Source organism: Meleagris gallopavo, chromosome 30, assembly GCF_905368555.1.
Source record: "Meleagris gallopavo chromosome 30, MGAL_WU_HG_1.1, whole genome shotgun sequence".
Taxonomy (NCBI): Eukaryota; Metazoa; Chordata; class Aves; order Galliformes; family Phasianidae; genus Meleagris; species Meleagris gallopavo.
Window position 1 is genome coordinate 80958 of NC_139433.1, and position 144179 is coordinate 225136.

Sequence of the window (144179 nt, forward strand, 5' to 3'; positions counted from 1 at the left end):
GTTCAGTTGAAAGTATTTTAATATAATTCTTCTCTCTCTTTTTTTTTTTCTGCCCCAGTCTGATTTTTTACTTCTGTCAGTGTAAACTGTCCGGACGATGCTCTGTGCCCCAGCAGGTGCTCTACTTCTGTAGCATTACAAGTGGAAAAGGGGCACCTGGGGCTGTGCTCCGGGCTGGGCTGTGTGCTTGAAACTCCACCCAAAATAAGCTGGTTGCCTCCATGAATCTTTGTGCTTTCTGTCTCAAAGGGCGTCTTTGGGTAATTCGTGTGAGCCGTTACAAAAGCTCGGTTTGCTCTTGCTTGGTGAATGCTGAATCCTAAAGTGGCATTTTGCAAGAGAATTGGGCACCGTATTGCTTTACTTTGTGTGTTGGAGCTCTCTCTGGGACCCAGAGCAGGTATACCCAATGCGCAGCTCCGCACAGCCAGCAGTGCAGCCCAGCCCTGGCCCCACACAGTGCTCTGAACAGCAAAGAATGTGCGGCCACGCTTTCTCTTTCGATAAAGGAACTTGAAAACCGGTTTCAATTTTGCAAAAAAAATCATCACTTTATGTTGTGACACCATTTTAAGTTGATACAAATGCATTACCTGCCAGTTTTCAAATGGAATGCATAGAGTTCCAATTGGATATTCGACTCCAAAATCTAATCATGTCTCCTGACTGGACTTCTGTCAGACCTCTTTTAACAGACAGAAATATCCCTCACTTTGCGGTCAAGCCTTATTCACGTTGTTGCTTTTTGGCAGTCAGCACACTTGTGAGCAATTGCGAAGAGTGAAGCATGGGAAGAGTAAAATTTCATCAACAATCTCTGACAGACACACTAAGACCTCACAAAAAACTGCAACCATTGACATCAAACGAGGCATTGATGCATTACCTTCACCAAAAAAAAAAGGTCAAATATCCCACCAGTTTTACGTTTTGTTTCTCTCCTTTTTTTTCCCCCAATGTTTTAAAAATATTAAAAATTGAAACGGTTTGCTACTTATGAATTAGCAATACAGAACAGTGGCGACCCCAAGCCATGAAACACCCCCAGAATTGGGCTGCCCTGCCAGCAGAGCCTTGATCCATCCTGATTTTAGACCTCGTGCCTCACTGGGGCTGGGCCAGAACCCAGCTGGGCCTACAGGCCGCTGTGCCTCATCTCTGGGCCCGGGAACATGACGGAGTGGATCCTCCTGGAGGAGATGTTAAGGCACACGCGAGATGAGGAGGTGATCTAAGACAGCCAGCACGGCTTCACCAAGGGCGGTTGTGCGTGACCCATGTGGAGGCCTTTGGTGATGGAGTGATGGCACTGATGGACAAAGGAAGGGCAACTGATGTCTTCTGCCTGGACTGGTGCAAGGCCTCTGACGCGGTCCCACAGCACCTCCTAATGTCTAAAGTGAAGAGATGTGCATTTGAGTGTTGGACAGATAGGTGGATATAGATTGTTTGGACGGTTGTGGCCAGAGGGTTGCTGTCAGCGGCTCTGTGTCCAGGTGGAGGCCAGGCACCCAGGGGTCCGTCTTGGGACTGGTGCTCTTGAACACTTTTATCAAGGACATAGACAGCGGGATTGAGTGTACCCTCAGCTGATGACACCAAGCTGAGTGGTGCGGTTGGCACAATAGAAGGCAGAGGCGCTATCCAGAGGGACCTGGACACACGCTGAAATAGAGGGCACGTGAGCATCTCGTGAGGCTTAACAAGGCCAAGTGCAAGGTGTTGCAATTGGGTTGAGGCAGTCGCAGATACAGGTAGAGACTGGGAGGAGAACACATAGACAGAAGCCCTGTGGAGAAGGACCTGGGGGTCGTAATGGCCAAAAAGCACATGAGCCAGCAGTGCGTGCCTGCAGCCTGGAAGGCCTGAGAAAGGTGTCCAGCAGGGCAGGGCGGTGATTGTCCCTCTCTACTGTGCCCTTGCGAGGCCCCATCTGGAGTACTGCGCCCAAGCCTGGGGTGCCAAGCACAGGAGGGATGTGGAGCGGTGGGAGGGGGTCCAGAGGAGGGCCACGAAGATGAGACAAGGACTGGAGCACCTCACCTAAGAAGGCAGGTTGAGGGAATTGGGTTCATTTAGCTTTCAAAACAGAAGGCTTTGGGGAGACCTCGTTGCAGCCTTCTGGTACTTTTAAGGCTCCTGCCAAGCTGGAGGAGGACTGAGTTTTTCATGCGGTCTGATAGTGATAGGACAAGGGGGAATGGCATTAAACTAAAAGAGGATAGAGAGAGATGAGGTGTTAGAAAGAAACTGTTTGGTCAGTGAGTGGCGAGGCATTGGAAGAGCGAGGTTCCGCCCTGAGGGGTTCTGGATGCCCCATTGCTGGAGTCATTTGAGGCCAGGTTGGATGGGATCCTGGGCACCCTGATCTGGTGGTGCACGAACATGCTCACGGCAAGGGGATTAGAACTGGACGATATTTAAGGGCCCCTCCAACCTAAGCCATTCTGCTGGGGAGAAGACAACCCTGCAGTCGAGGTCTGAACTCTGCCCACCCCAGGAAAAGACGAGAAGAATGCAGCTGATGTGGATGAGTGTGGGATTTATTGTCTTGGCTGATGTTGACCAAGTTGAGCAAGCTGATGTAAATGAGCGTGGGATTTGTTGTCTTGGCTGATGTTGACCAAGTTGAGCAGGTGTCATTGGCACCCGGCTGCTCCTGTGCAGACCGACGGTCTGGCTGTGGGGATTGTGGTTCTGCAGATGGACCTGGGAGCAGCTTTGTGCCCAGGCTGGCCGCCGCTGTCTGGACCGGCTGCCGCGGCGTGCTCGGGTCTGTGTGGGAAGTCGCAGCCTGACATCCCGCTGCGGAAGGGCTTCATGTGCGGGCCCTCCCTTGCTGCCTGGAGGGTCTTCTGTGTCCCGGCAGCGGGGAACCCCTCGAGGGCCTCGATGTCACTGGGGTGGCTGAGCAGAGCGTGCTGCTCTGTGCAGCTTGGCGTGGCGTTTGTCTGCTGCCACGGCTTCTTCTGGGCCGGCTCTGGGAACGTGAGGCCCGATCTTGAAGCGGGGAGCGGCTTCGTGCCCGGCCCGTCCCCTGGTGCCTGGGACTCCTTCTGGGTGCAGCCACCGGGGAATCGCTGGAGGGCCGCGATGCCCTCTGTTGGGTGGACCTGCGGGAGCTGCTGTTGGTGCGCGGGGCTGTTGTACGGCCGCTCCCGCGGTGTCCTCGGCGCCGCAGAGATGCCTCCTGATCCTCAGAGAGGCATGGGCGAATTGCCCTCTGCCGTGTCCTGGGCTCACTGGGCAGGTGGCTGTTCTCAGGCAGCTGGGATCTATGTGAGGGGCCCGATGCTGCCTGGCTGCTGGGGCCGGAGCTGATGTTCTCCGGTCCCTGGGAGCCACGGGGAGGCTCCAGAGCCCCTTGGCTGGAAGTACTGGGGCCGGCGCGCTCCATGTTGGTGCTGGGTCCGGCGCGCTCCGTGTTGCTGCTGGAGGCTGTAAAGGAAAGCAGAAAGGTCATTGGGATGAAGCTGCAGCCTTGAGTCGGAACGGGCTGCCCTCCTTCCTGGGGCAGAGAGAGCCTGGCAGGACCGCCCTGAGCAGCAGCCACTGCCAGGCGTTGCCCGGCGCCTGCCTAGGGAACCACAACTGTTTGCGTCTTACCGGTGCCCATGCCAGCACAGCTGTCACACTCCCAGCTGTTAACTCTGTTGCTCAGGTAGGAGCATCGTCGGTGGGTCCCTTCTGCAGCACAGGAGCTGCAGAGGAGCAGCTGCCAGGGCCTGGGGAAGCAAACGGGTTGTGGCCGTGAGGACAAAGCGAGCCAAGCCAGGCAGTGGCCGGCACATCTGCGGTGCTCAGCCCTGGTTCCCCATCCGGTGTCGAGGCTGAGATCCCCTGCAGAAGCCCAGAGGGCTGCTGAGGTAACTCACCCATCCACCTCTTCCTGCTCCCTGCCTCCTGGGTAAAGGCACTTGCTGACGTCGCAGCGCCCGTGCCTCTGTAGAAGCGATGGGTAGGTGTTGTCATCCCACCAAGATGGTCTCCTACAAGAGAAGGGAGGGAATGCAGTGAGCCCCCGGTTCCCTGCCATGTGTGATCCAGGGTATCCCTGTCCATCCAAGGCAACCCCATTTCCAGCTTCTCCGTGAAGCTGAGGCCTATGCTGGTGAGACAGCAAAGGGCCAGGCCTGCAGGAACAGTCCCTGGGCAGGCCCGACGCTCGCGCCTTCCCATCTGCAGAGCTGGGGAGAAGGACACCAACCTCACTGGGATTTGGATCCCCAGAGTGGACATTTCTGCACGGAATTGCTCCGTGTCTTGACAGATGGGGCACTGGAAGCACATGGTGCCGGCGTTCATGGCCTGCCCCTGCAGGAGAAGCAGAAGCAGCGTGAGCGTGAGTGGGGCCTGGTGCTGCTGAGCGCCGGCCGTGGCCGCAGGGTGAGGGGAGGGCTCCTACCTGGATGCAGCGGCGGTGGAACCAGGTGTGCTTGCACGCTGGGCACCTCAGGGTCTGGTAGGACGTGCTGTCCTCCAGGGGCTCCAGGCAGATGACGCAGTCGGTGCCTTGGGATGGAGCTGCCTCCGCTGCCTGTCGCGGGCGGTGCTCGCAGCAGAAGGACCTGGGGGAAGACGCAAGTGATGGGCACAGTGAGAAGCACTGCGAGGAGGGCAGAGCAGCAGGCAGGAGCCCCAGGCCCCGGCTCTGGCAGGCTGCTGGCAGCTGTCGCTGCGGGTTCCTCCCTGGCTTGGCTGCTGCTGACAGCCCTTACCTGTGCTGCCCAAAGAACTGGGTGACACATTCGCCATCCACGGCGCAGGGCAGGTGGAAGCTGCGTGCACAGCCTCTCTCTGCACAGCTGATGGCGGCTCCTCTCTCGCCACAGACAAAGCATTGCTGAAAAGAACAGGGCAGCCCCGATCAGCAGCAGGCTCAGGGCCTTCACGGCCGGCCCCACACCTCTGGGCAGGGCACAGGCTGCGGAAGCTGCTGGGTCCCACTCTGCAGAGCCGCCTGGCAGAGAAGGCTCGTCTGCTATGGCAGGACTTTGCCCTGGAGCCCGCTGGAGGGGCTGCCATTGCTTTCTTGGGGTGCAGACTAAGCTGGCGTGAGCCTCTCCTGGCACAAAGCTCACCGCTCCATTCACGGCCTCACCTTCTGGTCCGCCTGCTTGATTCTGCACCTGATGGTACCAATGGGGAGGCCCAGAGTTTCCTCCCAGGGGTCGCTTTCTTCAAAGAATATGTTGGCAAAAAGCTGTGGGAGAGGAAAGAGCAGAGCAGGATCTCGTTAGGACAGAGAGGAAGGGAGCATCCCTGGCAGGAAGCTGGCAGGAGCCCTTGAGGGTTGGAACTCACCAAGCAGAACTCATGCACGCAAAGGTCACTCTCGGCAAAGGTGCGGCCGCAGATGTTCGGGTCGACATCCGCCCGGCGACACAGCATGCACACTGGAGAGGAGAGAGCAAAGGCGAGCAGCAGTGAGCACCTTGCGGGGCCAGGTGTCCCTGAGGGCGGTCCCCAGGGCCGTGCTCTTTGCTTGCAGTGCTGGCCGAGGGGCGACGCTGGAGGAGGGGGCACTGCAGGCCCAACGGTGGCAGCGGGCAGCCACAGCCCACGCTGGGCCACTTGCTGAGGAGCAGAGGGGCTGTGCCCAGCGGCAGCTGGGGCGCCCCTGCCTGCCCCTTCCTTCCCTCTCAGCCGCTGGCAGACCCCCAGCACCCCTGTGCCCGGCGGCGGGGAGCTGCGCACAGGGATCCTTTGCTCTCACCTCGCTCCCCGGAGTCGGGGGCCTTCCGCTTTCTATCGGACATGTTGCGCATCGACGGTGAGCACTTGGAGAGTCCCTGCTCTCTCTGCACCTCACCAGGCTGCACTGACGCACGCTCTGAGCCCGGCAGCCTTTGCTCTGCCCCCAGCTCCGCGGGTCACAATGGCTGCTCCCCGCCGCCACTGTGACATCACGGGTCCCCACTGTGACATCACTGTGACGCCCACCTCCGGGGCGGAATGAGTCCCAGGCTGCCAAGCAAGATGGCGGCAGCCCTGGGCAATCTGTTCCAGTGCGTCCCCACCCTCAGAGTCAACAATTGCCTGCCAACAGCCAATCTGTATCTCCCCTCTTTTTTCAATATTACGCATCACCTCCAGAAGAGCTGGTTCCCTCAGGCACACCTCTCCCCACGGTGGACCGCTTGCCTGCGTAACATACCAGATCTTCTTTGAAGGGACTCCTTTCCCTCTCGGCCCTTACCGAGAGTCACCTCCATAAGATGAGGGCTCGTGTCTCATTTCCAAGGGCTTTGTCAATGCCCCCTTCCCGTGAAAGGGATCCCAGATGCCTGCCTTTGCTGCCCACTAAGTCCAGGCTTGTGGCCCCGTTCTCCCAGTGTCAGAGTGCTCCCCTGCATGACAGCTGAAGTCTTTTCACATATCTCTCAGCTCACTCGTGCTCAGGAGTCGAATGGTTCTCGTCTCCTTTATGAGTTCTGCCTCTTCCTCCTGCTGTTCTTGTCATGGCCCGGCTTCATTCTCATCCTCTTCTTCTATCCCCCTGTTAGAACGTATTTCCTTTCTTACTAAGGGAGCTGATTTTCACAGCCTAATTTTGGTCTTTTTAGTAAGGGCTACGGATACTGGCACAGTTGGGTTCGCTGGTTGAACTACATGGGCTGTCACGAAGTCGGCAGCTGGCGCAGGGCCTGTCTCATGGCTTGGAGCAGATGCAGGGCCCGTCGCAGTGGGCCAAACAATTATGAGATCCCCCGCTCATGCGTTTCGTCTCCAGACTGAAGAGTCCTATGTCCCTCAGCCTTTTCTCGTGAGGAAGATGCCCCGGGCCCCTCATCATCTCCTGTGGTCATCAGCCAGTTCTCAGTCCATCTCACTGCCCACTCACCGGTGCCATGCCCTTTCAGATGACTGGTGCGAAGCTGGCTATCCTCCAGCGTCCAGGCAGCTCTCCTGTTCTCCAAGGCCTCTCAAAGATCATGGAGAGCAGTTCAGCAATTACCTCCACCAGCTCTCTCAGCACACGTGGGTGCATCCCAACAGGGCCCATGAATTTGTGAGCGCTGATTTTGCCTGCACGCTCCCTGTTCAGATCCTCCTCAAGCAAGAGGAAGTCTTTAATTCTCCAGACTCTCTCTCTTACCTCCAGGGCCTGGGATTTCGGAGGTGCTATCTTAGTAGCAAAGACGGAAGCAAAGAAGGCATTCAGTATCTCTGCCTTCTCTTTGTCCCCTGTTACCAGGGCACCCACCACATCCAGTGGCAGACTCACATTTGTTCTAGTCTTAGTTGTACTACCAACATTCTTACAAAAGCCCTTGTTGTTATCCTCGACCGCCTTTGCTGGATTTAATCCCAAGGGTGCCTCAGCCTTCCTCGTTGCATCCTTGCAGGCCCTGACAACGCTCGCATATTCTTTCCAAGTAGAAATGCCCTTCTTCCACGTGCTGTGTACGCTCCTGTTCCCTTTGAGTTTATCCATGAGCTCCTTGCTTATCTCCTGCCACTTTTCCCTGGTTTCTTGCTCTCAGGGGTGCATCCATCTTGAGCTTGGAGGAAGCGGTGTTTAAGTGTCAAGCAGCTCTCTTGGGCCTACTTGCCTTCCAAAGCTCTAGTCCATGGGATACCTCCAAGCAGGCCCTTGAAGAGGTCCTGCTCTCCCGAAGTCCAGGGTTACGATCCTACTGTGGAGTTGGCAATGCCTTTTACGCCATATGATGGGTCCTTCCGATCGGCTCAGGAGCAGATTCCAGATGGCGTGGAGTGTGTCTGGTGTCATATACGGTGTGCATGCCATACCAGTCATGCTTCTCCCATGGCATGGCGGTTGTGGGGGGAGAGGGGGGGTAGAACCGAGACTGCCTTAAGCAAGACGACAAACTCCTGACTTCTCCATTGTGCTTACACACAACGTGTTTGTTCTGCACTTTTCACAAGAGCATGGCAGTACAGTTTTTGTTCTGAGGCGTACACGAGTTTGTTACCATTTTGTTTTGCACAGTTTGCACAGACATTTTTGCGCATTTGGACTGTGTGCTGTATGTGCAACTGTATCTGATTTTCTCTTAGAATAACTTCTACTTTAAAAATCATTAGGAAATTTTACCTTTTGAGGAAGATGTTTTTTTGGTGGTAGCTTCTAGAATTGTCCCGGGACTTGATGGTACACCAACTAGTGGATAATTTCCAGGCTCATCCTAACCCTTCTCTTCCCCTGATGAATATAGGTTCGGTATCTTTGTGGTCAGCTGGTATGAACCCCGCTGCACATTCACTCTTTAAGAAGGGAGTGAAACAATCTCAAAACTTCTGACAGTTTGAAGACCTGAGGATGCTGTTCATCTTCACCTTCTGTTGCCTTGTTCTTTGTGCAAACATCACCCGGGCTCTTCTTTCACCCTTCTCCATCTCCAGCCCCTTGCCGCTTTTCAACACTTTTCACTGGGCTTGGGCACCGTTGCGCTTCATGTGAGCTTGTGGCAGAGCCGATCAGTGAAATGATTTGGAAAAATGATCAAACACGTCTCAGTCTGCATGAGCTTCCTGATGCATTTATGGATTGTGGACATTTATAAAGGTAAAACCTATATGAATACGCAGCGGGTGAAAAGAAGTTATACTAAAGTTGGTGAAGGATCAGACGCTCTGTATGCACGTATATGCACATATTTACGTCTCACTCTCCATACTTTGTAGGTGTGTGAAGGAAGTGACATGTTTCTTTCTGGCTCAGACTGTGACAGCGCCATAACAGAACTGTAACACTGTGAACTCTCGCCCTCTTTCTGTCTGGTTCACAGATGGACCTGTAGCTAACCGGAGACAGGAGACACAGCTGTAACAGCCTTGTGAGAGCATCAGAGCAAACACTGTACTGTCACACGCTTGTGAAAGGTGCAGAACAAACAGAGGTTGTACCAAGTACAAGGGAGAAGCCAGGAGTTGGTCGTCCGGCTGAAGGCGGTCTCGGGTCCGCGGCCCTCCACAACCACGGCCCTCCACAACCGCCGTGCACAGGGAGCAGCATGGGGTTACGGCATACACACGGCGTGTGGCACCGTGCAGCAGCTCCTGGCCCGACCGGAGCCAAAGAAGGGCAGATTTGGGGACGTGGCACAGAACCATTCCCAATCCACATCCGGCAGAACAACCCCCTTCTCCAGCTACGGGCCTGGCTACGTGCCAGCGACGTCACCACGCTTTTCTTCATCCTTCTGCCTTCCGGGTATCGTCAGCTTTGGTCGAACCTCCTGTGCGCTCAGTAATGACAAATGCCAAGCGCTTTGGCACAGCTCAGGGGCAGACGAGTCCGAACGCAGTTTGAACGGACGCATTGACTCGAGAAGAGCCAAGCCCCGCCCCGTTCCCCGAGGCTCACTCCGGTCCCATTGGCGGTACCCACGCCCCGCGCCGCTCTTTTCTCCGTCTCTGCTGCCACCGCGTGACCGGAGCGCGGAACTGCAGTCGGGACGGCCGCGGCGGCGGTTTTAGGGGCAGTGAGGGGTCAGACGAGCTCTGGGAGCGCGCTGGGCGCTCTGGGCCCCCCGGGGCCCGCGCGGTCCCGCAGAGCACCACAGAGCCGTCCCGGAGCGGCACGACGCTCCGTACCGCCCGTCCCTGCGGTAATACGAAGCCATCCTCCAGGCATTAACGCCTTCGGCAACCCGGAAGTAGCGACTCTTTGCTCGGACTGCTCTGTGCCGCCAGCCCTCCAACTCTATGGTAATGGGTCCTCCTGGTCGTACTGCGCATGTGCTGAGAAGAGCGGAAGTGGCGTCTCGTTGGTTTAAGGGCGCTGCGCTGCCGGCCCGGCGGGCTGGGCGGTGTTTGGAGCTGGCGGCGGTGCTGGGCGTGCGGGCTTGCAATCGGTCAGCGGGGTTATAATAAATAATAAATCAAGGAAGAAAAACATCGAGTTATCTATCCGTGTCTGTCTGTCTGTCTGTCTGTCTATCTATCTATCTATCTATCTATCTTATATCTCATCTCATTTTCTGCTCCAAAGCTGACCAAAGTGTCAATATGGTTTCCAGCTCCAAGAGGGAAATGTTTGCGAGCTCCAAGAGAGGAGATTTAGGTTGGATATAGAGACAAAATCTTCTGCAGGGAGGTGGTGAGGCACTGGCACAGGTTGCACAGAGGTGCGCTGGGTGCTCTGTCCCTGGAGACCTGAGCCAGCTGTGGTGTCCCTGTGCGCTGCAGGGGAGTTGGTCCAGATGGCCCTCAGAGGTCCCTTCCAACTCTGAGGAGTTTGTGGTTCTCTATCACAGTATCAGAGTTGATGGATGGTGGTAGAGAAGGCATTTCTGCAGCTTTTAATCCGTAGCACTGAAAACACAAACCAGGATGTTTGAATTTTTTTTTTTTCCAAACCTCCCGTTTTGGAACCAGTTTCAATTTTGCAAAAAAAAAAAAAAAAAAAAAAATCACTTTTATGTTCGTGACACCATTTTAAGTTGATACAAATGCATTACGTGCCAGTTTTCAAATGGAATGCATAGAATTCCAATCAGGTCCCCATCCCTTGGTCCTTCATTTGTAACCCTGAATATTTTGCCATGACTGTTTGCATTTTGCTTTTTCTCATTTCTGTTTGAAAATACATTGAAAATGTCAATAAAACTCCAGTTAACACATTTACCCTGAGGTAGGCAAAGAGGCTCCCATTCCCCATCCCTCGGCCCCACAGCCTCTAGGGTCCACTTGCTGTGACCTCACTGTTCCCAGGGCAAAGCTTTTGACACTGTCTCCCAGAGTTTTCTCCTGGAGAAGCTGGCAGACCATGGCTTGGGCAGATACACTCTTTGCTGGGTGAAGAAGTGTCTGGATGGCCAGGCCCAGAGAGTAGTGGTGAATGGAGTTACATCCAGCTGGTGACTGTTGTGAGTGGTGTTTCCCAGGGGTTGGTAATGGGGCTTGTCCTGTTTAGTATCTTTTTAGATGACGAGGGGATTGAACGCACCTACTTAAGTCTGCAGATGACACCAAGCTGGTAGGAAGTGTCAATCTGTCTGGTGGTAGGATATTAGCAAAGATTTCTTCTACTAAAAAGTAGTCATGTGCTGGAACGGGCTGGCCAGGGAGGTGGTTGAGTCACTGTCCCTGGAGGTGTTCAAGAAACATATAGATAGGGCACTAAGGGACATGCCCTCCAGCCCATGGAGACCTTGTCCCATTGGAGACCTCATAACCCCAAGGAGATCCAACACCATGGAGATCCCCCTACCTTGAAGACACCAATCTATTGATAACCCAATCCACTGAAACAACATAGCCTGTAGACACCTCCACCCCAGGCTTGGTGCTTCTGCTCCAAACTGGTGTCATTTGCAAAGAGAGAGGATTAGGACTTTGTTATAAAAAAGGGAGGAAAATCAACCAGAATTTGTCTGTTTGGTGGTAGATAGATAGTTGGACTGGTTGATCTTGGAGGTCTTTTCCAACTTTGGTGATTCTGCGATTTCAGACACTTTGACATCTCCACCCCAGTCTCACCATCATTGTGACATCACTACTATCACTCTGCTTTATTTTGGAAAAAAAATAAATAAATAAAGGAAGCTCTGAGTGCTCAGCATCCTGGGATTTCTACCTTCTGTTAGTGATGAGCCCTATGAGGCTGAGGGCTCCGGAGGAACCGCCAGCCCCAGCAGCCCCTGGGCAGTGCTGAAGAGGTTCAGGGGGGCAGCACCATCGGTGATGAGAGCAGATTGCAGCCCGAGGCCCTGCAGCAGCTTCACCTGAAAAGCACAGTGCAAGCGCTGCCCCATCGCAGCACAGAGACCTGGTGGCCCCACCAGCCTTGGGGGCTCTAATCCGGAGATTCATACCCCATGAAGAACCCACAACACTGACCCCCTCCAGCCCATGGAGACCTTGTCCCATTGGAGACCTCATAACCCCAAGGAGATCCAATGCTATGGAGATCCCCCTATCTTGAAGACACCAATCTATTGATAACCCAATCCATTGAAACAACAGTCTGTGGACACCTCCACCCCATGGAGACCCTGTCCCATTAAAAGCCTGTACCCTATGAAGATCCCATAACTCCACAGAGACCTTGTAACCCATGGAGGCTCAACTCAATGGACACCCCAATCCTTTGCTACCCTCTACCCCACAGAGGCCCCGAAAATCACATGGAGTCCTCATAAGCTCATGGAGACCCAGTACAATGAAGATCCTGCCCCACTGACACCATGTACCCAATGGAAATGCTGTAACTGAATGGAGTTCCCACCCTATGGAACCCCAAACCAGGATGTTTGAATTTTTTTTTTCCAAACCTCCCACGGTGTGAGTCCTGAAATGAGCTCATGCTACAGGGTGAAAAAGTTCAGTTGAAAGTATTTTAATATAATTCTTCTCTCTCTTTTTTTTTTTCTGCCCCAGTCTGATTTTTTACTTCTGTCAGTGTAAACTGTCCGGACGATGCTCTGTGCCCCAGCAGGTGCTCTACTTCTGTAGCATTACAAGTGGAAAAGGGGCACCTGGGGCTGTGCTCCGGGCTGGGCTGTGTGCTTGAAACTCCACCCAAAATAAGCTGGTTGCCTCCATGAATCTTTGTGCTTTCTGTCTCAAAGGGCGTCTTTGGGTAATTCGTGTGAGCCGTTACAAAAGCTCGGTTTGCTCTTGCTTGGTGAATGCTGAATCCTAAAGTGGCATTTTGCAAGAGAATTGGGCACCGTATTGCTTTACTTTGTGTGTTGGAGCTCTCTCTGGGACCCAGAGCAGGTATACCCAATGCGCAGCTCCGCACAGCCAGCAGTGCAGCCCAGCCCTGGCCCCACACAGTGCTCTGAACAGCAAAGAATGTGCGGCCACGCTTTCTCTTTCGATAAAGGAACTTGAAAACCGGTTTCAATTTTGCAAAAAAAATCATCACTTTATGTTGTGACACCATTTTAAGTTGATACAAATGCATTACCTGCCAGTTTTCAAATGGAATGCATAGAGTTCCAATTGGATATTCGACTCCAAAATCTAATCATGTCTCCTGACTGGACTTCTGTCAGACCTCTTTTAACAGACAGAAATATCCCTCACTTTGCGGTCAAGCCTTATTCACGTTGTTGCTTTTTGGCAGTCAGCACACTTGTGAGCAATTGCGAAGAGTGAAGCATGGGAAGAGTAAAATTTCATCAACAATCTCTGACAGACACACTAAGACCTCACAAAAAACTGCAACCATTGACATCAAACGAGGCATTGATGCATTACCTTCACCAAAAAAAAAAGGTCAAATATCCCACCAGTTTTACGTTTTGTTTCTCTCCTTTTTTTTCCCCCAATGTTTTAAAAATATTAAAAATTGAAACGGTTTGCTACTTATGAATTAGCAATACAGAACAGTGGCGACCCCAAGCCATGAAACACCCCCAGAATTGGGCTGCCCTGCCAGCAGAGCCTTGATCCATCCTGATTTTAGACCTCGTGCCTCACTGGGGCTGGGCCAGAACCCAGCTGGGCCTACAGGCCGCTGTGCCTCATCTCTGGGCCCGGGAACATGACGGAGTGGATCCTCCTGGAGGAGATGTTAAGGCACACGCGAGATGAGGAGGTGATCTAAGACAGCCAGCACGGCTTCACCAAGGGCGGTTGTGCGTGACCCATGTGGAGGCCTTTGGTGATGGAGTGATGGCACTGATGGACAAAGGAAGGGCAACTGATGTCTTCTGCCTGGACTGGTGCAAGGCCTCTGACGCGGTCCCACAGCACCTCCTAATGTCTAAAGTGAAGAGATGTGCATTTGAGTGTTGGACAGATAGGTGGATATAGATTGTTTGGACGGTTGTGGCCAGAGGGTTGCTGTCAGCGGCTCTGTGTCCAGGTGGAGGCCAGGCACCCAGGGGTCCGTCTTGGGACTGGTGCTCTTGAACACTTTTATCAAGGACATAGACAGCGGGATTGAGTGTACCCTCAGCTGATGACACCAAGCTGAGTGGTGCGGTTGGCACAATAGAAGGCAGAGGCGCTATCCAGAGGGACCTGGACACACGCTGAAATAGAGGGCACGTGAGCATCTCGTGAGGCTTAACAAGGCCAAGTGCAAGGTGTTGCAATTGGGTTGAGGCAGTCGCAGATACAGGTAGAGACTGGGAGGAGAACACATAGACAGAAGCCCTGTGGAGAAGGACCTGGGGGTCGTAATGGCCAAAAAGCTGGACATGAGCCAGCAGTGCGTGCCTGCAGCCCGGAAGGCCTGAGAAAGGTGTCCAGCAGAGCAGGGCGGTGATTGTCCCTCTCTACTGTGCCCTTGCGAGGCCCCATCTGGAGTACTGCGCCCAAGCCTGGGGTGCCAAGCACAGGAGGGATGTGGAGCGGTGGGAGGGGGTCCAGAGGAGGGCCACGAAGATGAGACAAGGACTGGAGCACCTCACCTAAGTAGAGAGAGATGAGGTGTTAGAAAGAAACTGTTTGGTCAGTGAGTGGCATCGGCCCTTACCGAGAGTCACCTCCATAAGATGAGGGCTCGTGTCTCATTTCCAAGGGCTTTGTCAATGCCTCCTTCCCGTGTAAGGGATCCCAGATGCCTGCCTTTGCTGCCCACTAAGTCCAGGCTTGTGGCCCCGTTCTCCCAGTGTCAGAGTGTTGGACATATCCAAATAATTTTCCAGGACCGTTTCTCTGATAAAGCAGATTTTATTCGTGATTTCAATGGTGAGCGTCCCGCAAGCAGGAGCACGCTGAGAAAGGGGAGTGACATCTTTTATGCCCCATTGCCTGACGCTTATCTCTTTTTGCCCTGGTTCCTCATTGGCTGAGTACTGCAGGTTCACACTCTTCCTACACTTGGAAGTTCCCTAAAATCTGCTTGAATACTTTGAAATGGTCGAATTCCCGGCTCCCTCCCTCCTTTAGGTCGGTTTCTGTTAGCCCTATTATTCACTTTCTGACATACTACACATCCCCTGCAAACCTGTTTAGCCAGAGTATATATCCCTGTGCTTATGTATTTTCGTAGCACTGCATCACACATGGCTTGTACTCCCCAGTGACTGACTCCCTTGATGTAGGATGATTAACATTTCCCTTGTAACTGTCTTATTTAATACTTCTCTTACATCTGGAAGGATCCACCTTCCTTCAGACTCTATGGCCCCTAAGTTTCTAAGGGTTTCTTTTTCTTTTTCACTGAAAATTTGCTTTAGGGGAGGGGATGGCACCTCAGGCACAAGATAATTTATAGCAATTGTTGATTGTAAAGGAGCCTCACGGGCTGTTTTATCTGCTGCTCGATTGCCCTGAGCAATGAATGAATTACCCTTCTGGTGGCCCCTGACGTGTACTATTGCAATCTCGGTGAGTAGTAGTAAATTTTCTAAAACTTGTCTGATTAATTCTCCGTGGACCAATTCCTTTCCTTTACTGTTGATTAACCCTCGTTCCTCCCAAATCTTTCCAAAAGTGTGTACTACTCCATACGCATACTTTGAATCAGTATATATGGTTTCTTCTTCTTATTTAAGGAGATGAAGTGCTCGGTTCAGAGCATATAATTCACATGTCTGTGCAGACCAATCATTAGGCAGCCTGCCTATCTCTCTCACTTCCCCCTTCGCTCCCTCTACTACAGCATGTCCATTATGTCTTTTTCCTTGCACCACCCTCGAAGATCCATCAATAAACAAAAGCTTTCCTTCCTCAAGGGCGGGGTCTAACAGACCAGATCTTACTTTTGTCTGATACGCAGTTAAATCCAAGCAATTGTGCTCTATACTTTCCTTTTCCTTCTCCCCTTTCCACAGAAATGTAGCTGGGTTCAGACAAGACTCAGTTGTTAGTACTAAATCATTTTTCTCCATTAGTATTGTTTCATATTTCAAGATCCTAGAGTCAGTCAACCACCTCCCAGCCCTTTGGGTCAGAATATTTTTCACTTGGTGTTGGGTAGTGACTATGAATTGCCCCCCACAGGTCAGTTTTCTACTCTCCTCTACCAGTAGAGCCGTCGCTGCTATTGCCCGAATACATTCTGGCCAGCCCCTAGATACCGGATCTAGTAACTTAGACAGGTTTGCCACGGGCTGTCGTTTATCTCCCCATTCCTGTGTTAGTACTCCCAGGGCTGCTCCCTGATCTACGTTAACAAAGAGCTGGAAAGGTTTGTTCAGTGCAGGGAGAGCCAAGACCGGTGCCGTAATTAAATTTCCTTTTAATTCTTCTATTAACTCCCTTTCCTCGGCAGTCCACTCAAGGGTATTGGGTTCTTCATCTAATAATTTAAGGTATAATCCTTTGGTTTTCTGAGCATACGCTTCTATCCAGAGCCTGCAATATCCCACCACCCCTAAAAACTTTCTCAATTCCTTCTTTGTTCTCGGTAAAGGTAGTTTGACAATCCCCTGAATTCTTTCTGGGGTGATCCTACGTCCTCCTTCCGAAATTAGATGTCCCAAATATTTAACTTCTTTCTCAGGCCCAGACTGGATGGGGCCCTGGACAGCCTGGTCTAGTATTAAATGGGGAGTTTGTTGGCCCTGCACGTGGCAGGGGGGTTGGAGATTCATGATCCTTGAGGTCCCTTCCAATGCTGGCCATTCTGTGATTCTGTGATTGTGTAATTATAACTCCCTCTGGAACTTGGACACCTCCCCAGGCTTTGCCATCACATCCAGCACCCGACTGGAAAGCAGCATAATGGGCGTAGTTAGGCACAACGGCTGCAGTGCAGAAACAGCTGGAGAAGGAATAGGTGTGGGCAGATGGATGTGGGATCCCACCCTCCCAGATGCTCTCCCACCGGCTGAGAAGCTCACAGGGGTTCTGTTTGGACACAGATTTACAACACCTCTGCTCCGCTTGCATGTGCAGCAATATACGGGTAAGGCAGTGGGGTACCCACAGCTCACCTGGGTTCTGCTGTACATCCCAGATGCACGCAGATGTACGCTGCCAGCGGGATGCAGCATCACTCCCGAGGTGCCTCTACCTGTCTCCTTTTGTGACGTGGGAACAGGATTCAAGCACCGAGAAATGTTTTCAGAGAATGGGGAACAGTGGATCTTGTACCTGATTGGAGCCTCTTTGTACGTACAGTTTAAAGCCTCAAGCTGAGATCCACCAATAACCTGATCCTTTTCATTCGAACACTCGGTGGTTCCTCTGTCCTTTCTGATTCCATATTCCACTGAGATATGCATTAGTATCTCATATGAGAGTGGAAAATTTGATGAAAAGAAATTCAGTGAAGTTTTCAGTGATTTCTGTTGCTTTTCTGTTTTCATATCTCTCTGTCCATGCCCAGTGGCTGGCTGTCACACTGTTATGTCTAATGCTCCACGAGCTGGTAAGAATATTTAAAATTTGTCATTTCATATCAAAATCCTCTTAAAAAGATGTTTGACACATTTGCCAATTATATTACTGCTGAAAATCCCTCCAGCACCTGAGATTTAAACCTGACCAGTGGACACTGTTGAGTCAACTTTATTGTTTTGAAATGCAGAAGTGGGAGGGAAGGCAGGGTGAAGCTGGGAGCACTGCTCAGTGGTTCTGTCACTCCACCGGACCATGTTCAGAACTGAGGGCAGGATGTGAGCTGCCATGCAGCTCCTTCTTGGAGGTTCCCATCCCTGTGCTGACCCACCTACCTCGCCTCACAGAACCTCTTTGTAAGTCTGGGATGGTCCTGGGCCCGCCGGTGCCGGAACCAGGTCTGCACTGCTCTGACTGGCAGGCCGCTTTGCTTGACCACTGAAATCAGGTCTTCCTGCAGAACAGATGGGGAAAGCAGCGCTTCGCCTTCCTGACTCTTTCTGTCTCCATGTGGTGGGAGGGGCTGCTTCTGCCCCCCTGGGTCAGTGCTTCCCGAGACCACCTCTCTTTGGGAAAGAATTGGATCTGCTGTGTTTGCTCTGCTGACCTCCCACAGCACTTTGGCCATTCTAAAACTCCAGTGCAGAAATATGTAAACCCAGGTTTGGAGCTTAGCACTGGTTTTCCCTATCCAATTTTTCCAGCAGTGGGACTCAGTGCCTGCTCTGAAAGCCTAACTACAATTTTTTCACCTCTGATGCATGTTTGACAGATGATTATCAGCTGTGGGTTACAAAGGAAGATAAAATAAGCTTAGTCTGTGATGTGAAAGAAACAACAAACTAGCTCACTCAGTAACATCAGATGGAACATCCAATTGTTTGAGCAACAAACAGCCTCAAAAGCACCATTTCCATCATGATCTGTTTCATACACAGTCCCAATAAAACTGCCTAGCCCTAAAACAGTGATTAAAGTAAGAATAGAGTTGAGCTTGGAAGTGTTTTTTAGATTAACTTGGCAAAGCTTCATACAAGTTTAAGTCAATAATTATTTTATTGATCCAGGAATGCTTCACTGTGAGCAATGATCCGAAGGACTCTGCTAAAGATAAGGAGCCTTATCCACAGGACCTGCCCATCATGGGGAGATGGCTGCTTTGCTGGGAAAGCCAACAGCTCCCAGCTATCTGCTCGATCTGACACACACCACACGGGTGGTGCTGGGGCTGTGGCTGCTGAATGCATTGGTGGATGGTGAAATATCTGCTTCTTCCCCAGAATGGTGGTTGGCAATGGGGGAAGGAGGTTGCCTGGGCTCTCAGCACAGGGGCACTCACCTCCTTTGGGATCCTGCCCAGCAGCTTGTAGAAGCCTTCCAGTGTGGCACTGGGCTGAGCTTTGGGCCTCTGCTTGTCTCTCACTCCCAGCCTCCTGCCCAGGGGCAGAGCTATGGTTCTATGAGAGGAAAGAGAGTTCAGAGCGGGGAGGATGTGATGCCCTCTCCCATCACAAGTGGCAACAAACAATTAGAAATATTAGGATTGAGGCCACTTTCTTCTGGTATTTTTATCAGCCATCTTGATGAGGAAACTGAGTGCACCCTCAGGAGGTATGTGGGTGACATCAGGTTAGGTGGGAGTGTTGATCTGCCTGAGGGCAGGGTGGCTCTGCAGAGGGATCTGGATAGGCTGGATTGAAGGACCATCAGAGAAGGCTCACGTTCCAGCTGAGGGCAGGTTTGCTGAGCACAGCCTTCCCACTCCACAGATACTGAAGCCCTGCCCTGCCTGACTGGACAGCTGCATGCCTGCCCAACAGTCTGCCCCAGTCTCACTGATAATTCCTTGATTTCCCCTCATGTGTCAGTCTCTCATTTTGGAACAGGTGCCCAAAGCCCAGTCTGAATCCATATCCTAAACTCAGCCGCGTGGATCTGCATCGTTCCCACCCAAAAGCCCAGAGATGGCTGTCAGCTCACAGGCTCTGCTTGGGAGTACCCTCAGTCAAGGCGGAACGCCCATCGCTGAGGCAAAGCAGTACCTCAGCCCTGCATGAACTGGGGACCTCTGGTGCCAGAAGGACAGGGGAGGGCAGAGCTGTGAGGAGGAAGGAGTGGTTTGAACAGGACGGTCCTACAGCAGGCTGCAGGAGCCACGGCTGTCCTCTCCTTCTTCCTCCATGCTGAGTGGGGACTCGCATGGCATCCTTGGAAGTATCCTCTAAGACCAGCTGACCCCTGGCTCAGCAGTGGCTTCCAGCCCTGATGTACCCAGCAAATGCCTTATTCTGGGCTCCCTGCAGAGCCCAGTCCCCTCTCTCCAGAGGGACTCTCCACCCATGGCTGAGGTGCAGCTGAGTGGTGGACTTGTCATTGCTGCCACACAAATGCTTAATGCCACAAAATGCAGAGAGATTCAGTATTTCTGGGAGCAAACCCCTGTCAGCCTTATCAGGTTAGGAGATGGGTAAGGGTAAGTCTGGAGCAACCCTGCACAGACACTGCTGACAACAAGCACAGAAGAAGCTGGATTTGTGGCACTCACCGTTCAAATACGCATCGGACAACGATCAGGAGCAGAGCACCGGGGATGCAAAGCCAGAGGTCCTGAGGCTTTGGGTAGTGTGTGTCCGCAGACTCCCTCATGTCTTCCCAGGTGGCTCCGGGTGGCAGCCAGTACTGGTGGTGCCAGAGCTTCTCCGACAGTCCCATCCTGGTCGAGGTGGTGGACAAAGGCAGCAGAGGCTCTGGGACTCAGCAGGGAGATGTAAAACTTGCTCTTGAGTCAGGACTGCTGGCGCTGCAGGACACCCAGCCCAGCAGCTCGTTGCTCACACTCCGCACCGTGCACTCGATCCCACGAGTATGACTTCCAACACCACTTGTCCTGGCCTGCCTGCGAGCTTAGAGGTGGGGTGAGATGTCTTGGTACAAGAAAATAATTCTGTGGGTGTTAAGGAGGCGGATATCTTCAATTGCACTCCATCACACGGATTATGAGTCCCTTCCTGGTGACAATATCAGAAGGGACATCCCTTGCTCCCATTTTCTACCAGCCTTTCTATTCCCAAGCTGCAAAGCCATTGCCTGTTAACCCACCGGCCATTCATGGGGCATCTCTAACGATTCATAGCTGTGAAAAATCTATTGGTTTCTCCTGGACCTCAGGTGAGTTTCCTCAGACCTCTGCCCAGGAGTCTTTCTGAACACCTTTGCAAAGCACTACCAGCGGGTTCTCTGCTCTGCATAAACTTGCTGACTCTTTGGGAGAACTCTGGCAGAGAAAGACACGATTTCCTCATACACAACACATGGGAACTCTTTCCCACAACATTATGTTCATACACGTTTCCAGTAACTCATGGTACATTGTGCCAATCTGCTCAGGCCAGATGTCAGCAGCTCCTCACATTTCCACCTGGGACTTCCATCAATTTCTGACACCACCACGGTTTGAAACAACAGTGACCCTCCTAAGCTGGTATTGAACTCTTTATTGTGTCAGCTCCCTCTTGGCTCTTGGGTGAATACCATCGAGGCTGAAGGTTTGCTGTTATTCCATTGCTGTTTCTTATAGAACCCCTTCACACCCATCATTCTGTGGGATGCAGCCTCAGCAAGAAGACAGCTGATGTGGACACCTCTGCTTCCAAGTAGGGAAGCCATATGCAGGCAGCACACGGGATTGCTCCAGCCTGATCCCTTCTCAGCCCTTATTATTTTATGTCTCCTACAGTTTTCCCAGTGTTTTTTAGAGCAGATTACTGCTGCCCTTTGTTTCTCAGTGTATTTCCTGGTATGTCCAGATCAATCTGCCAAAGTTACGAGTCCTTTCCTTGTTTAGACATGACTTCAGCTTTCTGCTGTTTCTTAGGGACGCCCCTGCCTGCAGGCACTGTCTGTTGCACACGTGCAGATGAGAAAAGCAATGTCGTTTGAAGTGTAGTCATCCAGTAAAGGTTCCCTTGGGCATACGTGTCTGGATCAAAAAACACAGTGGCTGCACTTCTCCCATGTTTCCAGTGTGTGCTTTAAAAACACGATCCCAAGCAGTGCCCACTGGAGCCAGCAGCTCGGTGCCAGCTGCCAGCCCTGGGGCCCATGCTGTTCCAGTCTCCAGCTCAGCACTGCACAACTGCCGAAAGACACCAGGAGAGGTTCTCTTTCTCACAGCTCACCTGGAGCTGGACACTCCATCTCCACTGCAGCTTGATGACATTGCTTGACGCACACATGGTGCGGTGCACTCCTTTCTTGCACACAGGGCTGATAAGGATCACTTGGAAATAGATCCTGCTGTTGCACCCAGCGCTCCACTCAGTCTGCTGGGTTATTTTAGCAGGTGTGACACAGAGTTTTGCTGCAGGTTTTTACAGCAGCTTCTCAGTTTTGAGGTCTGTGATGCTCCAAGAGGAATTGTGTCCATGGGTGGTGGTGGTGATAAAGGGAGCTGATGCAATGAATCAGAAATACTAACGCAGCGCTCACAAACTTCCTGACACCAGAGCAGACATAGAGAGAATGTGGAGCCATTGTGGGGAGAAAACAGCACACACAGCTTCGCTGAGCCATAGCAATTTGATGGCAAGAAAAATTCTGCTGTGTGCCGGGCCGCAGTGATTCACTGCTGCCATGCTCAGTTACTCAGTTAAAGTGTCCTAATTCAGCCCCCAAGAGCCCTCCCAAATCCTTGATGTATCCTTTCACGGCGATCAGATCAGCCTTATAATGAGCCTGGGCAGAGCATTCTGCTCCTCAAATGTGTTGTGATTTTACAGCATCAATCCTTCCCATCCTTCTGAAACCTCATGACAAAGAAGACTCCACATGCATTTGCCTTCCTACGTCCCCACAGCTCCAAGTCATCCGCCAAGCTGTGGACTTCCATTGCTCTGTCAGTGTCATGTCACCTGGACTGCCTCTAGATTTGACACAGAGGTGCCCCAAACTGTTTCAGGGCCAAATGAAGCTTCACCAAGCAGGACACAAAGGAGGCAACTGCTGCTCTTTTCTGGTCCAGCCTAATACGGCTGACTGCTCTGCAACATCACCTCCACGCATGCTGAGTGTTCAACAACCCTGGCAACAGCACCCAGACGTGTCTGCCTGCTCACCAACCAGCTGGTCACCTCCTGCGAGTCCAAGAAGTAGAAAAGAGCCCAGAGCGTCAAACCGTTCAAAAGTAATTTATAAAGAACTGTTACATTCAGTAGTACAAAATGATACCTGACCATTCCTCCTGCAGAGGAGTGCCAAGATTGTACATGTGGATTACAGAAACATGACCGCATACAGAACATTGAACTTTAAATTACCCCAACATCCAGAGAGAAGCTATCTTCAACAAATATGGATTTAATGATCCATATGAAAAGATGATGCAGGAAAAGATGCTCTGCTCTGAGCATGTCACTGCCTTGGAATCACCCGTGCTGGAACCACTTTTCTCTCTGAAGTTATCCAATATGTTTTGATTGAAACCTAAGACCAAAAGCTAAAATCAAAGCTTCCCCAGTCATATTTCAGGTGAACTTGGTGAGCTGCTGAAAACCCTCATCCTACTAGACTGTCATTTGCCTCTTAACTTTATAAATGTGCATCACCTCCTAGAATTGGGCGTTTTCTTGGTCCGTGTCCCCCAGTTAGCATTGGACCTTGCCAGGCACAGAGAGGGAAGTGTCTGCATGGCCTGGGCAGTCTAAGTCCCTGCTTTTGTAACAGAAAATCTGTTAGTAATGTGGTTTCATAGTTTAATAGATCTATAAGATAGAAATCTGTGCCATACCTATTTAACTCTTCTAAGGCATTACAGAATCAAAAGTCTACAGCTAACAGGATATAAGATACAAAATGTCTAAAGAAACTGAATCAGAATTGCATCATGACTTCATTGCCTACTGCTTTGAACTCTCAACACATCTAGGCACAGGCCCCAGAATTAGAAGCCTAAATTAAAGCTTTGTGCCATGAAGTTCAGCAGATCTTCTCTGATTCTTCTCCCTCTGAGAACAGGGGTGTTCTATTCCCTTCTTACCACAAGCTGACTGCAAATATCCCCCACTGTGCCAATCATCCTATATAAAAACATGAGCACTTGATCAGTGTTGTCTTCTAGAATATCAATTTCCTTGTTCCCTCTCTTCTCCCGACAGTGTTACTTTCCAAGATAGGATTAATTGATTATCTGACAGTTGAGACACAACTGCTTGGATTTTCTAGCCCCTACAACCATGATCTGGGTGGGAACTCTCTTCATTACAGCCTTTGGAGTTCCCCCCCTTTGAGGCAACAATGCTGATAACAGAAGGGACTGAGATCCATACTATTACAAAACCAGTCACATGGCACACAGCAGCATTTCCTGTAAGAAAATGTTTTCTCCTGTATCTTTCCAAAGCTTTTATTGCACTATACACAGTTTCAATGTTATGAGTATTTATGGGGCACTTACGCTCTTGAAGGAGGTGTCCCTGTATGAAGGTTTAGAGTTTCACACTTGCTGTCCATAGTCATTAGTGGCAGTGGGCTATGGCTTCCAGAGGCCGTTCCAAATAGATTCCTATCAAGCAGCATTAGGCAGTTAAGACGTGACATTGCCAAAGTTCATCCACTGTTCTGAGTATTTTTCAGGATTAACACATTTAACAATTGCTATGGTACTGTCTAATTCAAGTCAAACCACTTTGATCCCTTTCTATTTGCCTCAAGGCTACAACCTATAGAAAACTTATGTTGAAGAAAGACCAAAAACTTCCCTCAAATATCACTGACTGTATGCAATAAAAAGGAATTCACTTATGCTAGCTGAGCCACAGGCTGAAACTGCTCCTTCAGCCACCTGCCTGCAGCATGCATTTCTGCAGCCTGCTTTTAGCTTTAGTTCACTTTTGCAAACAGTTTGATTTCTGTCCCAGTTAAATCTTAACTGTGACATTCATATTATGCAAACAGGCTGAAGCAGCCCCAGATCACAGCTGCCCAGGAGTGATGACAGCCGTGTCAGACTGAAGAGATCCACATTGCTGCTTTGGGCATCACCGTGGCAGAAGAAGGGAGGGAAAGGCCGTTCCTCAAAATCTTACATTTTCCAAAGGGGACACAAAAATAGCTTCTGAGTGCTGCAACTCGAGCACTCAGAATCGCAGGATCACAGCACAGATTGAGTTGGAAGGAACTCACAGGATCCCCAAGTCCAGCTCCCAGCACAGCACGCCAAAACCCAAACCCTGCTGGTGTCCCAACTCTCCCTGAGCTCCAGCAGCTCAGGGCTGTGGGGCCTTGGGGCTGCAGGGCACGCTGCTGCCTCAGACCCAACTCGGTGTCGACCAGAACCCTCAGGTCTCATTCTGCAGGCTGCTGTCCGGCCTCTGATCTCCCTATTGTAGCCATGGCCAGGGCTGCACACCCAGGGGCAGGATTCGGCCCTTGCTCTGACTGGAATTCATGCTGCTGGGGGTTGCCCAGCCCTGCCATTTGTCAAGGTCTCTCTGCCCTTGAGGGAGTCAACAGCTTCTCCAATTTAATGTCATCCATGGACTTAGTTTATTTTCAAGTCCTGTATCCTGTATCCAGTGTATCCAGTAAAAAGGACAGGCTCTAGAACGGAGTCCCATAGCTGGCTGCCAGCCTGATGTAGCCCCATTTATCATAAAACTGTGAGCACAATCCATCAACCAACTGTTTATCCATCGCATAATGGTTTGGTTCAACTGTATACTGGATATTTTGTCCTGAAGGATACCATGTGAAAGAACATTGAAAGCTTTGGGGACATCCAAAAAGATCACACTTGCTTCCCTTGGTCAGTGAGGTGGGATCCTTGTTAAGTGCATTTAACATGAACTTGTGTCGGCTGTGATCAGTGAGCATAGGCTGTTTTCTTCCCAGCCACTGAAGTGAAGTGAATCTGACAGGCCTGTAATTACTATGATCTTTTTTCTTGCCCTTCTTGAAAACTGGGAGAATGTTTGCCAACTTCCAGTTTACTGGAACCTCTCCAGACTCCTAAGACTGTTGAAAAATACTTGAGAAAACTCTTGGAGTACCCTGGGATGAATCTATCAGACCCTATAGACTGAAGTGCATCCAGCTGGAGCAGCACATCCCACATCACAGAGCTACTCAACTCTACATTCAGATTTATATTGTTTTTTTTCTCTTGCTATCAAGAGATCTGTAGTCCACTTTTGTAAATATTTACTTCCTTGCCTTAAATAAACTGATAAATAAAGTGATAAAATGACAAATTAGAGAAAGCAACCTAACATTCATTGGCTTCTCAGGCTGCTTTTACTCTGCCATACAAGATGCCAAAATTGGGAACCCATTCACAGTGCCTATACTCTTTGGTGGAACGTGAACTGAGGGGAAGCTGCAATACTCATTAAGACTGTGTCCATTGCTGGATATACTCTGTGGCCTCGATATTCTATATATGTTCTTCTGGAGATATTTCTTGGGTCACATTAAGCAGACTGAAGTCTGAAGCCTTTTTTAAAGATTTCCACACCCCAGCGCAGTTAGGAATCATAAGAATCTGAACTTGCACTGAATTCATACTGCCTGCAAGAGCAATAAGAATAGGAGATGCCACATTTTGTGAGCAATCTATGTCATTCTGGAATTGGCAGTTGAGGAACTATGCACAAAAAGCACTGATCTGCAGCATTAGTGCAATTAGTAATGGGTAGTACTCTTTTTAGTGTTTTTCTTAAATTCAGAGATGCAGAATGTGTCTGAGGCCTTACACCTAGCAAGGTCCCTAAAGGAACTAACTAGACAGCTGCATGATGGTTGCCTCTGTAAGGAAGTGAAACCTCTTACTTCAGGATTTGGCTGAACTCTAATTACTGGGGATTAGAGAACACCATATGTAAAGGTGGTGCAGATAAACCTGTAGCCATGGAGGAAAATTACAGGGGTCAGAAAGGCTCATAAGAAGAATATTTTGAACTGGAGTGAGAATTTCAAGGCTACTGAAAGGAGGCAGTGCTCTCTTATCCTAATACTGCCTTGGGCTGTTATCACAGAATCAGAGAATATCCTGGCCTGAAAGAAACTCACAAGAATCACTGAATCCAACTCCTGGTTTCACACAGGACTACATAAAAATTAAACTGTATGTCTGAAACCATCATTGAGATGGTTGTCCTTGTGACAATTTTTCTTCTCTATTCAAGGCTCAATATGTAATGCTCTCAATTTTATTTTTTCATATCAAATATAGCAGGTAATTTATATTGTGGGGTTTTTTGTTGTTGTTTGTTGTTGTTTTTTGCTGAGATACAGTTAATTTTCTTTGTAGAGGCTCACGTGATGCTGCGTTGGATATTTGATAAGAGCAACTGTGTTTTAGTTGTTGCAGAGCAGTGCTAGCTCTGAGTCAAGGACCATTCTGCTTCTCACACTGCCATGCAAGAGAGGAGCTGGGTGGGCAGAAGGGGCTGTGGACAGAACCAGGACAATGGACTCAAACTGGCCAAAGGGATATTCCATGCTGTGTAACATCAGCAATAAAAGCTGGGCTAAAGGAGGTAGAAGGGCATGTGCAGAGTGATGGTGTTTGCTCTCCCAAGAAAGCATTATGCAAGATAAGCCCAACTTTCCATGAAGTGGCCAATCCCTGGGAAGTAGTGAATGAATGAAAGTTTTGCTTTACCTGATAAACTGTCTTTATGTCAACCCAACAGTTCTCATATTTTTCCCTTTCTGATTGTTTCCCATCCCACCTGAGGTGCGTAATGAGTGACTGTAAGGCATTTAGGTGCCTGCCAGGGTTAAACCACAACACTTACAGATAAGATATGAAAAAATCTGGATGTGCTTCAGCCTCCTTCCTGATGGCTCATTTATTTCTAATAAGGCCATTTATTACTTCATCATTTAACACTGTAATAACTGTAGTGGCATTTCACCCCACATGAGAATTAGGAAAACAGTAGAAGGGCCTCTTCAGTCACCTCTTCATTTTCTGCAGCATGTGAAGTTTCTGGTTTTAATTTGCAAGTAGTTTGCTCTGTGCTACCTTAAGGGAAGGCTGATAAGGAAGCTCTGGACAATATGGATGAAGATAAGTTATTCATGCTTGTTCTTAGTTCCCCTAAGACAGAATTCCCCAGTTGGAGGATAACAAAACAACTCATCCCAGGGTCTGAGGTCAAATCCCACAGAGCACGAAGCTGTTTCTCCTAGACTGTGTCCTTGGCAGATGGCCAACCTGATGACTTTAGGTCACGTCTTTGATTTTGAGAAAAATTTCATGCTGAGCAGCAGTTTGGTCTCACAACAGATGCCACATGCTGCAGTCAGAAAGAATGGGATGCATTTCACTACAGTTTATGCAGCTGCATCTCAAGCATGGGACACTGCTCTGATAGAGACAAACAGGCAATACCTAGCTGCAATCTCGAATGGATTACGCTTATTGAGTGCCCCTTTTACCAGATGGATAGGAGTCTACATATGTAATTACAGCAGTACAAGAAAGAAGCAATCCCAAATAAACTTGTATGCTCCCAAGTAGCTTTAGGGCACCCTCCCTCCCCATTTGATGCACAAGGGACTACAAGCTGATTCATACCGTGCCCTGGAGCATGAACTTGTAGACCATATGAATAATGAGGCAGGACCAGAAGATGTGAAGCAACTGTAGAGTTATGAGGAGAGCATTCACAAAGTAGTATCCAAAGAAGGGCTGGAATATCTCCATGGAGTAGTAGTAGGTGTTATAGAGCACTCTGCAAGAGAGAAAGAATTGCCTTGAAGGGTACTCATGTTCTTAGCAGGGCTGTAAGCCCCCAAAAGCTCTTTGTCATAGAGGAAGTTTCAGGTCAGTCATTTCCTTCTTTCATATAACATGTGAACTCCCCACTGGAAATAAACAGAGTAGAGCCAAAAGACAAGGACTCTTTTGCAGTATACATCAGGTCTTTACGACTCCTCTATGAACTCCAAAGCAGACCACCCTTGTTTACCCGAAGGCAGCTGCAACAGCCATATGGCACTGTAATCTACACAGAGGTCAGAGACATGAGCTCAAGAACTGAAAAGCAAAATCTGTAGCAAAAGATTCAGCCCACAGCTGAATTATCCTGCCTCTGAGAAGGCAGTTCTTCATTTTCCTTGACTGCAGCAGACTCACGTGTAGGGGAAAATGACCAGGCGGCTGATGAGGAAAACAGCTGAGAAGATCATAAAGAGGCTGTCACAAGTTTTTTTCCACTTCATGTAATTGAATATCTTAGTTGGCTGGAAGGAGAAAGAACAATAAAACAAAGCAGGCCAAGACACTGCATCTATACATGCTCCAAGAGGCTAATGAGCCAGATACAATCCACATGCAGGTAATCATCTCTCCTCTGTAGGGCTGATCTCTTGACCTTAAGCTAGGTCAAGAGATCAGCAATGAGTTATCAGTGAAATAATGCTTGGCTCTTACTGTACTAGATCAAAAGACAGCATTTGGCTGAAGAGCATCACTGCCAACTAGGTTTTACCTGGCAAATAACCTTGGAGCTCACCTCTAGGAAGCAATCGGAAGCATCATGAATCACCATCACCAGTGTCCCAATGCGGATGTAATTGGCACAATACGAGAAACTGATCAGGAAGATGGTTGCAGCATGATGGACTATCTGCTCCTTGAAGTCCTGAAGAAAAAGTGGACAGGAGAGAATAAAACACAGTGTACCTTCTGTCTTGGTTAGAGCATGTCTCCTTCAGGAAGCAATAAAATCTCTCAAAAAACCTCTCACCGTAATGTCTCAGGATAATAGAATCATAGAACCCTTGGAGTTGGAAGGGACCTTTAAAGGTCATCTAGTCCATCTCCCCTGCAGTGAACAAGGACATCCACAGCTAGATCAGGTTGCTCAGTCTTATCCAGCCTGATTCTGAGCATCTCCAAGGACAGACATCCACCACATCTATGGGCAACCTGTACCAGTGCCTCATCACCCTCACTGTAAAAGATATTTTTCTTATATCCAATCTAAATCTCCCCTCTTTTAGTTTGAAACCATTTTCCCTTGTTCTATGACCATAGACTCTGCTAAAGAGTCTGTCCCCTTCTTTCCTGTAGTTTTTCTTTAGATATTGAAAGGTCACTCTCAGATCTCTTCAGAGCCTTTCCTTCTCCAGGCTGCACAGCCCCACTCTCGGCCTGTCCTCACAAGAGAGATGTTCTGGCCCTGGGATTATTTTTGTAGCCCCCCTCTGGACGCACTCCAACAGCTCCATGTCTCTCCTGTACTGAGGCCTCCCCATCTGGACACAGTACTCTAGGTGAATCTCACAGTACTGAGCAGAGGGGCAGGAGTACCTCCCTCACCCTGCAGACCACATTGCTTTTGATGCAGCCCAGGGTACGGCTGGTTTTCTGGGCACACTGCTGGCCATGCCCAGCTTCCTCTTCACCAGTACCCCCAAGTACTTTTTGGCAGGACTGTCCTTATATCCCCTGCTTGTATTGGCAGTGGGGGTTGCCTTGACCTGGGTGCAAGACCTTGCACTTAACTTTGCTGAACCTCGTGAGGTTCTCCTGCACCCACTGCTCAAGTCTGTCTAGGTCCCTCTGAATGGCATCCTATCCCTCTGGTGTGTCTATTGTATCCCATGTGGTAGCTCACACCTTTCCATGCCAGGGTTTGCATTCCCCACCTCCCAGAAGGAAGTGAGTGACTGGGAATGGAAATTCCTGGCAATGAGCAAAGCCAGAGTGCCACAGAACATCAGACCGACACTGTATGCGCTATACACTCTTGAACACTCTCCCGAGCATTAAGCTTGCATTCTGTTTGTGCCTGACTCTTCCCTGGCGCTGTCACTCACCTTTCTCTTCACATCAAAAGGCAAGGTGAAGACCAGTGAGCAGTAGAAGGAAAGCTCCAGCATGTAGTACCAGAACAGAGAGGGCTGGAGAGGCTGCAACACCAAGGGGAGAGACAGTGATATACCCATCAGATAAAGCAGAGAGAGATGGAAACTACAGCTCCTCTCTATGCAAAAAAAAAAAACTAAACAAAACAAAAAACAACCCATGAGATCACTACCATGAAAAGATCTGGTTCCTGCAGCATCAGGGGGACAAAAATCAACAGAACAATCTAGTCACTAAACAAACATCGGCTGTGCTGAGGTAGAAACAAACAGCAGGGGACACTACTTTGCATTACCACGGGGAATACTGGGGAACTGGGGGAAGTTGCAGAATGTCTTTATGTTCTCTTCAGCACTGTGTGAATTCCTGAGCTGTCACTGCAGAGCTTTGCAAACTCTATATACTGTTTCACTGCAGTGGAGCAGATTAGGACCTGAATAAATCATTCCCTTTGGTAGCATTCAGGGAGATGCTTCAGATTTCTTGGACTCTGTCACAGGTTTTTCAGTCCAATCAAATTATCGGGCAAAGGTACAGTGCTCCCATGTGTGAACAGGAGATCATACAGCGTGAACACTCATCTACATTCCTCTGAGTAATTTTTTCTGGGGTTTTACATGTGGAAAACTAAAAGCTCTGATGCAATCAGCAAGGTATGTGCAAATTAGGGAGTAATTTTTCTGTTGTGAGCTCTGGATCAGAAGGCATTTATTTTCCAAAAGGTTTGGGAGAACTGATGCTTCTTTTGCCCTTGTCTGTACCACAGAGCATGGTTTGTTTAACTGAAATTATATTTAAAATATTCTTTGTTCCTGTTAGGACACAGGATGTTCTTGACCCTTCCTACCTTTTCCAGTGGAATGTTACCAGCTCTGGCTTTGGTCTTTTCTATTTATGACAGCTGTTAGAAAGTGTTTTGTTATGATAGTTTAGATTTTTCTGGAAAATACATGTATTGCAAATGTACAGAAGAGGAAATAAAGATTCGTAGAATCTTATTCAAACAAATTTGCACAAATTCACCCTTAAAATTTCTGCCTTTGGGTGACAAAAGATGTTTGGAGGCATGGCCAGAAAGACAGTATCTCATTCTTCACTCATATGCCCCATTATTGCTTCTGTGCTTAAACCTATGCACTGTATTTCCCTTTACAGGTTATAAATCCCAATGTACCTTCAATCGTTCTAACACTGACTGCCAGACCAAGCAGCCCTGAAGCACAAGCAGGCTTCGCTTTGTCTTGCTGCTGGGATCAAATTGTACTTCAACCTTTCCGTCAATTAATGAAGAACTTATTTCTCACCCAGGATGTTCTTGCATTGTAAAACTCTGTGCATGGGAGCTCCCTGCATGATACCAGTGGAATTATTATCCTGCCAGAAACACTCTGCAGCCTTTGGATAGCAATGAGCAAATGCTGAAAGGAATCAAAGTCTACCAAGTCAATGGGAGCCTTTTTGCCTCCTTCACTGAGCTCTGAATTGCACTTTGAGCATACCAGCAGACTCTGCAAAGGATTCCTCTGAGGGGGTTTAGCTGCCTGTGGTCAAGATCAGTTCTCACACGGCCCATCTGTTTCACCTCAAATCACAAGTGCTGTGAATGGGCTGTGTGAGAAAAAGCAGTCAGTAACTCATCTGGGCCATCATCTCTCAGCTCAGGAGCTGTGTTTCAGTTCCAGCCTTTGTTGTCAGTTCTTGCTTGAACTATGTTATAGGTACATTGTGTGTGCTGATGTACTTTACCGTCCTGAATCCACACACTTGATTTTAGACCTATCCTTTACCTGCAGACTTGCCTAGTGACCTGAACACTCAGCTGATCCCATCTGTATCTGCTCTTGTGCTTTTCCTCTTGTCACTGATTGCTGCTGTCAACCTTTTCTCCCAGTTGATTTCCCTAGAAGGGCAACACACTCCTTTGGTATCTGACATAAAAGGCAGATTTCATCTGTTCAGGAAAAAGTAACTTAACTAAAGATACTGAAATACTTTTCACAGAATCACAGAATGGCTGGGCCACCCAGAGCAGAGCAGCACTGCATTCAGTTGAATTAGAGCTCTCTGGGCAGAGGGTTAGAATCATAGAATCATATGTGGGGGTTCCAGCACTCAGTCACTTACACAGTGGAAATTGCTCCCCTTTCCCTTTGTTTTTCTTAGCTCTGACATGAGCTCACATTCCTCTAGTTTTGCCACAACACTCTGAAAATATTTCCCAGAAGATGAAGCCTGTGGGATTCATGTAGCTTGCAAAGGCTTTGTCAGCTCTGTGGTGACGAATGATTCTTGCCTTTCACTGACAAGGACACAGTCCTGCAGCAAACCAAAAATCGTTCACTCTTGGAGGAGGAATGAAATGATACCCAGGTGTATCATTAATTGATTCATAATGCTAATAAAGCCTGTATATAAGAAGGCTGCTGTTGTATAACAGTCATAAAAACATAAAGAAAGAAGGTGGAATAGTCAGTGGTTTGTGTGCTCAGTGGGTTGAGCCCCATCCTAACTTGTCAAGTTATGAAGTATGAATAGCTGGGGAGGCAGATGGGCAAGAATATATTTGTTTTTTTGTGACTATCCCTTAGCTGATAGGAGATGCATAATCTCCAGCCCTCTGGATAGCGTCTCACAGTGCTGTTGTGGGAAAAAAACAAACAAACAAACACAGAATATACATTGGAGAATTGTAAAATAACATCCTCCAAAATTAATGGAAATGATGCTTAATTGCTACTGGCCATAGTGCCAGTTCCTCTGGGAAACAAGCTCATGGGGAGCACTGTGGACATGATTCTTTGGTGTAGTGGAAGGATTACATCTCTCAGAGCATGTCCTCTGCTCTATATGCTCTCCACTGAAGTTTTCTCCTCCTTTGGCAGTGTCCTAAGCCTCAGTCTTTTCTATTAACTAAACAAAGAACATGCTTATTTTTCAGTTCTTCGCTCACCTGGTCCAAAGTCTCACTTTCCCTTTCCTTCTGTAAGTCTCCTTCTGCTATACTGACTTCTCCTCTATTGTGTTTAGATTAAGACAGATATTAAGATGTTATCTACTGACAAGGACCCGGTTTTGAATTCTTAAGGCTCATCAGTCTGAATTTTATTCAGTGCTTTCTCTTTTATCTGCAATATAATCTGATGTTGAAAAGAGATACAGAGACAATACACAATTTATAACAGCAATTTTCACTCCTGGATGACTCACCTGTTGTGGGTAACCTGTCCAGCACTCTCTATGGTCCCAAAGCCAAGGCTTCTGGAAAGAAAATGCAACATGAATGACAGAATGCCAGAGAAAGTCTTTTCTTATCAGCCACCTAAATCTCTTACTTGTTGGCTATCACAGATTTGCTGCATGTCATTACAAACAGAGCTGTTAAGCTGTTAAGTTGTTAAGTATTGCAGGCCAAACACCCCTGCCAGAAACATGTTTTTTCCTTCAAATGGCAAGGATCATGCTGCAGGCTGCTAAGTAACAAACCTCTGAAAAGATACTGCTTTGTTTACACTTCAAAGAAAACTTCAGTTTAAAACTTGTAGTTTGACAGGGCTTTAAACTAGGTTTGAAGGGGTGACAGCAATCCTGCCCACGACAACGTGTGGGATGGCATAGCTCAGTTAGCAGGACAAGGTGTTAGCGGAGGCCCTTAACCTGCTGCATCTTATGATGATGAAGGCAAGAAGGAGACTCAAGGTAAAAAATTCAAAGGAATTAAGGAGTTGTCCTCCAAGGTGACAAGACCAAATGCCCATCTGAACTGCCTCTACACCAATGCATGCAGCTTGGGAAACAAAACAGGAGAAGTTGGAAGCCACCATGCCACTGGAAAACCATGATATAATTGTTGTCATTGAAACCAGAGGGATAATTCCTACTACTGGAATGTGGCTCCTGACAGCTACAAGCTGTTCAGAAGGGACAGGTGAGGAAGGAGGGTAGGACACATTGCCCCCTACGTGTAGGAAGGAATAGAGTGTGAAGAGCTGTCCCTGAAGAATGACCACAAGCAAGTCAACAGCCTTTGGGTGAGAGGTACAGACTGAGGCAACAAAGGGAGCCCTGTGACTGGTATCTGCTACAGGCCGCCTGACCAAGTGAAGCCTGTTGATGAAGCCTTCTTCCTCTAGCTACAGGAGGTATTGTGATTGCAGGCTGTCGTCCTGCTGGGGGACCTCAACCACCTGGACATCTGCTGGAAAAGTAGCACAGCGAGCTGTAGGCAATCCAGGAGGCTCCTAGAATGCATCAAGAACAACTTCCTGAGCCACATAATAGACAGCTCTATCACAGGGGATGCAATTCTGGACCTGTTGCTCACCAACACAAGTGAACTGATTGGTAACATGAGAATTGGAGGCTGCCAGGGCTGCAGTGACCAAGTAACGGTGGAGCTCACAGTCTTGATTGATATCGGACAAAGAATAAAATGAGGAAACTTAATTTTAGGAATGCCACATTCTAGCTTTTCATGGAGTTAGTCAACAAACCCCTTGAGAATCAGCTCTTGAGGACAAGGAAGTGGAGCAGAGCTGGCAGATCTTTAGGGAAGCCTTACTTAGGGCACAAGAGCTCCCCATCCCCGGGTGTAGGATGTCAGGAAAGGAATGCAAAAGACCAGCATGGCTGAACTGGGACCTGCTGGTCACACTGAAGAGCAAGAAGAAAATGCACAGGCAGTGGAAGCAGGGACAGGTAATCTGCAAGGAGTGTAGGGATGTTGCTGGACTGTGTGGGGATGGGGTCAGGAAGGCCCAACTGGAACAGGACTTAGCAGTGCAACAGAAGAACAAGAAAGGCTCCTATATGTACATCTACCAGAAAAGAAAAGTCCGGGAGTGCATACCCCCCCAGAGAGCAACACATGCAGGCTGCTAACAACAGACAAGGAGAAGGTTGAGATATTCAACAGCTCTTTTGCCTCAGTCTTTACTGGTGACTGTTCTACACACAGCCCTTGAGTGGATGGTTTGGAAGGTGGGAAGTGAGGGGAATTGCCCCTCCCACTGTATGTGTCGGTGAGGTTCACAACCTGAGGAACCTGAACATCCATAAGTATGCAGAAGAGAAGGAGGAAGTACTGCAAATCAGAGGCAGTGGTAAATAGGAGTAGATACAACCTCTTTCTGGGTGCGAGTGAGATTTACAGCAAATACGGGTAAGCAACCAGACATGTGTGATGCAGTATCAGAGATGTTGAAGTATACACCCTGAAACAACTGGGACACAGAAAGGAATCTCACATCTCTGAATTCTACCATTCCTATACCAACAGCAAATAAATCTCTTTTCTGATAATCTGTGAGATAAAGTTATACACTAATTCATGTGACAGAGGTTCGTGCAGCCGGCTGAAAGCTAATACTATAGAATTTAAACTTCAAATTTTGTTGTTTTTCTAGACAAACAAGAAAGTTTCACAGAAGCTTTGTGTGTGTGTGTGTAAGATATCTAATGAATGAAGAACAGATTTTCATGAAAAGTGCAGGTAGTCTCATTCCTAGGATGGGCAGGTGACATGCAGAACAAGATTTTGTTCCTTCTGTCATGACAGGGATCTTGATTTGGATCTTCATTCCAAACTTTCATAGCTGGCTTCACAAAACAGCCTTCTATTTTGATGTAAAGAACCACAAAACAGTATAGATTTAGACACCTTCATTCCTGTGCTAGCTCATCCTACCTCATACTCATCAGGTACCTCACATTCTGCCTTGAAAGTTTCTGAGTTTCATAGTTCTTCAGTTATTATAATGAGCAGCTTCAGCATAGTCTGTGCCCGCTGTCTTAGGATATGCAGATTTCTCTACTCTAGAAGGTCTCAGGGGAGAACACTTTTGCAAAGCTCACTGAGGAAACTGGGTTCATCACAAGGGCCAGGGAAAACTTTATCCCACACTCAGAGGAGGACAGGTGCCCCTCATCCCAGCACAGTGACCACAGCTCAGGATGAGAGTGTGTGGCATGATTTCCACTACCTCCTCTGCCTCAGTGATTCAACCCATAACATTTAAGTCTCAGCTTTCTCTTGTTGAGGCTAGTCTATCTGTATAAAGAGGAATCACTATTTATCAGATCAGAGAAAAGGCAGACACATGAACTTCACCTCACCTCTTGGCTAAGGAAAACACATACATAAAATTTTTGAACTGCAGCCCATCCTCCAAAAGAAATAAGAGTACTAAACCACAATACACAAACAAGCCATGCAGCTTCTGTCCCAGATAAATATTCCATCTCTCATACCATATAAATGTATTTTTACAAATGTATTTTTACAGCTGCAAACACTGCCTCACAATTGTAATGATCTACTGCTGTGTCAGAGGAAGATGAAATCTCCTGGTTTTGCCTTAGAGTTCTTAAGGTAAGCATGGTTCCTTGTTCTTGTGAACTCAAAAGTCTGCTGTGCAGAGGACATATCTGATGGGAAAATCTCTATAAGATTTGAAAGCAAAGGTATGGCACCAAGATCTGCCATTCTTGAGGCACTTCCCAGATAAGACAGCAGGTGGCACTGCTTGTATACTCACATCATACAGTACAGCCAGCCCAGTGAAGAAAGAAACGATGTAAAATGCAAACCTCCAGCTACAAAGAAAGAAAGAAGGATGTTAGTAACCACGAAGGTACAATTCTGTGTATCAATATCCCACTCATTCAGAGAATGATGCCATTAAAGCAAACAAAAACATCAAAATGTTCAAGGTTTGCCTAGATCCTAACAGATTCTTTGTACTGTTAGCACATACAACAGGCGCCACAAAGGCTGTTGAAATCACCCAGATAATGATCTAGGTGATTATCATTTTCCAGATAATCATTTTCTGGATGATTACCTGGAAATAGCCTAGGTAATCATCCCAACCCTTCCCAGCCCAACCAGATCCATGTGTAAAACTCCAACAGTGCCAGTCTCCTCCTTAGGCTTTTGAAGATTAGGTATACTAAATTCATTGTCATGTAAAGCAAATGACTGTTGTCATGTTTGGTCTCAGTGAGAGTTGCTAATGACTTACCCACATTAAACCTACAGAGATATACATATAAAGTATGTATAAAATAGAAGTTCAGTGGAAAGTGATGTGTCATGCTGCATATTTACACATACAGTGAGGAATGAGGGAAATTTTATCCCAGCAGAACAAACAAGCAGCTAACAGACTAAACACAGAAAATCTGCAAAGGGGTAAAACTGCCTACAACAGCTCTTAAATTACCAAGTATCTCTGTAACAAATTGGAAGCAGCTTTATATTTTGAAAGGCTCCATTTATCAATAAAACACCCAGGACTCCAAGAAAGACATAAGCTACTATTTCATGTTGGAAGGTCATTTTTTATGTAAATTGCAAACGGCAACAGAGGGCAGGCAGAAAGACATTACAGTCAGTGGGCTGAGTTAGAAACCTATTTACTGTTTAGTGTTCACTGGTACTATTTACTGCAAGGCAGCTGAGTGCAGGGAGAGCTTGGATTTTATCTTGTTAGAAGTAGATTAAGCATGTTTGTTTTACAACTCTTTGTCCACAGTCCAGTAAATCTAACTGTAATGATCAAGAATGCTATAAATAAATAATATGCACCTTTTTTGTTTTTGTTTCTTTAGGGGGTTAGGTAGGAGTTTTGAATTAGTCTAAATATTAAATGGATTGTCATCAGTCAGAGGTGATGCCTACTCTACAGATACACTTTTAGTTAGATGAATGTCACTGTAGGTATTTATTTTCTCCTTCATCTCTGTGGCCTTCCTGGAAGAACCTCGTTCTCCACAAGCAAAGCAGAGCAGGCACTCAGCAGTTTGACATTTCACCCAAGCTCAGGAGAGTTCTCCTCTGTGGAAAGCTGAGCCAAAGCTAACATTTCTAAGAGGGCTAATTTCTAAAGTTTTACCAAAACATTCTTGGCATTCCTCTAACCACAATTCTGTTCACTTCTTCTCCCACCAAACCCAAACATACAGGAACTTATGTAGAAACAATTGCTGAGTGATGGTCTACCACATACTATTACAGAGAATAACCTCTCAGATCTTAACATCTGTAACAACCTTAGGTTGAGATTTTCATAGCCTTTGCACAAGCATGAGGACCAAGCGGGGTCCTGAGATGGAATCACAAAGACACAGAGAATAGCTGGGGCATGCTCGTAGGGGTATGGGCATCAGTGTAGAACAATTTCCTGAAGAGTTTTAGTCTTTGATTTTTTGCTGTAAAATGGCCTTGATGATAATTCATCCAGATTCTGGCAAGGAGGCAATCCCAGCCTAGAAAACCTGTCTAGGTATGGGGACAAGGACAGACAGTCATGGAGCTCCAAGAGTTGCACAGCTTCTGACCTCAGCTGTGCAACAGGCTGCCCCTGGCCAGGTCACCAGCACCTCCAAGGGCAGCAGTGAACATGTAAGCATGCAGCCAGCTCAAGTCTGTTGGGACTATTGCTCTGCTACCACTTCAATCTGCATTAGTTGAAGTAACTAAAAAGTGAGGAATCTAATGATAGTCCTCTTTTGCCAGACCTGCTTGTGTCTCCTAGGAAAATCTTTTGTATAAGCTCTTTCCTGACATTATAAAAGGATTGTACTTTCTGGCTTTCAGGGAAGCTGAAAGTCAGCTGCCAACACAATACTGTCTAGCCCAGTGTCTGTGACTTTTGAAAGCAGCACTGTGGAAAACAGTTGCAGGAAAGATGCAGCAGAATCATCATAGAATCATAGACTGGCCTGGGTTGAAAAGGAGCACAATGATAATCTAATTTCAATCCCCCTGCTATGTGTAGGGTCACCAATCACCACACTGGGCCACCACCAGAGCCACGTCCAGCCTGACCTTGAATGCCTCCAGGGATGGGGCATCCACAACCTCCTTGGGCAACCTGTTCCAGCGTGTTACCACCCTCTGCATAAAAAGTTCATCCTAATATCTAACCTAAACCTCCCCTGTCTCAGTTTAAAACCATTCCCTCTTCTCCTATCACTATCCACCCTCGTAAACAGCCATTCCCCCTCCTGTTTATACGTGCTCTTCAAGTATTGGAAGGCTGCAATGAGGTCTCCCCTGAGCTTTCTCCATGTATCAGCTTACAGTGAAGCAAATGGGAGGGAAACAGAGAGGCAACGGTAGGCTGCTGCTCTGGCATCATAGAAGCAGTAGCAAAGCAGTAGGAAGCAGTACGAAGCAAAACAATATTGAACTTCTCAGATATTATCATGTTTCAAAGCAGAGTGTCAGTCTTACAAAGTCAAAAACAGGCATCCTATAAAGCATAAAGTGAGATAGGAGTAAAAGGAGTCTTGGGGTGAAAATAAAGGGGAGAAGCAAGGAACAATTCAGGAACTGGTAAGCAGCAGCAGAGCCACAGAAGAATCAGATGAGGCAGAGAAGGCTCAGGAACCTCTCTGTGGATGAGTGCAGGCAGGCTGGAGGCAGCAAGATGCTTGCCAAGCTCAGAGCCAGCAAGAGGCCCTTGCAGCTCACAGCTTGTGCTCCTGCTCACCAGGCCTCGCAGAACTTCTTCGACAGGCTTGGTCGGTCGGTATTCCTCCGGCGCCGGAACCACCTCTCCACCTTTCTCACTGGCAGGTCACATTGTTTGGCTAAACTGATCAGCTCACCCTGGAAAACAGGTGAGGAAGTGGGGTTCAGATTCAGGTTTGAAAGTCAGAAGGCTACAAGGCCGTCTGGTCAGGGTCATCACAGAACATTGCCGGAGGTTCCTGGCAAGCCCAGGTCTGTTCAAGCTAAGGCATCTTTCAGCAAGCTGTCCATTCCTAGCATAGAGATTTCAGGTAACAGAAAATCTTTCACTTCTGTTTGCAAGCAAATGGTTATTAATGCTAAATGTTAAAACCTTACATTTTAATTTTTATGTCAAAGTCTCAGGTTTAGAGTTTCAAACTGTGATCTCTTCTCACAGGTGTTTCTTCTTGAATTACTTCATTTGTCTTTAGCATCCAAGTCCCTTAAATCTGCCACTCTGATAAGGTTTTACTGAAGCTTAAATAATTTTTAAAATTCTACACTGGATCTTGTCAAGTCTTTCAGCATTCCCACGCAGTATCAGAGAACAACATGACCACCGTAATGAGCAACATCATTTTCTACCAGTTATTCTCCTTTTGTGGTAAATTCAACAAATTACTCACAGAAATACTGCAATTACCTTCCTTCTTGCCCTTGGGCTCCTAAAGAGTTTGCTGTGTGACACAGAAGTTCATCATTTCCTATGTTCCTTCTGAAAGTGTCATCAAGAATAGCTTAGTAAAGCAATAGGCTTTCATTGAATGTGTTCACGTTAAAGGTCTCACGTGACAATGCTTTACATACCCTGAGAGTGCTGTAAAGATCTGTGTCCACTACCATTTTCAAATATATTTCTTTCTATTTTTACCTAGTGACTTCTGTTCTTGGGGTGGAGTCACACAGATGACTGTGATTTCAATTCTCCAATTGCTCAATTGAGTGATATCCCTCTCAAGGTGAGGGCTGCTGAGAACAGCAAAATTACACCTTATAAAAGCTGCCACATAAGCAGGATTCTGAGAGCTCACAGGAGGGGAAGGAAGCCAAAAGACTGGCTGAGATGCAAGTGGTGAATGAGAGAGTAAGGCACTGGCCAGCTGCAGAGTGTTGCTCTGTGACACACTGATATCAGAAGTCTCACAGTATCGCAGATATACTCTGATACCCAGATTTTCTAGGACAAAAGTGCAGATTTCTGCTCCTTCAGTGCACTGGGGGTGCAGTGACAGCTGTGTAGAAAATCTGCCTGCGATGACAGGCCTTGAATTAGATCTCTGCAACAGGAGTAGTTCTATTGAGAAATGTGCAAGTTTCTCAGACAGGCACAAAGAAGGTCAGAGACCATGGCAAGCGTTCCTGAGAACATTCCTTCCCATTGCTAGGGAAAAGGCTGGCTGCACAACCCAGATGAATGCTTGCATTCTTACTTTAGCCTCCATTCTTTTACTTTCAAGCTGCTGCTGAATGTCCTGGGGCTCCATATGCCCCACTGCCGTATGAAACATGCTGTAACAGCCATGACAAGGCATTAACTTGATTGCACTAGGACTATCCAGTGGGACTGGAATCTCTACTCCTGCGTAGTGGCTAATAGCTTTTGCTTCAAGGCCAAGACAGCCTGCAAAAAGGAGATGAAAGGTAATGTTGCATTGGGCTTACACAGCAAGGTTTTGTTAGCAGAGGTGGCCTCTGTGAGCATAGCCCAGCAGCTGCCCCTAGTCAGATCAGATCAGCTGCTCCAAAAGGGACCTGCTACTGTCAGAGCTCAGCTGTGAGCGATGTTTGTTACGCACACTGAAGAAAGGGAAAAACTGCTGTTACTGAAAGAGAGGAAAGAGAAACAGAGAGATGAGCAGTTCTGCAGCCACTGAGGTAAGCGCAGGAGAGCAGGAGGAGCTCCAGATGCAGAGCGGAAGATCCCTGCAGCCCAGGAGAGGCCATGGTGGATCACACTGTCCCCCTGCAGCCCAAGGGCACTGTATGGAGCAGATCTCCACACACAGCCATGGAGGAGCCCACGATGCAGCAGTGGATGTGGACTGGAAGAGGCTGCAGCCCATGGAACCTGGCAGGAGCAGCTCTGGGCTGGAGCTGCCACCCGTGGTAATCAGTTTGAGGGGGGCTGGAAGAGCTGCCACCCATGGGGCCCCATGTTGGAGCAGTGCTTGGAAAGCTGCAGTCTGTGGAAGGCCACACAGGGTCAGTTCAGGAAGGATGGCATTCATGGGAGGGACCGACGTGGAGCAGGGGCAGACAGTGACCAAGTGGAGTAGTAGAACCAGACTGACCACAGCTCCATTCCCTGTCTCCCTGTGCTGCTTGGGGGGAGCAGGTAGAGCAGTGTTTATTTGAGTAAAGGTATTTTAGTTTGCTTTTGGTTCTCTCTGCTCTGTGCCGTTAGTAATAGGCAATGAATTATATTAATCTCTCTATGCTGACTCTGTTTTGCTTGTGATTGTAATTAGTGAGTGCTCTCCCTGTTCTTATCTCAACTCGAGCTCTTTTCTCTTGACTCATTTTCTTCTCTCATTCTTCTAATGAGGAAGAGTAAGATAGCGGTGTGGGGAGCTTTTGCTAGCCATCAGTTTGATATTTGAACTCACCACAGTGATTCCCTTACCTACAACAGAGTTACATCCAGGAACTTAACTGACAAGGCTAAATCCCAATACAGAATATCTGCAGTTCTGCCAATGTTTTTTTTCCTCAGCCATAGCCATTGTAACTCCAAATTATCCTGCCAAGATCTTCAAGATCACTCTTTTTCTCTCTCATGGGAAAACTATCTACCATTTGTGCTTGCAGTATTCTGATGGTCCTTATTGTGTCTCTGATGAGAGAGAAGATTTTAATTGGATTCCTGAAAGATCAATCAAAAAACCTGTGGATTGTACACCAACAGAACAATCTGCCTCCCAGAACTAAAAGAATCATGCAATCCACATGTGCTAAACTGCAAGGATTCACAACAGGGGAAGTCAGTTCAAGTGAGCTGATACGACAGCAATTTGCTAATACACGAAGAAAAGCCATGTACAAGGCAAACAAAAGCAAACAGCAGTTTGGAGAGAAGTCCCCTGTCCAAACAAGTCTGAGATTCAATTCTTTTGAGCACTGTCCCTGGGAAGCTGTTATTTCCACATGTTCAGAAGCAGAACTGATGACTCACAGCATCTGCAGGATGATCTTAGTGGTAGCCTGGTGTCAGGAGGTGTCATGGTTTCATGATTTTTGGTTATCAGTATTCCACATCATAACATCATGTAATGCAATGGGGGTTTGACTGCTGACGCTCAAGTTCCGGGTGCCTGTCCGGAGGAGAAGAAGAGCTACATTTCCCCAGGGGGCTTTGCGGTCAGCGAGGAGATAGAACTCCCGGCAAGGTCACCTGATGCTCTCTTCTTTGCCTGCGCTTCTCTGCCTGCGCTTCTCTGCCTGCGCTTCTCATCTCAGCGTTGTGGTGAGGCCGATCCACCTTCAGACACACACTCTCTCTCTCTCCTTATAAAATTCTGCTGATACTATATTTAGTAAATTAGTTTGTTTCACCTCAGATTGTTGCCGCTGTTTTCAATTATTTCGGGGTCCCCTATTTTCTTTTTTTCCAGGGGCGCGGATCCGCGGATCCCTCCGCCCTTCTAGTCACGGAACCGGGCCGAACCAGCCCGTAAACCGTTGACATTCTTGGTGGAGAATGCGGGCAACAGTTGCTTTTTAGCTTTTTGAACAAATCTCTCTCTCTGCTCTCCGACAGCTTCATTGGGAAAGTTTATCTGTTTCACCAGTACTGTCTGAATGCGTGACCTTGAAAAGTCCAGGCGGACTGCCAATACTCTAGGATATTTGTAAACTTGGAGCCTTGCTATCTTGCTTCTGTAAAAGAAAAAATTTCTTTCTCTACTGAAACTGCCTTTTAAGGGGCTGCATGCCACTGTTTCTTCTTTCTTAATGCTAAAAACATACTGGGCCTTAATTAAGTTCACCACTTTGCTCTATGGAGCAATAGGTATATATAGTCCATTGAAAACATGGATGGAAATAACTATGTGGCATCTGCATATTGTGTGGCATACCATTCCAGAGGGAGCTGCAAATTTTACAGGACTGGGGATTTTTAAGCAGGTTTCCAGCCTCTCCTTTGAATTCTTTATGCAGATTTTCAATGCTCACCTGATCACGTTATTAATCTCCGTGAATGTACTGCTCACCATTTCACTCATTATTAGTATTTATTATATTTTGAGGAAGTCTGCCCCAAAACCAGTAAATACTGAGTGGCAGGGAATGTGGAGAGGCCTGGGGGAGACTTTAGAGAGATGGAAATCTTCGGTGTCATGGAACTTTACTCCTGAACACCTGAAAGACCCTGAAAATTTAAACAGATATTTGAGACAGGAATGTCGCGGGTCAGGAAGATCTGAGGAGGCACAAATTATTTGGGGCCTGGCTAATGCTTACCGGGCCTTATTCAATACTATCCTGGAGAGGGAGAGAGTTTGTGAAATTGAAAAGGAGAGTCTCAGGGAAACAGTGCAAAATGAGCGAGAGAGTCTCCTGGTCGAGAGAAACAGCCTCCAATCTGAGAGAGATGCCCTCCGAATTGAGAGAGACTCCCTGCAATCCAAACTCAACAGTCTTCAATCTCAACAAGACACCCTCCAATCTGAGCTAGATACTCTCATCATCGAACGAGACAGGCTCCAAGCTGAACTGGAGGATGAGAGCATTGGAACTGACCAACCTGATCAACTACAGGAAGCACCACAATCGATGTCAGTTGCCCCTGTAAGAGGATGGAAAATGAAACGAATCTCGACTCAATTAGAAGAGAAGAAAGAAGAGGAAAGAGGTCCAGAGGGGTGGCTCCAAGATCCACAAGAAGCACCCCTAAGTCCAGGGGAGGGGCCCTCAGTAAGACCACGGTCACCGACGCCAATGAGGGCAACAAGAAGTCCCGAAAGAGTAAGAGGTGAGCAAGACATCGTTACCATTGTTGATCGATCTCTGAAAATGAATGAAATTCGAAGTCTGAGAAAAGACTTTTCATGTCACCCAAATGAGCCTATTGCCACTTGGTTACTTCGATGTTGGGACAATGGGGCCAACAGTGTGTGGCTGGATAGTAGAGAAGCTCGCCAACTGGGTGGCATTGCTAGGGACTCAGCCATTGACAGAGGTATTAGTACATGCCAGAACCAGGCCTTTACCCTCTGGAAGCGGATGTTGTTAGCTGTAAAAGAAAGATACCCCTTCAAAGACGATCTGATGCCTGAGAAAAAGAAATGGGCTGATATGGAAGAAGGCATCTGTTATTTAAGAGAATATGCTGTGGTGGAAATGCTACATAGCCCCGATTTCATTCCTGACGAGCCAGACCAAGAGCATGATCCCGAGAGAGTCAGGTGTACACCAAACATGTGGCGTACATTCACAAAGACCGCACCAGAAAGGTACGCCAGCACATTTGCAGCAATGTACGGCAGAGGGGAAAGAAGACCCCTTATAAATGAATTGGTTAATAAACTTCAAGACTTTGAGTTACATTTAAGCCCTCTACGAGCTTGTGTTTCAGCCATTACAAAAGTAGCTGAAAAGCTAGACAGAATGGAGAACAAACAAGAAGATATAATAGACAAACTATCAACCGTGCCTGAAGCTGATAAATCCGTGGTGGTAACAGATACATCAAATAGGGACCAGAATTCCCAAAACAGCCTACTGGAGGGGCTGATCAACTTGATTTCCTCCCAGCCGGTGGCATCCAATGTCTCAGCTATCAAAAGAAGACGTTCTCCTGCTCGAGCAAGTGACAACAGTAAGACCACATCACGTTTTGCCTTGTGGCATTACCTACGTGACCATGGAGAAGATATGAAGGAGTGGCATAAACAACCTACTCCTGTTCTTCAAGCACGGGTAAGAGAGTTACAAGACAAATCAACCACCAAGGTGAACTTCTCCAAAAAGGTGATTGCTCCAGTTGCTGCAGACAATGAAGGTAACAAATAGAGGGGCCCTGCCCCAGCCAGGGGGGGGAAAGGGATAATAGAGTTTATTGGACTGTGTGGATTCGATGGCCTGGCACATCAGAATCACGAAAATATAAGGCCCTGGTGGATACTGGTGCACAGTGCACTCTAATGCCCTCGAGTCACCAAGGGACAAAATCAATTTATATTCATGGGGTGACTGGAGGTTCCCAAGAGCTGACTATGTTGGAGGCCGAAATCAGCCTCACTGGTAAAGACTGGCAAAAGCACCCTATTGTGACTGGCCCAGGGGCTCCATGCATACTTGGTATTGATTACCTCAGAAGGGGATATTTTAAGGATCCCAAAGGGTATCGATGGGCCTTTGGAATAGCTGCTGTAGACACAGAAGGTGTTAAGCAGTTGTCTATTTTGCCTGGCCTGTCAGAAGATCCATCTGCCGTGGGGTTGCTACGAGTGAAAGAGCAACAAGTACCGATTGCTACAAAAACGGTGCACAGACGGCAGTACCGCACCAACAGGGATTCCTTGCTCCCCATTCAGAAGCTGATTCACCAACTAGAGAATGAGGGAGTGATTAGCAAGACTCACTCACCTTTTAACAGCCCCATATGGCCGGTGCGTAAAGCCAGTGGAGAATGGAGGCTGACGGTGGACTACCGTGGCCTGAATGAAGTCACACCCCCATTGAGTGCTGCTGTGCCAGATATGTTAGAACTCCAATATGAATTGCAGTCAAAGGCAGCCAAATGGTACGCCACCACTGATATTGCTAATGCCTTTTTCTCCATTCCTTTGACCAAAGAATCTAGGCCACAGTTTGCTTTCACCTGGAGGGGCATTCAGTATACCTGGAATCGTTTGCCTCAGGGGTGGAAACATAGCCCAACCATTTGCCATGGGTTGATCCAAGCTGCACTGGAACAGGGAGGTGCTCCTGAGCACTTACAGTATATTGATGACATCATCGTGTGGGGCAACACAGCAAAGGAAGTTTTTGAGAAAGGAGAGCAAATAATCCAGATCCTTCTGCGTGCTGGTTTCGCTATTAAGCAAAGCAAAGTGAAAGGACCTGCCCAGGAAATTCAGTTCCTAGGTATAAAGTGGCAAGATGGCCGTCGTCACATCCCAACAGATGTGATTGACAAAATCAGTGCCATGTCTCCACCCACTAATAAGAAAGAGACACAATCGTTCCTGGGCATAGTGGGTTTTTGGAGAATGCATGTTCCAAACTACAGCCTCATTGTAAGCCCCCTTTATCAGGGGGCACGGAAGAAGAATGATTTTATGTGGGGTCCTGAGCAGCAGCAGGCTTTTGAGCAGATTAAACAAGAGATAGCCCGTGCCGTGGCCCTGGGGCCAGTACGGATGGAACAGGATGCGAAGAACATCCTCTACACTGCTGCTGGAGAGAAAGGTCCCACTTGGAGTTTGTGGCAAAGAGCCTCAGGAGAGACCCGAGGCCGACCCCTGGGATTCTGGAGTCGGGCACACAGAGGGTCTGAAGAGTGCTACACTCCAACTGAGAAGGAGATCTTAGCCGCGTATGAGGGGGTTCGGGCTGCTTCCGAAGTAATCGGTACAGAAACACAGCTCCTTCTGACACCTCAACTGCCAGTGCTGAACTGGATGTTCAAGGGAAAGGGTCCCTCCACCCATCATGCTACTGATGCCACTTGGAGTAAGTGGATTGCGCTGATTACGCAGTGAGCGCAGATGGGGAATCTCAACCGTCCAGGAATCCTAGAGGTGATCATGGACTGGCCTGAAGGCAAAAAGTTTGGAACACCGGCAGCAGAAGAGATATCACGTGCTAAAGAGGCCCCACCATATAATGAACTACCAGAAAATGAGAAGACATATGCCCTATTCACAGATGGATCGTGTTGTATTGTGGGGAAACACCGCAGATGGAAAGCTGCTGTGTGGAGCCCCACGCGACAAGTTGCAGAGGCCACTGAAGGAAAAGGAGAATCGAGCCAATTTGCAGAGGTAAAGGCTGTCCAACTGGCCTTGGATGTTGCTGAACGGGAGAGGTGGCCAATGCTTTATCTTTACACTGACTCATGGATGGTGGCAAATGCTCTACGGGGGTGGTTACAGCAGTGGGAGCAAAACAACTGGCAAAGAAAGGGTAAACCTATTTGGGCTGCTGAGCTGTGGAAAGATATTGCTGCCTGAATAAAGAATATGGTTATAAAGGTGCGTCACGTAGATGCCCATGTGCCCAAGAATAGGGCTACTGAAGAGCAGCAAAATAACCATCAGGTAGACAGAGCTGCCAGAATTGAGGTGGCTCAAATAGACTTAGATTGGCAGAACAGGGGTGAATTATTTCTAGCCCGATGGGCCCATGAGACCTCAGGACATCAAGGAAGAGATGCGACATATAAGTGGGCTAGAGACCGAGGGGTGGATTTAACTATGGATGCTGTTGCGCAAATCATTCATGACTATGACACACGTGCCACAATTAAACAAGCCAAGAGAATGAAACCTCTCTGGGAGAAAGGGCGATGGCAAAAGTACAAATATGGGGAGGCATGGCAGGTTGATTATATCACCTTGCCATGATCTCGCAATGGTAAGCGTTATGTGCTCACCATGGTGGAGGCAACAACTGGGTGGCTTGAAACCTATGCAGTACCCCACGCTACCACCCGAAATACCATATTAGGTCTTGAGAAACAAGTCCTGTGGCGACATGGTACCCCAGAAAGAATTGAGTCAGATAATGGGACTCATTTTAAAAATGCTCTTGTAAATACTTGGGCTAAAGATCATGGTATTGAGTGGATTTACCATATTCCCTACCATGCACCAGCCTCAGGTAAGATTGAACGATACAATGGGTTGTTAAAAACTATGCTGAAAGCAATGGGAGGCGGTACATTTAAGCACTGGGAGAAGCATTTGGCAGAAGCCACCTGGTTAGTCAATACCAGAGGATCTATCAATCGTGATGGTCCAACCCAGTCCAGCTCCCTACATACCATAGAGGGAGATAAAGTCCCTGTTGTACATGTAAAGAACATGTTGGGAAAGGCAGTTTGGGTTATTCCAGTCTCTGAGAAGGACAAACCTCTTCGTGGAACTGTTTTTGCCCAGGGACCTGGGTCCACTTGGTGGGTGATGCAGAAAAACAGGGATGTTCAATGTGTACCACAAGGGAACTTGATGTTGAGGGAGTGCAGTCAGTAATTCCTTGTGCGTGTGTTTATATTTTGTTTGTATATATTAAGCATGATGTAGTGATGTGGAATAAGGGGTGGAATGTCATGGTTTCATGATTTTTCATTATCAGTATTCCACATCATAACATCATGTAATGCAATGGGGATTTGACTGCTGACGCTCAAGTTCCGGGTGCCTGTCCAGAGGAGAAGAAGAGCTACATTTCCCCAGGGGGCTTTGCGGTCAGCGAGGAGATAGAACTCCCGGCAAGGTCACCTGATGTTCTCTTCTCTGCCTGCGCTTCTCTGCCTGCGCTTCTTCATCGGCTCAACTGGACTGCACTTCTCATCTCAGCGTTGTGGTGAGGCCGATCCACCTTCAGACACACACTCTCTCTCCTTATAAAATTCTGCTGATGCTATATTTAGTAAATTAGTTTGTTTCACCTCAGATTGTTGCCGCTGTTTTCAATTATTTCGGGGTCCCCTATTTTCCTTTTCCAGGGGCGCGGATCCGCGGATCCCTCCGCCCTTCTAGTCACGGAACCGGGCCAAACCAGCCCGTAAACCGTTGACAGGAGGCCAGTGCTACAGTGTTTCCTTATGGTCTGCCCAGTGTTCAAATGCAAGATTCCAAACGTGATTTCATTTAGGCAAATAGACAGGGGCTAAATCTAGAGGAAAGCAGAGGAAAAAAGGACTCACCTCTTTAGGGTTCTTACAATTCACAGTGTAGAATGTTTCCAGAATGGAGATGGGCTGAGCTTTAGGTCTCAGCTTGTCCTTCACACCTAGTTTGGCACTGAGAGGCAAGGCTATAGCTCTGCAAGAGAAAAGATAAAGGTTCAGCCCAAACAGAACAGTGATTTCCAATACTGTAACACTGTAAAACATTGTGTAACAGTTTCCTCCTACAATTCCAAGTCACAGTACAAGTATCACATCAATCAGGTGAGGAAGACAAGTACAAAACCTTGCAGCAGAAACAGCAAGACTTGTATTCTACAGATCTGAGCCCTTTCAATATTAAATGAGTTTGGAAATGCTACATCCTGCTTTGTCAGTGTTTGCAGAGATAGCTGTGATCCCTGCCATTGCTTTTTGGCTTACCTGAAGCTTATGCAGAGTGCCACACTGATGGTAAGGCCTAAATCTAGGTGACACTGGGGTCCCACAGGGACGTCTGTGTCCCATCCCACGTTTACATCTGGGTGATAGTGTGGACCCCTCGGTCCCATCCCATGTGGACATCTGCGTGACACTAGGGACATCTATGTGACACTGGGGACATCTGAGTTCCATCCCAGGTGGACATCTGGGTGACTCTGTGGACACAGGGGTCCCATAAGGACATATGAGTGACACTGGGGTCATCTAGGTGACCCTCGGGACTCATGGCCCCATCCCATGTGGACATCTGAATAACGCTGGGAACATCTGGGTGACATTCAGGACATCTTGGTCCCATCCCACATGGACGTGACCTAATCTAGGTGCTCCTGCTCCAGCAGGGGGATTGGACTAGATGATCTTTGGAGGACCCTTCCAATTTCTGATATTCTGTGATTCTGTGAAATGCTGTTCAGTTTTTATGTTGTACATACAAGGGCACTCACTTGAACTAAGGACTTGGCTCAGGATCAAGAGAGAGACTATGAGACATGCAGAATTAATGGAAAAAAACTTCCTGATGAAACAGGAGGCCACTTGGTCTTTATTGGAAAAATGTTCCTCAGTTTTTCCTATGGCAAGCCAAACTGTGAGAAAATTAGGGCACAGCAACTTCGTACTTAACCACAAGGACTTATGCTAGCTGTGCGCCTTCACTCTTTCAAAGTGAAACAATGCAAAGAAAAATATCTGTGTAAGTAGGAAAAAGTACCAAGAGATGACAAAACTTCCTGTGCTCAACAATTCAACTTCTGCACTACAAACCCTCTTCTATTCCTTGGCACAAGGAAATAATGTGGTGTGAAGCATCCCATCAAGGTCCATGGCTTTGTTTGTGTAAGTATTCCCTGTCCTGATCCTCTTCTACCAAGGGTATATGTTCCTGTTTCTAAACATGAAACATGCAAAATGTCTGGGAAACCTTATTTCTGCATTTTGGAGATCTTTTATTTTGCTCAAAGTGCTTAAAGCTCATTTGAATGGTTATTGAGTTATCAACTGTAAATCAGTGCTGACAGTGGTTGTGAGCTGATGAATATGCTGCACGTACTGAGATGCAGGCCTGCCCTGCCTGGCCAGACTTAATTCTATTCAGGCAGCTCCTCTGGTTAGTTATCCCAAACGATTCAGATATCAAACAAGAATTCTTCTTTCCCACAGCAGCAAACAAACTGTGGAACATCCACTATGCAGGTATTTAAAAAATGTTTTACTTAAAAACAGTATGTGATTTGCTGGTTGCCTGTGGTTGCCTCTTCTCGCTATACAGACTATACTCCATCTGTCCATGTGCTTAGGGACTATTATACATCAAATATCCTATCAGGGGATTCTTCTGGAAGTTTTATTTTCAAGAACCTGTATCATCACTTAATATAATAATAAACAATTAATCAATCAATTAATATAATAATAAACAGGTATCAGAAGCAATTTTCTGAAGAGCCCACCTACATACAGAATTTTGCAGCTTCTATTACATCAAGTTGTAAAACACAAAATGGTTTGCACATTTAGCTTCTTTGTGTAGCAGTTGATTTCAAATATTCTTTGCATGGCCAATTCTGAATTTCTGCTGCTCTTTTTCACCTTCTCTTTACCTTTCCAAGTAGGTTGATTCAAGGTCCTCTGAAAATGAAGATATAATCAGTTTCTGTTGTTTAAGAAGAAATTTACTGCAGCTTCCTATAGGTCCTCATGGAAACAGAATGGTCTGAAATTTTTCCAACAGATTAAAGGGAAAGAGAATGTTTCTGCTGGGTGTCAGGGCAGTCAACAAGTTTGAAAAGCTATTTAAGTTATCCTTAATTTTGTTTAATACTTATTTTCTCTTTCTTGATGTTTTGTCACGGTCACAGTATAAAATCTCACTGTAACAAAAACAAGCCAGTTGCAGCTGAAGAAGACAGGGTGTGAGCAACCAAAGTTCCAATTACTTTGTTGTTGAGGTACTGAATTTAACCATGAATTATAGGACCAATCCTACTTTTATGAACATTATTGGGAAATCAAGCCCTGAAATTCCTCCAAAGGGATGTTTGTACATGTTGGATGTATGCTCTGACTCACTTTTAAGTATAATCTTGTTCCAAGTACAACCCTAAGAGAATGATGCTTGTACTGATTTCAACATCACAGGTTCATAGTATCAATTGCAAAGGATCATCTCATCAATGGAATCTTAACAGCTTTCTGAAATACGGAAGAAGAGAGCCTGAAGACCATATTGGACAGTTTCCATAGCTACGCAAGGCAAGACACAGTCAGTGACATGACTCAATTCAAACCTGTTTCCTCTTCAGTCAGGTTGAGGTGAAGATAGATTCTCCAAGGTTTACGAAAGAAAGTTCACACTAAGGCATTTTATTCAGTAATCACCAATGAGCAAATTGTCTTGTGCAAAACCTGCTGACGCTGAAACTAAATGGACGAAGGGCATAAATCCATAATCCTTCACCTGCAGAGGCTTCCACAGCTAGTATGAAACAAAATAATTTAGCTTTTGTGAGTTTATTTTCCACAAATGTTACAGAATTTCTAAGGGTTTCACTCTGCCAGTATCTTCCAGCACCAAGAACCAGTGACTGTGGCAATTTCTATTCCTGAAATTCCACAGTTCCTTGAAGCCTCATACACTGCATTGGCTCTCTGTGCTCTTGACATCTCTTCTACATGGTTCCAGGAGAATTCTACCAAGAAGCTATCATCACAGCTATATTGTACAGAGCAGTCAGTTTACAGCTCTGCACCAAAAAAAACCAACAAACCCAGAGCACCTAAGAGAAAGATGCTCTCAGGTACTTTTCAATTTCTGATTAATAACAAAAATCTTCGTGGAAAATGAATTGCAGATAAACACATTTTCAAATAAGCTATTTGAAAAGGGTTTTGTCTCCCATCTTTTTTTCCTGGTTCTGAGTTCATATGTTCTCTGCAGATGAACAATATTCCTTTCTTGTAACGCGCAAAGCACGGGTAATAAACTGCCACAACCTTCCTAAAGAAGAGACATAACCATTCTGGGTGAACCAGGAGTCTGTTTAAAGAGTCATTAAAAACAGTCCTGATTTAAGACATGTTCCTAATGCTCTTTTACCTCCCATCAATAACTTCTTGCCATCTTGACCTCTCCACATCTTCCACACAGCTATCGCCATGGAAATTTCTGCATTAGCTACATTTGAAAAAGTGAAATAAAATTTATGATTTTTCATGTTAATAATCCTGATCTATTGCTCTGCTCCCATGAGAAATGCACCAGTTCACATCAACAGGCACTTCCTCTTTTATAGACATAAAAATTATTCAAAATTTACTTACTTGGGAGAAGAGTTATATTCAGTGGGCTACAGTTGTTCACCTTTCATTGGCAATATGCTCAGTTACTTCTTAGATGGCTTACATGGAGAGCAAGCTATCTCAACAGCATAACAGCCAGCCTCCTCCAGCTCTATAGACCTGAGGAATGAGAGAGGCAGGCAGGTGGAGGAAGGAACTGGAGCTAAACTAAAATAAAGCTATTTTTCTCCCATTCTTCCCTGCACTTGGGGAATCTGAACAAAAGTAAATCAGTGAATTAGAAGGAGGTAACAGGTATGCTCATGGTGAGCATACCTCTCCATTCTCCAAAATGTGGGGCACTTTGGTGTAGTTCTATCCTCTGACTCAGAAGATATAAGTAACAGCCAGCAGAGTATCGTGACTCAAGGAGGGTGTTCTGGAACATTTGCCCTAAGTCTTTCTGGTTTACACCATTCCATTTGGAGGAAAATGCTCAAATATTGACTGAGCCAGAGAAAGCTAAGAATTTCCAGGTAAATTCTGTCTACCGTACTAAACAAGTGTACGTTAATTTCATTAAAATAATAAATTTGTAAAAGTCTTACAATGACAGCTAAGTAATATTAATATATATCAGAGTTATACTGTTATTTTTGCATATTTGTTAAGAACATGTTTCATTTGTGAGTAAGACTGTGTTTAAAATTTCTTCATTTACTCCCTAGCATTTGATCCTCTGTAAATTAACATGTTGGTCCTAAGTCTTCATATAAAATTTAGGCCAATAAAATTTGTCCTAAGTGGCTATAGAGCTTGCAAAGCTTGTTCTTCTTCCACTATTGCACAAGAGGACAGAGGGTTTTTGTTTTTTTTTTTTTTGCGTTATCATGTGCATCAGCGGGGAAGCTCCCTTCTTCAAAGGCAAACTAGATGCCAAATCTTCCTCCTCCCACCCCAAGGCTTTCTTGAGAAGAAGGAAAGTCACAAGGATTCAGGAAGTGAACTATTCCAGCTCTCCCTGCAACACAATGGCTAAAGTCAATGTCAAATCACAAACACGGAGCAGTTTATTGTGCCTTCTGTTCTTGGAAACTGCCACTAATTCATTGCTCCATGTGGTTACCAAAGAAAAACACACAGAAATCATCAGATTTATGGATCTTGGCACCTGAAGGAAGCATTAGGGTATGTGAAGCAAGGAGAACAGTTCTTGTCATTCACATTAACAATCTGTTCTTAAATTGTCTGCATGCAATTTGACTCTCAAATAGAGCAGGTCCCACGCTGGGACAGTAATTCTTACATTATAACTGTAATTTCTGACTGAGATAATTGCTCAGGATTCCCAAGCTAGACACCTTCTTGAGGCTGTCTCTCCCTTCTCTCTGATCTTCAGTGCCTTTCTGCTCACCCAGCACTACTGGGCTGAGCTGTGCTATGATAGTGAGCTGCAAATCTCCTAAGACTTCAACCTGAGTTCAAGTCAGGGGAGACTGCTATAACAAACTTAGCTGCATGTTGTCTCACACTGCAGTCAGCAGCTGCTGGCCAAAAAGGCAGAGAAATTCTAGGGCAAATGTTAACAGTGCTAGGGAACAAACTTCTTCCTGAACAACAACAAAAAATCTCATACGGCTTGTTTTAACAGCTCTCACAGCTCAGGACGCAGCATTTATTCTCTGCCTATTGTAACAAGATATGTTATCTGTAAACTATTGTTTGTGTGTAGGGACATACTCCAATTATCAGTCTCCATGTATAAAAATATCACAGTGTCAGTGCAGGAATCACAAACACTATGGGGCTGGAAAAGATAAACTACACTGCTATCTGAAGCACCTCCTGCTACAGAATCACAGAATCGTAGTGGTTGGAAGGGACCCCTGCTGACCATTGAGTCCAGGTGGGTTTTGAGTATCTCCAGAAGAGAATCCATCACCTCTCTGTGCAGGTTGCTCCTGTGCTCTGTCACCCTCACAGTACAGAAGCTTTTGTATGGAATTTCCTATGTTCCATTTTGTGCTCATTGCCCCTTGCATTGAATCATTTTTGGAAGATCAAGCACAGAGCAGCTGCTAAACTGAAAGAAGAATTCCCTGTACTTACTACATACCCTTTGTTATTTGGGCCCAAAGGCTCTTTACCCACATAACGTGATGCACAAATGCACAAACATTTTCTGGGAATACACAAACCAATACTTGCATGACAATCTGGCAGAGGAAGAAGCAGAGCAAGCTATTTCCACATGAACTATGATAGGAAGAACACAACTATCTTGGCTTAACAGTTCAGTAGAACATGGAGCGGGAGAGATGAAGCCATGGATTCATGCAGACTAGGAGCAACAAAGAAATTTGTACAGAACTCTCGAGGCACAGCCTGTCCTTGGGGGCACCAACATTCACTTCACAGCCCTTAAACCATATGGCAGGCATTAAAAGTGCATATTACAGGATATAGAATCCATGGGAATGAATCCCTGAAAATGGCGGTGGACAGAGGTAGAAACAGGAACCATCGACACAGTCTCTACACAGAGAGCTGGCACAGAAATCACCACCCTTGTAGTTCAGCGCAATGAAAAAGGGTGAGCTGTGATCCTGATGGAAGGTTTTCTGGAGATAAACCAATCCCAACAGCCACATTAGAAGGTCAGACAACATCCCAGTTGTCCTCAGGGGTTCAGTGCACTCCCGGCAGAGCAGCTACGGACACCTCCTTAGCAAGGAGGTGCCATGGCCTTTCTGCAAGACTGTCTAAACTCCAGTAAATGCAAGAAAATTCTCCTTTGATTTGTGCATTTGAAAATCAAGCCGAATCAAAGCACAGGACTACAGAAAGTGAATAGGCAGTCCTAGTTCCCTACATTTCTTCCCCATGTAGCTCCAGAATCAAACCATAATACTACTGTAGGTTTCCTGTTCCCCACATGCATTGCATTACACAAGCTGGTTACAGCTGGGGACGAAATAGGCAGCAGCTGAATGAGCTAGCACATCTTGAAATGTGAATCTGCATTTAAATGAAGCATTAGTTAAACAGCACTTTGCTGCAGCATTTACCCTGAATTCTGCACAAACTGCGTTAATTATTATTGGTCTTCTAGCATCAGTGTAACTTGTTGCAGCAAGGAGAACAAAATCATTCAGCATCATAGGAAGATGGGAAGACAGAAGCTGCTTTTCAGCTTGAAGAGAAGTTTTCTCTTCCTCATGTGTCCAATTCATGTTTCCAGGCACTGATAACAGCAGTGATGACAAACACCTACTGTGTTTAAATCAGCTGGATTCTTCGTTCGATGAAGAATGAGGCTCAGCATTTAAATTCCCCACTTAAGAGAAAGGCATGTTCACCCAGCAGCAATGGGGATGGGGTCATCCATATCCCCACGTGCCCCACATGAGCACATGTAGAAATCCAGAGCTCTGGGCTGTACAATGGTCTGTTGCTTTATACTCTGATATAAAGGTGACACTGCACTCATCCTGACTGTACCTGAGCACTTGTTAGCAGATACTACATTAATTTGACCCTTATCCTTTTATTCTTTTATTCTTTTCCCAAAGTGAACAATTGGTGCAATGTTTTCTGTATGGTTTTAATTCAAATATTAAACTTTAGTGGAATAATACATGGTTTGCATCTCAAGGGAGGGGCTTGGAAATTTCTAACGGGCTTTGTTTCTACAGAAATTTACACCACAACCTTCACGCATAAATACAACCACATCCATCAGTACTCTTTCTGTATGTGTACTTATAGTGAGGTTGCCAAAGCTAAAGAAGTTGGATGTCTTATGAAGCCAAGTTTATCAGAAGTAAATCAGAAAGCTGGATTAGAAGCTAACCAGAAGCTTCCAGCCAGTAGGAGATGGCTCAAGTGAACACGAGAAGTTCAGGAACTAGAACTTCAAGTCTCTTTTTAATTGTGAGGGAGCAGCATCTGACCTAATTACTGATCTGGACTTCACTGTGATGCACTTGTTGGAGCCTGGTGTTGATGGAGCATGAGTTTACGACAAGATTTGAGAGGAAATCCCTAAGCCATTGTATCCGCAGCTACGGAAGCCGTTGCAGCCAATGAAGATGAACATGTCATTTCTGACAAAATGCAAACTAATGTTCAGAATGTTTAAACTCTCCTGGGTACATTTAACCACAATCTGCCAAGATGTGAACTGGGAGATCTGTCTTATGGTTTTTCTGTTTGAGACATCATTTAACCTTTCATTAAACTCACTTTTCACTTTTATACAACATCAGTTTCACCCCGTATGAATCTGTCACAAAGATACACAAAGGAATCTAAATATTTTTTTTTTTTAATTGAGGGAAATGGTAATTTAGCGCATAAAATGGGAGCTTGGAGCAGAAGGCTGAAGGAAATGTGAAGCAGACCTGAGCTGAGTACTGCACACCTCTAAATACCATCATATTCATAAACTTAAAAAAAAAAGCAATAACCAAATTCTTCACATCTTTGGGCCTTCAGGAATGTCAGAGGATGCCAGAATCCCAGGATCCAGTTAAGCTGAGGGAATGCACATTACTTACCATTTTACTCTGCATCCTGAAGTGAAAGGAGCAGGAAAATCACTTGGGAGGATTTCTCTAATTTTAAATAGGACTTGGTTGGCTAATTAGTTAAGCATTAATAATCTGTAGGATATAGTCTCTCAATCACTGCACTCTGGATAAGGAGCTTTGGGGTTTTCAGAAGGCCATAATTTGCTCTGTTGGGGCTCTTTCCATGTCAAACTTGTGGCTGAAGCACAGAGGCAGCCTAAGGAAGGATATTGCAGACACAGAGAGCTCCATAGCTGAAACTTCCTTTTTCTTCCTCTTCTGCAAATTGCAAGATTTTATAATTTAAAATGCATTATCTCTGACTCATATTCAATGGCTTACAGTGCATCACAAGTTTCTATGCTGACCTAATGGCTGTGGGTATAACAAACTAACTTTCATCTGCTGATTTTTAGCAGGTTTGACTCCCTCACTGTATTCAGAACAGCAAAATGTTAATGCTCTCACTTATTTCTGGACTCCTCGATGGTTACACTTTCTAGAAATCAGCAGCCCTGACACTGATTGAAGAGATATTTATTTTTCTTTTTTCTTTCAAATGCAGCGTTCGAATGCTGTTTATTTCAGAACTCAGCCATTAGAGTAGTCCTCACAAGATGTACTTTAATCACTCTGTGCTACCTGATTTATAAGAATACCAGAGGTGTCAGTCCAGCTACTGATTTCTAACAGGAGATTATACAAGCAACTGAACACTCCATTTCAGGAGCAACAACAACAACAAACAACAACAAAAACTAGAAGTTAAAATGATAATAGTTAGAAGATATCTTCAAAGAAATAATTTTGAATGAATATTTTGTAAATTAAGATAGTTTTCAAGGATCAGTTTTCAAGCACCCAGCTGTATTAAACTCATAAAAGAGAAGCAGAGCTATCTTTTCCCCATGCCTATTAGAAATCCTGGTCCAGGGTTCAAACTCCTCTGCTTTCCTTTGCTTTTTGAAGACTCTCTGCAGACTTTCAAGGAATGCCATAACTAAGGGATAAAATATCCTAAACCAGTTGCTCTCAATCACAGAACCATTAGGGAGCAGACCTCTGGAGATCCCCCACACCAACCCCTTGCTAAAGCAGGTTCCCTTCCCTACAGCAGGGAAAGAAAGCATCCAGGAGATTTTCGACTATCTCCAAATGGAGCCCCAAAACTGCTCTGGTTCAGCATGTGCCAGGGCTCTGCCACACTCACAGTAAAGAAGTTCTTATTCATGTTTGGATGAAACTCCCTGGGTTCCAGTTTTGCCCAGTGTCCCTTGTCCTGTCACCAGGCATGGCTGAATAGAGCCTGGCTCCATCCACTTAACCCGCACCCTTCAGATACTGATCAGCACTGATCAGGTCCCTCTCAGCCTTCTCTTTTCCAGGCAAGCAGTCCCACGATTCTCAGCATTTCCCACCAGGAGATGCTCCGGGCTCCCCCCATCTCTGCAGCCCTTCACTGGGCTCTCTCCAGCAGTTCCCTGTCTTTTTTGAAGTGAGGAGCCTGGCACTGGGCGCAGTGCTCCAGCTGTGCTTCCCCAGGCAGAGCAGAGGGGAGCAGCACCTCCCTTGCCCTGCTGGCCACGCTCTGTGCGATGCACCCCAGGGTCCCATTGGCTTCTTGGCCACTGGAGCACACTGCTGGCTCATGACCACCTCTTGGTTACCAGGACCAGGTCTTCTCCTCAGGGCTTTTTTCCAGCAGGGCAGCCCCTAACCTGTACTGATGCATGTAGTTATTCCTCCCCTGGTGCAGGTCTGTGTACTTGCTCTGCACTTGCTGTTGTTGAACTTCCTAAGGTTCCTCTCTGCCCCCTCCATCCTGCCCAGGTCTCTTTGAATGACAGCACGGCCTTCTGCTGTGTCAGCTGCTTCTCCCAACTTTCTACCATCAGCAAACTTGCTGAGAGTGCACATCCCTTCATCTAGTCACTGATGAAGACGCTGAAAGACCAGGCCTAGGAGTGACCCCTGGGGAACACTGCTGGTTACAGCCTCCAACCAGACTGTCAGACAGTTCCGCTGATCACAGCCCTCTGAGATCTGCCACTTTGCCAGTTCTCAATCCATCTCACTGTCCACTCATTTATCCCACCCTTCTTAAGCTTCATTACAAGGATGTTACATGAGATGGCGTCAGAAGCCTTGCTGAAGTCAAGGTACACAACATTCACTACTCTCCCCTCATCTACCCAGCTGGTCCACAGAAGGCTACCAGGTTGGTCAAGCATGGTGAAACAATATTGACTACTTCTGATAACTTATTTTCTTCCACCTGCTTGGAGATGGCATCCAGAATAAGCCACTCCATTACCTTCCCAGGAACAGAGATGAGGCCAACAGGACTGCAGTTTCCCAGGAGGTCATCTTCTGGAGCTTAAAGCTCCACTGAGTATTTAATTATTTTAAGGAAGACATTCATCAACGTCCTTCACCCTTGGTTCTTCACTGCTACTGAACTGGCTCTCAGTGATATACCCGCGAGGATCCACGTGTTCAGGAACCTCAAACGTTATTCTCATTAGCATTACCTTTCTGGCTTGTAAGTGTCCAGAGTAAATTTATTTATAAGTCCTATGGAAGGGTAGAAAATGAGAACTGTAGGAGATAGCCTAAAAACAAAGTCTGTTTCGCAACATCTCCAAACTCAAAGAATGAGGTTCATACTCACTACCCACAAAACCTTGGTGACATTTTGGCTACAGAAAGGGCAAAGCTAAGCTTCCATTCAAAATGAGCAGTAGAATGCACCATATCCAGCCATGTCCATTACAGGCTGGAAACAACTTGAAAGATTTTAATAATGCAGAAATAGTGCTTGAAATCTCCTCCTGAAATATTTTCAGAGCAACCCAACTCTGCACAAAAATAGCAGCTCCCATGCTTTCCTGTTTCATTCGTTCTGGCAACCATGAATGATATTGTTACTATCCCTATGCCCAGGGCAGAGCAGCAGACATTACTAGCAGCAATTCTTCACTTTCCTGCTCTTAGGAGTTAAATGATAACACTTCTCCCACTCTACAAAAGAACACTGCTCTTGGGAAAATCAAATTGCTACTGCTTAGTAAAGATATTCGCAAACAGGCAATGATAAGCACTTTGAAAGACATCAGTGAAGTTGATAGAGTTATATTTAAATGAGCGCTGAATTATTACCAATGCTACATAGTCCAAATTAAACTGATACAAACATATAGAGTGCACTTGTATACACACAAACAGGTATGCACTTATATAATATAGATAATTTATTTAAGCTGATTTTAGCTAACTTGAATGAGAATCAATGGTTCTGTGACTTCATGAAGAGTTTTAAAGTATAAAATAATTTTTGAGTCTTGTATTTTTGTATTGGTGACAACTAAAAACCTGAGATTCCTCGGGGGTTTGTTCAGACAGAATGCTTTGATTTTGATGTTTAATGATCGTTATTTGTGTAGTACCTGAATACAACCCAAGTTGTCACGTGTGAAGACAGATGGGTTCAGAGATTACAGTCCAAGTAGAAATGGACAGAAACAGCAAATTTAGATTGAAGTATTCTCACATCAATAACACCTACAGTGGGTCTGAAGAAAGCTCTGTGCAATTCTGAGCCTATTTTAGCTCCTAGTTTCCTTCAGAAAATTATTTCACAATCCAGAATTTCAGTGTCTGTACTTGTGCCTGAAAATTGATGTTGCCACATCACCAAGAATCTTGAATCGCTTTGTAATATGTAAGGTTTGGGTTTTATTTTATCATTTTCTCCTATTAAAAGCTTTTTTCACCATTCACTAGAACAGTTCTTTTATCATCCAAAATTTAGCTAAGAGGCACTCATCTCCCCCTTTGTGCAAAGAAAGCACACAGATCTTGAGGAAATGTTAATGTCATAAGCTCAAAATCATCAAGTTTTTCCCATATAGGTAAGAGTCACTGAGACAGTTCTAAACTACAGCTGCAGGGAGATGCAGAACACCTGAAACAAATACAATGCATCTAAGACCCTGGCCTTTAAATGCGGGAAATTATGAGTGATGTCAGGACACCACAGTTTGAGTACTGGATACAGAGACTCAAAATCAACCTTTGAGCACCAGTGTCCTGTACGAAAACATAGGACACTTGCCAGCTCGGCATCCCACTTTCATATGTATGACATGTTCACCAGTAAACAGAGTTGTGCTAAGGCTCAGAAGCATCCACTTAGAGGTAGACCTGAGCTTGTGCAGAAATTTGTACAAAGCAGAGCTTGCTGAGCTGCCAATTATCACAAAAAGGTGGGATGTAAGTATGTCACAGTGCCCAATAAGCTAGCGTTGGCTGAAAGACAACTCTGGATTTCTCCAGTCCAATCCTGCTCAAAGGGAGACCATTGCTAACATCTAATCGGGACAATAGAGGTTTCAATATGAAGTCTTGGAAATGCACCATAGCTAAGTCTTGAGGACACCAAATACAGAGATACTCCATGTCTCTGGTGACATGTCCCAGGCCTGCACCATCCTCCCAGGAATGAAGTTCTTCCTAAAGCCCAAAATGAATCCAAAATGAATCTTCCAGGTTGCAGTTTCTTGACTTTATCATTTGTTGTACCACTTGACACCACCAAGGGAAAAGTTCTGTTAAGGCACACAAGTGTTTAAAATCTGGCTCCAAATTATGGGTCCAGAACACACTTCATATGTACAAGCACAATCAGAGGAATTGAAGAGGTTCTCAAGTTTTAGCTCCTCTCTTGTTTCAGTACAGAACTGTCATGGTTTCATGATTTTTCATTATCAGTATTCCACATCATAACATCATGCAATGCAATGGGGATTTGACTGCTGACGCTCAAGTTCCGGGTGCCTGTCCAGAGGAGAAGAGCTACATTTCCCCAGGGGGCTTTGCGGTCAGCGAGGAGATAGAACTCCCGGCAAGGTCACCTGATGTTCTCTTCTCTGCCTGCGCTTCTCTGCCTGCGCTTCTTCATCGGCTCAACTGGACTGCACTTCTCATCTCAGCGTTGTGGTGAGGCCGATCCACCTTCCAGACACACACTCTCTCTCTCTCCTTATATTCTGCTGATACTATATTTAGTAAATTAGTTTGTTTCACCTCAGATTGTTGCCGCTGTTTTCAATTATTTCGGGGTCCCCTATTTTCCTTTTCCAGGGGCGCGGATCTGCGGATCCCTCCGCCCTTCTAGTCACGGAACCGGGCCAAACCAGCCCGTAAACCGTTGACAAGAACTACTTACCTTCCCCTGCAGCTGAAAATGGCCTGAAGTTGCTCCAGGAGAGATGCAGCTTGGATATCAGGAAGCATTTATTTATAATAAATTAATTTTCATTTATTTACACACTTAGAACAAGTGGTGAGGCACTGGAACAGGCTGCCCAGGGAGGCAGTGGAGTCACCATCCTGGAAGTCTTCAAGAAACATGGAGATGTGGCAGTGAGTGACATGGCCTAGAGTGGTCACCGGCGTGGGTTGCTGGTTGGACAGGATGATCTTATTGATCTGTCCAATCTCAACAACTCTATGATTCTATGACCTGCCTGAGTATTGTGGCACACGGAGACAAACAGCACTGCATCCTGCTCACCAGGCCTGAACACTCCCTATTTTTCCACCTTACCCAGATCACAGCAGCTCAGAGAGGAGTTGTTTCACAAAGTGTTTTTTCCTCCAGGGTTGCACTCACAGTGTCCTCAGCTCTCCCAGGCCCCACCCAGCTCCTCCACTTCCCACACCCACCACCTAATCCACTCAACAACTGGTTGTTAGATGTTTTTGTCAGTTTATCCAAGTTCAGCCCATGCATGCCAAGGAGACGGAAAAAAAAAAAAACACTCCAGGTAGCAGGGTACTCCCTAGGTATAATCTCCAAAACAAAAAGATGGCACCATTAAAAAATGCCAAGCAAGGCATCCAGTGCAGCTGCTGAAATACGGCTCACAGAACCTCCTCTGGGCTTCTCTTGCCTCTTTAGAATTTTCTTGGAATTCTGACACAGCATTTCTGAAAACCAGAGCAGGAACCACCAGAAAACAGAGAGCATACTTAAAGAAAAGAAATGCTTTGCACTGGATGCATAGTTACAAATTATAAGTAAGGATAGAATAAATTGACAGAGGCCAAGGGAAAGCCATTGAAACCAATCTTGTAGCTTATTTACATTCTCCAAAATCACATTTTGATCCACAAACATGCAAATCTACAAAGTCAGGGCCATCTGCATGGAAAATGAGGAATAATACACATCCTTTCAGCCTGCATTTCTCCAAACACTACCAATGAGTTTAAACCATCCTAGCCCACCTGTGCAACGTAACAGAGAGACAAAGGGCTTGATTCACACTAAGGGAGGCTTTCTTTTCCAGGATGGACTGTGAAACACTTATGATTAAGAATGTGAAAATTTCCTGCTGAAATAAATGCCTGTAGAGAGTTAAGACAAACACGAATGTGGCTCAGAACATTAGCTTGTAATTTGCATAAGTAAGATAGTGGCATGATTACAGGTTTCCTGGACTTGTAAAATGGACTTGAGATATTATCTTTTAAAGGGTGTGGCAAGAAGCTTTTGTTTAATGAAGTTTGTGAATTAAAACAGCTTTAAAATGCATGAGCAGGCCTAGGCCCACAGAAACCCTCCCAGCTGACGCAGTGTTCGGATAGGAAAGAAAAAAAATATTTTTATCTGGTCAGAGGTATCTTAAAGGACACAAAAGATATTTAGGCAGACTAGGACCAATGTGGCAGAAGGAAGAGGAATACAAAGACTAAGTCACAAAAGCATTAAACTGTTAGATCTGGAAGGGGCCTCTGGATATCACATAGCCCAACTCTGCAGCTCAGGCTGAGGTGGCTAGAGCAATCTGCTGAGTGTCCAGCTAGGTTTTGAGTTTCTCCACAGAAGAAGAATGTTCCCTTCCTGTGCAACCTATCCCAATATCTGACAACCCTTGCAGTAAAAAAGTGTTTTCTTATATTCAGATGGAATACCATGTGTTTTAGTTAGTGTTCAATGCCTCTTCTTGTTCTGCCACTAGGCATCACTGAGCAGAGTCTGGCCCCTCTGTCTTCATGAGCCCAGAATGGGGCAATTCTGGTCAATGCAGAACATGGAGGTTGATGTCTAGCTTCACTCTCCAAACATGTCTAGGTGACCAACTGACATTACCTACCTAAAGAGGTACTACAGGTCAGCAAGGAAGAAATGCGATTGACTTCTGTTTTAATGGTTGCCTACAGCACCTTGATTCAAACATGAGTGGAGGTAACTGAGACACCTGTCACCTCAGGTCAGTAGAGGATAAAAACAACAGAATTTATGGAATGCACCCTAAACATATTCTTTACACACAATTCCAAGAATCATCAAAAAAAGATTCTTTAAATAATCATTCATGCGTTTGGTTTTAATAGCACTCTACTTGAATGCCAGTATTTTATATAAAAACGATCTCACAACAGAGTTCAGAATCTACTTTAAAAAACTTTTCCATTACGTCCTCGTGTCACAGAGAATCCAGAGAAGAAATCTGTTACTAGCCTACAGAGAGGCCTATTTCCATTTTCTCGTGCAGACTCTTTTTTGATTTTTAGTTTTAATTTTTTTACTTTTTTTTCCTTAAAACCACCATCACAGTTTTTGACTAAACTATGTAGGTTGCTCCAAAAGTAATGCCTCCTAATTATTTCCATGGACACTGCAACAGATACAAAGAGCACAACACCACTATTTGATAGAGCAAGTTCTCAGCTACATAACGCTGTTTTGCAACACAGTCACCACCATTAGCTGTCCCTTTTTGCCAACAATACCTGCAAGCTGCACTCACACAAATCTTCACCGGCGGAGGTGACTCACATCAATGCCGCCACTGCAGAAATGCACCTCACATCCACTGTTTGGTCTCCATAAATGTTGATGAACGTCAGTGTGTATCATTTTTTCCGCATGGAGGAATTCAATTCACCCCCTCTGCTTCATCCACACTTCCATGTCAGATACCATTTTGTCAGACTGCCCTTCTGCTGCCATCTGTCACACAGTAATGTGATGTTGGTGGGGAGGTTCAACCTCTACTGCCATCCCACCACCATCCTTTTCTCACGTTGTGGACCAATATAATAAAATAGGAAGCATTATTTTTGGAGCAGCCATCGCCCCTCAAAGGAACGCAATCTTCAGACAGCAGGTAGGAATAGGGATTCTTCAGTCCAGCAAAGACTATTTTAAGTAATTTTCATGAAATCATGAAAGCAGATTTACTCTGCAGCCCTGACAGTTGATGACACTGTGGTAACTTTCAGTTGATCTGCATACAAATTACATCACACCAACACTAAACAATGGCTAAATTGCCTATATCAACAGCACCAGTTGCGGACCTTCATGAAACCCACCCAGCAAACACTGGGAGATTTCAAGCTGTGCCTCTGCCATAATTCGCAAACTTTCTGTGCTGAAGAGTAAAATTTTCAAATGGCTCTGGCCAGAAAGATCCTAGAACCACAGCAATTCTTGTTGTTACTGGAAGACTGCAAAAAGCAGCCACAAAGCAGGGAAAGAGGAGGAGAGATTCTGGCAGTGCAGCACTGCAAGTGGCTTCAGCAGGCCCTGACCTGGAGAAAGCAGCCACAAATCTCCCTGCATGGTGCTCCCAAAGAAATTACACTCCTGAATCCTGAACTGTGGTCAGTGAAATGCGTATGTTCATGTGGCTATGCAGTGCTGGTTCTGAGGGCACAAGCTTATATTAATGCATGTTATTTAGGCTCCCCTGTCTGGAGAGATATCCCAGATCCCCACTTTCTGAGATGGAGGCACCTAGCTGTATTTAGGAAGTCTAAACATTATTTCCACTTCACTTGACCCAGAAACAGCAAGGAATGTACAACAGAAACAGTATGTCTGCATTCTGAAGCACAAGCACAAACTAATACTAGGGCTTACCTGTTTTAAGTGTAGGAAGTTACACTGCTTATAATTAGACCTTAAGGGTAGGATTTGTGCTCTATATTCAACATGCTTCTTCAGTAAATAAATACAGCTGCAAAGTAAGAGCTGAAACATCTGGCTCAGCAGAATTTATGATCTGATGTTTCTGTGGATCTCTGCAATCATGCACAGGTCCAGACAAAAGGGCCAACTTTTGGACCTGCAATGACGCTGGTATCCCCAAAACACCCCAAACATGACTAAAGAACCTACCTTTCAAAGACACATCGAATGACAACCAGGATTAAGGCAAAAGGGATGCTGAGCAGGAGATCACGAGGCTTAGGGTAGTGGATGTCTTCAGACTCCTTCATGTCCTCCCATGTAATTCCTGGGGGGAGCCAGAACTCGTGCTGCCATAGCCATTCATTCAAAGAGTGTGCCATCCTGGAAGGAAAAGAGACCAGAGTACACTGAGGATGCCTAGCACACAGCAAACCTGTCAGCACAAGCATGTGAGGCAGAGAAAGGATTACACCCTAGCTGAGGTAGCATCTGGCTATGAAGGCAGGTGTGGAACACCTCAGTGCCCAAGGGACTGATAAACTACTCACCGATTTTTATCAGGTGCTCACTGATTGCAGATTCCTGGCACAGAAAAAGAAAAAAAAAAAAAAAAAAAAAAAAAAGAAAGCTAAAATGGGATTAAGTGTCTCAAAATTCAAGAGAACACTGGTGTAATCCTCAGCAAGATCTATCAGGAAGTTTTAAGTCTAATGTTGCAACTTCACAGGCAAAACAGAGTCCCTTCTACAGGAACGACAGCTTGGTGAAGATATGCTCCCAGGCTGGCTACCAGCATCCCTCTATATCTACATATCTTTACCTTTTAGTCTTCTCCTCACTATGTACATATCTATACCATCTAGCCTTTGATCTTTTGTATTTATTTGCTTCTATTTACACACTGCAATTTCACTGTGTGTGTATGTGCACTGTAATTACTATTATTCTGAGGCTTGCCCTTAAAAAAGGAAGAAGAAAAAAAAGAGGTTTATCTTCTGCTTTATGTGATTAAGGAAAGTGTGTCCAAGTAAGAATTTCTGTGGTAAGCTGGATTCCCAATGTAATTTTAAAGACCATGACAGAAAGTGTCATTTACATACGTGATCAGAGAATTTAACAGCATAAAAGGCAGCGAAATGGGTGTAATGAAGCAGTCAGCATGAAAATAGTTGCAAGATAATTCTAGCTCATTCACAAATATGGGTGGTTTTGCCGTCAAATAGAGGCTGCTCATTCTGATTGGTAACAATATCGAGAACACAAGTTCTGAATGTGTCAAACAAACTCTGCGTAGGTAAGGAATAAGAGGGAAGGCATGCGAATAAGATGCCCATTGAGATTATTTGAAGAGCATACAGGAAATGCCCTGTTATGAAACCAACAGAAAAAGCATGTAATTAGAGAAACAAACTCTGGCCCATTTTCTGCAAGGAGAAGTGCATAACAGGTTGAAAATGAATCATAAGTTTGACTTTGAAGTTATCTTCAACTCGGGAACAGATGCTTTGTTAGCTAAAATGAAGACCAGGCTTATTCCAGAATTTTGCAGAGTCTGATGGATATCATCTGAAGCACAAACTCTCTTCTTGATTTGGACTTCATTACTGGAGAGTTCAGCAGGGAGGAACGTGATGATGTTTAACACGAGCAAGCGTAGAGTCTTGCTCTTGGGGAGGAATACCCACATGCATCTGTACAGGTTAGGGGATGACCTGCTGGAGGTGATCTCTGTAGAGAAGGACCTGGGGGTCCTGGTGGACAACAGGTTGGCCATGAGCCAGCAGAAGGACCCCGGGGTGCAATAAAAAGAGCGTGACCAGCAGGGCAAGGAAGGTGGTTCTTTCCTCTGCTCTGGGGAGGCCACATTTAGATTAATGTGTCCAGTTCTGGGCTCCCAAGTTCTAAAAAGATAGGAATCTCTTCAAAGGAGTCCAGTGGAGGGCCACAAAGATGATGAAGGTCCAGGAGTATCTCCTGTATCAGGAAAAGCCGAGTTACATGGGGCTATTTAGCCTGGGGAAAAAAGACTAAGGGGGATATCTGATCAATGTTTATTAAATGTCTGAAGGGAGATGGAAGGCTAATGGATGAGGTCAGACTCTTTTTGGTGATGCACAGCAATAGGACAAGGAGTAATGGCCCAAAACTTGAACACGGGAAGTTCTGTACTAACATGTGAAAGAACTTCTTTATGGCAAGGGTGATGCAGCACAGGAACAGGCTGCCCATAGAGGTGGTGGAGTCTCCTTCTATGGAGATATTCAAGACCTGTCTGGATGCCTACCTTTGTCACCTATTGTAGGGAACTGCTTTAGCGGAGGGTTGGACCTGATTATCTCTTAAGGTCTCTTGCAACCCCTGCAATGCAGTGGTGCTGTGATTCATCTCAATGTGCCTTTTGATCTCATTATAACAGAGAAGAACAGGACCCCATTGCTTCACATTCGACTCTCATTTCTCCTGGAGTATTCACAGTCAATTCACCATGATGACAAAGCTGACTGCAAAGAATATTTGACATAAAGTGAATGCAAATTTTCTGAGCATTTAAGATATGCAAAGAGGAAAATGCTTTTCCCTTTCCAACAAAGGAAAAAAAAAACATACTAAAAATGCATTCTTCTTCATGCATTTCCTCATTTCAGCATTTGATATCTAAGTAGACAGCACAGAAATAACTCCTAAAAATCAAAAGCCTGATTTACTGTAGAACTGTATCCAAAAGTATGAGGGCTGCTCCAAAAGTAATGCCTCTTAATTTATGATGTCAACCCACAACATCAGAGGCAGATGTTGGTGGGATGGCAGTATTAAATTTTGTTGCCATGTGACAGATGGCAGCAGAGGGACAGTCTGACAAAATGGAATCTGACATGGAAAAGTGTATGAAGCAAAGGAGTGGAACTGAATTCCTCCATGTAGAAAAAAAGGCACCCACTCTTATTCATGGGTGCTTGCTGAATACTTATGGGGACTAACCACTGGATGTGACACAGTGAGGGACAGGTGAGGCATTTCAGCAGTGGCAACAGAGATATGAAAGACGAGCTAGGTGATAGATGGCCATGAAGATTTTGACAAACACGGCATGAAGCTCTTGTTTGTTGATGGCAAAAATGCACAGCTAATGGTGGTGACTATTGTCCTGTTTTGTAGCTGAGAATTTGTTCTATCAAATGATGTTATTGTGCCCTTTTATCTCTTTCAGTTTCCAAGGAGATAAATAGGAAGCATTAGTTTCAGAGCAATCTACTTAGTAACAGTTAAGGCCACAAGAATAATATTCATCCTCGCTCCAGCACCCAACTTCACTAACCCTGAAAAGAACACCCAATTCTTTGCCTGAGTTCAGTTTGACAATAATCACAGCATCTTCTTCCTGGTGCAGCTTTTGGGACTCTGGGAACTGCTGTTTTGCTCCCATTTCCAGGTTGTTATTCATTCTTTGTGTTACCTCTTCTATCAGCGCAATGTCTGGATAAAGATCATTGACACATAAAATGAAGATAACATCTGTTTTAAGAGCCTAACAATCGAGATGTAACAGATTTTATGTTGTCTGTCAAATCTGGCCTCGACTTCCCGGAGAGCTGGGGAGAGAAGAACCTTAGGAAGTTCAACAACAGCAAGTGCAGAGCAAGTACACAGACCTGCACCAGGGGAGGAATAACTACATGCATCAGTACAGGTTAGGGGCTGCCCTGCTGGAAAAAAGCCCTGAGGAGAAGACCTGGGTGTCCTGGTAACCAAGAGGTGGTCATGAGCCAGCAGTGTGCTCCGGTGGCCAAGAAGCCAATGGGACCCTGGGGTGCATCGCACAGAGCGTGGCCAGCAGGGCAAGGGAGGTGCTGCTCCCCTCTGCTCTGCCTGGGGAAGCACAGCTGGAGCACTGCGCCCAGTGCCGGGCTCCTGACTTCAAAAAAGACAGGGAACTGCTGGAGAGAGCCCAGTGAAGGGCTGCAGAGATGGGGGGAGCCCGGAGCATCTCCTGGTGGGAAACGCTGAGAATCGTGGGACTGCTTGCCTGGAAAAGAGAAGGCTGAGAGGGACCTGATCAGTGCTGATCAGTATCTGAAAGGTGCGGGTTAAGTGGATGGAGCCAGGCTCTGTTCAGCCATGCCTGGTGACAGGACAAGGGACACTGGGCAAAACTGGAACCCAGGGAGTTTCATCCAAACATGAATAAGAACTTCTTTACTGTGAGGGAAAGAGCATGCTGCCCACAGAAGTGGTGGGGTATCTTTCTCTAGAGATATTTCCCAGACGCTTTCCTATGCAGCTGCTGTAGGGAACTGCTTTGGAGAAGCCAGACTGGGGGATCTCAAGAGGTCCTTCCAGCCCCTCTGGTTCTGAGATTCTGGGATCTTTTAAGTCTCAATGACTCTCTGGGGCATAAGTGTAACCTAATTTCTCCTACAATGGATGTTTTAAGTTGGGAACATCTGCTATCCACTACCTATTCCCTTTTCTTCTGTAGGATCCTTTCTGCCTTGCCTGTTGTGATTCAGCAAAGGCAACTGAAACCAGAACCATAGGAGAGTGGTGACAGGACTCACACTACATTAAGAAGAGAGAAGCGAGTTGAAGCATACATACTTTCATGCAAGATAAATCCTTCCAGACTACTCAGTAAGCATGCTGTTCATCAGTACAGTTCTATGTGGATAACACCATTGCACTAAACCAAAGAGCCAAGTTTTCAGGATGTCCTCAAGTCTCCTATAAACTGCATGGGAACAGATTTCTGCACAAGATCATACAGTTTTAGATCAGAAATTGTGTATGTAGAAACAAATTAGATGAGTATGGACTTAGCCAGCAATGAATTCAGTATATTGGCACTGTGAAGCATGGTGATCATTTTCCAAAATAGCTTATGCACTTCAGATAAGTAGCAAATAGCAACCAGAAAAGTAAGGTAACCTAATCAAGGGGTTTGAATCAAAAAGAGCTCTACAAGACATGAAAGACACTGATTTCAAAAGTGTTTGTAAGTCCTCTCAGCTTTAAAAATCTCAACTGTAGTCAGGAAAAGCAATGCATTGAGTTTTTTCACTCTGATATGAAACTAATGAAATCTGAATTGGTCTTTTCATCCTCAGCATTCATCTCCATATGTTAGCCTGAGAAGATCTTCAGCTTGCAGTTAGATACTGTAACTATAAAGGACACCAAGAATACCTAAGAGAACTTTAAGGAGAAATTACACTTTCTTCCTGCCCCAGCTCTCCGGAATACATTTCTTCAGTGCTACAGGGCTGCTCCACAGCGCAGATAATTGGTATGTTAGGGAAAGTTGCTGTAATAGTGATCACACAGCCACAAATCCACATATCTGATAGCAGCATGGGTCTGATGGAGGACAGAAACTAACTGCTAAGAGTTCTCTGTGGGGAGCATATGAAATGAGTCTTCCCATTTACTTGGGGGGAATATAGATTCAAAGTGCTAAGGAAGTAAACAGCCATTATCTAATCTACTCTCATTTGCAAAACACACTTGGGATCATCTTCCTGAAAGATTTATTTATCTCTGCAGCTATCTTTACACAGCACAAATATAGAAAAGGATAAAGCATGAAGCAACATATTTCCCTTTTTGCAATTCAGACAGGCTAAGCTCTCAAGCTGAGGCAGCTGAAAAGTTGAAGACAGTGGTGTTTCTAAAATGCTCTTTGAGCATCCCCAGAAAAGCATAAACCAGCCCATTTCTTTTTGAAAAGTTCTTTAGGACTCTCAGAACATCCTGTGTTATTAGTTGTAACTTTGTAATAACACTCAGCATGGAGCCCTCTAGCTCTGGTACAAGAGTAACAAAAAGACAACTTCTTTTACAGAGCAGGAACAAAGGAAAAAACAGCACTGCAAACACTCCCCCATCTGTGACACGCAGCAGAGCAGCATTCGGATTTCACAGACAGCGAATACAGAATCACAGAATTGTAGGGGTTGGAAGGGACCTCTAGAGATCATCGAGACCAACCCCCTGCCAAAGCAGGTTCCCTACACCAGGTCGCACAGGTAGGCGTCCAGGCGAGACTTGAATATCTCCAGAGAAGGAGACTCCACAACCCCCCTGTGCAGCCTGTTCCAGTGCTCCATCACCTCACCGTGAAGAAGTTCTTACGCACATTCGTGCGAAACTTCCTGTGCTGCAGCTGATGTCCGTTTCCCCTCGTCCTGTCTCCTCGTACCACTGAAAAGAGACTGGCCTCACCGCTATGGCCGCCACACCTCAGATATTTATAAACCTGGATCAGGTCCCCTCTCAGTCGTCTTTTCTCAAGGCTAAACAGACCCAGTTCACTCAGCCTTTCTTCATAGGGGAGATGCTCCAGGCCCTTCACCATCTTTGTGGCCCTCCGCTGGACTCTTTCCAAGAGATCCCTGTCTTTTTTGTACTGGGGAGCCCAGAACTGGACACAGCACTCCAGATGAGGCCTTACCAGGGCAGAGTAGAGGGGGAGGATCACCTCCCTCGACCTGCTGGACACGCTCTTCTTAATGCACCCCAGAATGCCATTGGCCTTTTTGGCCACGAGGGCACACTGCTGGCTCATGGCCAACCTGTCGTCCACCAGGACGCCCAGGTCCCTCTCTGCAGAGCTCCTCTCCAGCAGCTCATCCCCCAGCCTGTATTGGTGCATGCAATTATTCCTCCCTAGGTGTAAGACCCTACACTTGCTTTTGTTGAACCTCATCCGGTTTCTTACTGCCCAGCTCTCCAGCCTGTCCAGGTCTCGCTGAATGGCAGCACAGCCTTCAGGCGTGTCAGCCAATCCTCCCGACTTCGTATCATCAGCAAACTTGCTGAGGGTGGCCACTATCCCCTCATCAAGGTAACTGATGAAGATGTTGAACAAGACTGGACCCAGCACAGACCCCTGGGGGACACCACTGGTCACAGGTCTCCAGCCAGACTCTGCACCACCAACGACGACCCTCTGCGCTCTGCCAGTCAGCCAGTTCTCAACCCACCTCACTGTCCACTCGTCTATCCCCAACTTCCTCAGCTGTGTTATAAGGATGTCGTGGGAGACAGTATCAAATGCCTTTCTAAAATCAAGGTAGATTACATCTACCGCTCTTCCCTCATCCACCCAGCATGTGACAGCATCATAGAAGGCCACCAAGTTGGTCGAGCACGACCTCCCCTTGGTGAACCCATGCTGACTGCTCCTGATAACCTCCTTTTCTCCCAGTTGTCTGGAGATGGTATCCAGCACAAGCTGTTCCATCACCTTTCCAGGGACGGAGGTGAGGCTGACAGGCCTATAATTACCCGGATCTTCCTTCTTGCCCTTTTTGAAGACCAGAGTGACATTGGCTATTCTCCAGTCTTCAGGGACCTCCCCCTGTTATCCAAGACCTCTCAAAAATGATGGAGAGCGGTTCGGCAATGACCTCCGCCAGCTCCCTCAGCACACGTGGATGCACCCCATCAGGTCCCATGGACTTGTGGACCTTAGTACTGCCTAGGCGCTCACGCACGTCCTCTTTCCTGACTAAAGGGAAGTCTCCCATTCCCCAGACCCTCTCACTAACCTCCAGGCTGTGGGATTTCTGCGGGAGAGCTTTTTCACTGAAGAATATAATGCTAGATGCTGAAGGAATAACAATGTTTGTAGTAAAATACATATGTGAAGATTAAATCAGAAATAGTGAAGTATCACAATTATGCCAAGGGGCATAAAGGAGGGCTTAGGCTGCAACTGAGCCTATACTGTGGAAAGGCACTCTATATATACACCGCTAAGTCGTCACAAAATGTCCTGAAGCAACTGTCCTGACTAGTGCACTGGCATTGCTACATTTTGCCATTCTTGATTTTTTGCTGTTTAACTTCTGATTTCTATCCAAAGCCCCAGAATGACAAACACCTCTCCTTTGAGCTGCACCAAACTGCATAAATGGCTCTGCTGTGCAGATGGAATGTGCTGCAGTATCTGAGCACTGCAGCAGAGAACAGCACAACGGGGCTCCATGAAACCTGAGCCGGAGCTTAGAAACACTGCTATGCCTGAACCCCTCAGGGACTTATTTCTGTAGTTTCACTTTCAAAGCAGAACTGTTGGAGAAGCAGCTGGAAAGGTTACTCCTCGCCTCGTAGTTAAAACAGCCAAGCAGGTTTACCCAGAAAGCATAACTGTTGCTTACATCTTCAAAGAGTTATTCTGCTGCTTCACTTGCAGAATCTATTCCCAAGCTAAGCATTAATACCCAAGTGTATGAATACTCATATAACTTTGCATATGTGAAATAGAAGTGAGAGAGAGAGACAAGTCTTCTTAAAGAACTGGGTAATTACAATGTATAAGTAATATAAATGTCCATAATAATAAATACAAAAATATGCTGGAGTTTTTAATTTGCTTTTTGACTCATCAGCATTTCCTCCCTCAACCATTTTGCTCGTCTTAACGTCTGCACAGCACTCACTGGGAACACAGACGTGGCAGTGATTCAGGTCTCTGCTCTCACAATTCTTACCCCAAGCAGAGAGCTTCCAACACCTTTCCAAGTTTCAATATGCAACTCACTAACCTCCTTCCTCCTCTCCTCCACACGAGGAAGCAGTTAATTTTAGGAACATCCCAGCCTGCATTGAGCCACTTTCAGCTTTTTGCTATGACAGGCAACAACCTTCTTACTGAAGGGTACCATATTAGAGGGTTTTGCAGCAATTACGTATATTGAAAACCATTCCTAAACTTCATCCTCGGTGGGTACAATCTAACTACAATCAAGAATGTGAGTGCCATTTGCTTTTGTATCAGCACAGGGTTTTACCATGAAAAAATTCTTACTGTTTATAGACAAGCAGTACTTCTCTCTCATCCTTCATTTGTCCCAGCTAAACAAGCATGTGATTTCTAATTATCTCCTAACATAATGAGCCACAGCTGAAGAAACAGAAAATCTCTCTTTGCACATTCTTCCGTTCATGACTACACTGTGAACAAGATTCTGAGGAAGTGTCCACCTTTAACATCACCATTTTTAATATAAATTTATGTTATTAGTTCCCACATTCACAACCCTACCCTTCATACCATTGAATGTCATCTGATTCCTCTTACTTGGCCCTAAGAAGGCCTTCCAGTTCTTGATCATACCACAGACGGCCCATTGTCCAAAGATTGATGAGCCAAGCTGTGGGTGGATAATGCCACAGACATAAACATCCACAAAGTGCCTCTGGGCCAGGCACAAGTCTGCCAAGTCTAATTAGTGTAAGAGTAGCATTATGCTAACTACCTCACTGCCAGAACCAGCACAGGTATTCCTGCAGCAGACTTCCTGGTGAAGCCAGTTTCCCAGGATTTAATTAACCACCAGCAGCACAGGAGTGCCACAGGGGAAATTATTAATTAATGTGGAATCACACCACCATGTGGATGCAGTTACATTGCTCCTGAATTCAAACTGCGTTATCCTTGTTGGTGGGGTTTTTTTGGTTTTTTTTTGGTGGTGCTTTTTTGTTTTTTGTTTTTTTTTTTTACATGTTTTTGCATGAGGCTATGGTTGAAATAACTAAAAACAAAAAATGCATCTCAAATCTTGATAATTTGAGAGTAGGTTGAAGAGTGCCCCAAAAAATCATCAATTTTCTGGTTTATTTGTGACCGCTTTCAGTTGACATAAATACATTTTTTGCCAATTTTCAAATGGAATGTATAGAGTTGCAACCCAAAATTTAACGTTGTCTCTTTATCAGATGTTTATAAGCCCTCTCCTAGCAGGGAGAGATATCCCTCCCTTCACAGACATGCCTTACTTATGTCATTGCTTTTTGGCAGTATGAACATCTGTGAGCAGCTGTTTTCAAGGATGAAGCACAGGAAGAGTAAAACTTCATCAGAAATCTCTAACAAACACCTCGAGACCTCACTCATTGCAGCCACTTCCACTGACCCAAACCGATGAACTATTTTCACAAAAACAAGTTCAAATATCCCACTAGCTTTATATTGCTGTTGTTGACTTTCTTATATGTTTTAATAAAAAAAAAAAAGAAATTAAAATACGTTTTGTTACTTAGATACATTAACTATATGATGTATTTTATGAGGGCTGCTCCACAAGTAGTGCCTCCTATTTCATCATGTTGGCCCATGACATCAGAGGTAGATGTTGGTGGGATGGCAGTAGAGGTTGAACCTTCCCACCAATATCCCATTACATTTTGTTGCTGTGTGACAGATGGCAGCAGAGGGACAGTCTGACAAAATGGGTCTGACGTGTAAGTGCAGATGGAGCGAAGGGGTGGAACTGAATTCCCTCATGTAGAAAGAATAGCACCCATTGACATTCATTGACGCTTGCTGAACATTTATGGAGACCAACCAGTGGATGTAGCATACTGCAGGGGGATGGCATGCTTCAGCAGCAATGACAGCAACAGAGGGTCACTTCTGCTGGTGCAGACTGTTACAGGCATGGCATGCACTTCTTGTTCACTGCTAGAGTTAATGCGCAGCTACTGGTGGTCACTACACTGAGAAGCAGTGTTTTGCAGATGAGAACTTGCTCTATCAAATAGTGTTATTGTGCTCCTTATATCTGTTGTAATTTCCATGGAAATAAATATGAGCCATTACTTTTGGAGTGGCATACATACGCTTAGTCCAAGACAATTCCTATTCACACAGTGCAGCCCAGGCAAGCCAAAAAGTTGGACACCTTAATGGTTAAGTTGTAAAACAGAGTCCTACGTAAATTTATAAAGGTTCCCTGTTACTTTAAATTAAGAGCCACTGTATTCCAGTCCTGCACTTGTCCTTACTTTTTGATTTAAGGTTATCGCTGTATGTTATGCACTTGAATCTTCAACTAAGAAATCAATGATTCAGACACTACCTTCATCAGTTCCCTCCCAATAGCTTTCCTAGACAGCTTCTGACCTAATTCAGACCTCCCGTAATCCTGATGTCTTTCACTGCAGCTAAAACTACTTGTTAGAACTGTGTGAGTTGCAAGTTCAAACATGAAATGTACTGCAGTTCTCTCACAGAGAAACAAATAATTTTAACGAAGTAAGCTCAGTTTAACATGACAGGCTATTTTCTTTGCATGCACTTAACCTTGTCTTCATCTCAGTAGCCAGGCTTTTTTGCCCTCTCCAGTCTTTCCTGTAAAAACATTATATTGTGGTCACATTAAGACCACAATACTGGGATTGGGTTGGTGGGATGATTTTTCCATCTGACATGTATCATGTATTGTCACTGCGGTAAAATGTACAGATAAAAAAAAAAGATCTTTGCCCCAAATTCTTAAGTTACATGTACCATTATTTTCAGAATGCTGAGACAGAGATTATCCAATTCCAGTCACTTGAAGGGAATGCATTAACCTTTCCAAATTTCATCCCAGCTTCCATATGCTCATTTCCATTTCCTCATCCCTGGGGATATAACTGCCTTCTGATCTCACCTTATCAATATTTCCTTTGCCTGATATCACTCTCATTCCTTATTTCTGTGCTAGTTTTTCCCCACTTCAATTTTAAGACTTTCTTATCCTTCATACAAATTTAACCACAGCCAATGACTAAAGAATACAGCTGAAATTTATCAGTTAAGAAAAATGCCTTTCGAAGAATGTGCTTTGATAACAAAACACATTCAAAAGCTTTCCTTGTAGTAGCACTCCGTTGTCTATTAGCCTTCAGTCTCTTGGCCCGCCTTCTCCTCATTTTGTCAAAGTAGCTTTCCTCAGAAAGCCACCACCCTATACACCTCTTTCAACTCCTCCTGGAGATACATAGTATGTCTGCTTACTTTGGCTACAGCCAATACAGAACCTCCAATCACAGGAGTGGATTCTGGTATGAATCTTGGGCACAGATAATTGTTTTCTGCAGCTAATTCTGCTTTATTTCTCCTCGTTCCCCAGCTTTCTCATCTTTTTCTCTTGTGATTCTTGTCCTCAAGTTCTGGTAGAATCTCCACTTTGTTTTTGTGTGAGATAGGACTGTTTTTCAACCCATTCTAGTGATGAAAAAAAAATCTTTTTCCATTCTGTATCTGTCAGTACTAAGTTCACCCTCCTCACCCAGACTTTGTTCTCCACATCCTGTCCTCTGGAAGCTGGCTGTAAACTTGAAATGATTTATACAGTTTTGCCTCTCCACCAGTGATTGTTTATCCTCAACTTCCTGGCTTCCAGATGTTATCGCTTTATTCTACCAGTCAATATTTCCTACCAAATCATCTCATACAATAAATTCATTTTGCAATTCATCATTTTCAATGGAAGGTGACTACTTGCTTACTTCCACTACTAGTCCAACAAAAGCTTGATTCTTCACTCCTAGTTTTAAAAGCAGAATGACAAAGTTTGCCTCTGCAACCAGGAAAACATCTCTTTTCAGCCCACTGAGAGCTGGGTTGTGCTGCTTTACTACCTAGACTTCCCAGTTATTCACCAACTTTAGCCCTGTCCCATGCTTCAGCATGGGCTGAGCATGTGCTGCTCTGTTCAAGAGAGAAAAGTTTCTGTAATATCCACTATCCCAGAAAAAGCATAAAAGCCCCAAAGAAATGCTGGAAGCTACAAATCAAAGCCTAGCAAAACGACAAACTTGATTACCGAAATCTTCAAGGAACAACTCTCTTTCTTACCCAGCATAAATTACCCACTAACTTCCATACCTTGTGGTCTGCTTGCCAGCTTCTTGGCTGCTGCTCTGACTGCTGACTGTTCAACTCCCAGGTAGACAGCACAGCATTCAGGTTGCCATCAGACAGCCACATCAGAATGCAAATTACACAGCTGTTCATCCCTTCCTGAGGGGGATGGGTACGATCCTTTGATTTTACTCAATAAAAAAACTAGTGCTAGTTTTTATTGTACTAGTGAAAAACAAGGCCAAAAAAGTCAGTAAGTACCTCTGGTTTTTCCATGTCTTTGGTAAGGAGTGCTTAGAATAATGGGCTCACATTTTTCTGAGCCTTCCATTTGCTTGCAGAAGCCCTTCACATCCCTCACTCAAGCTCAGCTTTTGCTTTTTCAATTCTTGCAAGCTCAGACAATACTTCTCTATTCCTCCTGCCCAGCCAGCCACATTTCCACCTTTTTCATACTTCCATTCTGTGTTTGAGATCCATCAAAATTTCATGTTCACCCCTGCTTGTCATCCTTATAAGCACATTTAGAAATAGAAATATCATGGCTGTTTCTCCTCCTTCAGACCCTTAAAGATGCTCCTCTATTAAGGCTGAAGAAACTTAGGTTAAATCACAGCAGCAGCAAGTCACAGAAATAAAGTGCTATCTTGAGAAACTCGTGTGAAAAACAGCAGACAAAAGCTGAAGATCTTCAGACTCCTATGCCTCTATTATGAAGTGAAATGTTCCTTTTTACCATGAGGTAGCAAACTTTGAACAAGAATATAATGTTCTACCATCACTGTGTAGAAGACTACAAACCATACCACTACTATGTAGTAAGAACACCAGATACCGCTAGTAGCCAAAGAACTAGCATTCAAAGAACCAGCTAGAAAGTCCCCTCAAAATACAGAGGCATGTATTATCATCTCTGTTCCTTGAAAGCTTACAAATAAAAGATGCAAGGAGGAGGAACTTATAAAATCCAGGTCAGCTACTTAGCAATTTCTTTATTATTATTTCTAATGCCTGCCATTTCCTCCAGCCTCTCCGCAGATTGATTGACCTGAGGAAGAAAACCAAGTCATTGGGTTCAGGCGACAGTAAGACCACATAAAGAAATCACAAGGAAGCTTAATTCGACCTTACGTGCTCATCTCCTTTCTCTCAATTCATCAATACCAAACAGAGCTAGGCGAAGCAAATCTTAGTAAGACCTCTTCCTTTAAACTGAGTTAAGAGTCTGTGAATAACTGCCAAAAAGCCTTCTAAACAGAAATGCTGTTTATCACCAAAGACTGTACAAACAAGTAGAGATTTTGGAGGGAGAAAGAAAAAAAAAAAAAAGGAATCACACACTGTGAGAATCCACATTGAATAAGGCTCAAAACTTTAACCATGAAAAACAATAATTACAGGAAATTCTAAAAAAAAAAAACAAGCCAACTCTTCCAAGGAAAAGTTCTGCCCTTCTAAGCTGAGGTCCAGCGCGTGGAGGTTCAGATGCTGGAGAAACAGGAACTACATTTTCATATCTTTCATATGCATCGCAGACATCTTTTCCACTGATTTTTCAACTGATTATCAATATCCCTGTTACTGGGTCTCGAAATGTTTAATTCTAACTATTAAAGTGAAGACCTGTGAAAAATAAGTAGTGGAGAGTAGGTTCAAATTTCCAAGTCTTAGGCCATACTTTAATCACATCTTCAAACTTTTTGATGCAATCATAAACACTAGGAAATGTTCTTGCTGTATGAACTGAAATTATAATACCATTTCTAAGTGAGGACGGGAAAGGCAGAATTAAAATACCATGCAACTCTCAATAAAGTCTTTTTCACATAAGCTCACGTAACAGCACAGTGCTTGTCCAACGTGTCACCTGATTTTCAGCCCACTCAAAGCATAAATATTCCTTATTAGTCACATGTTCAGGTTTGACGGCCCTTTGTAGTTTCTCCTCTAGGAATCAGCCTTGGCTAGGGTTTCTGTTCTGATCTATGAGGTCCCACCAAACTCCTGAACCGCTAATCTTAGGTCGAAATGAAAGTATCTGTTGTGATAAATAAGAAAATGGAAAGACAAAGGAACAAAGCTAAAACACAAGAGTGGAATTGGATCATCTTGAATGCCAAAATAGACTAGAAAAGAGCTTATCAATCATTCCACACTAGATGAGTTTGTTTGCATGAGGCTGAGGGAAGCATCTTACGTAACAGTTTGGCACACCTACAGATGAAGATCATGACTTTTCACACAATCTCCATTCTCCTCCTTCACACAGGGACACACAGGCTTTAATTACTTCCTACCAGCTGGCTCTGAATTTCAGTATCAACAGTTCCATCAGTTTCCCAGGTTATTTGTTCCCACAAACTCCCCAGGCAGCTTCAAAGCTCAAGAGAGAAAAATGAAACATTAATTACTCTAAAATTAAGATTCTTTAAATGATAACCTTTTAATACATTTTTATTATTATTAGTCTTTAATTTCAAAACACAAAGCTTATAATTTTATCTGAGAACAATGCCTACATTCCCAGTGATCATACTGTGACCACTTCTTAATCGGTAATGCAATCTACCATGTGATAATGCTTATTAAAAATATGTATATATATTTGAATATCTATCAGTGCACCAACAACTCAAATGCAGAATGTAAAACTCTCAAATTCTTTCAACAGTGATTCTCCCTCTTCATTCTGTTTTTAGAAGAGTACCCAATATCACGAAAACCTGCACCCCATTGTGCTTTCCTACTACAGCAAAATATCACTGTGGGCCAGTCAATTATTTACCACATAACTTCATGCTGCAGCTGCACTGCGCTACGTATCCAGCAATTCCAGCTTTCTGAATAAGATGCATGATGGGATCATTTTCATGAGAAATCCCAACAAATGCACACAGAGATTCTTTAGACTATTTAGCTTAGGTGGCCTTCTGTCTGTTATTAACAGTTCCTCCATAAGAACAGCTTCTGCCTCTGGTCTATTGAGTAGTCCCTGCACTACACTGCAGATGTGATGGGACTGTGATGCCACATTTCTTCTATTCCACATTCGCTCTACAATAAATATATGGTTCTGCCTGTAGCCATACCTTCCCTGTAGCCATCAGTTCAGCCCTGCCTGAGCTGGGACAATCACACCTGTACTGGATACAGAGCCTGAATGAGCCAACGGAGCCAAGGCCAGAGTGACAGCCACAGACATTCTAGCCTCAATGCACAAAGCAAACATCTTCAGCTGCACTGCTCTGCCGGCTGAGCTCAGGGTTTATTTTTAAAATACAGATCCTCAGGGTCATTTTCTCCTTTCTTCAGTTCACCACAAATCAATGTCATTACTGTGGGAAAACAACATTACAAGAAAAATCCTGTAATAATCACTATTTCAGGAATTCTTAATTTATGGTTTCACTTCAGTGTCATCTCTAAATAGATAAAATCTTCTGATCTTCTATTTGAAAATATAAAACGTGTTCTCTGACATATCATCTTTCAGATCCTCCAGAATTAGTTTATCATTTACATACATACAAAGGCAGATGGACAATAAGGAAGCAGTTCCCCTAAAATGCTCAGGCAGTACCCCCAGTGGGTAAAAACTTATTACCAAAACACAACCTGAGCAGAGCCTGTTTCCTCCTTCAAGATTCTTTTGTCTTGTTTTGATGCAGAGCCCTGGTACTCGCTTTGCTGGAAGGCATATGCCATACTCGTGCCTGTTGCCATCTGCACAATAACCTCATAAACATCTGAAAAGCCTTTTGATTTTTGGAACTGACTTTTAAAGTAAAGAGACTCATAACCAGCTTCAAAAAAAACCAAAATCTTTACACTAATGGGATTACCACAGTTGGTATACTTAGACCATATTTTCTATGTTTTCAAATTAAGTCTACTCTTGCATTAACTAAAACCAAAGCGTATTTTTAAAAGGAATGGAGAACATGCACTGGGTCCTCAACACAGTATGCAATTACGATCAAACCATGCTGAGGTGTGCTCTGCAGCAAACACAAATACTACAGAAATCAGCCTCAACAGAACAAACAGCCTTCAGTGTGTTTTCAAATCTGGGAAGAACAGATTCATTTCTCCTTAGCTTAAAGACCCTACCATGAAATGCCAGTAGAATCAAGTATCAAATTTTGATGCAGATGTCCTAACGGCTAATATATGCATACAACAGGGACCCACAATGAAATGAAAGCCTTTACTTCAAAGACAACAGTAGTTATGGACATGGAACAAGGGCGCTGGCATCACGAGGACCAGGGAGAGTAGCTCTGTCTTCCTCTTCAGACAGTAGTGATGTATTGGTGGAGCACACTGGGTTGCACAGCTTAGTCCTTCAATGGCAGCCTTGCAACAGACATCAGCCTGGGGTAGGTAACAGCTCCTGGAACTGTCTGATGCTATGTAATGAAACAAGACTGCACTGCTTATGCTTTATCTCCTGCTGGGCAAAGATGCAGTGCTCCAGCTCTTGGCAGTGTTTTCTATACACTGGTTCATCAGATGTTCTCCAGATCCAGAGACTGAGCTAGCTGGAGCTTTTAGAACACAGCCTGCAGTGCATTGCATTGCAATGCAAATAGCAGCATAAATTCTACACCTGTGATATGTTACACTACAGATGCGTCTGCAATGCTCAATTAATTTATTAATTCTGTTTACTGTTAAGAAATAATTACACAATCTATTTTTAAGTAAGTTCTTGTATCAGATAACAACCTTTGCTTTCCCCTGTGCCCTCAGGTGAACATACATGTGTTCTTGCTACAGGGAAGAAAGTTGGGATGGACATCAGCCGTGCAAGCAGGAGATAAAATACAGACCACAATAAACCACCCTGACACTGGAAATCTCATTACAATTTTGTTCTTATCAACAGGCTCCATCTTCACAACTGAAGCAGAGTCAGCTCAAAACTGCTCTCCCTTGTTTACGTTGGATTTTAGTGTGAACCTGTTATGACACAGAAACATTTGGATGCACTCAAAGTGTTCAAATTAAAAAAGAAGAAAAAACATCTATCTAGAGCTGAGAATTATGCACTCGGTCTTCAGTATTTCAGAGAACAAACATGTTAGTTAGAGCCCTTAGTACAGAAAATCAAGATGGACTATTTCTTTTGACTTACAGATGTTATTCTTTTGAAATTTTATATTCTCCCCTCTTCTAATTTTGCTTTCACCTGAACAAAGCCAGACTGAAGCACAAGCAACTACAGTGAGGGAAGAAGCAGATATTTCCTTTGCAATTCTCTCAATGATTCTTTCAATTCTACAACTAACTCAAAGAGAGGGGAGGAGTGTTGGTCTCTTCTCCCAGGCAACGAGAGATGGAACAAGAGGAAATGGCCTTGATTTGCACCAGGGGAGATTTAGGTTGAATATCAGGAAAAAAACTTTTACTGAAGGGGTTGTGAAGCAGGTTTCCAGGGAAGTATGCAGGTCACTTCAACAGTAATGCCTCCTATTTATTTCCATGGAAAATAAAGCAGCTACAAAGAACACAATCACACTATTGATAAAGCATGTTCTCAGCTACAAAAGCACTATTTTTCAACACAGTCACCACATTACCTGTGCATTTTCACCAGTGATGAACTAGCCTGCATGCTGCACTTGTAAAAATCTGCACAAGTGGAGGTGACCCACTGTTTCACAACTGCTATGATGGTGACATTGCTAGGAAAATATTGCCCAAGCAGTCCAGCTACCACTGCACTCATATTCACTGTTTGGTTTCCATTCACATTCAGCAAGCATCAATAAATGGGTGCTATTTTTTCCACATGGAGGAATGCAAGTTCACACTTTTGCTTCATCCACACTTCCATGTCAGACCCATTCTATCAGACTGCCCCTCTGCTGTCATCTGTCACATGGCAACAAAATGCAATGGGATATTGGTGGAAAGGTTCAACCTCTACTGCCATCCCACCAACATCTGCCCCGACATCATGGGCCAGTATAATAAAATGGGAGGCATTACTTTTGGAGCAAACTTCATAGTTCAGTCACCATTCCTGGAGGTATTAAAAACACACGGAGATGCAGTGCTTATGAACGTGGTTTAGTGGTAGACCTGCCAGTGCTAGGTTAAGGGATGGACCTGATTATCTTCGAGTTCTTTTCCAATCTATGAGATTCTATGATTTTAATGGGTGGAGAGATCCACCATCATGAAATGAAACTTTCCAGAGTGAAGGGACTCCCCTGCTGTCTCTGGTTTTTGGTAACATACAGACAGGGTAAACCAATAATGCCAAATCACCTAGACCCTGACCTCCACCCATCCCTGAGCAGCACACCTACTTCAGTGCCACAGCACCTCTGTACTCAGCACAAAGGCTCAAGAGGACACATGGGCAGTCAGGCTGGGAAAATCATTTCAGTTAGAATTCTTATTCTTTATGCTTGGGGTAATTTCACCTCATACCAGCTCACCCGTGCACTTCACTATCTAGCTTCAAAATCATTTGTTCTGATGAAGCAAGAGGTTAGGGAAGACAAGCACAAGTGGCCTGGCAGGGTAGAAGTGTTCACTTCTCTCTACAAGAACACAGCTCAAGCTGCTGCAGAAAACACCTCCCCTGAATTCCAAACCTCCAACTGTTACATCATACCTGGAAATTTCCAAATTCATGTCATCTAGTCCTTATTGACCTCTGGAAGAGGAATCTGCAACACAAAAATGAAAAAGGAATCTTAAGTATTTTACATACATGGCCCAAAGTAAATTCAACTAACTTGCATGGACCTCCAGCTTCTCATCACACAAAACGCTCTGTTTTTCTCCTGGATTTCTAATAGATGTCAGTGGGAAGCTGATAAAGGTTTCCTTTACTCGTCTTTGATCTGAAAGAAACCTGTACAGTACATGATAGCATCAAAGCTGCATTTTAGAGAGAAGATGAAGAACCTGTCTAAATCCGAGAGCCAAAAAGTAAATTTATTTCAAAAAGCTTTTCATGGATATTGCAAGAAATGAGTGTTTTAGAAACTGGTGTTATAATGTAGAATAAACACTTAGAAAACATTGCTAGTTTTCTTGTCTTCAGATACTATTTTGTTTTTATAAGAACTTCCCACCATCAAATACACAAAAAAAGGTGTATGAAGAAGCTTCTCTGAAATCAGTTCTTCCAAACCTTTGTAAATGACTAGAAACAAAAAAAGAGAACAGTACAATTAACAAAGCAGTTACTCGCTAATATGTCCTAGCTTGATCATACTTCTGTTTCAGGAAGAAACAGAATTAGTAAGAAAAATGATACATTTATTAAAGGAATTAAGAATGCATCTTCATCTTCTTCATGTTCGAACTGCTGCCTTGAGGTAAATATCAATATGACATCTACATCTGGGAGAACAGCTCTTAACCAGAGCTGGAATTGTCCTTATGACATGGATGAGGTTTATTCCTTTTTGCTCATTCTAGAAAGTGATTTTCAGGTGAAGATGCAGGTAAAACTTGCTTGAGGACTGACATACTAACATTCACTAGGGTCTTCAAGTTTCTAGACACTTCGGCTTCTGCTCTAGCACTGCTGACTGTCTTTATTTTTACTTGCAATGTAGTACTACTAAAACTTGAGGATTCAGAAGCTTTTCAGAAACCTTTAGACAACGATCAGACTTTCATCAGCTATTTTGCGAACAAAACACCCTTTGATCTCTCTTGAAGGCATCTGTTAATGTCCTGTTACCAACACCAAAGGAGCTGTACATAGAAAAGAAAGAGGTTCCCCACCTGTACGGCAATAACAGCTGTCAAAATATCCTGCTACAGATCACAATTTATTTTCAGGTCTTCCTTTACATATTACAAGTGCTCTCAAATCCATGATACTGTAGATCAACATGTGAACCACTAATGTCTGACAGGTGAAGCCCCAGTGACTGGAAAAGGAAAAAAATCTCTCCTATTTTAAAAACGTTAGAAGTGAAGACCCCAGGAATTACAAAACAGTCAGCCTCACCTCTGTGCCTAAGAAGATCATGGAACAGATCCTCCTGGAAGCTATATTAAGGCAAGTGGAAAACAAGGGAGGTGATTTGAGACAGCCAGCACAGCTTCACCAAGGGTAGACCACGTCTGACCAATCTGGTGGCTTTCTATGATGGAGTGATTGCATCAGTGGACAAGGGAAGAGTGACAAATGTCATCTACTTGAAGTTCTGTAAGGCCTTTTATGTGGCCCCACACAACATCCTTGTCTTTGAATAGAGAGAGGTGAATTTGAAGGGTGGAATGTTCAGTGGATAAGGAATTGGCTGGATAGCCATAGTCAAAGAGTTGTGGTCAATGGCTGGATAGCTGGGTGGAGATCAGAGAAGTGATGTCCCATAGAGGCCCAGTAGGGACTGTTTAATATCTTCATTAACAACACAGAAGTGGGAGCAAGCACACCTTCAACAAGTCTGAGGATGACACAACCTGAACAGTGCAGCCAACAGACCATACAGGAGGAATGCCACCCAGATAGAACTTGACAGGCTTAAGAAGTGGGTTCATGTGAACCTCATAAAGATCAGTGATGCCAAGTGCAACAATGCCACCTGGGCTGGGGCAATCTCAAACATCAGCACAGACTAAGGGATGGATGGAGAGAAGCCCTGTGAAGAAGGACTTCAGAATCCCGGTGGATGAAAAGCTGGATGCGAGGCAGCGGTGTGTGCTTGCGGCCCAGAATGCCAACAGTTATCTTTTTACAAGGGCATGTAGTGACAGGAGAAGAGGCAATGGTTTTAAACTGAAAGGGTAAATTTAGGTTAGATACCAGGAAGAAATTGTTCACCACATGAGGGTGGTGAGGCACTGAAACAGGCTGTCCGAAGAAGCTGTGGAATAACATTTTGTAAGTGCTCAGTACCAGGTTGGACATGGCCCTGGGCAACCTGATCCAGTGAAAGATGCCATGGCAGGGTGGTTGGACTCGGTAATGTCTAAAGGCCTCTTCCAACTCAAACCACTTATGAGTTCATAAACACAAAAACAACTCAAGTTATAATAACAGGGATATCTATCTCAAAGGACAGAAAACTATCAGATGTTCCTTTCTGACATCTTTTCCTCTCTTGACCCCATTTGGGCACATGAATATAATAAAAAATCCAAATCAGTTGTCATTCAGAAGAACTCCTGGTTGCAGGAATGACTGAAAAATTAAGTCCCATGTTTACTGGACAGCACCAGGTCTATGAAAGTCTGGTTATTGTTGTGATATTGGCTCTTCAGAGCTTGCTCCTTCTTTAGGCCAAATGCTACTTAAGTTCTGCATTCAGAAGGTTGTCAGAACACCACAAGTAACCTTCAGAACCAGAATAAAAGTGTCTTCAATCAAGTTGGTCACCACATGAGGAGAAAAAGAACTTCCTCAAGTTGAGAAGGGAGCATTAAAAAGATGCTTTCCTCAGCTCTACTTCTGCAAGAAAAGTGAGTAATAAACTGAAATGTTAAGTATCTGATGATGACATCAAGGATGATATCACAAGGACAGAGTCACTGAGCTTCTGACTTCAGACATGTTAGTAAGCATCCTCAGGTAAACTTGGGAAGAAAGAGTGAATAGCTTAGATATCCCTAAGCACCACCATTCATCTTTATTTCTTCATGGGTTAGAGTCTCCTTAGACACTCTCTAAAAAGTAGGAGAAAGGGCACTCACCCAGAAGAAACATTTTTTACTTTGCTTAGAGCTAAAATATAGCAATAGTTTCTGCCAGTGATTATGCAGTTTGTAGCAGGAACCCAATCCTTGACTTAAGTGAATAGAGAAACTGAGTCCCTTTGAATTACCGGGCTGACAGACTGCAAAAAAATAAGCCTAGTTTCTGTGGGTTTAGGAGGATTATAATGCAATAATATAATAACCATTTTTCACTGTATATATTTGCTCTCCTTCCTGCCGATCAAACAGAGAAATCCCTCTCTTCTACCTCCTCAATTCTAACACATGAAGGGAATTAGATTAATAAAATTAATATTTCATATGAATTTCACAAGTTTGTAACATTTTATAATCCAGAACAGGCATTCCTCAACAAGTTGTCTTGACTCCAAACAGTGAGAAATTCTGGCTTCATATCAGGTGCATGGTTCAATTTTGCCAGCTTCTTTACTGGCATGAGCACCTGACCGCCTGTTCTGACTGTAATCTTCCAGCACACGGCCTTGGGTTAACAACATAAAAGTTTTTTTGTTTTTTTTTGTTTGTTTGTTTGTTTTGTTTTTGTTTTTTAGCAGAAATGAAGAAAAGGCTCCTCTGTGATGGCAAGGCTCTGTAACTCTCCTGAATACCTCGATAAACCTGAGCTTGCAGGCAGATGAGTCATCAGCACATTTTCGCATCTTGCAGTTGTCCCTGGTCAGTCAGAGGCAGCCTGGCTCCTCCGGAGGGCCGACGTCCCACATTTGTCTCCTTAATCAGATCTTCAATCTGACTTTCACAAAACTTACAAATACAACTTCACCATCAATTTGCAAAACGAGAACGTTTTACCTTCAGCAGCAGGTGAATGGTGTAAGTCACTCAGCAAACATTTTCAAACCTCGCTAGCTAAAATTCAGAAGCCTAAATTCTATTATTCATCAATGCCTAATCTGGAAACATTCACCTCACGCTCTGACACCTAACTTTTTTCTCATTCAACCGCCAGTGCCTCTAAAATCCACCACTTCAAATGATTCCAGAAATGGAAACTGCAATGTAGTGCTTCCTCTTTTCCGGGAGCAGTTGTCATTACTTGCAAGAAAAAAAAATGCTTCTTTAATTCCACCATTCTTCCATGCGAAGCGCTCGGAGCACACCAGCGCAGACGCCCACCCGAAGGGCTTTTGCGACCTTCCTCACCACAAACAGCTCGATGTCACCCCTCCCTTCCATACCGATTTCATTCTGCCTCGCTGCGCTCCGACAGCGAGCAGAAAACTCTCCCCCGTGCAGAAGAGCGGTGTGGCGGACCGCCCTTTTCCTCACGACTGCCACCCAGGCCGGCCGGCCGGCCCCGTTCCACGGCGCGGCAGCAGGTGGGACGCGGATCCTCCCGGCTGCTCCACAGCACAGCCCGGCGGTACCCCGCGCCCCACGGCGCTCCCGCAGCCCCTCCGCGGGCACCGCCTCCCCTCCCCGCAGCATCCAACCCTCTGCTCCCGACCTCGATGACTCCGCGCAGCCCCCGGCCCGCCGCCTCCCCGCGCTGACCCGCTCCGTCCCCGCCAGCGATCCCTCGCTCTCCCCGCTCCCTCACCTCCGCCTCCCCCGGGCCGCTGCCCCGCTCTCCGCTCTTCTCTCTCTCCCGGGGCGGCGCTGACCCGGTCTCCCCGGAGACGCGCTCGGCGTCCGGGCTGTGCGCGCCTCGGGCGTGAGGAGGAGGCGGCGTCCGCGGGGCGGGGCCGGGAGGACCGTGCGGCTGAGGAAGGGTCGCCTCCAGACTGTAGGGCTTTAATGGCCGCTGGGAACGGGGAAGACCTAAGTGCAGCCTTGTAGTGCCCAAAAGGAGCGTAGGAACAGGAGGGAGAGATACTTTTTATGCTGATAGCGATAGGACAAGGGGGAATGGGTTTTGAACAAAAGGAGGGGAGATTTAGGTCAGATGTGAGGAAGAAGTTCTTTACTCTGAGGGCAGTGAGGCCCCAGCACTGCCTGGAGCAGCCCCAGGCTGTGGATGGGCCCTGGGCAGACTGAGCTGGGGGCACCCAGCCCACGGCACAGGTGGGGCTAGGGGGGATGTGAGGTCCCTTCCAACCTAAACCATTCAGCGATTCTATGAAGAGGGTTTGAGGGCACCAACAAGTGAGGACAGACTGGTTCTGGTGACCCTGGAGTCTAAGCCTTACCAGGAGTGATGTGCTGAGGAGGTTACAGGGCTCTAATAGGAAGGCCCATATGTTATATTAATGGAGAACGTGGTCTGTTTTGCCTTACCCAGAGTGCATTAATATTTCCAGGACGAATCATATGGATATCAGAGAACCATTAAGGTTGCAAAAGATCATCTAGTCCAACCATCATCACCATGTCCACTAAAGCCTAATTGTCCCTAACTGCCTTTTCTTGAACACCTTTGGGGTTGTGATTCCACCACCTCCCCGGGCAGCCTATTCCCAATGCCTGACCCCTCTTTCCAAGAAGTTTTTCCTAATAAGAGAAGTGGGAGTCAGCTGAAAGGGACAACTATACTAGGACGTGTATAGAATGGTGTATATGCCACAGCAGCCCTAATAACAGAATGAAATACCACAAGAACAAAGACACTAGAGACCCTATATTCTCTGTCACTGTATGACAATGTTTGCATGGTGCCATTTATCGCTGGGAAACTGAAAATGTAAGGCTAATGAATTAGACTGTTATTTATATGCAGTTTTCATGAGTTCGAATGGAAAAAATGAAGGTGTAGTTGGAATCTTCATCCTGAGACTCTTGCTTTCCGATCTTGCCAACAGTGAGTGTGGTTAGTTGAACCCAGTATTTTCTTCATAAATGCAGAAAAAAAAGGAGGAGGAGTGAAGTCTCCCAGCAAACTGCAGCTGCTCTGGAGAACCAGTGGTTTGCGTACTACACATTATTTCAGCTTCTTGATGGGACAAGTCAAAACAAAGAGGAAACGCTGAGACAGTGGACTACAGCTTTGGAGTCACTGCAATACAGCTGTGTAGATTTTAAGGCCAGAATAAAAAAAAAAAAAAACGAAAAAGAAAAAAAAAAGGCAAGGGTCATCTATTCATCTTCCTGCATTACATAGGCCAAAAAACAAAACAAAAAAAGGCTCATCATTCTTGCTTTCAAGTCTTGGGAGTACTGATCATGTGTACTATTGTTTGCCAGCGTGCTATAATGCATTCTTGGAGCACTTAAGACTGTTCCCTCATCTTACTAAAATGCTTTCCATCAGCTCGTTATTTCCAGGCTTTTCTGAAGCTGTACGCAGGATAGATATGATAAGCATTGTTATAAATACCTGTCTTGATAGCAGTGTTAACAATTTGAAAACAAATATAGTCACTTCTTACAGTTTTCTCTGTTACGTATTGTATTTCACATGCTCAGTTCCAGTGAAGCAAGATAGAATCATGCAGACTGATGGCTTGAAAATAGTTTGCTGCAGTAACTGGGTTGCCATTAATGCTTTAGCACCTGGGCAAATAAACTGGTGAATATTTACACAAAGAGTTCCAGCCCTAAAGTTATAATAAATTTAGGAATCTTTGGCTCTATCATATTCCCTTGGTGGAACCCCAATGCTTCTACATGCATTAATATTCCTGTAGCTGATTGTCCAAAACCAGTTTAATAGAGTGCTCAGCCTGCAGTGTCTATATTTGTAAATCCAGCTTCTCTGGATCTGATCCAAAGCCCATTGACATCAGTGAAAAACTCCCACTGACTGAATGGATATGGACTGGGCCCTCCATGAGTATAAATCTGCTCGTTTCAGTGCATGCAGAGGGTGAAACAAAAGCATCTAAAACCACTGGAGCAAAGGAAGGGGCTTTGCCCAGTCTGTTTCCTCCCCACAACCACCCCTCCCCCCCAGATAGTGCTGACTTTCTCAATTACAGAGGTGTAATATGAGTCATACTATCAGGAGCAGCAGTTTCTGCGTAATCACAGCAATGACCAGCATAGAAGCAGCAAAGCACATCACAAACCTGAAAATTTCCATGCAGCAAAGCAATTCAGGACATAAAGCCTCGTTGAGTAGCCTTGACCTAGAGCATAGAGACATGATCCATACTTGTCTTGTTGTTTATAGAAATCACAATGAGCTTTGAACTGTGGCTATGAGTGCTGGTTCCTTAAAGCATTAAAAGGTATCAGTTGTTTCAGGGGGATGTATGTTCAGACATCCAGAGGGGTCTAATGCAAGGAAGTATGCACCATCCCTAAATATCAGATGTCTTTGAGTTGCTTCATGAAACAACCAGGGTTTGAGGTACTTCAAAATAACTCCAGAACATAGGCTGCTGAACTCATTTCAGGTTATTATTTATATTACTCTATATCTGTGAGTTAAAAACAACAACTGGTATTTTGAACATAATCATCCACCAGCTGCTCAAAGTGGACTGGACAATACTATGTTCAATAGTCCCAAAATTCGTCTAGTTACAGCCCATGAAAGAGTCATCCTTTGAAATTCTGTTCAACACATTCTCCTAAGGCTCTGACAGACCTGAAGGTCACTTTGCCTGCAATCTCTGGTTATGATGTGCTGGAAATTCCAAATGTGTCTGTGTGAGAGTGGACAGCACCCTCATGTGGAAAACCAAAGCACACGCACACCCATCTCTTTGTATGATCAAACTCCATTTCTACACATACAAATGGGTTATGGCATGGAAAATAGCGTGGTAATAAATAAAGTAACTATTGCAAATTACATGCTGCCAAAATGTGGAGCACTGAAAAGCACCAAAGAGTGGAGCACTGAGCTGATAACATTACTGCGGGGGAAATAACTGAAAGGCACTATTAGGTTTTTGATGGTTTGTGACTGGTGGCATGGGAGATTATGTGAGCTGGGTTCCTCCCTTTTTTCAGCAGATTTATGTAGGAGAAAGTAATAGAATAATACAGGTCAAGGAACAGAGGAATGGCCAACAGCAAACAAGGGAGGCAGAAAGAGATAAGACAGCAGTTCCAAGCAAGGAGGAAATTGGCTGTGGGCTTAATTTGGGACAGTAAAGCTTGTTTTTGTTCTCAGGATTTGTAAATGCATTTATCTATCTTCCATACAAAATGCAGATGTGCTCTTTGTAGCAGTGACTGAGGCACCAAAGGAAAACACCTTCCTTTCTGGATCATGCAGTTGCTCACTGTTGCTCATCACCTCACTTCCTTCTGTAGGCTTACATCTTGGGATGCATGACAAGAAACCCTGATGAGAAAAATCCTAGAAATCCTCCCTGCATTGGTTTTCAGGGGATTTAGAAACAGGAATATCTGCTTGTGTAGGTGAATGAAAGGTGCAGAAGATCTGCCAGTACAGTGGTACCTCTGGATACCCACAGCAGCACAGCATGAGGACTTGCTGGTGTGAGCTGTGCTGTGACAGTTCAGAGTGGCTGCAGTGCAATGCACTCCAATACCAGTGTTCTGGCAGCTGATCACGCATTTATCTTTCCAATAAAAAAGCTTCACTTTTGCAAAAACTCAAACACAGAATGGATTGTGCGCTTTTTGTTAGTGACTGTGATGAGCCAAATACCAGCCTGCTGTTAAAATGCCTCTCTCACTTTGATTTCATATGCACAAATGCAGACAGGGCTGTGATTCCTCACCTCACAGGGTAACAAGTTATGTAAACAGGATCCACTTCCACCTTTTAGTAACTCCTAAATGCTCTAATAGAAGTGCCAGAAGATTTTCTGCACTGATCCCAAACATTGCAGCTTGCAGTGATGATAGACTGTTTTGGAACAAAACTGAATTCTTCTGCCCTTGATTACTTTTCAGTCTGTTTACTTCACTGCACATTTCAGTGACCTTTTCAGACCTCAGAGGGAGGTTGTTTCAGCAGTTCAAGTGTTGGTAATGTTTGCAGTGCTGTGGTAGTCAGGGAGAGTGGCAGTGAGAGGTGACCCAAGGTGTGAAACGCTGCTTGCACACTGGGGGACTTCTTGGGAAGTTTCTCTCGTTCCCCTCAGTGGATATGGAGGCAGTTGTTCCTCCTCAACCCCATTTTAAGGAAGACCAGAGCTGGGTGATAAGGTCCTGACGTCCTGTTTCAGAAAAGCACAGAAATTCCTTCCTTGGGTGCATTGAGAAGCCCACGCATCCACTACTCCTGCAGCCTGCTCTGCCCGCAGGTAGGTCATGTTTCAGGAGGGAAGATGGAAGAGTTCAGATTATTGTGTGTCACTCTGAAAGTAAAAGCATGACTCAGAGAATAGACCTTTATGAAGGAAGCACAGGGCTGCTGCACTTGGGAAGAACTGAGGTCTGAATCATGGCTGAGAGTTATCCCATCTCAGATACTCCACGTCAGGTTCTTCAGTGGGCAAAGTTGTATTACAGCATAACTATCTGCACACTAACTGCTGCCCAGAGGGGCTGTTCTGACCCTTCTAGCCATTTGCATTCCCTCAAGCACTGTTCTGCCATTCTCTCTACATTCTGATGGGCCAGTTTGAGGAGCTAAACAACCAGAAAACTGTCATTAATCTTATTTATTTATTAATTTTAACTAACACAGCAGAAGAAGGACCTTTTTACGGGGTCAGTTCTAGTTTAGCTGCTTAAACTGGCTCAGATGGACACATGTATGAGTGCACTTACAGTCCCATGCAGTTCAACAGCAAATGAAACTGATCTGTCTCAGTGTGTTATAAACCTGCACCAAACTTCATGGTCCTCATACTTTCCTTGCACCAACACTGGCACTGATGCAGAGGCGTGCTAAGCCAGCTCAAGGACATGATGTCACTGAAAAAAAAAAAAAAAAAACAAGAAAAAAAGAAAAAAAAAGATTTTCTACTCACATAGTCTTAATTTAACAAAGATAATCCAAGCCATGATGGTGTTCCAGTGTGCGTACCTGATTTTAGCCACCTACCAGCTGCAGCAACTAGGGGTAGAAGGGAAACTGTAATCAAAAGGACCAGCAGAGAAATCTGACAGGTGTCCACATTAACTGCCATGCTGAATGAAGCAGTAGCCAGCTGGAAACAACTCTGAAGCCAAGATGGTGCAAGATCACCTATCTGCACCTCATTCCTTTAGTTGAATTTATTGCCAACCACTAAAAACCAAAAAAACACAAACCAAAAAAACCCAAAAAACACCACACAAAAAAAAAAACCAAAAAACACCACACAAAAAAAAAAACCCAAAAAACACCACACAAAAAAAAAAAAACCAAAAAACACCACACAAAAAAAAAAACCAAAAAACACCACACAAAAAAAAAAAAACCAAAAAACACCACACAAAAAAAAAAAAACCAAAAAACACCACACAAAAAAAAAACCAAAAAACACCACACAAAAAAAAAACCAAAAAACACCACACAAAAAAAAACCAAAAAACACCACACAAAAAAAAAAACCAAAAAACACCACACAAAAAAAAAACCAAAAAACACCACACAAAAAAAAAAATCAAAAAACACCACACACACAAAAAACCAAAAAACCAAAAAACCAAAAAACACCACAAACACAAAAAAAAAAAAACAAAAAACACCACAAAAAAAAAAACACAAAAGCTTGTGACAATTTGGATATGAAGCAAGTGTTTCTGTCCTGTTGCATTCTTTATGGTCACTGTAGGATGTCTGGTACAAACATTTCATTGAGCAGCTCCAGGAATACTGGCAACATTTCTTTTTAAAGGTACCTTATGTTCATCTTTCTATGAGCATCAGAACATGCTCAACCTTGTTCTTGAAGATAAATCCTATATCTTACTGTTCTCCAAGACTGCAAAGACAACGGCCTGGGTCCTGTCACAATTATTTTTCAGAAATAAAGCTGTTTACACTCATTTTGATTGAAGTAATGCTCTTGGTGGATGCAGGCTGAACAGCAGGTCAGTTAAGACATGACAGCTTATTTTAGAAAACAAATAATTGTACTGAAAGCGTACAGAGACTTCCCTTTTCATCCAAGAATGGTAGTTTTACTAAACAAGGAATACTGCCACTTTAAATTTTATCTTCTCAAGTATCACACAGCTGACATGGGAAAGTCTGCTCAGCAGCTGTGTCTGGGAAGATTAGGGAAAGGTTTAAGGCTGTGTGTTGCTGGAGGAAAGCCTCTGAAGATAAGCTTTAGTTATTTAAAATAAGTCAGCTGTAAAAGCCAATGTGGTGAGAAATCTCACAATGAAATATTAATACAGATAAATAGATGGGAAGGGTGCATTCACAGTCACTCTCCTTGCAGCATGGGCAAAGAACAGGCATTGTCCTTGGACATCCAGACTGTTTTCCTGATGTGGACCTAAGAGACGATGTTAATTTATATCCCAGCAAGGGAAGAATCTCTACAATGCCACGGGCAGTAGCACCGAGAATGTGATGCTTCACCGATGTATTTATTATAACTGCAATCAAACAGCAAGCAATGTTGAACAATTTTATGATAGCACGACCTTTAAGTAATACTGAAACCCAGCCTATATCAGTATCCTCCTGTCAGCCTCTGAACCCCTTCCCACAGCTGTTTTGCAGCATCTCTCCTGTGCTTAGATCGCAGTCACAAGAATCCTCAGGTGGTGTCTGCATTCACACTGCCCTCTCCAGCATGACTTGGCTCTGCCTGTTTCCTCCTGCAGTGTGGAAAGTCATATGGGAACTTTTACGCTGGCTTTGTGCTGTGCAGGGATCGCATCCTACAAAGTTGAACTCCTAGGTGTTCAGTAATCTGGCCTTACATTTCTTCTGTGCAACCACATCAATACAGTGCTGCTTCTGAACTTCCTGGTAGGTAGCCAAAGTTTCCCTCTGCACTGTCTGCAGCTGATGCCTTGAGAGCAATTCTGTCCTAAGTAAACTGAGGACGATTGTTCTCTTCACAGCACAATTCTAATGAACTGTGTAAGAATCATGCCAAGATATATATTTTGTCTCAGGAGATAAAAGTGGCACTATTGAGTTCTTTGCACATATTAAAATAAGAATTTCCAGACAGATGATAATAATAGAAATTACAGTTGAAGCAAGAGAGCAAAATGTTATGTGCTTAACAAGCAGCTGCCTTTATTTGCTAGATAAATGCCAATATACCATCACTAAGTACAATTAGCTCCTCAGGTAGGTCATGTTGTACTTTATAAAACAGACCTATTATATTATGTGTATTCAATTGCCATCTAAATAACCCACCAAAAAACCTATTTTTAAAGTTCAAATGCCTTTAACATAACATTTGTGACTATAGCACAGAACTGCGTGATGTGGAAAAAACTTTTGGTTTGTGAACTTCATGCATTCTGACTACGTTCCAGTTCATCATGCTTCCCTCCTGTGTTTACTGGGAGGGAAGTATCCCTGAGTCAGACTTTCAAAGATGTTAGACAACCACAGATGCCAGCAGCTACCTGATGAGATTTACAAGACTCTCTTGGAGAGAGCTCACCATGTGCTTTAACTTATTGTATCTTCATAAGGCCTTAGGAGCAGTTGCATTGGTCCAGATCAAAGGGCCATGTAGTCCAGAGGCTGTCTCCAAGATGGTTTCTGTGTTGGATATCCAGGCAAGAATAAGTGCAGATCTGGCATATATAATGCTTCCCCCTGATGCTCTTCTACCTGTTTTGACTCTGAAATCAAATGTGGTTTCTATAAGTTTGCTGATGTATTTAATCTCCATAGAATTCTATGCTTTCCTTTGGATGCATTTGATTTCCACAATCTATAGCTAGTTGTTCTTTTTGAAGTTGGTCCCTGCAAGCTTCATCTTGTTTAGTTTTTGTATTACAAGAAAGTGGTAAAACTACAAAATTACCTGTATTTTGTAACTTTGAAGACTGTCCATTTCTTGGCTGGTGGTCCAATACTACTCTGATCCATCAGATAGATTTCCAAAGGAAATTCATTACCCAGAACCTCATATGACCTGACTAAAGTTCAAAAAACTAAAGGTTTTGAAAAACACTGAAATAAACTCCTGCAGAAGATGCAGAGCTCATTCTGAGGTGATAAAGCACCTCGTTGAATGTGCTACACCTAAAGCTACACACATTGGCAAGGATATACCTTAGCCAGAATAGGAAACTAAATACCATTATTGCCACAGAATCACCAAGGTTGGAAAAGACCAACAAGTCCAACCGTCCACCTATCACCAATAGGTGACATCAGTAATCCATGGCCCTCAACACAACATCTAAACGTTCCTTGAACACCTCCAGGATCAGTGAGTCCTCCACCTCCCTGGGCAGCCCATTTCAGTGCATCTTTGTGGAGAGTATCATCCTTTGGAGCCCAGAAGACTCAAACCAAACCAGGCAACAGACTTTGAATAATGAAGAACTTTAGAATACTGAAATAACAGCAACAGGAAGCAGAAAAAGGAGGGCAGTTCCACCCAATGCTAGCATGCTGCACAGACATACAAGAAATGGTAGCCCTTCTCTCAAGCTTTCTCTGTGATTTTATGGAATGACAGGGTAAATTCATGTTATTAGAAGAGAGGACAGAGGTGAAATTCACCTCTGTGAAGACCAGTAATAGCTTTGATGTTTTCAGTGCTGCCTAAAATCTCATGCTGAATTTTTGATAAAGTGTGTATCACTGGTGGTATCACAGTTTGCTAAGTCCGTGATACTGTGCTTGGAAGCAAAGAACATTATCATATAGATAGTGACATGCAAGCTATTCTGTTAAACTGAAGCTAGTGATGCAGGTATGTTCTCATTACTTCAGGGTGTGACACATCATTGTTGTCATTTTTCCTCAAAGCAAACTTGAAAATTGAGGACATACAGCAGAGAATTTAAATTTGAAAGAATATGAAATGTAAATGAATAAATTTATCTTTTTTTTTTTCTCCCCCCCGTACAGATTCAGTGGAAATTAGGAAAGTCTGAAAACAAAGTCTGTCTGCTGGGGACACACCTCCAACACAGCTGGTCGATATTCTTATTACTGCCTAAGTGCTCCTCCTCCTCCTCTTGGATAAGCTTTGGAAGCAATAATCCTTGATAGCTGTTAGTTTCATGCAACTTTTAAATTCTTTTACCACACAAGGCGTGTAAATATGAATTCAGTAAATTTTAACTCAATGGAAATTTTCAGTAATCCTGTATTATCCTATCACAAAATACATTTGAGGCCTGAAAGAACTTCAAACAGAATTTCTAGTATTTCTAAATGACTTTTCAAAAATTTGCCTCAAATTATGGAACAGCTTTCTTATACAGAACACAACATACTCAGAATGTGCTGTATTGTGGAAGGAATGCTTTACAATTTGTTTCACGGACAAACTGGATCCTTACACTGAAATTCAAATCACATGAAGTCATGACTCTCACGACACCTCATCTTACCATCTTCTTGCAACACTCAATGCTGAAGATCCCAAATCCACTATAAGTCAAGACAAGGACACAGCATACCTCTGGGATTACTTGGTCTACTCCTGAAATATAACCTTTTATGAAGAAATGGGGAGGCTGTCTTCAGTAGATACCATGGCTCTTCAGATCTTAAGACAATATGCTGTGAGACAGTGTCTAACTGCAACTGCACTGACAGCATGCAGTCACTGATACCTGAAATCTGACAAAATAGCTGTTGCTAACATCACTGTCCTTTTGAATATGCCTTTTGAAGACGTTGTATTTTGTTTCCAGTTCTCTCCATCATTCCACTTGTGCGAACTGCCAGGTTGAACCACACAATATCCAGAATACTCATGTGGTGCTGACTAATTTTGTGATTTTCATCGTCTCACAAAAAGTATAAAATAATTTGCGATGTGTTTCTAATTAGTTTTTTGATATGTATATGATTAGAAAGTAGAAAACTATGAAAGTAGATAACTATGGCTCACACACGATTTATACTTCAAAAGAGGAGGTCTAACAATTATTAGCTGCACCAAGCCTCCCCTTCTTCTCGAAGTGTTCTTTTAGACTGGTGAGATTCCTCAAGACAATACAACCATCTAACAGACTAAGGACTCTTAAAGCCTTTGTGTCATCAGCTGATCAAGGTCATTGAAAATAAATCCCCATGTCTGCACAGAAAGTAGATAACTGCACTGCTGGCAGCTCCTTCCTTTAAAGAGCATGAATTCTAGCTCTGCTCAGGCACCCTGCATGTGCTCACTAGAAACACCTGTGCTGGCAAAGCTTCAGCACTGACAGTATTCTCTGAGCCCTATTGAAATGAAAAGAGTAATGGGCATTTACTCAACGAAGTTGTACCAGAAGGAGCACAGTTCAACAAAATATAATGCAATAATATAATGCATAACATAGTGCAATAACTTCACACAAAAATCTCTCAGATCTTACTGCTCTGGGCATCTGGAGCCTGCAATTTACATTAGCAAGAGCTTAGTTTTACTTACAGCACCTTCTGAAATGACAACACATAGTTGTTCTGACTGTGCTCCTGGTTTACCAGCTTCGTTATGATGATTGTGATGTCTTACACTAGAAGCACTGGCTTATACATAGCATGTGTTGTGGTTACACTGAAAGATATTTAGTTTGGGGACTTATATCCAGATCTCTGACCTATTGTACTCGTGAAGCGCAATAAGCAACATAAACATTGCAAGAGAAATCCTTTCATATACCCTCCTAGATAGAATGCAATCAGAGTGCTTTGAGCAGTGCTGTTTTAGGTTACCTGAAATGCAAAATATATATTAGGATTTAAAGAATATCTTAATTAGGAAGAGATTATATATTTGAAAGCCTTGTAGGTCCCTTATTCTTTTAATCCACCAATGACTAGTCCTGTAAAAGCAGCGCCTTCACTAATTTCTTGAAGTAACAGATCCCTTTTGAGGTCAACACCATACCAGTAGGCTGCAGTGCTAATGGGCATGGTATGTCCTAGGAGGGTAATGAGCAGCTCCTTGTTGCCACAACTATATGGAAATTTTTGTTAATTGGCTTTCCTTTTTCCCTTTTCCCACTTAGATCGTCTGTAACTCTGTGCCTTTTAGTTTCCTCTCTTGTTTCATGCCTGATTCAGAATGTTTTATTCAGGAATATTGAATCCTTGCCTGTGTCTGTCTCTGAACTGCCATCTGCCACCTAAAGATTGCAGGTGACAGCTGATGGCCCATTAACACAACTTCACTTCCTCTCTTTTCCTCTGCTAACCCCAGCCACATCTGCTGACATGTTTCTGCCCTCAATATGCCATTTGTTTTCTAAACTCTATCATGACACTGAGCCACACTCAACAGGAAAGTAAGGGGCAGAGCTGCATTGTTGAGTGACCAAGTGTGTTTAATTGCTTGTTTATCATTGTAGTTAGATAGAAATGTGATTTCTGGTTGCACTTACAAACAAAAAATTCTAGCTGTACACATCTCTTTCCCTTCCAGTGTCGCATGCGATTCCTCCATGCCTCCTCCAGCTCATATCTACTCAGAAGTGGACATCCCTCCCTCTACCAGTACTCCCAGTCCTATGTCAAGGCTGAAACTTGAAAATCTCATGCATGAACAATATTTATTCCTTTTCATGTGGTAAAAAGAAATGAGTAAGGACTAGTCACATATCTGGAGGAGGAAGAGTGAAACTGTGGCACCAGTTCTGAAATCATAAAAGGGAAAAATAGGGAAAATACAGCCTTCTATTCTAAAAGGAAGTCTGTGCGGTTCCTAAGACAGTAGCCTTTGATACACCCCACTTTTTGTGTGTCTTAATTATAATCAGGTCCTATACTATTGTGTTTCAAGAGTAACCTTCTAAAATCTGTTCTGGGTGCCTCAGAGAGGCGAGAACCCTCCTCAAAAGGGAAATGCTTTCATTAAGCAGAGAAACATTGGCTCAAAGTCACAAGGAAGGATACCCCAAACCTAGGGCTCAGCTGAAGTACTGTTGTTTTGGACAAGGATTTGTGCATTACCTAAGTTCCAGACCCAAGTCTTTCACCTGCTAGAAATGTTCCTCTTTCAGGTGCGTGGATGATATTCATGCTTTGGGGGAAGCTCACACATAACCACAGTACAAATCTGCTTGCAGACAATTTCTGAACGCGAATTTGATAAAGACATTCATCAGCTCAGGCTGAACATTCAGTCTGACCTGAGGACTTTTGTACTCATGTTGTCACTACTGTTTCTAAAACATCTGCCATTATGAGTCTGAAATCTCTGTTATTAAGGGTCAGACTCCCTCGGGGGTTGCTGGTTCAGAAGGTTCATCTGCCATCACAGCACTGCACTTCTGAATTTGAGAAGAAAAGGTGAAGCCCTGAGTTCTGTCTGCTGTCCTCCCATAAAGCCAACAACAATGCAAGTGGTCAGATGGGTGATGAGCACAACTGAACTATGAGGGCAGTTCAGATTTCCCTGCCTGGCAGGGTGGGTGAGCTGCAGGGTACTTCTCTCAGCCATAGCAGCAGTCCCTCTGTATGCCAGCAGTGCCATCACCCTATACAGAAGGTGGCTTTGGGAATGTAATAGACAAAAGAGAAGCGTGGAAACCATGACTGCTCTCCCAGACTCAGGCTCTATGGGGATGTGCATGGGAGCAGCTTTGTTGCTATTTTAAGGACAGGCTAAAGAAGCCAAGAGCCATTTTGTCTCCCCTACACAGCCTGGCAGGATTCGTGTTTCAAACCTCAAAGGACTGCCACTGAGTGTGCTGCTTCAGGGATTACAGAGAGGAAAGCCGTCCCAAGATCTCTGTCCTTGACAGAGCTGCAGAAGTGCACGACCTGTGGCTATCATTAGCTACTGCAACTTCATCAAACAATCACATGTCCTTTCTCTACTGCCTGGCTCTGCCCGCTCCTCCTGTGAGGTCAGCCTGCAGAACCATTTTCAGGATGAATGTCAGGACTGATATCAATGGCTCTCACTGAGGTCCTTGCTCCTCCAGTCTGAGAAGACTACCCCGAGAGCACTGAGCACATCATAAGAGTGTCCGAGCATCCTGCCTCTGACTTTCTCCTTGCACAGCCCTGCAGCAAAGCTCAGAGTGATACCGTATAGGTGACATAATTTTAAGCAGGATTTATTAATACTCATTCTTAAATTTCATTTACTGAGTTAACTACCCTCAGACAAGTACAGAGATGGATGTATGCCAGTGGTTTGGTCAGCATCATTTGCAATAACACTACATACAATTAATTAATATACTGATGTTATGGTATAGCAGTGTACAATTAACAAACATACAGATGTTAATGTATAACAGAGAGCTTGGCTATGATGTTATTACACCAAAGCAGAAAACAGAAATGATAGGTACACTCACCCATAACCTGGGCTCACGAGGGAAACTCTGGTGGAGCAGATCTCCAGAGAGATCCTTCCCCACTGGTGGTCAACTCTTCAATGGGTCCAGGAGAGGCGCAGCCAGGCTCCACCCCTTCCTGCAGCACAGCAGAATTGCCTTCACCTGTGCTCCATGGCTGATTCACTGCTCGCCTCAGGTGATCAATCAGAGGTGAACCTCTGCCGTGATTCAGCAGCCCCATACACATGGGCAGGTAACACTGTCCGCCGAGTCCTCAGTAACATCTCTCAGTTCTCTGTGATTTGGTGGCTTTGCAGTTTTCAGCATTTCCTACCTCTCCACCCATCTGTTACAGATGGAAACAATTATGCCGTATACTTCACTGGTAAGAGAGAAGCAAAACTATATTTATTGATGTAATATAGAAACAGTGTAGTGATTTAACAGTGATTAAAGATTCAAGAAGGCAGATATTCTTCACTATTTACTGCATAGAGGGTAGGGTTAGACACACACATACGGGAGGCCCTCGCATTGCATCATGTGGCTCAGAGTAGATGCCCTTGCATTCTGAGCTTCTTGAACCACATAGGTAATGAGTTTAGGTGGGGCTGGATCCAATTTCAGTCCCACAGATGATCAACAATTTATGTCTAAGGGATTATGCATACACAATCAATCCAAAATATAATCCTAGCAAAACTAACAAAGCCTAAAGCAAACAATTAGTCACTTACTGAGGATCTGTATTGGCAAGGCGTCTTGACATCAAGGTGCAAAGGATCTCTGTGTAGGCATAACATCAAGAAGCATCCCTGCTAAAAGGGAGGTCCTGCAAGGCAATCTGAAGAAGGAAGATGGGAGTGAGAAAGAAGTAGTGAGGAGAACGCACCATCACTCCTCCATGTGTTGGCAGTACTGATCACTGACTCCTTTTTTTTCTTGTTTACTGTAAGCAGGCTATCCTTTGTAGTAGGCTGTCCTTGGTTTTCCTGGCTTGACTGCTTTGGGAATTAGAAATCAACATTCTGGTGATGACTTTCTACTCTAGGTGCCTTCATCGTATGCCGTTCTTTAATCCTTCTGCAGTTTCTACTGGTACGTGGGCTTCTGGCAGTTTAAATGGTACTTTACCATTTTCTACAAGTCCCAAAGGTAGACAAAGCATCTCTCCAGATATGGTTGTATTGTTTAGAATATTCATGGTAATGGCTTCTAGCACTGTCCTGAGGCAAAGGACATGAACCTATCAAAACTACTAATTTGAGAGCGAGCTCAATGGAAAGTATAATTGCTGCAAGTTTTCTAGGCGCTGGCATACAAACTCTAGGACTGTCAGGAGCCATAGAGAACTTGGAAAGCTGCAGATGTGAAGTAAGTCTGAAAGAAGAATGCTCTTCAGCTTCTTGCAAACCATGGCAGTTGTAGTAGCTGTTTCTATTTTTTTTTTTCCCATAGTATTGACAGGGTCCTGTCTATCCCTGAAGCAGATTCCCAAAGACAAAGAAAAATGGCAAGCAGAATAGCAGGGGAATTGCACATGAGTCATGCAGAGTGCTGAGAGAAGAGTGTGGAAGCAAGTTCTTAATACTACCAGGCTGACAGACTGGAGCTACTCACACTTCAGATACTAGATGGCAGTCTTGTATCTAATTCTAGGTTTCCGGAAAAGTTCCAAGAAGTGCGGCTGTGACCCAAGCATTTTGCCTGCAAGAAAGCAGCAGGAGACTCCTCCTCCCCAGAAAAATTGTCATCTCCCTGTTGTGTTTAGGGACCTGGCCCAGGTGACATGGGTACAGGGAGCTGTGCAGCCACTGCCTGGTAGGAATCTGATCTTTCTGCTTGCTGATGCTCTGTGAGTTGAGGATGGCCTACAGGAGAAAGGGTAACAGGAGCTTCAGGAGTGGTGGTGCCAAACAGGTTGGTGCAAAGAGTTTCATGGGTAGGAATCACCACTATGAAAGGCTCTGGTAGGTGGAATGCAGTAACTTTAGGCTGTGGGTGGAGGGGTTGTTGATTATCTGTGCAGAGTTCATTACAAACGTAGCTCTCTGTACATTAGGCAGCCAAAACACCTTCCTTTTACAGCTAGAAGGGAAGGGAAGGTACCTGTAGGGGGTGTGCCACCTCATCTGGAGCTACTCCCAAATAAGATCCTGCTTCCTCTGAAACCTCTGGAATAACCTGAATGGTGTCACTGACTGCATTTGGTAAGGACAGAGACACATCGCTGTGCTTTCAGCTGAGTCTTATTTCTGCACATGGATTGTTTTGAAGTTCTAGACTCTTGGGCCAGGCATGTGATTACCTTGTGATTATACACGAGGTAAGTACCTTGTTTCTTCTTCAGAATCCCAAATGTAATCCAACTTTCCAAAATGCACAGTCAAGGCACACAAGCCCAGACTTCCCAGGCATCATGGAGATGCCTGACTGCAACCCTGAATTAGATGTTAGATGTGAGATTTACTCGGACATGCTCCTTTCCCGGGTTTTTTCCTTGGTTATCTTAAACATTCCTTCATGGGCCTTATGGCTTTTGTAAGGTTTGTCTTTGTGTGGCATACTGAGTCCTACACTTTCTCTTACATGTACAGATGAGCCTTAATTCTTGGACTGGATTTGACTCATGGTAAAGTTGAAGTTCTGAAGAACTGAAAACTAGCTCAAATGCTGAGCAAACAGAGAGCTCAGATCTCTGTGTCAGGACCACTGGAAGGGGCTCTCCTACAAATGCACACTGATACAGAAGGACCAGGAGAAGGAAGGAAGAACCAATGGGATACTTGAGTTTCAAGTGAGTTATTAAGTTCATTTGGAAAAAGTCATTTAATTTCCTGTCATTTCAACTTTCTCTCTAACTATCCCATAGCTTTGGAAGCTTTCCTCTCATGCAAGTTATCAAATAGAGTATGTCTCCTGGAATGAAGTGTATTTGATTAAGGATAGACATTTGAAATCAAATGTCAAATCAAAGTGTGTGTAGTCATGAGGATAAAAACCAAACAAACACAAAAGAAACTCAGGAAAACTTGCATGTCAGATTAGAAACTGTTGGCACTTTTATTAGTGCTTCATTTGAAGCAAGGCAGTTTTCAAGGAAAGATCTTAGGAGATTCCACTTATTAATGGAGTCAATTCAGAATTGTGGCACTTCAGAAGATCACGAACTGTTCAATAGTTTTGTATTAAATGTGGAGGTTGGTGGCCCTGCCTGTGACAGGAGGGTCGGAACTTCATGATCCTTGAGGTCCTTCCATCCCAGGCCGTTCTGTGATTCTATGATTTTGTGATCATAAAAGTTTCTGATAAAGGCTCAAAGATACTGCCAGAGACTGGCTATTGGTTGCCCATGGAGGAAGCAGAGGGCACAACAGCAAAACTTGCAATAGAAAATGATTGCTGTACTCTTGCTAACCATGAGGAAGAAAGTCCCATGGAGCCCCCAGATTTATCTGAATCCGTGTAATAAGTTCCAGCCTGAAGATGAGCTTTAGACTACTCAGACCATTTGATGCAAGGCAGAACAGAGTTGAAAAGAAACACTGTGGTCTCATTTCAGAGGTTTTGTGTGCTTCTACATTTGTAAAAGTAAGTATCTGAGTGTTCACATGTGGATGTTATTTCCATTCCCACTGACATCTCTTTTAAAGGTCACTGGTCACCAGTCTTGGGCTGCAGCCATTGTTTAAAGGATTGATTTTTTTTATTTTTCTTCAGCATGTGCCTTCAGGACAGGCCAAGGTGAGATTATATATTTTAATAGGTCATAGCATCATATAATTGTAGAATAGTTAGTATTACTGGAAAAAGTAGATAAACCTTTGAACACGCAAGCTATTCTTTGAGTGGATCTACATTTAATTTGCTAGGGGTAGTTGGGTAACTCTTGTTTAACTAGTAAGCCTGATAACTGTTTAGCTAAAGAAAGTATTCTGATTTGACAAGTCTACCTCCTGTGGAAGAAGGGGCCCGGGGAGAGAAGAAAGCAACCTGGGGAGAGTAAAAGAAGCTGTTAGGATATACATCTAATTAACATCTAATTCATGGCCTGCTGTAGGGATTGGAGCAGCTGCAGGATCCATTGCAAGGGTTGAAGCAGCCAGAGGGTCTGTCACAAGGGCTGGAGCAGCCACAGTGTCCGTTGCAGGAGTTGGAACAACCACAGGTCTCATCACAGTGCTTGGAGCAGCCACAGGAGCTGCAACAGGGGTGAGAACAACCACAAGGCTCATCTTCCAGGCCCCAGCAGACTGCACACTGCAGTGATTTGTGTCTCTCTAGAATTGCCAGAGCAAAAGCAGACCTTTTCCAAATATTCTACTGGCTTTTCAGGATTTTGCACTTGTTCAGAGGTGAAGACCCAAACCACTGAGAGTGCCTACAGCTTCCCAGTGGGATGAGGGAGAGAATTGGGGGGAAAAAAAAAAAAAAAAGTACAACTTATGGGTTGAGATAAAACTATTAAAATTATTTAGTAACATAGAGAAAAGTAGAAGGATAATAGTAATTACTATATATATGTATATATATATATATATATGAATGTACATGACAAGTGATGCACAAGCAATTGCTCACCACCCACCAACTGATGCCCAGCTAGCCCCCCAGCATGCAGAAGAGATCAAGATGAACTCCCATCCCCTTCAAAACTCTCCTTCTGCATGTTGTCATATGGTATGGCATATCCCTTAGGCCAGTTTAAGTTAACTGTCCTGATTCTATCCCCTCCTAGCCCCTTGGGACCCCCCAGCTCTTCACTGGGAAACTGGAATGGGCTTGGGTCTGTATGACACTGCTTAGCAACAAGTGTAAACATAGATGTGCTATCAGTGTTGTTTTTCTCCTAGAACTAAAACATTCCATTATACCAGACACTCTGAAGAAAAGTTTCATCCCAGCTGCAACTAAGACATCCATTTAATCTCAAAGCTGGACCACATTTGAGCTGTGCTGTAGATTTATCTGGATTCAGCCCTACCTCAAGCCCCTTCTTCTGGATGGACCTTGCAGCTATGTTGTGGCCTTATCTCCAGTCTTGTCTCTTGGCCCAACCTCCTGCTGCTCCCCAGTGGACTCTCAGGATGGACCCTGAAACTTGCTTGTCCCCTTGACTGTCAACAGATCCTGTCTAGATCCTGTGGGAATGCATGTGGTGGGTGTTCTTGCTCTGTACTGCGGTCACTGTGAGCTCCTTGTTCATCATCTCCTTTGGAGTAGCTCCGATTTTGCTGCTGCTTGATGGAGTGAGGAAAGTGCTGCTGTGGGAAGATTATTTTCCCTTCAAGGTGAGAAAGCTATGAAGTCATCTAAGTCAAATTCCCAGAAGGAGGAGCCACACATATGCATTGTTCACACTTCAGCTATGAACATCATCATATGAGGCTAAATTTGTGTCCCTGAAGAGCCAGTTAGGTCAGTGCCACCTTCTGCAGTCTACCACACTGGGTGTCTGCGAGTGAAGGAACAGAGGAAGGCACAGCAAGAAGAAAGTATTTTTGGAAGCTGATCTAAAAGTTTGTTTTTTTCACATTGGGCTTGAGAGGATCCAGCTGGGCTGTACTTGCAGAGAACATTTGGATGGTTCTTGGTAACGGGGATGCCAGCTAAGGGCTATAGTGAGTCACAACCATATGGCTTGTGTGTGGTTTTTATGAAAAAATCCCTCAAGGCAGATTTTGGCTAACACCACATAAATGTGCATGAATAGAAACAGCAAGTGTTTTTCAGGCCTTGCTGGCAGGAAAGACGAGAACCTACTCTGGGTGTGGGATGGAGGACTGACTCCAAACCAAGCTTCTCATGTCCAGCTGTGAGTTGAGTGGGCTGGGACAAAGCAGCCCACTAGAAGCAGCACTACTCCTGTACCACTTGGCCAGTGCCATGGACTTCTTTCCATGGCGTCACCCCTGGCAGAGCTCCCTACAATGTGCGGAGCCACTGAACAGAGCAAGTGGTGTGTGCACAGAACATTCCTCACCTTCCTCATTTCCTTTTCATCCCCCTCCACAGCACTGTAAAATGGCAATTTAAGCATGCTTGCTTTGGCTCTTTGCCTACTGCAGCCTTTCAGCATGGAGGAAACATTGGCACACTGTGCTCCAAACTCCACTCCAGAACTAGTTGGCAATATTGCACTCTGTATGTGAGTGGATCAGCTTGTACACATTTGTGTGCTGAGTGGAACGTGGAGAGTTGATGACGTTGTTTAAATGAGATCGGGTCTCTACAGCTCTATTGCTGTTGCTCCACTCATTTTTATTAGATCTTATTATATTTAGAGATTTTCAGTTGCAGGTACACGACCAGCAGTGTTTCAGTTCAGAAAGAAGACAGTGCTAAGAATAACTCTGAAATATATGGGCAGAATGTGCATGGCTTGCAGTGTCCTTGGAGTGCAATTTCTTCCAAGGGTTTTCCATCTTGTTTAGTTCACACTTAAATTTCCCAGGGTATCCAGAGAAGGATATAACTGGAGAAAGTATGTCTCCTTTTCATAGAATCATAGGATGGCTCAGGTTGGAAGGGATCTTAAAGATCATGGAGCTCCAACTCCTTGCTGTGGGCAAGGCTGCCCCCCACCAGATCAGGCTGCCCAGGACTCCATCCAGACTAGTCATAAATGCCTCCAGGATGGGGCATTCACAGCTTCTCTGGGCATTAGTGTAAGGACCTCACCAATCCCTGAGTAAAGAATATTTTCCTAACATCTAATCAAAATTTCTTCTCTTTTAGTTTAAAACCATTCCTCCTTGTCCTACCACTATCAGACCATGTAAAAAGTCAGTCTATCTCCTGTTTATAAGCTCTGTTCAAGTACTGGAAGGCTGCAATGAGGTCTCGCCAGAGCCTTCCCATCTCCAAGCTAAACAAGCCCAATTCCTTCAACTTTTCTCCACAGGATTGGTGCTCCAGCCCTCTGAGCATCCTCCTGGCCCTTCTCTGGACCCGTTCCAACAGCTCCACATCCTTCTTGTGCTGGGGGCCCCAGGCTTGGACACAGTACTCTTTCTCTGCAGAACTGCTCTCAGTGTGTTCTCCCAATCTGTATGCACATCTGGAATTGCCCCAGCTCAAGTGCAGTGCCTTGCACTTGGTCTTGTTAAACTTTTTAGGTTCTTCTGAGCTCACTTTTTGAGATTCTCTAGGTCCCTCTGGATGGCATCCCTTCCTTCTGCAATGTCAACTGTACAACTCAAGTTGGAATCATCAGCAAACTTGCTGAGGATGCATTTGATCCCACTGTCTGTGTCATTGATATAGTCGCTGAAGTGCACCAGTCCCAAGACAGACCCGTGAGGGGACACCACTTGTGAGCACCCACCACCTGGACATAGAGCCGCTGACCATAATCCTCTGGCTATGACCATCCAACCAATTCTTTATCCACCTAATATTTCAGCCTTCAAGCCTGTGTCTCTCCAATTTAGAGATAAGGATGTTGTGTGGGACCATGTCAAAGGCCTTGCATGAGTCTAGACAGATGTGAAAGGAAGTTGCCCTTCCTTTGTTTACAAAGTTGTCACTCCATCACAGAACGCCGCCAGATGGGTCAGGCACAAGATACCGTTGGTGAAGCCGTGCTGGCTGTGTTGGATCACCTCCTCATCTCACATGTGCTTTAACATCTCTTCCAGGAAGATCTGCTCCATAGTATTCTCAGGAACAGATGTGAGGTTCACTGGCATGTGGTCCCTTTTTCCAGTCACTGGGAACCTCACCTGACAGCCATGACTTTTCAAATATGATGGAGAACAGCTCAGCAACCAGATCTGCCAGTTCCCTCAGGACTATGGGATGGATGTCATCAGATCCCAAAGACTTTACACATTCAGCCTCATGAGGTGGTCTCGGACTTGCTCCAGTGTTGTAGAGGAAGGGATTTTGAACATCTGACCCCTACCTAGAAGCTCAGGAACACGAGAGGTGTGGGAAGCCTGACTGCCAGTGAAGACTGAGACAAAGAACTCATTAATACCTCAGACTTCTTCATGTCTGATGAAGTCAGTCTTCCCTTCTCATTTATCAGAGGAGGTACACTCTCCTTTGCCTGTTTTTTTTATCACAAATATTTGTATTTTTTATTGTTTTTTATTATTTAAATAATCCCTTGTTATTTTTCACATTCCTTGCCAAGCTTAATTCCATCCATGCCTTAATCTTCCTGATCCCACCTCTGCACATATGCACAGCACCCCTATGTTCTTCCCAGTCCACCACCCCTGCTTCCATTGCCTGCACTTTTTCTTATCTCCCAGTCTGATCAGCAGGTCCTTGCTCAGCCATGCTGGTTTTTCCCATCTCCTCTGCCTGATTTCTTCTGCTGGGGTGTGGAGAACTCTTGTGCTCTCAGGTATCTTAAAGTCAGAGCTGTCAGCTCTATTCTGTTCCTTTGTCCCCGAGGACAGTTTCCCAGCTGATCTTATCCAACAATTCCTTAAGCAACCTGATGTTCACTGTCCTGAAGTTCAGGGTCCTTGCTATTTAGTTAAACTAATGAAAATTCCTGCACGAAAGCTTTGACTTAAATAAATACACTTACTGTATTCAGAGCTGATACTGATGCCTGGAGCTACGTTTTCCTAACACTTTCCATTGTAAGACCATGTTTTCTGTTCCTTGTGCTTTTGCCAAACATTAACCACATGGGTGGAAACACACCACATTCCCTGTCTGCCTGTGGCTGAATTATTTGAAGTTTGGGCTGAAACATTTGCTCCATTTCTGAAACAAGGCCAAGAAAAAAAACTATTGTTTTGACACACGAAGAAAACAATCCGGCAGTCTTTTCTCTGAGAAACAGTAATATCACAAACTTCATGAGAGGATTTAGCAACAGTCATCTCTGGTATAGGAATGTGATACAAATACTCCTTTCAAAGGGGATCTACCTCTAATTCCTATAAAGACATTGAAACAGATCCAGGGGGTGTGAGGAGTGGGGATCAGGATTGCTTGGAATAGAGACTAAGGGGCTAGGGAAGAAAAACAATTAAATTAGCATTATTAATGAAGCATTCATTAAAAAAGCATTGATTGATAACTTCCTGGTTCAGATATTGGACAGACTGACCAGAGGTGAAGCATTGCTGGACCTGCTGTTCACAAATGCAGAGGAGATCATTAAAGGTGTTAAGGCTGGAGGCAGCCTGGGCTGCAGTGACCGCCCTGGTCAAGTTCATGATCTCAAGGAATGTGGGCCTGGCAAAGAGTGGGGTCAGGAGCCTGAACTTTGGAAGAGTGAACTTTAAGCTGTTCAAGGAACTGTTGGCCAAGATCCCCTGGGAGTCTGTCCTTGAAGACAAAGATGTTGAGGAGAGCTGGCTACTCTTCAAAGATGCCTTTTTGAGAGCTCTCTGTCCTTCTGAATAAGAAAGCGGGCAGAGGAGGTAGGAAACTGGCATGGCTCAGCAAGGACCTGCTGGGCACAATGAGGGCAAAGAAAGGTGCGTACAAGCTCTGGAAAGAAGGGCGTGTCATCTGGGAAGAATACAGGGATACCATCCGGACTTGCAGCTGTGGGATCAGGAAAGCCAAAGCACAGGCAGAACTGAACTTGGCAAGGGATGTGAAAAACATAGAATCATAGAATCATAGAATCACCAAGGTTGGAAAAGACCCACAAGATCATCCAGTCCAACCATCCACTGATCACCAAACAGCTCTCACTAATCCATGTCCCTCAATACAAAATCCAAACATTCCCTGAACACCTCCAGGGTCGGTGACTCCACCACCTTCCTGAGCAGCCCACTCCAGTGCCTGACCACTCTTTCAGAAAAGCAGTATTTCCTAACGTTCAGCCTAAATCTCCCCTGGCTTGAAGCCATTCCTTCTAGTCCTATCACCAGTTACACGAGAGAAGTGGCTGACCCCGAGCTCACTCCAACCTCCCTTCAGGTAGTTGTAGAGAGCAGTAAGGTCTTCCTGAGCCTCCTGTTCTCCAGACAATCTGTTCTCCAGAACAATCCCAGCTCCTTCAATCGCTCCTCATCACGCCTGTGCTCCAGAGCCCTCACCAGTTTTGTTGCCCTTCTTTGAACCCGCTCCAGGGCCTCAACGTCTTTCTTGCAGTGAGGGACCTAGAACTAGACATTCTACAGGTACATTGGCCAGAACAGACAGGCCAAAATGAGTGTACCTCATTTGATAAATGTAAAAGGAGAACTTGCTTCAACGGATGAAGAGAAGGCTGAGGTACTGAATGAGTTCTTTGCCTCAGACTTCACTGGCAGCCAGGATTCTAATTTTTCTCACATCCTTGAGCCCTGCATTCCTAAACCTCTGGGTGGGGACTGGGACAGTAAATCCCCCCCCATTGTGAGGGCAGAGCAAGTCTGAGACCGCCTCATGAGACTGAATGTGTACTGAATGGGGCCGGATGGTGTGCATCCCAGGGTTCTGAAGGAACTGGCTGAGGTGGTTGCCGAGCCACTCTCCATCATATTTGAAAAGTTGTGGCTGTCAGATGAGGTCCCAGATGACTGGAGGAAGGGTCACATCACTCCCATTTATAAGAAAGGGAGCAAGGAGGACCCCGGGAACCACAGGCCGGTGAGTCTCACCTCTGTGCCTGGGAAGATCATCCTGGATGACATGCATGATCACATGAGGAATGAGCATGTGATCCGAGACAGCCAGCACGGCTTCACCAGGGGAAGGTCACGCTTGACCAATCTGGTGGCCTTCTATGATGGAGTGATGGTGTTGGTAGACAAGGGAAAGGCGACTGATGTCATTTACCTGGACTTGAGCAAGGCCTTTGACATGGTCCCCCACCACATCCTTATCTCCAAATTGGAGGGATGTGGGTTGGATAGGTGGACCACCCGATGGATAAGGAATTGGTTGGTAAGGAATGGTAAGGAATGAAAGGCTGCAGACAGAGGGTGGTGATCAATGGCTCTATGTCCAGGTGGAGACTGGCAATGAGCGGTGTCCCCCAGGGGTCTGTCTTGGCAATGGTGCTCTTTAGCATCTTTATCAATGACATCAATGATGGAATTGAGTGCACCCTCAGCAAGTTTGCTGATGACATCAAGCTGAGTGGTGCCGTTGACACAGTAAAAGGAAGGGATGCCATTCAGAGGGACCTCGAGAGGCTAGAAAGGTGAGCCTGGGTGAACCTGATGAGGTTCAACACAGCAAAGTGTAAGGTTTTGCACTTTGGCTGGAGGAATCTCAGGCATCCATACAGACTGGAAGGAGGGGTCCTTGAGAGAAATCCTGCAGAGAAGGACCTGAGGATTCTGATGGATGAAAAGCTTAACATGAGCCAGCAGTGTGCTCTTGCAGCTCAGGAAGCAAGTGGGATCCTGGGCTCCATCAGAAGAGGGGTGGCCAGCAGGGACAGGGAAGTGATTGTCCCCCTTTGCTCTGCTCTTGTGAGGCCCCATCTGCAGCACTGCATCCAGGTCTGGAGCCCCCAGTACAAGAAAGACAGAGAGCTAGCTGTTGGAGAGGGTCCAGGGGAGGGAGGCCACAAAGATGATCAGGGGACTGGAGCACCTCCCCTACGAAGACAGTGTATTGGAAACATTCAGCCCTCCTTTGTTAGTAGGGGAACCTCTAGTTACTGTTAGTTTTTGCTCTTAGTTTCACTGTGGTACAGTTCTCTAGCCACACGTACTACAGTACTAAATGTCTGACTGGGCAGTGAGAACAAAACTTCCTGCCTGTGTGGTTTGTTGCCATGGGCATGGATTAGCTGCAAAGTTGGACCGCGAGCTAGTTCGATGGTAAGCAGGCTCATTTTCATCAGGCTGTGATGGTGGGGAGTCTGCTGTCTTCCTACACTGGTATGTTTGTGTATGCACTTGTGTCTCTTTCCTGAGTAGCATCCAGAATCTGAGCAATTCACCTTCCTGCTAGGGTGGAACAGGATTCATGGCTCACTGCCTGCTCTGCTTTCTATCTCTGCTCCAGGTCCCCCAGGCAATCCTTTGCTTTTTGTGACTTTTTGGGATTGGAGTCCATGTAGGGTGCCTCTATTTCTGTTGTTCAGGCAAAACCTGAACTGGTAGAATCTGCACTAGTCTTCAAGTTATTCTAGAGCTGTGGAAAATCCCCTGTCATGCAGATGTTCTAGGGCTGAATGCCTTAACACTGCTGAAACTTGGCCTGCAACAGTTCCCACGGCGCTTTAGGAACCAGTTTTGCCCTAGTCTCATCAGAAGATTTGATCTGCATCTTTGTCTGCTGGGGTGGCTGAATACCCTAAATTTAGGGTTTAAATTGAATACCCAATTAGCCCTAGTCCCAGCAAGTCATTAGAAATGCAGAAAGGTGAACATGTGCAGTAAACACACCCGAGAAAAACAGAGCTGCTTCTGTGCAGCACATGAAGGTCTCATGAATTTTCTGTAAACACAAAGCAGCGCAGCAAAATCAGACTGAATTTTCTTGCTAGTAGCTGGTACAGTGCTGTGTTTTGGATTTGGAGTGAAAGTAAGTGGTGACAACACACCGAGCTTTCAGTAGTTACTGAGCAATGCTAGCACTATGACAAGCACTTCTCAGCTCCTCGTGCTGCCATGACAGTGAGGGGCTGCACAAGAAGTTGGGAGAGGGCAGAACCAGGACAGCTGATCAGAAAGAGATATTCCATACCATATGATGTCATGCTAATTAACAAAACCGTGGGGAGGAGGCAGGGAAGGTAGCCACTGCTCAAGGACTGGCTGGGCATCAGTCAGCCGGTGGTGAGAACTGCATTATGCATCTCCTGTCCTGTTTATTCTTTTCTCTCCCCCCTGCTCCCTTCTTTCTTATTAAACTGTCTTATCTTAACCTATAAGTTCTTACATTTTTTTGTTTTTTAATTTTCTCTCTCATCCCACTGGAGATGGACAGTGAGCAAGTGGCTGTAAGGTGCTTGATTGCTTGCTGGGTTAAACCACAACAACATCAATCAGGTGACATGAGGGTGTGGGGCTTTAAAAAATCACGCATGCATATTAAAGCCTGCTGATTAATACTGCTAATGGGCTTTCTTGGCTTTTTGCACTGGCTGCTAATTTTCGGTCTTCAGCAGTTTTGCAGCATTGTCCTGTTCTTTTTCCCCTTTTCTTCCTTTTAGAGTACAGTCGTAGCTCTGATCCAACTCTGTAACAGTCCAAACCAGATAAGTGACACAGGAGACAGACATAGGGGCAGGTTACTATCATGGCTTGGCATCTCCTCACCTGAAGCTTTTCAAGACTAGACAGGGCACAGCACACCAAGCCTGGACATGGCAGATAGTCCTACTCTGAGACAAGTGGGACACGAGAGCTCCAGAGGTTCCTCCCAGTCGGTACTTTATGAGTCCATGGGTATCATGGACTGCATTCGTATCCTCCTTATGTTCTCCTAGTGCTGTGACATTGTCAGTTCTTCCAGGTGCTGTGGTGTTCAGGGAGGTATGGTTACACACGTAGAATCATAGAATCATGGAATCATAGAATCATGTGGGTTGAAAAGGACCACAGTGATCATCTAGTTTCAAGTCCCTGCTATGTGCAGGGTTGCCAACCACCAGACCAGGCTGCCCACATGTGAAGGGATGATAAGAATAGATAGGTGGGAGGCTGCATACTGAGGGCTGTGCAGTGCAGAGTCCTGTCCTGCCACTCTGTGGCGCCAATGACCCACACACAAGGCACGGCCTGCCCAGGGCTCCTATGGAGCAGAACATCCCAGTGTAGAGCTTTGCATGTATTCATCGCAGAGCCCCTTGGATCATCTTAATTTCGACTGTTTTTCTGTTCACGCTTTGATGGAAGAATAGTCCCTCTGTAACAACTGTTGTGATTCTTGGTCTCTTTTCCTTGTGCTGGCTGTTCCTTGCTTGGACTTGGCCAGTCTTTCTCTGGTACTGTCTGTTGCTACTCCAGCACCATGATGGCATGGATGATGGTGCAAAGCAGCTTGATGAAAGCAGCCCAGATGACCATCGGATGCATGAGCATCTGTGGGAGCACGTTTTTGATGCTGCTATGCTGATGGGGTGTGAAGGGAAGATGAGAACTGTACATGGCTGGGAAGTAAAAGTTGGGTAGAGGCAAATTAGAACCAAGGGGAGACCTGGGTGCCAACAAAATCAGGTGTTGGGTGGGGCGGTGCACAGGATTACAGGTGGTAGGTATGAGCTGTGGACATGGAAAAACCTAGCAGTAGGTAAGAACAGTACCAATACTTCAGGCATGGAACAACATAGTGATCTCAGCTTCTGTGACACTCTGGCAGAGTGGGCCCAGCTGGTTTAAATTGCCCTGACACTGTTCTATTGCACCAGCTATGAGGGCTCCTCTGAAACAACGCCTCCTATTTCATGATGTCAGCCCATGACATCAGAGGCAGATGTTGGTGGGATGGCAGTAGAGGTTGAACCTTCCCACCAACATATCCCGTTACACTTTGTTGCTGTGTGACAGATGGCAGTAGAGAGGCAGTCCTACAGAATGGCATTTGACATGGAAGTGCAAATGAAAGGTGTGGACTTGAATTCCTCCTTGTGAAACAACTGGTACCCATTGACATCCACGGATGCTTTCTGCACATCTATAGAATCCAAACAGTGGATGCGAGCACAGTCAGAGGTGAATGGTGTGTTACAGCAGTGGCAACAGTGATGTGAAAGACAAGCAATGTTCCAGACAGCCATGCACAGCTGTCAAACCACAAAATGAAGAGAGTACTGATCAGCTCATCTGCACAAATCAGCTAATGGTGGTGACTATGTTGAAAAATCGTTATTTGTAGCTGAGAATTTGCTCAGTCAAATAGTATTATTGTGCTCTTTGTATCTGTTGTAGTTTGTGTGGAAATAAACAGGAGGCATTGCTTTCAGAGCAGCCTAGTAGCTGGCCATGGAGCCAAGGCAAAGCTCTGAGGTTTGTGGGGATGGAGAACTCTGCCCATCAGCTCTGGAGCTGCCAGTGCATTCCAGGGACTTTCCTTTTCTCAGGCACTGCATGACTGTGGTGGCATGTACTGGACTGGGTAGAGCTAATCCACTACTTTCCCTTAACAAGGCTTCACTTTGCGTTGACTTCTCTCCAGACTCTGGGAAGGGTTGTCACAGTCAAAAATAGGGCATTTCGTGGGCATCTGGCAGGGGTGAATGTCTATTTTGCTCCCACAGCTAATTCCAAGTAAAGTCTGGACAGAAGAGTACCACAAACTCCAACATGAACAAAGAAGGACAGCTGCACTTCTCCAGTACGGAAATCCATGAACAAGCAGTGTTTGCTTTGCTGGGCCTTATTCCTCTAGTTTCTTATGCTTTAACGCAATGAAGAATCATTTGGTTCTCTCTTTTCCTGCATTGCACAAGCTGCAGCTTGTGAGTGGGCCCAAGGGAGGGAATGGAAAAGATCCAGCTGCTTCTTACAGTTACCAGAAAGTGTCATTAACCAAGTGCTAGATGGGCCAACAGCAAGAAAATGGAAGAATGGCAGAGGCTAGGATAACCTCTCTTTCTACTCCTAGGTAGATGGGACTGTCCTTGTAGGCTGTATTTAAGTTTCCATTCCATATTGCCACTGCTTTGGTGGCTTTATGCTCCAGCAGCATCCTTTCACTGAATTTAGATTGGCATGGACATGTGAAGTGAGGATGAAATTTAGGCTTATAACTACCTGGAGGATGTGAATAGTGAGGAATGCTGGGCCCTGTGCTGTATTGCACAGCACAGGTGAGAGCTGTGCTGGGGGAGGGTGAAGGTCTGTATCTGTTCCTTTCACTCCCAAACTCTTATGATGGTGTATTTCCTATCTGTTCATCTGGAAGATATGAAGAAAAAGCGTTAGGCTCCAAAGGCAAGAGTTACACACTGCTCCCAGGAAATGAAGTTTTCCTTGGGACTCTCTGAAGTCTTCCTGGAAGTAATATTCTTACATGGCACTGGTAGGTGAGATTTTACGTAAGCAATCTAAAACAGCAGTATGTAAGCCAAAAAGACTTGAGTGATGCACTGAGTAGCATCTGTTGGCCCCTAGCATCATGAAACAACTTGCAGTGGCCATACTCATGATGTGGCTGTGCTCCTGACTACTGTTGGCTGCTCCCTACTCTGTTACTTTGACTTGATATTCCTCGATGGTCTCTTCCATTTTCTTAGGTGCTGGTGGTAGGCCTGGCTGTGCCAAAAATGCTCTCCTTCAGAATTCCTTTTGCACTACAGAAACTCTCAATCTCTTTCTGATTCTTTGGTGCTCTTTAGCCCCAGCACAGAGCTCACCTGTCACAACTAGCAGCAAAAGACACTGCTGATGTCTACCTGTCACCACTTTATTTCCCTTACTACTGCAAGAATCTGTGCCATAGGGGAAAGAAATGAGGACAGCTAAAATGTTCTGAGAGTAACTTCCAGGAAAACACACAAAGAATTTCTGGAATCTCTCAGGATCATGGAAATGAGACTTGTCCCCAACCTCCAGCACAGATTCAATGTGACCACATCTTTTTCTAGAAGCCTTCAAAACCCACAAGGATGGAGATAGCCCATATTTCTTGTGACCACAGCTGAGGTGGTTCTCAGCTGCAGGCTCTACTGGTCAAGTGTGCAGGCATACTGAGGAAGAATGAATATATATACACAGGGATTGAGATATTCTGAATTAATCAGTAGAAATGCAAGATTTCCAGCAAGCATCATTTGCCTGAATCTGAATCATTTCTAATCTGCAAGTGCCAGATTAGAAGCAACTGGAGGCTGATGGCTTAAGTTAGGCATTCTGCTTCTTGTGACACCAATTGCTGTATGTAGCCAAGCTGCATTAACCCCCTCAAACTTATGATCCATCTGCAAAGCCTCAGAGTGGGTGTGCTGCCTCGCATCCTGTAGTGACCACTCTTGCCTATGAGAGCAGACTTGTTCCACGAGGGGACAGACAGTGATGGACACCAATTCCATGGTGAGCAACTTATTCAAGGTCCAGCTGAGTAAATATGAAAAATGACTGAGCAGAACGGCATATTTGTGTGGTTAAGCAGAATGATTTAACATAACTGGCAAAGAATGGATGAAAACTTTCAAGGCCTTTCAACGAAAGGATCTGACAGTTTGGAATGGTCTTACACAATGTTATAGATCAGGTAGCAGGTGGGAGAACAAGACCAAGAGCAGACTGCCATTGGAGAGATTGAACCTCAGTTACCCACCCGGATTTGGACTTCCTAGTGGTGAAAGGTTCTCAAGTCTCTTCTGAGAGCCTCCTGTCACCACCAACTATATCCAGCGGCAGCAGCACTACCCACAGCTCTCAGATTTGCTTATCATAGGACTTACTGAGTTTGCAGTGTGATTCTGTGTGCAGGTGGCTTCTTGACCATCTGCTTCACCAGTGCTCTATTTCCACCTCAGGCAGAGTTCCTAAAGCTGTGCATGACCTGGGAGTCCCTTGTTTGCTCATGACATCTCCCATTTTGGTTGTGACTTGATTATCTCCCTCCTTGCACTGAAACAAAGCTATGTTCTATATATTCCTGTGGTCTCTTTTATTTAGCAGCAGTGGAGGGAAAATCTGACTGCGCAGCGCTTGTAATTCCCTATTTGCAACCCAGCTCTGCTTTCTGGAGATACAGGCTGCAGTGAGCCCCAGGCTGGCAGTCCTGTCCTAGAGCCATCTTGCTGACAGACAGCAGGGTTGGGCAGAGGCCAGAGTTGTGTGCAGACTTGGAGGAGGAGCTGCTGGTCCCAGACACTGCAAAATATTTGCATGTTGTCTTCATATTTGTGTCTCTTTCTTTAATGCTCTCTCACAGAAGCTTTTTTTTGCTTTAGGGAAAACTTATTTTTCTTTTTCTTTTGCAGGCTGCTGTCTGAGCTCTGCATTTAGTCCACATGAAAGTGTCATGTCCCAAGGGTATCTGTTAAAGGAGTTGTGGAGGCTTCTGGCTTCCCGGGATCCTCCCCTGTGTCTGCCATGCCAGGCTGCATCAGACATGCAGTGCCTGGCAATACTAAGAAGGCAAAATGGGAATGGTCCTCTTTGTGCTGGTGACCTGAGAGCAGTGGGCTGTGATGTGGTCAGAACTCCAGAGCTTTTCATCTGCACTTTCAGGAATCTGCTGAAACAAAGATCAGGAATTCTGATAAGGCATGGAAGACAATGTTCTACACACAGCATTTGTGAGGCATCAGATGCCTTGCAAGGAAGACCAGGAGCCAATGCAGACATGCCTTTAATCACCTGTCATACCTCAGTCCCTGATGGTGCTACCCAGAGAGCTGCCCCAGCCCCTCTGCTCCCAGTCACCACAACGCAGCCCAGCCTTGGAGGCGTTTAGTTGCATGCTACAATAAGCTGCCCTCAACAGCCTCCTGAGCAGCTGTGCCTCTGTTTTACTGCCATTTGGAAGAGTCCAGTTATCACAGGGTGGAGGAGAATGAGTTGCTGTTATGTGGGAGCAACATGAGTGAGAGCTCCTGCTCAAAGTAGGCTTGGGCTGTAGCAGGTCAGCCACAGGCTGGCTGTGAGCATTGTGCGAACAAAGATACTTGATTTAAAAAGCTGTGGGTATAAGGGGTCTGTAACCACAGCATAACCACAGGCACCTGAGCATTGGGCTTCCGGCATCCGTGGAACACCAGATGCTTTAGGGGAGACTTCTCCCAAGGCAATAAGTGGCCAAGGGGCAGCCTCACATGAAGCGCACCTGGGATCTGAAGTATTCACTCTGCTCTCCAAGGAGGGACCCAATGAAAGGGTCGCCAGAAGGATCCAATCAGGACAGGGTCCCAGGTATTTCCATCATGCCACAGAAGAGGTGATGGGATAAATCTGCATCTCACCTGTGCTTGTTAACCCCTCTCTTCCTGCAGCACTACCTCCAGAACTGCCCCAGGACTGGGCTGGAGTCAGTCCAGCCTTTCCTTTCTGCCAACCACAAATTTAAAAACCACATCTTCCTTCCTATCATGCAGGCCACTGGTGAAAACTCTGAGTAGAATTGGACCCAATAAACCACTGCAAGCTTTGCTTTCTATGTTCTTTTCTAGCAACGATTGTGCCCTGAGATCTGCTTTCTCAGTGTGGTTTTTGATCATTCCAATAGTGTTATATCCCATTCCTCTAATCTCTAGTGAGAATGTATATGAGACAAAGTCTAAAGCCATTTTCAAGCTGATACCCACTCTCTTTTGCTGTCTATTAAACCTAGTGCAGGTGAAAATTGGCCTGTCATAATTTGTCCTGGAAATAAATAATTTAAAAAAAAAAAAAAAAAGTTCATAGCTTCTCATCCCATTAGCTTACAACATACTGCCTACAATTTTTTTAAGGGATTGTTCTGTGTACCTGTAGAACTCATCAGTAACTGGGTCAAAAAATAAGTCCATCAGACAACAGATGCCTAAGAAAAGCATGTAAGGACAGGGAAGAGTAAATGATATTTCCTCCAACATCCAGCCTCTGTAAGTTAAGTTTTCAGCTTAGACACTTCTTCAGCAAAATGCAGAGTCTTTGTATCTCGAGTCCTTATTTTCCATGAATTTGTCTAATCTCTATGTGAATGCATGTAAAACATTATCATCCACAGTGTACTGTGGCAAGGAGTTCCACAGACAGCATTGTGTGAACCACCTCTGTGTGTTAGGTTTGAATCTTCCTTATGGAAGTTCCATCTGATATTCCCTGCCCCTTTTATGGGAAGATATTGTCAACCGATATTTCATCCTTGCCCTCCCCATGACACCTGTGACTTTACATACCCATAGGTCATCTCTTACTTTGCTTTATAATTGTTACTGTCAAAGATGCCACTTAGCATCTTTGACTATCCTCACTGGCCTTTAATGACTCTTTTTCAATTCTACAGTCTCCTTTTTGAGATGGAGATGAGGAGGACCAGAGGTGAAAAAGCCATCGGCTCATACAGTAGCATCTGACATTGTGTTTTATGCTGTTCCTTTCTTACTGCTTCTTAATACTTAATTTGCTCTTTCCTTTAGAGAACTGAAGAAATGTTTTCAGAAAACTGTTGGCTGTAATCCTTAGTTTCTTAACAACAGTCTGCTCAGAGGCTGCAATTTTGTGTACAAAGAATGTAATTTTTCCATGCTCATTGCTTTCCACATACTTACACTGAGTTTCTTCTGCTGCTTTTCCCAGTGCTCTGTTTCCCTCTGTTTCCCTCCTGCCCCAACAACCATGACACCTGTCTGTTCAACCTATTTTTCAGGCTGCTTTTACATGAGGCAGATGGCATTGGTCCCTCCAGACCTCTACTTGCGAACTTCCTACTATGAAAAAGCTTTAATTCATATATTTTCATCTCTAATTATTCACACAAGAATTTTCTGTTTTCTTCCATAACAGTTTGCTCTCTGAAATGATGTCTGGTAATCTAGGGTGATTTCCATTCTTTGCCTGTTGTGTGGTCACTTCAAGAAGGCCAACAGCAATCCTGAGGAATAAGGTCAAGTTAACACCTGTGTTGGGCTTCACATCATCTGCCTATAGCAGAGAGATGAAGCAGATGTTCCTTAGGTGACTTACTAAGAAAGCACTTACAGAGCTTTTCTCATTGTGATTTGTCCCTTGATTATTTGCTTTTTTCCTTTTTTGCCCTTAGTTTTGTCTGCACAAGCTCATGCTGTTCTTTTAGTTCTGTTCTCATTACCTTGACCTAGTTTCCAGACCCTGCATAGCTTCAGATGGAAGTAAGAAGTAATGAAGCCACACTCTAGCATTCAGCCACATTTCCTCCAGTTCCTCTGCACGGGGATATTTTGAGGTTATTCTCTCGGTAATTTCTTTATGGAACTGCCAGTTCTCCTGAATGCTTTTTTCTTTCACACTTCCAATCCAGGAGGGAAACTACCATCTTTTTGACTGAAGTCTATTCCATTTCTCTGTTTTCCCTCTTTCCACTTTTGGAATTATAAAAATTGCTCAGTTAATGGTTGCTCATTCAAGTTGCTTTCCATGTTCATGTTCCAAAAGTCTCATTCTTTCTTGATGAAAAAAAATCTAGAAATCTGCCTTCTCTGTCCTTCTCCTTTTTCTTTTTCACGAAAAATCATTTCCAAAAGCCTTTGTCACAGCGTCACTGTGACAAACAGCTGGCTTTTCTGACTTGCATTGGTTATGGAGAAAAGATAGCTGATGCTTTTCTTTGGGAACCGCTATAGCTGCAGCCAGCTGAGCTGCACACTGCGGTTTCTATACAGCTCAGAACTGGGCTGACCACACCAGCAAAGATCTCTGCTTCTCTGCTAAGCTGTTCAGCAAATGTTTCTTCCACACAGCATTTTCATTTCCTATGAAAAAAAAATATCTTTGGGGGGCAGAGGGGGAAGGGGTGTTAAAAAACAAAGCATTTTTCGGCTTTTCAGAAAACGAGTATGGAGAACAGAAGCTTGCTGTGAGAAGTTTGGTTAACAGATTTTTCTCTTGAAAAAACAGCGGAGCAAGAAATCTGGGAGCTTGCACAGCTGGGTGAGCCATGTAGGATGATCAGTTGAGCTCTAAATCTGTTGAGAAACAGAGACTTTGTCAGCAGCTGAACAGAGGTGCAGATTTCAGGATGCTACGGCATTCCTGCTGCTTGCTGACTGCGCTTCTCCGGGAGCAGCTGGACGGGCAGAGTGCAGTTTCTCATGGATCAAACTCTTATGTTTGGATACTCTGGTGCCTAATAAGGTGTGATATCCAATCCAACCATTTCCCCTGCAGTTAGGGCAGACACAACATTTCTTTCCCTTGTGTATTTCGTAACAGGGCAAGAACTCATACCACCACCTTTTCCTCCCTGGGGGCACCAATAGAAACTCCCCCCGTAACTCAGGGAAATGTGGAGGTACTTACCATGATTTAAGACTGGCTAATGTCAAACTTCATTAGAACTTTGGAAATTGAATCTTTAATGATCAAAGACACAGAAAAGAGGGAAATGATGTTTAAAATAGTTTCAGTTCTGTTTTCTTGTGAAGCTGCTCTGATAATGAAAAGAAAAAGAAAAGATGATTTAAATTCCACGTATTACAGAAGAGCAAGGAGGGAAAAAGGGCCCTTCTCACCTATGAGCTTTTCATGAGAGAGTGTTGGGAGCACTCCAAAGCACAGTGCAGTGCAAACCCATGGGTGTCATCAAACATTTTCAGCTCAGAGTAAGGAGAGATGGACTTTGCCCTTTGTTAGAAAGTTAAGTCTCTGTGTGGGTGAAGGGACTTACCTTTCCTCCGTGGTTTTCTTGTCTTATTTTGCTTACCTTGTGGCTGGCCAGAACCCCAGGTATCTTTGAAGAGTTCCAGTAGGACACTCTGGATACTGGGAAGACGCTGCATACACTGGCAGGTCCAGATGGTCTCCTTCCTACACTCTGGATCCCAGCTTTATTAATTTACCTTTCTTGAGCTTTCTCCCTGTTCTGGGTACATGATGTCCCTTGGGCAGCAGCTATCTTACAGCTTTTTCCATGAGGACAAAAGAGGAAAAGGAAAGGACCCCTTTGCCTCTTTATAGTCTGGCCTAGAAGGTGTCTAAGAGATGTTGGCAGCCACTAGCCTCAAAGCTTGGCAGGGCCGCAGCCCACCAGCCATTCCCTTCTGCCTCTTTCTCCCAACATTCCCACAGCACATTTTCTATCAGTTGATATAAGGGAAATTCAGGATTCATCACCACCTCCAGCCCTGTAAACTCATGCCATTTATGCCACATCTTTGGAAGGCGCAGGTAAATTCCCCAAGAGCTGTGGTGGGAGAACTTCTAATATTCTTTATTAGATCTTGCTTACCTTAGTAATTCTTCCTCAGACAAGAGGACAACCCACATTCCTAATGCACTTGTGGTCACTAGGGCAAGAAATAAACTGAGAGGAGTGTTTAACTTGCACCCTCTTCATAGGATAGCTGGAGGATGTGCTTCCCAGGCAGGGAGATAAAAGTCAGGGAGCATGCAGCAGGCGTCCTGGCTGCTGCCTTTGATCTGTGTCTTGCACTGCAGTTGTTAAACAGACTGTGGTGTTTGGTCTGGCCAGGACACAGCCCTGCTCTGGGGGCCTGGCTGGAATGTGCTTGAAACCATTTGGAGCAATAATCAATAGTTCATGCCAGTTCAGACAGTGCTGGGCTGCACTCCATCAAGGCAAGAGCTAGAGACATTAACTCTTTCATGACTCCAGATTACTTTGCAAAGGAAGATTCCTGAATTTTAATTTAATCCTGTGCTTCTTCTTTATGTCTCTCAGCTGAATGGAGAACTACCACTGTGAGTAGCATTGAGCTGAAAACCTGAACTGGAAGTCACTGTACAAGTTTTCTGCTGCAGTTTTCCATAGAGTGGGCACTCCTTGCTCAGCCCTTTTTATTACAGATCATGGTCATTTGTTAGAATTCAGACCAAGATCTTAGAGATACTTAAGGGTCATAGCTAGACTCTTGACAGTTTTAAGACTCCTTGATTTCTGTGTGTATGTAAGTCTAAAGCTAAATGATCCAGATAGTGGGATTCAGGAGCACGCAGAGGAACAGCTGGCCTTTGCAACAGCACAACTAAACTTCTGTGGGAATGAGTAAGCTGCAGGGTATTTAGTAGATTCTTCACAATTCATAAAATGTCTTTATCATTTGAGCCTCTGTTTAAGGCTATAGACTCTTGAGTATTTCTAGGAATCTGTAGCCTTATGCACAGCCTATGTGTGCATCATGTCAGAAGATCCTGAACTAGTCTTGGCTCCTGGGGCTGCCTGTGTATTTATCTTCTAAATACAGAATGCTTCAGACTACTGAGAATCCCTAGCAACAGAGAATGGCTTTCCAAACCTCTTTGTTGTGCAATAATGAGTTGTTCTGGTTCTGTGAGTTCAGGCCAAGCAGAGCCTGGTGCCCAATGCTGCGTTGGTTGCCCTAAGTGCCAGGCTGGCCTACAACAGGAGGCTACAGCTGCTGTTTCTTCCACAAGGAGATCCCTGTGAGGCTATGAGGTGGTCATCCTGTGGTTCAGTGCCCTGTGCAAATGATGCCTGTGACTGGTGTGTTCTAACAACCAGCTCAGCATCCGGGATACCTAACAGAGGCACCAAGAGTCACACCAAGTGCTGAGAGACTGGACACATATCTTTTCACAGAATCATGCAATGGCTTAGATTGGAAGGGACCTCAAAGATCATCTAGTTCCAACCTGGTGAGCTGGATGCCCTCCACCAGATCAGGCTGTCCAGAACCCCATCCAAACTTGAGCACCTCCAGGGACGGGACACCCACAACTTCTCTGGGCAGAAATGTCAGGGCCTCACTGCCCTCTGAGGAAAAAATTTCCTCCTGACATTTAATCTAAGTATCCCCTCTCTTAGTTTAGAGCCATTCCCCCTTGTCCTATCACTATCATACTGTGCAAAAATTTGCTCTCCCTCCTTGTTTACAAGTTCCCCATAATTACTGGAAGGCTGCAGGAAGACTCTCCCCTGAGTCTTCCCATCTCCAGGCTTAACACTTCCCAGCTCTCACAATCTTTCTTCATAGCAGAGGTTCTCCAGCCCACTGAGCGTCCTGCTGGTCCTATTCTGGACCCACTCCAACAGCTCCACACCCTCCTTGTGCTGGGCACCCCAGATCTGAATGCAGTACTCCAGATGGGGATAAGGGCAGAGCAGAGGGGGACAGTCCCCGCCCTGCCACACTGCCTCTGTTGATACAGCCCAGGTTACCATTGACATTGTGGACTACAAGCACACACTGCTTGCTCACATTGAGCTTTTCATCCACCAGGACCCTCAAGTCCTTCTCCACAGGGCTGCTTTCAATGAGATCTCCCAGTCTGTATGCATATCTGGGATTGCCCCAACCCACGTGCAGCATCTTGTACTTAGCCTTGATGAATCTCAGTAGGCTCTCATGGGCCCACTTTTCAAGCCTGTCCAGGTCCCTCTCGATGGCATCACTTCTTTCTGTTGCATCAGCTGCATCACTCTGCTTGTTCTCATCAGCAAACTCACTCAGGGTACCTTCAATCCGATTGTCTGTGTCATTGATAAAGACACTGAAGAGCACTGGTCTCAACACTGCCCACCTGGCTTTTGCCACCTGTCAGAGATACTCAGGTCTCTCTCTTTCCTGTGCTGAAACCCTAGACACTTATCTTCGCATGATGGGCTCAAGCAACAGCTATCTTAGTTGTGGTAATACTTACACCTTCTGTAGGTCTCAGAAGATTCCCGAATCTTTGTCCAATGATTTTTCCTTTGGTAGAGTGTACATTGTTACATGCTGATTCTTGCAGAAGCATGTGGACCTAAAGAGACAAAAGTCACGGTGTGGAGCAGTGGGGAGATCTTATCCCTGACTAGCCAATGCACTGTTTATCCTTAACCCTCCCGTAATCTCAGTTTTGCACATCTGGACCAAGCTGCACACTCAGAGAGAAGTGACAACACAGCCTCTGTGATATCTCATACAGGTAAGAGGTTTTGCCTCCACCCTGCACAGAATGGGGCCATTGCCCATGCCCAGTTGAGATATGGCAGTCCCTTTCCAGAGCTCTGAATCTTTCCAGACTCAGAATCTTGCTGCTCCTTGCAGGGAAGACTGTGCTGAGGCCTGTCTACTTTCCTTGGGCTGAGCCTAGAGAATTGAGAAGAGAGTCTAAGACATCCCCATCCCCATCCCCATCCTCATGAAGAGGGCAGAAGGTTTGCTCACTGCTCTGCTTCCTCTGTCTCAGTGTGCTCTTATCAGATGTGTGCCTACACCAGGGTCCTATGGAGAGACTGTGACAGCAAGGGTATAGAAACACATGCACACATCTTTCCAATCAGCACTGGAGAGGTTAGAGTGAGAAGGCAGTGAGGAACAGCACTTTTCTGTAAGCTGTGTGGATGTTTTAGGCTGATGGGAGCAGACAGAAAGGAAGGAAGGAACTTCCCTTGCATCATGATCTCCTTGCATCAAGGCTACTCTTGAAAACAGCTGAAATGCAAAATAAATGCAAAAACCATCCAGTCTCCAGGAAAAGACATCAAATGTGGCTGGCTGTAAGACGAATTTACAGTTCTACTCATTGCTATGCCATTGACTCATTTCTTCTGTTTCCCTTGGGTCTCCTATCTGTGGCTAAGATCTCTGGGAAGAAGCTATCTGCCTGCATGCGATGTGATATATCCTCATCTCCAGATGCATTTTGTAATAGTGACAGTGTGGACAGCAGCCAGGCCCAGTCTGCGTGTGCTCTGGAAGGCTTTCACAGAGAAAAACAAAAGGGATTTCAGTTTACAGTAAGACAGATCCTTCCAAGCCTTGCAACAAGAAAGCCAGTGCTCCTTGTTGTTGTACAGTGCTGCTCAGAGGATGCAAAACTAAATGAAAAGCCTGTGTCTTCCTCTCCAAGCTCTGAGCAACTACATGAAATGGAGAGCTTGTTTGCTGATGACCTTCATATTTCTTGCTCTCAGTTTTTGCAGTACATGCTTCTTAGGTATTAGGTATGTTCAACTGCATGGCTGCTGCCTTCAGGTGTTACTGCAGGAATGCAATACAAGTATACAACAGATGGTGATGTTTTCCTACAGGAAATAGTATTTCTGCAGCAGACTTAACTTCCATCAATGGACTTATGGAATGACATAGCTCATTAGCTTCCAATGAGGTGGCTCTTGGACATGACTTTGGCATGAATGATTCTGCAGCTGCCTGGAAAAACTGTGTTTATTACTACTGCCATCCTGATGACTTCCCTTAGAAGCATCTCATTATTTCACCTATATCTGTAGCTACAGCCCAATACAAAAAATGGCTCCAGCAGTGTGTTGCCCTTCTTTGGTCTTCATGCATATCTCAAGAAAGCTGTGGATATTGCAATTGTTCAGTACGTACAGAAGAGTGGAACAGCCTTTTGGGGGGAGAGCTGATAGCAGGAATTAGAAGCCTTTTCCTATTTAATTTATATTTCACAGTTTGGATTTTCCCTTAATAAAATATTCATTCTAAACTTAACTCTGAAGTGCAGACTCCTAGATCCATCTCTCTGCTATTCTTGGTTCTCTTCTAATGAATTCACCCAAAAGTAAACTTACAGAGATGCTTGCTTTTGGGTACATTCATTTCCCAAAGTTGTTCTGTGTGCTCATCATTTGAGAGAACTGCAAAAACACATCACGTTATTAGAATGGTCAAAGTGGTGTCCTAGGAGAACTAAAATCAACTCAGTCTATTTTCTGTGAGGTGAAGAGAAAAATAAGTTAATGTAAAAATGTGAAAGATATTGGGTTTAGAAGATGTGTGGCCCTGATGGAGGGCAACCATTGGTGAGGCTGGGGGGGGCTTTAAGGTCCCAGCCAACCATTCTGTGATGCTGTGCTTTATGAGAGCTGAGTCACACCTGCATGGCTGCATTCTGAGAGCTTCCAATTTGGGAAACTCTGGTGGAAAAATTTTCCAGATTGAACTCCAGAATCAGCTATGGGATTTCCCCCCATGCGACTTTCCAGCATCTGTGCAAATGTCAGGCTGTGCTTATGCTGTGTCCAAAAATTATCTACCTTTACCTCAGTTTTAATTCAAGCTAATTTTAACAAATGTCAACACCTCCCATTTGTGTGGAGGTGTCTGTCCTTGGGCATCCATGCCATACTCACAGGGTGCTCAGACATGATTCAGTTCTTCAGTTCTGAAGGATACCTTGCAGTGGGGACAGCAACAGCTCCATGCAACTGCCCCAGCTGAGATGGGAGGTGGTAATATAGATTGTCTACGTGGTACAAGTATCTTCCAGTGCTGAACACTGCTCAAGAACTGGGCTTTCTCTTATATAACTTATTTCTCTGTATCTCAGTTAACTGTATTCTTATTTTAATTACTCCCATTCGGATGTCCACAGAAGGTTCCCCTGTCTTCTCGAGACACTTGTAACAATTGAAATCCCATGTTCTACTTTCTAGATCCCTAGGTCAGAAGCTGTTTTAAAAAGTAAATTACACACTGTTGTGACCAGTCTAGTGCTTCACCCTTACATTCCATTAGGACTTCAAAACTACTGCAACCTAATTGCTGCTGATCATTTTTCCCTCTTGTTTCCAAACTACTTCTACTGAAATGTCGCCTTAAGCCAGATCCTCATCTTTTCCCCTTTACAAAGGGCTTTTGTTGTGGGAGCCTTCCCAAACTCCTCCTCAGTGAATGCTTTCTTACAAAACGGATCTGCTATGACAAGGCAAAGTTTTTACCTTATTAGCTGTTGGGTCCAGCAGCTATTTGGCAAGCTTTCCATTGCAGTGTTTGAATAAAGATTTTCTCTTCGTGTCATTAATAAGCTGCTTCTTGGCATTTTCTTTTGCCATTCCATATTGTAATTGCACGTAGAATGTGTCAGAGCATATTGTCTGTTTCTTTGTTGCTTCACAATCTTTTTTAATTCTTTGGGAATGCTCTATTGGGCATTTAATATGTCCCACTAAACAACCTATGATTATTTACCAGCATTTATACACACAGCTGCTTCATTTCATTTCATTTCATTTCATTTCATTTCATTTCATTTCATCAACAGAGGTCTTACTTTTTCCCCACATAAAACTCAAGTGCTCTTGTGGTGGGTGTACTTTCATTCTTTTGGCAGATTACTAGGTTTAAACATGTCACACACATTTACAGAGTGGCTTGCTTTTTCTGCAAGTTCTCATCTCATATTCTCTTAGACAGTTTGCTTTAACACCAGTTCACCCATTGCCTCTAATGAACATATGGTTGTGGGGATTCTAACTTCCTTTTCTAGCTGAAAACAGCGGATAAGAGCTCATGTGTTGGAATGCGGACACAGCTAGGCATCAATTTTGAATCTTCAAGCCAGAGGACCTTTTGCAAGTGCTTAGTGGCACCTGCACTCAGTCCTGGTCTTGCTTCATCACTGCTGACTGCTTTGTGAGCCCTCTGACATCCTAAAATATGACAGTGATACACATAAAATTAAAAAATAAAGTCTTAAAAGCAGAACTTTCTTCTTTCTGTGGGTCGTGTTCAGCTTTTTCTTCACTTCTCTAGGACAGAAGTTTTGTGCTTTAATAATCTAAGATCTTTTTTTACTCCAACTTTGGAATGTAACTGTATTTAAAACAACAAAAAAAGTCATAATTAAAATATTAGGTGGTAAATGGCAGCTCTTTACAGTCTATTCAACTATGTAGTAATAATAGTGTCATTCCCTCACTGGATATTCTGATCCATTCCTCATCAAATCACAGCCTTGGGAAGGATGTCATATGTCACTTTCTTTACCTTTCAGTTCAAAAAGTTACAGTTCAGGTTATAGGTTAACTCTGTACTATCAGAAAGAATGGAAAATGAAAGCTTATAATAGAAAAAGCCAGGCACATGCCTGGAGCATGGTAACTTCACTGCCCAATGGCGATGTGGCTCCACTGTCCTATGTCCATGGGGCTGCCAATAGTTCTGCACTTCTCTGAGATCCCTGCCCAAGTTCACAGAATGGGCACATGAAGCTTGTCCAGGCCTTTCAAATACACATTATTTCCTGTCATGTCCTGTGACTCAGTCGTGAATTTCTCATCTCAAGAAGAAAAGCGTGCTATAACAGTTTGCTTTTAATTTGTAGCATGCAGCTGTTGGAACATTTATTTATATCAGGGATTTTTGTTGAGAACTATTAAAAATGAGTGGGTTTTCTTGAAATTGACTTTTTATGTGAAGGAATTAATGAATGCATTTTGTTCTGATAACTGTATTTGAGATGTACTCTGGCTACCTGGAAATCTCTGAAAAAAAAAGTAAATACCAGAGTGTTCAGAAAGTGACCCCATTATCACACCATGTGCTTGTTTTGTAATGGCAATGACAACAGAAGAGGAATCGTAATTCAGGACAAACTGTCCAAAATACAGAGCATAAAGTCCACCACTGAAGTCACTCATCTGAGTGATATTTTAGGTGAAGACATCACGCTTTGCTATCTTTCACAAAGTATTTTATAGGAACACAGATTCTTTGTGATGAGAACTTATCCCTTGCTGAGCTGTGGGCTTTGTGATGGAGCAATACTGAAGTCTTGACATTTCAAGTGTATGGGAACACGTCCCACTGATCAAACCATTGATGTCTGATGCAGTGTGGTGTGATCTTGGCAACTTTCCTGTCCATAGTCAGAAGGAATATTCATTTCCAGGAAAAAAAAATACATCAAAAATCAAAACAGTGCTAGCAGGCTCTGCTGCCCTGCAGTCATCTAAATGCTGTCTATCTGCACTCATGATGGCAGAACATTCTGCTTGCAGAGTCCTACCAGAGAATGGTTCTTTACCTTTGTTTCTCTCCATGGAGATAGACTCAAAATCAAGGCATAGGAAAAAAAAGTAAGTCATCAGATAAACCAAGATAATGGCACAGCTGCTGGCACGAAGCTCCCATCTGGGATTGGTCATCTCTCCACTGATCAGAGAAGGAGTATGAAATAGAAATACCTGAAGTGCATATAGGTGATGATCCTGACTCTTTCCCACTACCTGTGTGCTAAGAGAACTCAGGCAATTATGGTGATCAAATGCAGAAAAGGAAAATAATAAACAGGAGTACATTGTGTGAAATTCAGGCTGCTTATCTGTGAGATCCATGCATCTGCCAATCCTCCAGAACAGCCCGAAGAGCTCTGGTACAAATCTGCAGTTCAGTGCATCGTGTTCAATAGCAATGCCTGAGTTACACCTCCACCAGCTGGTTGGCTGGGAATGCCACGGCACCAGCCCACATCACTCATCTTATAGCTACAGAAAGAGCTCAAGGCTTGCCTTTGCACCCAGTGGCTGCACCATTCCCCCAACCATCTGGCAAGGCTGGATTGGCCCAACAATCAATCACTGGGCACGGCTGCCTCTATCCAAGTGACACAAGTGGCTCTATGGAAGGGACATCTGTTTGCTCGGTAAGCAGAGCATTATTTCTGGCTTCTGGCCCGCGCTGTGTCTCAAGCACAGGGCTTGACTTACCTCTGAATAACAGCACACAGGATCAGAGACAAAGTGAATTTATCGTCCTCTGTAAAAAAGTGCGTAAAGAAAGTGGGGAAAGGAAAAACTGCGAGGATGTTTGGCATGAGGCTGCTGAGCCTTCACAGTTAGCTTGGGCTGCACTGGGAAGAGGCATGGGACCAACGGAGGCAGCGTAGGGAGCGGAGTGGTGGGTGGGCTCTGAGGGCTGGGAGGGAAAAGGAAAGAGGAGAATGCATGCAAAGAAAGAGGTCTGTTTTCCGCCAGTGCTGCTACCTGAGAATGTCCATCCTGAAGTGCCGTTGCCACCAACGGTGCACAGCACGACCAAGTGCAGCTGTCGGATGGAGGAGACGTGAGGTGGGGAAGCAGAACACATTTCCTGGCAGCTCAGCAGAGTGCCTCAAACAATTACTAGGACTGGAAGAGCTGGGCAGACGCTGCTGACACAGCGTTACAATGGGTCCCTGTTCTGCTTGGCCCCAGCAGCAGACAGGGAGGCCCGAGCTCTCCGGCTCTCCTTTATTTGGTAAAACGTAATGGGATTTCATTCCTGGCTTGTTCCAAAAAAACTACTTGCAATTTTCCCTCCCAGATTATCCCCTCCTCCAAAACAAAGAACTCCTTGTGCGTTTGGAGAGTCCAAGGGAGGGGCTGTGCTGAGCCTGCACTTTCGACTAGGAAGACCACAGAGCTGTAAGGACAGACCCGTACTGATATTCCCAGCCCAGCACATTGTCCTCTCTTTGCAGCATCTTGTTACTTTTGGGAGTGCACTGTCAAATCTGCAGGCGCTCATCCCTGCTATTTTCACACAATATTCCGAGAGAAGAGCTGCTGGAGCTCTCTGGCTGTGCTGCAGATAGCGGAGCTGTGGAGCTGCAGTGGCCAGCAGAGGGTGAACTTGTGATGCTCTTTCCCAAACCAAACCTTTCTCTGACTTAAAGGTACCCTCATTTGGCCTTAAGTTTTGCTGAATGATACAGGTACAAATAATAATAATAAAAAAAAAAAGGTGCAGAATTCCATCTGATAAGTAAGGGAAACATGCTGGGAAACATGCTTGGCTGCTTCTAACGAGGTCCACTTGCTAGAAAGTTCTACTAGTACTGCACAGTGGAGAGACAAAAGGAAACAGAAGAAAACATGGAATAAGCTTTATAAACCAGAGGATCTTGACACTCAGACTAGATGTCTTCTTAAAAATCTGTTTATTCCCAGCCTCAAAGTGCTGAGCTTCACCACAGAGTGAAGTTTCTTTCCAACACAAGGCTTAGATAAAGCAACTATGATGGCAACTTCTGACTGGGTGGGAGGGGAGAAAGAAGAAAGGCAATTTTCCAATATTAAGTCAAGTCCATCTCATCCAAAATATCATCTGATCTTGTAAAGGTGGAACACCAGTTACACCTCTGTGCTTGCATACGAATCAGAGCTGTAGAACAGCCTCCATACATTCAAATAGCAAAGCTCTTCCTCAATTCTCTTGTGCAGAGCCCAGAGCAACCATGAGTGAATAAATCACTTCTGCAGGGATGGGATATGCCTACTGTTCATTAGTTTACTTCTTCTAACTTTGTAATCTCTCAGCACATAGGCCCCATCTAAGCATATGTAGGCTGTGACTTTTTCCATACAACACATATCCTTTAGCTGGTTTCACTTTTAGCTAAAAGTTTCTGCACGTACACTTTTCTTAGATGCCCAGAGCAAAGCTCATGCCTGTACTCAATAGCACTTTTTCTCAGGAGAACAAATGTCTGGGACATACTCAGGAATAGAGCCCTCACAGCCCGGTAAGGAGCAGGCAATGCAGCCTGCTTTGCATCACTGGGTGCTGAGATGCTGAGCACCCTTGCAATGTGAAATCCTCCCCATAGTTCCCACTACCTGATTTGAGAAGTTTTCCGTTTGGCTTCCTTCTCTGTCGGTTTTTCAGCTATCTCTCTGAGGCGTAGTTGAAATGGACCTGCTAGCAGCAATGTCCTCAGGGCAGCAGATGGTGGCATGGACCAGCACTTGGTACCAACTGCCAGGGAAGGTTTGAGCTGTGACTAGCTCAGATAGAGGATCTACTGATTCATTATGCAGAGTGATTTCTGCCATGAATTTTCATGTAGCTTCACATCAGAGACTTTTTTCCTGAACTGCAGCCTAACTACTATTTGGACATTATGGCAGCTTCAGCTCCAGCCAATTCCATTCCAGCTTCACACACCTTTTTTTTTTCTCTCTGAGCTGTAGAGAAGAAAGGTGAAGTGGTGATAGAAAACTGAATTACCCATCCTTGCTTTTCCCTTATGATCGACAATCTGGATGTGTGACTTCACTCTGTATTTACTCTGCATTAGAAGGTTCCTGTTTTCATATGGTCTAAGGAAGAATATTGTTTGCTGGTACTATAGGATCATGTGGGATTGTGTAAAGTATTTCCTAGAGCCCTGTTTGCCTTAACTAGTTGTTAGTGCCAGAGGACAGCTGGCTGCATTTCCTGCATTAGCGTAGAGCCATTAATCAACATCTCAGGAATGCTGGTGCCATGAACTTGAGATGGGAAGATCTCAAGCTTTTCAGCAAAAGCTGGTTCTTTGGAAAATACTAATAAGTGTCTCGTGTAGATAAAGATGAATATACTTTAGAATGAGAGTTTTAGAGGAGTACTTTAAAAATACAGACGGAGTTGGAAATTGTGAGAATGATGTCATATGCCAAGGGAGGTGTGGGTGGATGGAGAAAGATGACATCACTTCCTGTCTGGTCTCTTAACATTGCTGTAAATGAAAGGAGAGACTGATTTGAAGCTTGTCTCTAGCTGCTGGGAGTTATGGAAACATAATGTCCCAGACTCCCCTAGAGACAGGCTTTTGCAGTTCATCTGGCCTCCAAGTAGACAGGCATTACAACAACTGCATGGTGGATCTAAAAAGAATGAGCCAGAGCCTGGGGCTTAGCTGGGAGAAAGCTGTACAGTGGATGGTGTAGAGAAGCCAACAAAGGAGTTGAGTTTGAGACCTCCCGTCCTCCAGCCAGCTCCCAAAACCAGGAAAGTGAGGCAGCTATATCAGGACAGGATAACTTCATGCTGCATATTCAGGCTTTACTTTCCTTGTATCTTTCTGTGCTGGACAGGAGATAACACAAAATGCAGCCTAATACAAACCTCTCATACATCAGAAGCATCTTCTGTTTTCCTGCTCTTTCCAACATATGGGTATTTAGACGTCACGGAACGCCAGTGCTACTTTGCCACAAGGAAAGCTGTATCCTTCATCTGCGTGGATCTGTGATGACAGGATTTGCACTTTCTTCTGTTCATGATTCCCCACAAGCCAGGGGACCACCTCTTTCTAATCTGCTTTGTACCTAGGCCTGCCCCAAATGCACAGCACTCTCCTACCCAGGAGACTGTCTAGCACAGTTTTGAGTGCCTGAAGCTCAAGCACGATTCAGTCTTATCTCCTCTGTAATGTGCTCTGTGAAGCACACCCAAGGACTCCCATCTACACATCTGTTCAAGAACCCTTCCTCTAAGGGTGTCTATGTCCAGGAGCCCATGCACATACTGCTTGTGCCCTGGTATCCTCTTTTTGGTTCTGTATGTGCTCAGAAACCTGCCCTTTGGAGAGATACCTTCATTCCCCTGCCTTTCATTCCCACTACATGCTCAGTGTCTTCAAACAGTGAGTGCTAAAGCCTTGTTGACCACCCCTTGTAGGGGCTGTCACACTATGGTTTTACTGTACATATGCAATTCACAGTTAATGATGGCAGAACAACAATTAGATTAAATGAGCACAGCTGGAACGAGGACTCTGGCGTGGGAACAAGGCTGTTCTGTCAGTATAAATATCTTGCTCTCATGCACACTCAGTCTTTGTGCTGGTGTTAGCAGCAATGCACGTGAAGGAACAACTAAGAGAGCAGGTATCTGGTGCTAGTGCAGTGGGAAGCAGCTGTCAGCAGTGAGGTGTGGAAGAGGAACAGGATGTAACAGGCAGGGGGAATTTTAGGGGAAAGAGATGGATTACGTGGAATAGAGGCAAAGCACCAAAAGAGGTCATGGAGCTATAATGGCCTGAACGCATGGCCAGGGCAAGAGGGAGCATGGAGTGGTCTGCAACAGACATGAAAAATAAGGGATTTAGACACACTGTGTGCCAGCTGTGTGAGGATGTTGCAGAAGTAGCGGGAGGTGACACAAAAGCTTCATCCATATTTTGGGAAACGAAATTGAATTTCCTTGCAGTTCTTATGAACCTCATGAAGGTGAGGTGCTCTGCAATGTACTGCTGTGCTCCATAGCACCTGGCCTCACTGTTTGGTCAATGCTGTGGTCAGCATTTGTCCCAAGTTCATGGTAAGCACCTGGATGCTCTGTAAGGATCACTCCAGGCCCTTGCATAGGTACACTGCAGGGCCACATGCAGTCCATTGTGGTTCTTCAAAGGTCTGCTTCCATGGGACCTGATAGCTCAGAGGCTTCTTGCCTTCACATCCATTTCCTCAAAACTCCACAAAAGTCTGTGCATATACTCCAGTTTTGGTTCATCTCATCTGAAGTAGGGAAAGAGCCTGATGGCAAGATCTGCTCTAGAAGGGTGTGAGGCAGTGGGATACAAGGTGAACAGCAGAGCCTGGGAGGGAGGCACGTTTTGCTAGTATTCATGCTACCCCCCAAAAGGAGCACTGAACTACCCAAGGTACTTATGTAATACCAAGACATTTTCCTTCTTCTTCAAGACAGAGTAGAGTGACTGTCAGCATTCTTCCCTGGAGCATGCTGTCCTGAAGGAAGAAAGATGGGAGAGTGGGGTTGGAGAGAGCTCAGGTAGTTTTGTGAGCTGTGGAAAAATTCCTAGAGAACAGCCAAATGGTATGATGTAGGGACACAGTCCCTGTTCTTCATACTACCAACTTAATACAGAAACCTCAAAAGCTCCTTTCCTAGGTGGAATATCCTTTGTGGGTATTTCTCAAAGGGAAATCTCATACTCTGCTCTAAGTACTGTCCAGCTGAACAGCCCCTTAGTGCTCAAATAGACACACTGGTCTTGTGTTGGGTGTCCATCGGGTTTCTTTAATGAGGGAAGGCTAGGGGGTCCTTGGGTAGGGATCTTCATGAAAGAGATGTCACAATGAAGGATGAATAATGCAGAAACTCCTGGGAAGGGGTGTGTGTGTGTGTGTGTATCTGGACTACAGAGGGTTTTGCTCTGTTATATTTTTTCAGCAATCCCGGACACTTCAGGTGGATTAAATCACCTCTCCAGATGCTATGGTTTGGTATCTCTGTCAAAAAAGTCTAGAAGTCCCTATTTTTGATCCTTGATTTTGGCAAAGGAATCTCTGATGTCAGATGGATCCAGAGTGGATTCAGGCTATTTTGTCACAGATATAAATCTATTCCTCTAATATAAGCTGTTGGGAAAATTGGGAATATCTTCCTGAGGTTGGATTGGCATTAACACATAGCACTGAGAACAGCGGTGGGATGTTGATAAGGTGTTGTTTCTCTTCCCAGAATTCCTTTATGAGACAGACTGGAGAAACTCGTTGTTCCTTCTGTCCAGAATGTGAGAAGAATAAAAATATAAATAAATCTCAGCACCGTGGGGGAGCAAATCTGATCTGACAATCAAAGTCCATATGTGGGGCAAAGGAGAGACATGTCGTCTTGGGAGGAATGTCTGGAATTTTTACTTTTCAGGAAACAAGAGCCATGTCAATCCAAGTTCTACTACAAGGCAAAACTTGATTCTCTCATCCTGACTTAGGCCTGTGAAAATCCTCTACCTTTGCCCTGTGGTATTAGCTGATATGGATATTATTATTGTACTTAACTATATGAAGCATTCCATCCAATTCTTCTCCTTTCTTGTTTCTTTAATAGTTCTGTTAATGTTTTTAATTTTCCTAAAGTTAGCAGATGAGGCTTGGCTCTTGCTCTACTTCCTGGTTAAAAAAGACAGAGAAATCCTATTTTTCTTCTACTGGAACATCCAGAACCTCTTAAACTGCAGGAAGACTCCAGTGATGTATAACATGAGCTCCAACTCAGTTTTCTATTACTGCTCCATAAAATTAGATTTTGAAGCTGATCCAAAAGGGAGATCACAAATAAATCGATGTTGACAGCAAAATTAACAACGACTTTCATAACTGTAACTGCAATCTGTCTGTATACTGCATGTGTTATGTATTCAAACGCTACAGGCTTCAGATTCAGGATTCACATAGATTTCACAGACATTGCATGTAACATTGAAGCCTTCTTTCTGAGAAGCCAGTAAGCAGCTTTCCAAGCATGAGAGAATTAGCATTTCCATTGCCAGTTACCAAATTGGAAGGAATTTTCAAGGATAATGACGAACTCCTTTGAGCAGTTCCTGTACCAACTTCTGAGCTCCAAAAAATTTAGAAAAGAGAGTAAAGTGAGGTAGAACACACTTTACACCCTGGATTGACTCACTGTCTGCTTCATCTGTCTTTGTTTCTCATTACACAGTGGCTGGCAGTGGAAACTTTCCCTCTAGTTCTCCATCATTAACAGATGGGGCTGGGATGGATGGCACAAACCATGTCTCACTGGTGGCTTGTGATGTGAGCAATTTCATCCTGTACGCTCTGCTCAACATTAAATAAAAGCCATACTGAATGAACAGAATTTCATAGGAGAGGAAATGAAAATGGGCAAAGTCAATTTACTACAAAAAGCAAATCCATATTTCTCTACTATCACGGAGTAACCATGTCCAACAACAGTCCTGCTGCAAACACCATCTTCTCCATGCTGAATGTGAATCACACATCCACAGACACTCCTGCTTTCTGTGAGGAGCTGCAGATGATAATAGCTTTTTTTTTTAAATAAAATAGCTTTCAGTTTAAATGTGCCACTTATTTGAATCTGGTCTTTTATTTTCTGCTGAAATCACATTGCTCAGGGTACTGAAATCTCCAAATTTTTTGTAATTGGATGCAAGGCACTTGTCATGTGTATCTTTTCTGGCAAAGATTATGCAAGTTTTCATATGAAAGATCAGAGATTCCCAATTTTCTTTCTATTTTATTCTATTATGTATTATTATTTATTTATATTTTGTTTACTTATATGGTCTTATTGGCACCAACTTCTTCAAATAATGACAACTACCGAACACTAATAGGAGGTGAGCATGTCTTCATTTATTTATGGTTGACCGAAGGGAGGAATGCACTGTGACCATGCAAAACAGAGATACTAGCATGTGAGCAGACTGCCTGGGGCGTACTCATAGCAAGCAGAGAGCCAGCTGAACAAATTTCGGAGTGCTGTTTAACCAGTCAGAGCAGGTGTCTACATTAGGATGAGAGAAATAGTGACTTATATTCTTCTGACTCAACTGCCCTGAACTCCAGTGACTGCAATAGTCCTGCTTTACACCGAGTGAAGTGTGTTTTGTTTCACGTGCCCAGACATGGTGGAGATGTCTGCACTGTGGCATCAGGCTCTGGAGGTTGTTGGTACCTCCACTACAAGGACTCAAGCTGAAGGACAGATTTTCATAGCAGTGGGAAACAAAGGTGCAGAACCATGAAGGTCATTGTGACAAGAGGGTGGCTAATTTGATAACATACAGTTTTGAGGTCACACTGGGAGGTAAATCCTCAATCATTTTATCTCTTGCGCTAGTATCACATAGCTTAAGTATGACAACAGGCAACAGACACAAATGTACTTGAATGATAACTACTGGGAGCCTGCTGTGCGCACAGAGACTTATCTGAATAGCTGAAAACACTGTCAAGAGTGCAGTGGACATATAAAGACTTTAATGATTCCTCATAGAATCACAGAATCACAGAATGGCCAGGGTTGGAAGGGATCTCAAGGATCACGAAGCTCCAATCCCCCTGCCACACGCAGGGCCACCAACCTCCACATTTCACAGCAGCCCAGGCTGCCCAGGGCCCCATCCAGCCTGGCCCTGAACACCTCCAGGGATGGACGGGGATCCACAGCCTCTCTGGGCAGCTGTTCCAGCACCTCACTACTCTCACAGCAAACAACTTCCCCCTGACATCCAGCCTAAATCTGCCCTCCCTCAACTTAATACCATTTCCCCTTGTCTTGCTGTTATCTACCCTTTCAAAGAGCTGACTCCCCTCCTGTCTGTAGGCTCCCTTTAGGTACTGAAGGCTGCAATGAGGTCACCCCGCAGCCTTCTTTTCTCCAGGCTGAACAAGCCCAGCTCTCTCAGCCTGTCTTTGTAGGGGAGGTGCTCTGTCATCTTCGTGGCTCTCTGGACCCTCTCCAACAGCTCCCTGTCCTTCCTGTACTGGGGGCTCTTGACCTGGACGCACTACTCCAGATGGGGCTTCACAAGAGCAGAGCAAAGAGGGACAATCACCTCCCTGTTCCTGCTGGCCACCCCTCTTCTGATGGAGCCCAGGATACCATTTGCTTTCCCAGCTGCAGGAGCACACTGCTGGCTCATGTTATGTTTTTCATCTACCAGGATCCCCAGGTCCTTCTCTGCAGGGCTGCTCTCAAGGACCCTTCCTTCCAGTCTATATGTATGCCTGGCATTCCTCCTTCCTGAATGCACAATTAATACATACAGCTGGATTGATTTGGAGGCAGGTAGGTAGGCAGGCACAGTAGGAAATAAGGTTTGGCAGCTAAGCCAAACACTACACCCAGTGGTATTTAGCTACAGACCCCATTTCCAACTTCTCTGGTCCTTATAGCTATCTCAGAATCAAATAATGAGATTGGAATGGTCATCTGAAGATCTTCTGCTGTAACCACCCCTGCTCAAGCAGAACACCTAGAGCTGACTATCTGTGCTGTAAAGGAAAATGTGAGGCTCTCGAAACGTGAGGCTTGCCTTCCCACAGGAACACCCAATAACAGGATAGCTGAGCAGAGGTTTTGAGCTCCTGATTGACTCCTCTGAAACAGAGCCAGAAAAGA

General features: G+C 45.0%; 3 protein-coding genes across 6 annotated transcripts; all 3 read right to left on the reverse strand.

Annotated features, from left to right (window-relative positions):
- Positions 1 to 2532: 2532 nt before the first annotated feature.
- Positions 2533 to 12090, reverse strand: LOC146542471 (E3 ubiquitin-protein ligase PHF7-like). Of its 3 annotated transcripts, none has more exons than XM_085211744.1 (9): positions 6200 to 12090; positions 5305 to 5396; positions 5102 to 5203; positions 4719 to 4843; positions 4406 to 4568; positions 4208 to 4314; positions 3876 to 3989; positions 3607 to 3725; positions 2533 to 3438 (listed from the first exon to the last, which is right to left on the reverse strand). In XM_085211744.1, the coding sequence occupies exons 1-9, from the start codon at positions 6213 to 6215 to the stop codon at positions 2819 to 2821; spliced, it is 1458 nt and encodes a 485-aa protein (XP_085067870.1). In that variant the 5' UTR covers positions 6216 to 12090; the 3' UTR covers positions 2533 to 2818. The 3 variants fall into 3 exon arrangements, with proteins under 3 accessions (XP_085067870.1, XP_085067871.1, XP_085067869.1); XM_085211745.1 differs by having other exon boundaries at positions 6091 to 12090; XM_085211743.1 differs by having other exon boundaries at positions 5717 to 12090.
- Positions 12091 to 12266: 176 nt separating this feature from the next.
- LOC100550977 (ceramide synthase 4-like) lies at positions 12267 to 23995 on the reverse strand. The gene is made up of 4 exons (XM_085211614.1): positions 23669 to 23995; positions 19763 to 22349; positions 18557 to 18674; positions 12267 to 17671 (listed from the first exon to the last, which is right to left on the reverse strand). The coding sequence occupies exons 2-4, from the start codon at positions 19927 to 19929 to the stop codon at positions 17549 to 17551; spliced, it is 408 nt and encodes a 135-aa protein (XP_085067740.1). The 5' UTR covers positions 19930 to 22349; positions 23669 to 23995; the 3' UTR covers positions 12267 to 17548.
- A 3780-nt stretch (positions 23996 to 27775) lies between these two features.
- CERS4 (ceramide synthase 4) lies at positions 27776 to 90821 on the reverse strand. 2 transcript variants are annotated; one of them, XM_085211613.1, is made up of 12 exons: positions 90672 to 90777; positions 86046 to 86100; positions 67335 to 67368; positions 66994 to 67167; positions 49486 to 49603; positions 39589 to 39707; positions 36628 to 36685; positions 33302 to 33352; positions 30046 to 30138; positions 28737 to 28865; positions 28358 to 28464; positions 27776 to 27953 (listed from the first exon to the last, which is right to left on the reverse strand). In XM_085211613.1, the coding sequence occupies exons 4-12, from the start codon at positions 67164 to 67166 to the stop codon at positions 27791 to 27793; spliced, it is 1011 nt and encodes a 336-aa protein (XP_085067739.1). In that variant the 5' UTR covers position 67167; positions 67335 to 67368; positions 86046 to 86100; positions 90672 to 90777; the 3' UTR covers positions 27776 to 27790. The 2 variants fall into 2 exon arrangements, with proteins under 2 accessions (XP_085067739.1, XP_085067738.1); XM_085211612.1 differs by lacking the exon at positions 67335 to 67368 and having other exon boundaries at positions 90672 to 90821.
- Positions 90822 to 144179: the final 53358 nt, after the last annotated feature.

Excerpts from the sequence above, each read along its gene's own strand:
- LOC146542471 (XM_085211743.1), bottom strand. The coding sequence starts at position 5,768 with ATGCGCAACATGTCCGATAGAAAGCGGAAGGCCCCCGACTCCGGGGAG. Across the intron at positions 4,315-4,405 it reads TCCACCGCCGCTGCATCCAG|GGGCAGGCCATGAACGCCGG; the intron begins GTAGGAGCCCTC and ends CTTCTCCTGCAG. Across the intron at positions 3,439-3,606 it reads CTGTGCTGGCATGGGCACCG|CCTCCAGCAGCAACACGGAG; the intron begins GTAAGACGCAAA and ends TTTCCTTTACAG.
- LOC100550977 (XM_085211614.1), bottom strand. The coding sequence starts at position 19,929 with ATGGGACTGTCGGAGAAGCTCTGGCACCACCAGTACTGGCTGCCACCC. Across the intron at positions 18,675-19,762 it reads GTCCGATGCGTATTTGAACG|AACCATAGCTCTGCCCCTGG; the intron begins GTGAGTGCCACA and ends TTCCTCTCATAG. Across the intron at positions 17,672-18,556 it reads TGGGCAGGATCCCAAAGGAG|GAAGACCTGATTTCAGTGGT; the intron begins GTGAGTGCCCCT and ends TCTGTTCTGCAG.
- CERS4 (XM_085211612.1), bottom strand. The coding sequence starts at position 86,065 with ATGAATTTGGAAATTTCCAG. Across the intron at positions 28,866-30,045 it reads CTTTTGATGTGAAGAGAAAG|GACTTCAAGGAGCAGATAGT; the intron begins GTGAGTGACAGC and ends CTTTTTCTTCAG. Across the intron at positions 27,954-28,357 it reads CTGGTCATTTTCCCCTACAC|AGTGCTCTATAACACCTACT; the intron begins GTGAGTCTGCTG and ends TCTCTCTTGCAG.